Source organism: Oncorhynchus clarkii, chromosome 7, assembly GCF_045791955.1.
Source record: "Oncorhynchus clarkii lewisi isolate Uvic-CL-2024 chromosome 7, UVic_Ocla_1.0, whole genome shotgun sequence".
NCBI lineage: Eukaryota > Metazoa > Chordata > Actinopteri > Salmoniformes > Salmonidae > Oncorhynchus > Oncorhynchus clarkii.
In genome coordinates, this window is record NC_092153.1 from 25,628,033 (window position 1) to 25,772,211 (window position 144,179).

The 144,179-nt window shown below is 43.3% G+C and overlaps 4 protein-coding genes across 5 annotated transcripts; all 4 read right to left on the bottom strand.

The window, feature by feature from the left end:
* Positions 1–9,353: 9,353 nt before the first annotated feature.
* LOC139414179 (cysteine/tyrosine-rich 1) lies at positions 9,354–18,077 on the bottom strand. Of its 2 annotated transcripts, none has more exons than XM_071162067.1 (4): positions 17,996–18,077; positions 15,514–15,613; positions 12,191–12,351; positions 9,354–9,487 (listed from the first exon to the last, which is right to left on the bottom strand). In XM_071162067.1, exons 1-4 carry the CDS (start codon positions 18,075–18,077, stop codon positions 9,354–9,356), a joined length of 477 nt encoding a protein of 158 aa, XP_071018168.1. The 2 variants fall into 2 exon arrangements, with proteins under 2 accessions (XP_071018168.1, XP_071018167.1); XM_071162066.1 differs by having other exon boundaries at positions 15,514–15,616; positions 17,996–18,073.
* Positions 18,078–21,920: 3,843 nt separating this feature from the next.
* On the bottom strand, positions 21,921–29,148 carry LOC139413121 (ADAM metallopeptidase with thrombospondin type 1 motif, 1). The gene is made up of 8 exons (XM_071160198.1): positions 27,190–29,148; positions 25,882–26,225; positions 25,505–25,637; positions 24,896–25,353; positions 24,230–24,416; positions 23,792–23,970; positions 23,147–23,322; positions 21,921–22,888 (listed from the first exon to the last, which is right to left on the bottom strand). Exons 1-8 carry the CDS (start codon positions 27,812–27,814, stop codon positions 22,150–22,152), a joined length of 2,841 nt encoding a protein of 946 aa, XP_071016299.1. The 5' UTR covers positions 27,815–29,148; the 3' UTR covers positions 21,921–22,149.
* Positions 29,149–34,109: 4,961 nt separating this feature from the next.
* Positions 34,110–59,673, bottom strand: LOC139413122 (A disintegrin and metalloproteinase with thrombospondin motifs 5). The gene is made up of 8 exons (XM_071160199.1): positions 58,363–59,673; positions 48,685–48,817; positions 47,910–48,077; positions 47,250–47,533; positions 42,682–42,865; positions 42,225–42,400; positions 40,093–40,268; positions 34,110–36,650 (listed from the first exon to the last, which is right to left on the bottom strand). Exons 1-8 carry the CDS (start codon positions 59,455–59,457, stop codon positions 35,978–35,980), a joined length of 2,889 nt encoding a protein of 962 aa, XP_071016300.1. The 5' UTR covers positions 59,458–59,673; the 3' UTR covers positions 34,110–35,977.
* An 11,184-nt stretch (positions 59,674–70,857) lies between these two features.
* On the bottom strand, positions 70,858–112,212 carry LOC139413125 (sodium- and chloride-dependent GABA transporter 2-like). The gene is made up of 15 exons (XM_071160203.1): positions 111,999–112,212; positions 109,102–109,349; positions 106,696–106,830; positions 97,849–97,989; positions 93,349–93,436; positions 92,860–92,992; positions 89,157–89,291; positions 81,368–81,471; positions 80,189–80,313; positions 76,472–76,584; positions 76,124–76,261; positions 75,318–75,420; positions 72,245–72,345; positions 71,801–71,971; positions 70,858–71,449 (listed from the first exon to the last, which is right to left on the bottom strand). The coding sequence occupies exons 1-15, from the start codon at positions 112,100–112,102 to the stop codon at positions 71,339–71,341; spliced, it is 1,950 nt and encodes a 649-aa protein (XP_071016304.1). The 5' UTR covers positions 112,103–112,212; the 3' UTR covers positions 70,858–71,338.
* Positions 112,213–144,179: the final 31,967 nt, after the last annotated feature.

Here is a 144,179-nt window from a genome sequence, read left to right on the forward strand (position 1 = left end):
GTCAGTTTTGGAATGGGTGGACAGAAATAAACTGGCCCTGAGAATCTCTAAATCTAAGAGCATTGTATTTGGTACAAATCATTCCCTAAGCTCTAGACCTCAACTGAATCTGGTAATGAATGGTGTGGCTGTTGAACAAGTTAAGGAGACTAAATTACTTGGTGTTACCTTAGATTGTAAACTGTCATGGTCAAAACATAGATTTAATGGTTGTAAAGATTGGGATAGGCTAGAGTCCTGCAGGCTCTATTTTTGGCTTATCTTGATTATTGTCCAGTAGTGTGGTCAAGTGCTGCAAATAAATACCTAGTTAAGCTGCAGCTGGCCCAGAACAGAGTGGCATGGTTATTTTATTTAACTAAGCAAGTCAGTAAGAACAAATTCTTATTTACACTGATGGCCTACCGGGGAACAGTGGGTTAACTGCCTTGTTCAGGGGCAGAACAACAGAATTGTACCTTGTGTCATGTTCGTCGTAAGAATTATCGGACCAAGGTGCAGCGTGATATGGTTTCCACATATTTATTAACTGTAACGCACAAAAACAATGAAGATTGAACGAAACGGGAAGACAATGGAGTACTCACAGGCAACTACACATAAACAAGATCCCACAAACACAGGTGGGAAAATAACTACTTAAATATGATCCCCAATTAGAGACAACGATTATCAGCTGACTCTAATTGGGAATCATACAAAAGACCAACATAGAAAAAGAAACTAGAACACAACATAGACATAGATATACATAGATAGACATATCACCCCCTAGTCACTCCCTGACGCCCCCCCCCCCCCCCCCCCCCCCTCCAATGGTGCGGACTCCGACCGCAAAACCTGAAACCAAATGGGGAGGGTAGGGGGGGATGATTAGTGGCGGTGGCGGCTCCGGTGCGGGATGAAGAACCCGCTCATCCCGCGGATTCGCCAGCATCAGGGGAGGCTCTGGTGCGGGCCGAAGAACCCGCTCATCCCGCGGATCCGCCAGCATCAGGGGCGGCTCTGGTGCGGGACGAAGAACCCGCTCAGCTCGCGGATCCACCAGCTTTGGTGGCGGCTCTGGTGTGGGCCGAAGAACCCGCTCATCTCGTGGATTCAGCCATGGACCCGGGCTGAACACTGCCTGGACTGGACCACGGTGTCAAGGAAGGCTCCTGTCATGGAGCGGAACTGGACACCATCCCTGGCCTGGACATCGGTGCAGAGGAAGGCTCCTGCCATGGAACGGGACTGGACGTCGTATCTGGACCGAGCACCGATGCAGAATAAGGCTCTGACCATGGAACAGGACTGAACACCGTGCCTGGACTGGGCACCGGCGCAGAGGAAGGCTCCTGTCAAGTAGCGGGACTGCACAACGTGTCTAGAAGCTCTGAACCGTCGACCGTTGCTGGAGGTTCCGGACCGTGGACCGTCGTAGGAGGTTCCGGACTGTGGACCGTCGTCGGAGGTTCCAGACTGTGGACCGTCGCCGGAAGCTCTGGAATGGAAACCGTCGCCGGAAGCTCTGGACTGGGACCCATCGCCGGAAGCTCTGGACTGTGAACCGTCGCCGGAAGCTCTGGACTGTGAATACGCAATGGAAGCCTAGTGCGTGGATCCGGTACAGGTGGCACCGGACTGGTGACACACACTTCAGTGCGAGTGCGTGGAGCTGGCACAGGATGTACCGGACTGGAGAGGCGCACTGGAGGCCTGATGCGTGGAGCCGGCACAGGTGGTACCGGACTGGTGACGCGCACTTCAGAGAAGGAAGAGAGAAGGAAGGACAGCGACGACGCCGGGATTCGCGGCCACAAAGAAAGTCCAAAAAACAGCCCGAAAATATTTTTGGGGGGAGGCACAAGGGGTGGTCGGCGGAGCCGAGGAGTGAACCAGAGCCAGTCTGGGAGAAGAGGGAGAAACTGGAGGAGAGTAAACGGAGAGAGTCAGAGACCGTCAGTGAGTTATGGGAGAATTTAGAGGAGAGAGAAATGGGAGAGTTGTTGAGTTGGTGGAAGATGCACGACATTTGCCCTAAGGAACGTGTTATCAGTTTAATGCCACCTGAGTCAGCTCTCCGTACTCATCCTGAGGAGTGTGCTATCAGTCTGGTAAAATCTGTGCCGGCTCTATGCACCAGGTCTCCAGTGCGCCTCCACAGCCCAGTATGTCCTGTGCCAGCTCCTCCTCGCACTCACCATGAGATGTCTCGTTCCGGAACAACTGATGCTGGCTCTAGCACCAGGTCTCCAGTGCGCCTTCACAGTCAAAGGTATCTTCCGAAAATAATTTAGGATTAGGCCTAGTCCAAAAACCTCTCTTCTGTGAGGAATAGCCTATGTTCTGTTTAGTTTGAGGAGAGCACGGAGATGAAATAGCTTTAATAGCTTGCTACCACTATAATTGAATTTATAAGATATGTTTCTTGCATATTATGTATTTATTAGAGTTGTTGACCTCACAATAAGCCAGATTTGAGTAACTTACGTTGTGGTGCTGAACCTTGAAACAGCAGACCCAGCACAATCAGTCAGAAATAGACAGCTCATGGTGCAAATTTGAATAGGCACATTTAATTTCAATCACAATTAATTTCAATTTGAGTATTATAGAAATGGTCCTCAAGATTAAAGAAATGTGCTCAAACTTACTTTCAATTTCATAGCCATGTGACACATTTTTGACATGAAGCACATGTCAAAAACCACCAATGGTCAATACCAGCTCCGATGACCTTAGGTTTGTGTCTCAAATGGCACCCTATAGTGCACTACTTATGACCTCAATAACCAGCAGTAGCCTACCTGTTGTGATTCGAGGCACCAATCGAGCTGCCTGCATGAATACTATGTGTAGGGTGAAGCTGCTCCTAGGCCCGGACACTGATCTTGGATAATTCCCCCCCCCCAGACTAATGGCGAAGGTTAGGATTTGGGGAGGGAAAGCTGATCCTAGATCTGTACCTAGGGGGAAACTTCACCCCTTGAGCTGAATAATATGGCAGAGGTAGAATATTTTTCAGTTGGAAATACAAATTGATACAAATCATCTTCAATATGAGCCATTTTGAAGGAGTGGGAAAATTGCCTTGCACGACCCCTTATTGAATAAAAGGGTTGATTTGCTTAGCAATTTCACTGCAGCGAAGTGCTGGCTGTCTTCCTCCTTTGTGTGAGCAGAATGACCATCTCAAATAGCCCTTATGCAGAGGCTTACTTTTACTTGAATCTGGAGCACAAATTACGTCTAGGCTGGACTTGTTGTTGTGCTCTCTCCCTTCTACATCCTCTCTGGTATACTCACTGATATGGTATAGACTCATTCACACTTACTGATTCACACACACGCGGGTACGTGCTCGTGCATGCACACACACGGTAGACAATATGATTTGGAAACTTTAATTGAACTTTCATCCTGAACATGTTCATAGCGACAACATATAAACAACACTGAAAGATTGTTGAGAAACATCACCATCATAGGATTAATTTAATCGTTCCTCAGTCCTCCGAGAGCAGGCCCAGACCCGTCTTCACTGTGCACATGCAGGCAGCCCTGCTCAGAGTAGGGTGAAGTTGCCCCTAGACGCTGATCTGGACAATGGCGCCGGAGGGGATGGCTGGCGCTTTACGGGCTCCTAACCAAATGTTCGTTTTTAACGTTGTTTGTAACTTATTTTTGAACTTGTAGATTTTGTAGATAATGTTGCTGCTACCATCTCTCATGACCAAAAATAACTTCTGGACATCAAAACAGCGATTACTCACCTCGAACTGGACAAAGATTTTTTCTTTAACGAGTCCGACAAGAAGGATATACTGCCTTTTCAGAACCAAGCCCAAATCCTAGTCATTTGCGTGAAGAAAAGAAAAATAAAGAAAAAATGGGCGGAGGTCGGGCTGCCTTCTGAGAATTCGTAGGCGAGTGAGTAAACCTCCACTACCATCCGTTCTATTGGCCAACGTGCAATCATTGGAAAACAAAATGGATGATATATGATCAACGGGACATTAAAAACTGTAATATCTTATGTTTCTCTGAGTTGTTGATGAACGAGGACACGAATAATATAGAGCTGGCGGGATTTTCCATGCATCGGCAGGACAGAGAAGCAATGTCTAGTAAGACGAGGGGTGGGGGTGTGTGTCTATTTGTCAATAAGAGCTGGTGCCCGATGTCTAATATTAAAGAAGTCTTGAGGTATTGCTTGCCTGAGGTAGAGTACCTTATGATAAGCTCTAGACTAGAGGTCGATCGATTAATCGGAATGGCTGATTAATTAGGGCCGATTTCAAGTTTTCATAACAATCGGAAATCGGTATTTTTGGACAACGTTTTTTTTTTTTTACACCTTTATTTAACTAGGCAAGTCAGTTAAGAACACATTCTTATTTTCAATGACAGCCTAGGAACGGTGGGTTAACTGCCTTGTTCAGGGGCAGAACGACAGATATTTACCTTGTCAGCTCGGGGATTCAATCTTGCAACCTTACGGTTAAACTAGTCCAACGCTCTAACCACCTGCTTTACATTGCACTCAACGAGGAGCCTGCCTGTTACAGGAAAGCAAGTAAGAAGCCAAGGTAAGTTGCTAGCTAGCATTAAACTTATCTTATAGAAAACCATCAATCAATCATAATCACTAGTTAACTACACATGGTTGATGATATTACTAGTTTATCTAGTGTGTCCTGCGATGCATATAATCGAAGCGGTGCGCATTCGCGAAAAAGGACTGTCGTTGCTCCATAAACATCAATGCCTTTCTTAAAATCAATACACAAGTATATATTATATATTTTTAAACCTGCATATTTAGTTAATATTGCCTGCTAAAATGAATTTATTTTAACTAGGGAAATTGTGTCACTTCTCTTGCAACAGAGTCAGGGTATATTCAGCAGTTTGGGACGCCTGGCTCGTTGTGAACTGTGTGAAGACTATTTCTTCCTAACAAAGACAGCCAACTTCGCCAAACGGGGGATGATTTAACAAAAGCATGATTTAAAAAAGCACAATCGTTGCACGACTGTACCTAACCATAAACATCAATGCCTTTCTTAAAATTAGTACACAGAAGTATATATTTTTAAACCTGCATATTTAGCTAAAGGAAATCCAGGTTAGCAGGCAATATTAACCAGGTGAAATTGTGTCACTTCTCTCGCGTTCATTGCACGCAGAGTCAGAGTATATGCAACAGTTTGGGCCACCTGGCTCGTTGCGAACTAATTTGCCAGAATTTTACGTAATTATGACATAACATTGAAGGTTTTGCAATGTAACAGGAATATTTAGACTTATGGATGCCACACTTTAGATAAAATACAGAACGATTCCGTATTTCACTGAAAGAATAAATGTTTCGTTTTAGAAATGATAGTTTCTGGATTCGACCATATTAATGACCAAAGGCTCCTATTTCTGTGTTATTATGTTATAATTAAGTCTATGATTTGATATTTGATAGTCTGACTGAGCGATGGTATTCATTCAAACAGCACTTTTGTGCGTTTTGCCAGCAGCTCTTCACAATGCTTCAAGCATTGAGCTGTTTATGACTTCAAGCCTATCAACTCCCGAGATTAGGCTGGTGTAACCGATGTGAAATGGCTAGCTAGTTAGCGGGGTGCGCGCTAATAGCGTTTCAATTGGTGACGTCACTCGCTCTGAGACTTGGAGTAGTTGTTCCCCTTGCTCTGCAAGGGCCGCGGCTTTTGTGGAGTGATGGGTAATGATGCTTCGAGGGTGGCTGTTGTCGATGTGTTCCTGGTTCGAGCCCAGGTAGGGGCGAGGAGAGGGACGGAATCTATACTGTTACACTGGCAATAGTAAAGTGCCTATAAGAACATCCAGTCAAAGGTATTTGAAATACAAATGTTAGAGAGAAATAGTCCTATAATTCCTATAATAACTACAACCTAAAACTTCTTACCTGGGAATAGGAACCACCAGTTTTCATATGTTCTCATGTTCTGAGCAAGGAACTTAAACGTTAGCTTTTTTACATGGCACATATTGCACTTTTACTTTCTTCTCCAACACTTTGTTTTTGCATTATTTAAACCAAATTGAACATGTTTCATTATTTATTTGAGGCTAAATTGATTTTATTGATGTATTATATTAAGTTAAAATAAGTGTTTATTCAGTATTGTTGTAATTGTCATTATTACAAATAAATAAATAAAAATTGTCCGATTAATCGGTCTCAGCTTTTTTTGGTCCTCCAATAATCGGTATCGGTGTTAAAAACATCATAACCGGTCGACCTCTACTCTAGACCACACTATCTACCAAGAGAGTTCTCATTTATATTATTCATAGCTGTCTATTTACCACTACAAACCGATGCTGGCACTAAGACTGCACTCAATGAGCTGTATAAGACCATAAGTGAACAAGAAAATTCTTATCTAGAAGCGATGCGCCCAGTGGCTGGGAACTTTAATGCAGGCAAACTTAAATCCGTTTTACCTCATTTCTACCAGCATGTCAAATGTGCAACAAGAGAGAAAAAAACCTCTAGACCACCTTTACGCCACACACAGAGAAGCATACAAAGCTCTCCCTTGCCCTCCATTTGACAAATCTGACCATTTTATACTCCTGATTCCTGCTTACAAGCAAAAACTAAGTCAGGAAGTACCATTGACCCGCTCAATACAGAAGTGGTCAGATGACAGACTGGAATATGTTCTGGGATTCATCCAATGGCATTGAGGAGTATACCACCTCAGTCATCGGCTTCATAAATAAGTGCATCAATGACGTCGTCCCCACTGTGACCGTACGTACATATCCCAACCAGAAGTCATGGATTACAAGCAACACCCGCATCGAGCTAAAGAGCTCCCGCTTTCAAAGAGCGGGACACTAATCCGGACGCTTATAAGAAATCCAGCTACGCCCTCAGACGAACCATCAAACAGGCAAAGTGTCAATACAGGATTAAGATTGAATCCTACTACACCGGCTCTGATGCTCGTCGGATGTGGCAGGGCTTGAAACCTATTACGGACTACAAAGGGAAACCTAGCTGCGAGCTGCCCAGTGACACGAGCCTACCAGATGAGCTAAATGCTTTTTATGCTCGCTTTGAGGCAAGCAACACTGAAGCATGCATGAGAGAACCAGCTGTTCTGGACGACTGTGTGATAATGCTCTCGGTAGCCGATGTGAGCAAGACCTTTAAACAGGCCAACATTCACAAAGTCGCCGGGGCCAGACAGATTACCAGGACGTGTACGCAAAGCATGCGCGGACCAACTGGCAAGTGTCTTCACTAACATTTTCAACCTCTCTCTGACCGAGTCTGTAATGTAATGTTTCAAGCAGACCACTATAATCCCTGTGCCCAAAGAAACGAAGGTAACCTGCCTAAATGATTGCCCCCTGTAGCATTCATGTCGGTAGCCATGAAGTGGCCTTGAAATGCTGTTCATGGCTCACATCAACAGTATCATCCCAGATACCCTAGACCCACTCCAATTCGCATACCGCCCCAAAAAATTCAGAGATGACACAATCTCAATCACAGTCCACACTGCCCTTTCCCACCTGGACAAAAGGAACACCTATGTGAGAATGCTGTTCATTGATTACAGCTGAGCGTTCAATACCATAGTGCCCACAAAGCTCATCACTAAGCTAAGGACCCTGGGACTAAACACCTCCCTCTGCAACTGGATCCTGGACTTCCTGATGGGCCGCCCCCAGGTAGTAAGGGTAGGCAACAACACGTCTGCCACGCTGATCCTCAACACCGGGGCCCCTCAGGGGTGTGTATTTAATCCCCTCCTGTACTCCCTGTTCACCCATGACTGCGTGGCCAAACGACTCCAACACCATCATTAAGTTTGCCGATGACACAACAGTGTATGCCTGATTACCGACAATGATGAGACAGCCTATAGGAGACCTGGCGGTGCCAGGACAATAACCTCTCCCTCAATGTCAGCAAGAAAGGAGCTGATCGTGGACTACAGGGAAAAGCGGGTGGAACAGGCCCCCATTAACATCGACGGGCTGTAGTGAAGCGAGTCGAGAGTTTCAAGTTCCTTGGTGTTCACATCACCAACAAATTATCATGGTCCAAACACACCAAGACAGTTGTGAAGAGGGCACGACAACACCTTTTCCCCCTCAGGACACTGAAAAGATTTGGCAATGGTCCTCAGATCCTCAAAAATGTATACAGCTGCACCACCAAGAGCATCCTGACCGGTTGCATCAACGCCTGCTTTGGCAGCTGCTCGGCATCTGACCGTAAGGCGCAACAGAGGGTAGTGCGTACGGCCCAGTAAGTAAGCATTTCTAGTCTAACCTGGGGCGGCAGGGTAGCCTAGTGGTTAGTGTTGGACTAGTAACCGGAAGGTTGCAAGTTCAAACCCCTGAGCTGACAAGGTACAAATCTGCCCCTGAACAGGCAGTTAACCCACTGTTCCTAGGCCGTCATTGAAAATAAGAATTGGTTCTTAACTGACTTGCCTAGTTAAATAAAGGTAAAATAAAATTTCACAGTAAGGAATACCTGTTGTATTCAGTGCATGTGACAAATAAAGTTTGATTTAGATGTTAGATCTTGGGTCAGTTTTGTAGTATCTCCACTAATAGTTAAGGTTGGGATTGGGAGAAGGGGAAGCTGATACTAGATCTGTACCTAGGGGAAACTTCACCATCCTGTTTCTACGGTACAATTCATAGTTTTACACAGTTTTCCTTGACTGGTCCCAGATTTGTTTGTGCTGTCTCGCCATGTCCTCAGGTCATTGCCACATAAAGGAATTGGCAATAGAGCACAAACATATCTAGGACTAGGCTACAGTTTTCTCTCCTTTGCCTTGTTGAAATAAGATAGGGAAGAGCATTGGCCTAAAGGAAAGCCAGCTAACAGACATCTCTACCAGAGAAATGGTACAACAAAGATCCACATCTTCAAATAAAGTTACGTACTTTGTCCCCTCACTCATATTCATTGGCATAGAATATGAGTCAAATACTACTAGTGGTTTTCACCCCCGACAAGCTGATCAGTTGGATTGACCCCCACCCCCACATCAAATGTTCAAAAGTGGATCAGTCCACACAGTCATTTTGAGTGATTCAGAGGTTTTCACCCCCCCCCCCCCCCCCCCCCCCCCCCACACATACACACAAAACACCAATCAGTTTAATTGACCCAGTCACACCCACAAGAAAAGGTCAAAGTGGTCCAGTCCACATGCAGTTATTTTAAGTGATCCAGAGGTTCGAAAGGATACAGTCTCATCTTTCCCTGCTAATACACTGCATAAGCTTAATCTATGATGTGCTCCTTCAGAAAGGCAAGTAGCCTGGTCAGGACTCTCCATTTTGTCTTCAAGTCATTTACGATTACAGCCCGGATACGGAGGGGGAGGGGAGTAGCTGTCTGTCCTAGGTGGGGTGGGGGTGTAGGGAGGGGGGCGCATGGCCGAAGGGTACATCTCATAGTCATAGGTGTAGGGAGGTGGGGGTCCTGGAGAAAGAGAGAGAGACAGACAGACACAGAGAGAGAAAAGTGCATGTTTGTTATCAGTAGTTGATGGATAAATAAAGATTGCCAATACACACATACTACACACATACAACATACAAGTACAACAGACCCTGCTATGTCATTGTATCTGTTTTGCTGGGGCTGTAGAAACCAGTGGAGATTGCTGAGATGACGGCTCATAGTAATGGCTGGAATGGAGTCAATCAGAGGAGGCTGTCGGGAGCAGCTATAGGAGGACAGGCTCATATCAAACACATATAAAAACACAAAATGAACATATGGAAACCACGTTCCATTGATTCCATTCAAGCTATTACAATGAACACGTCCTCCTATAGCTCCTCACACCAGACTCCACTGGAGTCAATGGAATGGTATCAACCAATGGAAACCACATGTTCGATACCATTCCATTGTCTCCATTCCAGCCATTGTTATGAGCCGTTCTCCCCACAGCAGCCTCCACTGGTAGAAACGTTCTAGACTTCAGTATGTGTTGGTCATTGGTGGAGGAGCAATGTCCTCTATTGGTGGAATCATTGCACTGCAGGGAAATGGATAAATTGGTGGCCGGGTAATTTTTTGTTCAGCAAGTTAGTGGAGGAGCAGTTGTTACGGCCTGTATTCATAAAGCGTCTCAGAGTAGGAGTGCTGAGCTAGGATCAGTTTGCCCTTTTAGACCATAATGAATAAGATTAGGACATACACACCAAGCAGTGTCTGAGGAAGGCCTAAAAAATACCAAAGACTCCAGCCACCCCTGTTCTCTCTTCTTCCGTCCGGCAGGTGGTACCAGAGTATCAGGTCCCGTACCAACAGGCTCCGAGGCAGCTTATGAGACTTCCAAGCAATGGGACTTCAATACAGATAGACAATAGCTGCCCACCCCCACCAAGGACTATATGCACTGACTGTAGAGTACCAGTCAAAAGTTTGGTGGACACATCTACTCATTCAAGGGTTTTTCTTTATTTTTACTATTTTCTACATTGAAGAATATTAATAGTGAAGGCATCAAAACTATGAAATAACACATATGGAATCATGTAGTAACCAAAACAGTGTTAAATAAATCAAAAGATATTTTAGATTTTAGATTGTTCAAAGTAGCCACTCTTTGCTTTGATGACAGCTTTGAACTCTCTTGGCATTCAGATTGCTGGTTCGGGTCCCCCATTCAGATCGGGGACCCGAACCAGCGACCTCTCGGCCACCGGCCCAAGCTCCCAAACGCCAGGCCTCCAACCTTCCAAGATCACCCCCCCACAGTTCCCCTCGAGAGCTTCCCCTCAACCATCCAAGAAACCCCCCCCAAGTCCCCCTCTAACCCCCCCCCCCCCCCCCCCCCCCCCCCACTCCCCACCTGTCACCATCCTCCTCCAACCCAACCAAAACCACCACCGACAGACCCAAAGCGCCAACAACCAACAAAAAGAACAAAAGAGAAAAAATACAAAAACAAAGGAAAACAACAACAGAAAAAAGCAACGCAAAAACAAAAGACATCAAAGACAACAAAAATCACGACAGCTAGGCCAACTGTATGCGTTTGTGTGCATGTGTGGCACTATTTGCATCTGTGTATGTGTGTGTGTCCATGTGTGTGCAGGCGTGTTCGTTTCAATGCAAGTGTGTGTATGCATGTGTACGCGCATCCAAGCGCTTGCATGGCAGCAGTCTTAAGCAAACAGGCATTTGATGTACAATGTTCCATTTTTAGTGTTATTTAAACATGCACCTGAATGCACTAATGACTCCCTTCTATGTGCATCAAAATTACTATTTGTCTGTGCCTTTTGAAAGCCTGACACCGTAAGATCGTATTTTATAACTTAGCTGACGACGGGGCACACACTGATGTTTCCACGCCATTTCAATGGAAAGTAAAGTAAATGTAAGATACACGTAAAATCAACAGTGTAATGTTTGGAATCAGTCTCGTGTAAGGTGAACGGTTTTGTCTTCACCTTTGGTCTGATAAATTCCCCATAATCTCCAAAGTGTTCTCTTTCAATTTCTACCATGCTCATGCATATGCTATGTATAGTTATTCTTAAAAAAATATATATAAATTTGTCAGCCAATTTTCACAAGTGTAAGGGGTTAAAGGACCAGTGCAGTAAAAAATGTGATTTTCTTGTGTTTTATATATATGGAATAATACTATGAAAATGTGAAAATGATGATAATGCCCATTTAGAGTAACATTTCCGAGATCTTTTATTTCAGCTCAAGAACCATGGGACCAACACTTTACATGTTGTGTTTATATTTTTGTTCAGCGTAGTTAAAAGACTAATAAGAAAGAGAGTTCCAAATCTCTCTGACAATAACAGATCGTTTTCAGTTTTCCTCTCCCCACTCAGACCAATTCCAGACAGTCCTAGCAAAATTCTTGCTTAAGAAATTGCTCTTTGCTAAGAAGCTCATTTTGTTTCCTTTTTGCCATTTGAATGGAAAACAATCATAGTAAGGACCTTAGTTGTTACCTGGAAATGATTTGATATTGAGATAAAAATGGCTGCATTGGACCTTTAAGCGTTTCACAGTACTTGTGCATTTGACTAATAAAACTGTAAACTATATGGACCCTGAAAGATGACCTAGGATCAGTTTATCATTTTAGATCATAATGAATAAGATTATATGGACAGAGGGGACCTGATCCTAGATCAGTCTTACCTGGGTAGCCCTGGGACACAGTGTTGATGTAGGAGGTGTTGAACACGTCCACCTGGGCCCCTCGCCCGTTCTTCACACACATGCACACACACAGGAAGAAGGCCGCCAGCGCTCCCATCAGAAACACCACACCAAACACGATGCCTGAGATCGCCGTGCCCCTAGAAAGCGCACACATACACACATGCATGCACACACACAAACACGTTTGTCACTTTGACTGAATGCTCACCTTTTCATTCTAGTTCGTGGCTGCTGGTAAGTCATCTTATCCAATGAATCTTCTCGCAAATCAATTCTGCATGGAATTTCAATTCACCTCCCTACCTCTTAAAGAGTATCTTAAATAAATCCCACAGACACCGCCTCCCACAAAAAGGCTATTTTGTTGAAAACGACTTTGTTGAGGGAAAACGTGCTTTTTAAAGTTTATTTAACCTTTATTTAATTAAAAAGGCAAAAGGCAAAAGACCTCCTGCGGGGATGGGGACAAGGATAAAAAAATTAATTAAAGAAATACCTCAAGCTCTAAACCCTCAGAGGTAGTAATCATACCTGTGGGGAGAGGGGCATTCTTCTTACAAAACCACATGACCTTCATTTTGGAGGTGTTCAGAACAGGGTTAAGGTAGAGAAAGCTTGTTGGACACTAAGAAAGCAAAATTCGGGAAGGGGCCAACTGAGTATAAGACTCTGAGCTATGCTGCCTGAACTATGCTGTTGATGTAAATTGAGAAGAGCGTGGGGCCTAGGAATGAGCCGTGGGGTACTCCCTTGGCGACAGGCAGTGGCTGAGACAGCAGATTTTCTGACTTTATACACTGCACTCTTTGAGAGAGGTAGTTAGCAAACCAAGCCAAAGACCCGTCAGAGACACCTTATTCCTTAGCCGGCCCACAAGAATAGAATGGTCTACAGTATCAAAAGCTTTGGCCAAGTCAATAAAAATAGCAGCACAACATTGCTTAGAATCAAGGGCAATGGTGACATCATTGGGGACCTTTAAGGTTGCAGTGACACATCCATAACCTGAGCAGGTATAATATTGCATACCAGAGAGAATACTATAGACATCAAGAAAGCCAGTCAATTGATTATTGACAAGTATTTCCAACACTGTTGATAAACAGGGCAAAATAGAAATAGGCCTATAACAGTTAGGATCAGCTTGATCTCCCCCTTTAAATAAAGTGCGAACCGTGGCTGCCTTCCGAGCAATGGGAATCTCCCCAGAAAGTAGAGACAGTTTAAAAAGGTTGGAGATAGGCTTGGCGATGATAGGGGCAGCAACCTTAAAGAAGAAAGGGTCTAAACCATCTGACCCAGATGTTTTTTGGGGGTAAAGTTTCAGGATCTCTTCTAGCACCTCGGACTCAGTGACTGCCTGCAAGGAGAAACTTTGTAGCGGGGCAGGGGAAAAAGAGGGAGAAGCATCGGGGATAGTCGCATTAGAAGGGGTGGGAGATGAGGAAACGTTGGATGGGCAAGAAGGTATGGTTGAGTCAAATAGGAATCCTGACTTAATGAAGTGGTGATTAAAGAGCTCAGCCATGTGCTTCTTGTCAGTAACAACCCCACCATCAACACGGGCAGCTGTGAGGAGGAGGGTTTATTCTCCAGGTCTTTAACAGTTTTCCAGAACTTCTTTGGGTTAGACCCACAGAGCGAGAACTGTTACAGAGAGAACTGTAGCCTTTTCTGGGTGTTTGGAGTCATACCTTGTGGGATTGGTAATAATCTGAGAAAGATTTAGGGAGTCCCATGGCTTTAGGACTTGGTCAGGTGGTTTAAACATGTCCCAGTTTAGGTCACCTAGCAGGACAAATTCAGACTTGGTGTAAGGGGCCAGGAGAGAGCTTAGGGCAGGTAGGGTACAAGCTGGTGCTGATGGAGGACGATATCACCCAGCAACAGTCAACAAAGAGCTATTTGAAAGTTTAATACTTAAAACCAGCAGATCAAATTGTTTGGGGACAGACTTGGTGGAGACAACCGAGCACTGAAGGTGATCCTTGGTAAAGATTGCCACTCCCCCACCTTTGGAAGATCTGTCTTGCCTTTAAAGGTTATAACCAGAAAGGTTACCATCAGTATTCAAAACACTCTTCCTTAACCATGTCTCAGTAATGACCAACACATCTGGATTGGAGCTGTGAACCCACACTTTCAATTGATCCATTTTAGGTAATAAGCTTCTAGTGTTAACGTGCAGAAAACCCAGGCTTTTACGGGAGCAGAAATCAGTGAAGCAGATATCAGAGCCCAAGTCAGAATTGGGGCTAGCAACAGTAGATGGGTACATGCACATTTCCAGATATCATCAACAGAAATACAATCAAGGCACGGCATAGCAAAATGCACAAGAAAAAATTTTAATATATAACGACCTGGGGCTAGCCATTGTAAATTCAGAGTCACTCGCCCCAACAGTGCATGTGTGCTGGAGGCGAGCAAAAGCTCGGGAGAAGGGGGGGGTACCAGACAGGGGGAGACCAGACAGGGGGGGACAGGCTAGGGCAAACGGTGAACAGATCGCCAGGTGGAGTCCAAGCAGCGGTGCAGTAAGATTGTGATATGTTGTTGTCTCACCTATCTATTTTAAGATGAATGACCAAACATGTCTGTGGTGCAACCATGGAGATCTGCTCAAACATCTGATTATATGACTCAGACCCGTGTGTGTGTGTGTGTACATGTGCGTGTGCTTTTGTGTATGTATGTATGTGGTCAAAAATCCATTTAAAAGGCTGTGGAGAAGCTGTAGAATGAGATGAGATATCTCTCTTGAGACAAGGAACCATTATTCCTCCCCATTACCTTATGACAACCATGGCCTTGAAAGAGCTACATTATATGGCTAGATAAAATGAGTCCACATTCAATGGGCCTATTCAATAGCACTTTTTTTGTGAATTCCCCACTTATTTAGCATCAACTTTATGGTGTGAAAATGGTGAATTTGGGAATTTTAACTGTGGCATTAATTCATGTTCCATGCTTACACAACACTTTAATACCATTATCCTCTTCATTGGTGGACTGTAGCAGGTAGCATGTGTTATACTCCATAGGTGGACTGGAGAGGAGGACTGACAAAGCGAGAGGCCAGCTGTCTTGAGCCAAATGACGAAGGTCAAATCTCTCAGAGGGGCCATACACTGCATGTGGAAAGGGCAGGTGGTGAAGTGGTAGAGAAGTGATTTTGTGTGTGTGTGTGTGTGTGTGTGTAGTTGGTGAGTGTGTGTTTATCGACTGAGGGTGACTGAGTATGTGCGTATGTATAGAAGGTGACATTGTGTGTGAGCATATGTGTGTATACTTACGAGAGGACATCTCCCATAAAGGCGTAGTAGGAGCAGCAGAAAGGGGGAGAGCCTTCACAGCAGTACTCCACACAGCCATCACACTGGGCCTCACTGTGACCTGCTGGAGAGATGCAATACATTATATGGAGACGCATACGCATACACACACACACACACACACACACACACACACACACACACACCTCTTCTACGGACACATGCACACACTCACACACACCCTGCATCTAATATGCTGAGAGAAAGGTAGAGTGTGCTCTTTGGAATCAAGATTTTCCAAAACCCTTTAAAGGCCAAAATCACAATGCTGTTTTCATATTACAAAAGGTTCAAAACATAATGGAGAGTAACATCGGTAGATACACTTAAAACTTTGTCTTTTGCTTAATTGAACCTTTTCTAAACATGGAAATGTCACTAAGATCAAGGATTTAACTTAAGAGTTTTTTTTCACTAGAGTAATTGCACTTAAACTCAAAAAACAAGAACTAAGGTATTTGATAAGTGGAAACATATAGTCCTTATAAAGGGTTTATTAAGCCTTAAAAGGTGTTCATCCTGTAGAGTGGGAGCTAAACATAAACCAATAAGCACACAACACAACACATCAAAAGGGTGATAACAATAAGATGAGTTGTGTGACAACAGGGCTATGTGAATGGAGATCATCCAAGAAATTTCTGAAAATATATATATATTTTTTTGTGAAAGCGTATACTTTTAGTCAACTGCACTATTCACTAACTTCACCTCTGTGTTCTTTCTCTCTGCACTAGTCTGAACCTGCCGTTACCTCTCTCTCACCAAAGATTTTCCCTTTGTATACCCTGTTAGCCTTGGTTGGGTGGGGAAGTGTGTGTGTGTGTGTGTGTGTGAGTGAGTGAGTGAGTGAGTGAGTATATAAAAAAAGGCACTCCTCTTTTCTCACTTGAACTGACTTTTCTGATAAATACTTTGTTGGGGGAAACTGTACCTGACACGATTGTGATGCGTTGTCTCTCCTAGCTACAGTATCTTAAGATAAATGCACTCATTGTAAGTTGCTCTGGATAAGAGCATCTGCTAAATTACTTAAATGGAATCTAAAAATGTGTAAACCTGTGTGTGTATATGTGAGCACGACAAAGATGAAGCACTGAAGGTTACAGGCACTCTGAGGCTCTGGAGAGCTGGGGCCGGATTCACAAAACCTTCTTAAGAAGAAATCTCTTACGTTTTTCTCGTAAGTAATGTTTTGTGAATCCGGCCTCTGGTGGTGAGAGTCCTTCAGTGGAGACACATGGATACGTGACAACTTGAAATGAAGGGGGTGGCTTTGGGAGAGTGGCCTCAAAATGAGAAAGCACTTGAAATAAAGGACATTTGGAAACACTCCTTGTGGTTTTTGAATTTGATTATTATTTATAGAGTAGGTGATCGCACACGGTCTGTCTAAAGGACGTGTGTCCTATATCTAGGTGTTTGCCCTCCTCAACCCCCAGATAATTTAACCCAGACACAGCCTTGCTGTTTCTCAACCTTCAAGCATACTGCCACAAATTACTGGTGTGTGTGTGCGCGGCTTTTGTGGAGCGATGGGTAACGACGCTTCGAGGGTGACTGTTGATGTGTGCAGTTAGGTCCCTGGTTCGCGCCCGGGTATGGGCGAGGGGACGGTTTAAATTTGTACTGTTACACAGCCTTATTCTCACTTTGTTCAAAAGCTGGTGTATTTTCAACACATCCCTCCAAACTGATGGCAGATTGTATTTTCCAACCCTGAAAAGGCTGTGTGGGCCTATAATAGCAGCCGTGACCGTGGGGCTCTGGTCAAAAGTAATGCACTGTGTAGGGAATAGGGCGCCATTCGGGCTGCAAACATATTTCTCCCTGTGAAGTGTGGAGTGTAACTACTTTAATGTGCATGTCATCCAACGATGGGAGTCTATATGGGTGGTCCCTTGAGGTCTAGCTCCTTACCTCCACGTCCTGTCGCTTTTTACGCTGGGGACAATGACAGTATAGTTCTGCGACTAGCGCCGAGCAAGGCTTGTACCCCCCCCCCCCCCCCCCCCCCCCACACACGCTCGCACAAACTTTTTTCTTCTTGGTATTTGATGTAAAGTTTTATGCGAATTGTTGGGTTACATTTGCGAGATTAAAACTAAATTTAGCCTTTTTTCATTGTAAAAGTGGCGACACGTACAGTAAACTACAGTAGTTTTATTTACCCAGGGACTCTTTTACCATTGAGTAAATTAACCGTAGTATGTCTAAGTTAGTGATCGGCTACTTTAAAGCACGTATTTTTGCGATATAGCTACCGTTCGTTTACGTTGTGAAACCATCCATGTATTGGGTTGAGGAGTTCACATTCACAATTAGCCTAATCAAAAAAAGTCAACCGTTGTTAAGGAACACTTTTGCTGAGAATAAAACATTTGCGCACGTTGAAGACGATAAAGCATCCTAGAGAACCAGGGACAAATGAACGAACTCTTACCGGTAAAAAGACAAAGTAGGAGAGAGTCCCGTAGGAATTTCCACCCCGCTGCCCCTGTTCTTTCCATATCGACTGATAGCATAGGCCTACTTGTTCTAAATGTTGCTCACAGTTATTCCCAAACGACGACGTCCGCGTTTTCCATCGATATGCGCCTAAAAAGACTATGGGACACAGTCGCTCGCCGAAACCTCGCTGATATGCGCAATTTAACGGAGTTCTCTAAAAAGTACAATCGAAGAGAGCCATGAACGCACATGAATGGATCTTTGCTCCAGTCATAAAATTGCTCAAATCAGAATGAAAAGTCTCATTCGTTTCTTCTTCCATGTGTTCGTATCCCTGATAGTGTTTCCTTCACTCTTTCCTCGCTGTTTTCTTCTGTTCCCCTTTCCCCCTGGAGTGGGTCCTAGCGCTTCCCCTCCCCCGCAGCAAGCTATTTTCTCAAATGACTCTGTTGACTGGGTGGGGAAAGGGATGGAAGTACCTCAATAACATTCGCATCTCTCCGGCATAAAAGATGCCGCCGCCCCCACCATCACGACCACTTTGAAAATGAAAAAAAGATATATATAGGTCTATGTCGTGTACACGATCATTTTGAGAGGAAATATACTTTTTTTTAAAACATTGTTTACCAACGACCCTAGTCAGAAACCAAACAATATCCACTCTGCCCCTCTCAACATGTCCACCCATCCCCTCTCTACAAAACATCCATGAACCTCTATTTTAAATGTTCAAGGAACACGGAGTTTGCTTGATATAATTTAGAACTAAACTTCTTCATCTTGTAAAATGTAGGCTAAATGGGTTTCTCAAGCGTGTAGGATTGAATGACCCCCCCCCCCCCCTCTCAAACACAATCTTTAATCAGCCTATGCCTATTTACCTTGTGTGACAGTCAAACATGGTTATGCCTTCATATATTGCCACTCATTCTGCATGAAATACTAATTGTTTTCGGCGAGAACAGTCCAGTATCTCTTTATTACGAATATATATTCCAATGCTAATAAAGACGGAATAAGCGTGAATCGCAGGTTTGGCTTTGCCATGATGCATGAAAGAGGAGCTTGGATATATAGATAGATTAATTCTAAAAATGTAATGCATGAGTTCTAGTTGAAGTTTCCTCTAGGTGCAGATCTAGGATCAGCTTCCCCATCCCCAATCATAACCTTAACCGTTAGTGGGGGAAATGCTAAACTGACCCACGACCGTAGACTAGGGGCAACTTCACCCTACACCTCAGAGTGGCATCGTGTCATTCTTATGACAGCTTTATTGCAGGACGTGCAATCTTCAACTCCCACGTTACTATTCTGTTGGATCATATTTCATTTCATAGGGAACCGTGACCTTTTACAGAAATGCCACCCATTCATAATTGCTCACAGATGTCAGGGGTTTTAGGCAGTTAATTAATTGGGTGTTGTTGGTAGGAGTTTTTGCCTTTTGTCTTGCACCAGCAGGCAGAGATGGGAAAACTTAACATAAGTACCAACAATAGTGTAATTGTATTCTATAAAGTCCCAGTTCCCAAGGAAAGAAGCATTTTCCATTGGCAACAACAGACAGCAACACAAAGGTGGTAGGCTACCTTAGTGGCAACTCCACAGTGCTTATGGGAAGATCACAGCATTGAATATATCTAGTCCTATACAGAGACTCTGTGGTAGTAGATTTTAAATGCTCTTTAGATAAATTGCAAGTCTGTCTTTTCAGGGGTTGAAATATGTATCACTGTAATGTGGACAAGTTAGCATTGAGCTTTAACGGTTTGGGCTCCTCTTTTCCTTTCCCTTCTTTGGCTCTTTTTTTTCTTATAGTCAACATAGGCTAAACTTAGAGGGAATACAGATTCAGGACATTCTTTTTCTGTTCTGCAAACCTGTTGTTTACAGAATCTGCTGCCACATTATGTGCGTCCCAAATGGCACCCTCTTCCCTTTACAGTGCACTACTATTGACCGAAGCCATGTGTGCCCTGGTCAGTCAAAAGTAGTGCACTACATAGGGAATAGGGTGCCATTTTAAATGAGACCATTATGGTGTTACCCAAATGACAGTGATGTTGGAGTCTTCTTCTCCCATAATTACAGCGTAATGACTTCCTTAGAGTCTTGGCCCGCAATCACAAAACGTCTCAAAGTAAGAGTGCTGATCTAGGATCTGGTCTCTGCTGTCTATATAATCTTATTCATTATGGACAATTTATTTTGAAAATCCTACATCAGGGGCAGTATTCATAAAGCTTCTCAGAATAAGTGTACTGATCTAGGATCAGGTTCCTGCTGTCTATGTTATCTATTAATTCATTATTGGCTAAAAGGCTAAACTGATAATACATCAGAGCCTGTATAGGAGTGCTGAGATCATAATGCATAAGATTACATGGACAGGGGGTACTGATTTGAGATCAGCATTCCTATCCTGAGACCCAGAGGAAGTCCGGAGGGGCCACTGAAACACTGCCACCCAGTGGAAAATATGTTTATTACACATTGTCCATAAGAGAGACATGATCAGACATATGAGTATATAAGGGGATTATGTTTATTACACAAATCCCACCATCTATTTGCTGACGAGGGCCATGTTTGTGAGTATGTTTGTGCGTGTGTGAGTGTGTGTGTGTGTGCACGCGCATAGAGTGGAATAGATTGAGGTGTATGTATAGAGTCGAATCTATTGAGCTGTGTGTGTGTAGGGATGCGTAAGAATACCAAGACACACCACACTCGTGACAACAGTGTATAGGTCAACGTGATACTTTATTCATAAACCTAGGACCATATATATAATACTGTATAAATACTCTATATACTCTACATCCTTCTGTTATTTCAATATAATAACAAATAAAAAATACAACAATAATAATAAAAAAGCAACAAGATTATATTTAACAAAAATAAATTATGTTTGGATATTCTGTACAAAACGTCATCATCATCATCATCATCAAAAAAAAAGAAACCTTCTCGGAAGGCAGGAGAGACTTACTTATGAAGTAGTAGCAGGAGAGAAGCCACACACACGCGCGTTCGCTTGCTCACACACCTCTTTGGTCTGGGGCGGGGCCGAGTGATATGGCTTTGAAATTGGTTTTGTTCAGTCCGGGATGCATTTTGAATAATACGTCTATTGGAACGAGTCTATTGGGAGATTCTACTGGAATGTTAGCAGCACATACCAACTTGTTCAGGAATGACCCGAAGTTGATTGAAATGAACTGTATTGAGTTAGTTTGGTTGCGTACAAAGTTGTATGGATTAGGAGGGACAATTCGGATTGTCTTTTGTTCTGCAACCTTTGAAACAGGGAGTGCCTCCAACCGATACAGGGAGTGGAATGTGTGGCAGTGAGACCATTCATTTGTTTCTAATGCATATACATACATCCTCACCCCAATGTAGCCAGTTCTGTACAGTGATACATCTGGCATATATAGTCCCCCCAAGATGTCTGTCCAGTCCAGCTAGGACAGACAGCCCACACACGCACACACGCACGCACGCACACGCACACGCACGCACACACACACACACACACACACACACACACACACACACACACACACACACACACACACACACACACACACACACACACACACACACACACATACCACCGCACACAAACACAAGCATGTCATTGGCACCTAAAGCAGCATGCTTTTTCGAAAGAGAAGTGTCCACTTAAACTCTTCCTCCATCTCAGCTCCACTGACATGGGTGTAGAGAGAGGGAGAAGGTCCCAGTGTGCCTGCATTGTGCCCCCATGCCAGCCCAGTGGGCAGCTGCACCAAGTCTGTGTGGTGTTCTAGGGGTGGCAGTGGCACGGAGCAGACCCAAACAATACTAAAGTCTACCCTCAAAGTAGCTGGAGGGAGTTGAGAGAGAGGTTGTTGGCTCTGCAGTGTCAGTCAATCAGTCAGCCACATTGGACCCATTGGACCCCCCGAAAGCACTCTGCTTGGGATGTAAACATTCTCATGATTGGTCAATGTATTATCAGGCGCAAAGTTCATGATGATATGGTTGTTTTAGTCCTTTTCATTCTTTCTTTCTTTCTTTCTTTCTTTCTTTCTTTCTTTCTTTCATGAGCTGTTCTTCAGGGACGTAATAATGAGGTGAGTCCCGACAGTCTTAGCAGGTGCTCTGGTTGCACAAGTCCAGCAGAGGTCGAGGCCTGTCTTTGGGGTCGCAGCTCTCGTGGGCGAGCGTACGCCCGTTGTGTCCCACGCAGCGTAGCGGGCGCTTGCGGAACCCACGGCCACAGCTTTTGGAGCATGCCGACCACTCCCCCAGGAACCATGAAGGACAGGGTTGTGTGGCGCAGGGGCGTGAAGCCAACGGGCGCAGCTCCTCCGGGCACTCCCGCGATGGCCGCCCCTGGGGATCCAGACACAGCACCTCCCTCTGTTGAGTACCGCCCCCACAGCTCTGCGAGCATGGGCCCCACTCCCGCAGGGTCCACTCAGCGTCCCCCAGCTCCCGGATGGCATTGATGGACTGGCGGCGTGCCACCGTTCCACCACTAGGTGACGCCAAAGCGGGCCTCGGGGCAAAGTAGCTGTATTTGACACGGGGACGGGGCGAGTCGCCTACAGACAATACCTGGATGGTCAGAGCCTCGGGGAGGGGCGAGAAGCTGCGTAGACGCTCCAGGGAGGCGGAGCTACCGCTGTATCGTAGCAACGCCCCCTTGAGGGCGATGTCTGTTTCGAGAGTCATCAGCTTGTAGTCGCCGTTCAAGAGGTAGGTGCCGTCCTGGCGCAACACTGCCAGGTAGCTGTTGTCATGGCGACCACCACCGGGGGCACGTTGCTTCACGTCCAGGTGAGTGGCGCCAGCGGGGATGGTCACGACGTTCTGGTAACCAGGCCTGAGGGGCAGAAAAACACAAGGGTCAAACATAGCCAATGATAAAAAGGTATGCATAAGTGTAAGAGTTAAGTTAATTGTAAGAGACTGGGTTAAAAAGAGATGGCAGGGCTAAGAGGTTTAGAGTGATAGAGATATATTAATTAGAGAAAAATAGGATTCTACAGACTGTAGTAAAAGTTAGTAAATGGGTTCAACTAGAAAACAGTAATTTCTAGTCAAAGATGACTGTTTTGAGGTCATAGGTCAATGTTCTCACCTGGCACGCTCCAGGGCACCCGACACTTTCTTGCAGGTTGAGCCGTTGCCTCCGCACACGCCGCACTTGTCGAAGCGACGGCTGGAGCCGATGATTCGGTCACAGCCCGCCTTCACACACTGACCCTGCACACACACTGAGGTGGAGTCCGGGCTGCAGGGAGTACCGTCAGCCACCTGACGGTTGCAGAGAAACAAATGTTAGCCTAGTTAGCCCAGACAGCATTAGCTTAGTCTAGTTAGCCTAGAGACAGTGTTAGCCTACTTAGCCTAGAGACAGTGTTAGCCTAGTTAGCCTAGAAAGTGTTAGGCTAGTTTGCCTAGACAGCATTAGCTTAGCCTAGTTAGCCTAGAGACAGTGTTAGCCTAGACAGTATTAGCCTAGTTAGCCTAGAAACAGTGTTAGCCTACTTAGCCTAGATACAGTGTTAGTCTAGTTAGCCTAGAGACAGTGTTAGCCTAGTTAGCCTAGAAAGTGTTAGGCTAGTTTGCCTAGACAGCATTAGCTTAGCCTAGTTAGCCTAGAGACAGTGTTAGCCTAGACAGTATTAGACTAGTTAGCCTAGGCCGTGTTAGCTAGTCTAGCTAGCATAGACAGTGTTTGTCTACATTTTTGCAAAAGTATCTGTGGTGTGACCTCACTTACCTTGGGTTTCAGAATGAAGAAGTAGCCTGTGCCCTTGGCCCGGCACACCAGCTTGCAGCGGTCTTTGGGCGAGACGCCGGCATATTTGGGAACCCACTCCACGCCCTCTCCCGAACCGAATGAGACCTGTGACGAAATATCGTTGTGGGCCAGACACTGCTCCTCGCGGAACGACACACCTACAGAGAAAGAGGGATGAAGAGAGAGAGAGGTGTGATATTCACTGTTAGATTAGCTTGAGCCTTATGTTAACTTTACAGTAGGCCGTGAAATTCAAATATGGCTATTCTCGAACGTGTCGAAAGTGTCTAAATAAGGTTGTATAATTTCAAAGTATAAATATATGAATATGTATGGGTAATGAGAGTAATTAGTGTATGAGCTATGTAATAAGCATGAACTAAGTATGTCATAAGTGTGGCTAGTAGAGGCTCTTACCATTGCTACCAGGGCAGATTTCTGTGTTACAGGAGCGATATTGGATCCTCTTGCCCTCACAGTACTTGCCCCCGTTTTTGGGCAGAGGGTTATCACAGTCCCTGAAGGAGTACTGCACCCCTCCGTCGCAGGTACGGGAACAGTCTCCCCATGGTCCCCATACTCCCCAGGCACCGTTGACTGGAGTCTGCAACAGGAGACGACATCATCGTCATTCATAGTCACACACTAGCCCATATAACACTTCAATAGTCCTATAGGTAGTCCTATAGCTAAAAAGCTAATAGTTACACACACTTTAGCCCCTATAAGGGGTACTCAACTCTTACCCTATGAAGTCCGGAGCCTGCTGGTTTTCTGTTCTACCTCATAATTAATTGCACACACCTGGTGTCCTTGGTCAAAATCAGTCTCTGATAATAAGGCAGTGGAATTGGCTTCAAGGTCCAGATTTGAGTTTGAGTGTCCTATAACATTTCAACACTCCTATAGCTAGCCTGATATCTAAAACAAAAGACATAACATTGGACCTAATCCAATGTAGCTCAAACTAGCCAATCCCAAAGCTGCATTATACTTCCTTTCCCTGCAATGGACCAATTCCATCACTCCCATTGACTTTAAGACTTTGTCATAGGGCCGTGTTATAACAGTGTTAACACCCACCTGGTGACGAGCGGCCTCTGTCTTGCTCAGACAATGTCCCGCCAGGCAGAAGCTGTCATGGCCACACAGCGTCCCATCAGCCCACGGGAAGTTCTTGGTCTGACAGACCAGCAGTCCGTTGGTTGTAGTCACTGTGCACCAGAGTGCCACACATGTGGTACTCAGGTCGGGACAGTGCTGTGACTCCTCCCCGAAGGTCAGGCGACATTGGCGGTCAGCGTCGTACACGGTTCCGGGTAGCGTGGCAGGCAGCGGCTGGGACTTTTGGGGCTTGTCCAATAGGCACTGGCCGTGTCCGTTGTCCATGAAGGAGGTGACCATGAGGGCGGAGCAAGGCGACCAGGGCTGGAGTTGGTCCAGGTTGGACAGGGTGGATGCCATCATGTGCGAGCCCCAATGGTCACCGTTGACGCTGGCACACTGCTTGGAATCATCGTGGGGCATGTTGAACACGTGGCCTAAGTTACAAAAGAGAGGGAGGAATGGAGAGAGGGGAGACAAGGGGTTGGTTTGGGACTGAGAGACGAGATGTGTACTGTGTGCGGCTAGTGACAGAGATGTGAATGTGTGGTGCATATGTGTCAGCTTGGCATCAGGGTGGCATCTTACCAAGTTCGTGTGCCACGGTGAATGCCGCCTGCAGCCCGTCGTCCTCGATGATGGAGCAGCTCCTCTCCGGGTCGCACACCGTGCCCACATCCGCCATGCCTAGCGTGTCACAGGAGTGGGCGCCGCACAGGTCCTATAGGGGGTGAGAAGGGACAAAACACATCTGTCAAACTCACTGCTTTCCCACATACACACACAGACACAGAACCCATACCATAAAGCAGAACCCTGTTTCAAATCAAAAGTAGTGAGCTATATAGCGAAATGGGTGCCATTTGGAAAGCAACCAAGTAGTTGTGAAGGCGTTGCCTGTTACCACAGTAAACATCGGTGTAAAAACATTGTGAAAATAGTGTTAAAACACAAAAGCAACATACCGTTCGGGTGAAGAGCACGGCCGTGTCGTAGTGCTCTGGGTGGCGGTCGCTGGGCGGGTTGTGCTGCCGCTGCCACTGGCAGAAGTTGCGGAGGGTCAGGGCAGCGTTAGACGACACCTGGGGGCCGCTCTCCTCCTCGTAGACAACCAAGAGCTTGACCACGGCTAGGCTGATGGAGTTGTGGATGGTGGGGTGGCGGTAGAGGCGCGATGCCACCGCCATGATGGTGAGCAGGTAGGGCTTGAGCCCGGCACCGTGGAACTCGGCCATGGACTGATCGGCCACTATCATGATCTCCACGAAGCGTGGCGTGGACACGAAGCGCTTGGACCGCTGGTGGTGGGCTGGATGGAAAGAGAGAAGAATCGAGAGAGGTGAGACAAACTGGCCTAGAGTCAGACATTTAAGACAGTTCTCTTGTGAGAGCCTGGTTTCTCTGGTTTAAATTGATGAACTGTTAGTCTGTAAACAGTCTGATTAGAGATGAGAGACTTGAAGATGAAATGTCAAATTGCTTATGGCAAATATCTGAGTGGTCACAAGTGATTTTATTTGAGTTGTAACAACAAACACGTTTTTACATGAGTTCATCTGTGAAATTTCACGTGAAATCGTTTTCTCTGTATGGGCGTCTCTTCGTAAGGACTACATTCCCAAATTTACCTTCACTGGGCGGAAATTATATGAGAGGGGGGAAAAAAAATCTGGGAAAATGTCTGACAGTGCTGACCTGCAACGTGCAGTACCAGGAAGCGGCGAGACTAGTTTCCACCAGCCCCCGTGCCCGGCCCGTACCTCCCTCCCTCGGTCACTCCCCGCTCACTTCCTCCGAGCCTTACCCTCCCCCTTCTCCCCTTGCCTGCGTATACTGTCAAAGCTGAGCCCATTCCCCGTTAACCCTAGCTGTGCACCGGTCAAAGTATCGACTTATCCACCCTTACTTCAACATTTAAATATATAGCCTTCGCTGTGTGTAATTATTAAAGGCTCAGATGTTTGCGTAAAAGTAGTATTTTACGCATCACTCCAAGACAGAAGATGAGGTAGTTTGGATAGACAAATCCTCAAGGCTAAACTCTGCCCGTTTCAGAAATTGAAGCCCCAGGACACGGCTGGTACAGGAATCCGGCCAGAGTCCTTTTCGTTTGCCATACATGATGTAGACACACAACACAACTAAGTGACTATCTGCAACAGCTTGGCTTATGTTTTTTTCTTACTAAAAGATGTAGGCCTATGAATATGATTTAAAGTCAGCATATTCCTAAATGGACCCAAGGCAAAGGTTTTATAAGTGTTAATGCATACCTGTGTGGTCTGAGTTAGTGGTTCCATGGTCTACTTTTGTCTCCTGATTCTCTGGCAACCTGTCCTCGTCCTCGTTGACCCCACACTTTGAGCTGCTCTCCTCTGCAAAAGATGCCTGACCTCTCCGGCGAATGAGGTGGAGGTCCCCATCAATAGGCTGTGCATCAGTCGAATTATTGGGATAGATGAAGTACTCTTCACCTTGGAGGTAGAAGCCGCCCCGTAGTCCGTGGCACAGGTTGAGCGCAGCTGCGGAGTCCTCCTCCCCGTTCACCGTGCCCGAGAAGAAGCACCGAGTCTCGGCTGTGCTGCTGTCAGATTCCCGCTGCGCCTGCAACTCCGGGCTCCCCACCACATGGAACACAAACCCAGGTGCCAGGAAGGTCTGGTCCGGCTCTAGCTCCAAGACCACCCGTTTGCCAAATACGTCCAACCGGTAGACCCGCATCTCCGACTCCTTCTCTCGCTCCTCTACCGAAAGGGTCCGGCCCTGCTCGCCTTCCCTCTCCGGCCGAACCGGGTCGAGTCTGACCGGTACAACTGTACTTTCCTCCCATGTGCCGTGCGCCGCGCTCACGCACAGAGCGGTAATCAAACAGAACGAGACGCAAACGAACCACATCATATTCCGTGTCAAACCCTTCAAACTGAAAGATACAATTATATTGAAGTGTCTGGCGGAAGCAAGTAAAATCCGTAAAAGACTCCACTTATTACTAAAAAATATCAGTCCAAGAACTAAAACACCTCCAGAAATTGTGTAAGTGTAAAAAAAACTAAAACGGAAACAAATCCAGTGCAAAACCCATTCAAAATAGTCTACAGCTCAGACTTCATGTCTTGTTGCTTCAAGCTCGAGTCGTATATTCTCTTGGTCGAAAAAAGCTCAGCAGTAGATAAATTCCAACTCTTCGGGACGTTGGTGTTTCTTTCAGCCCTCTCTTGAATACTCAACAGCTGTTTGAGTTTCTATGTGACTTCGGGCGCAGGTTTTTTTCTACTGTGCCGTCTAGTTTCTGCTCTGATTTTGCCTTAAAGACGGACAGACCCCGGCTCCCTATATATCCCCCTATTCAGGACCACCCCTTCCTGAAGCCCCTTTGATCTTTTAGAGACGAAATCTCGTGCGCAACAAAACGCAGACATAGAGACGTGCCATAATAATCAATCAATGTGGAGTGGGACGCGTTTGGCCCAGAACATTTTTTTTCTCCCCTGCTCTGCTTGTAGGCGGGACTACAGCCCTCACTCCTCTCCCCATACCCCCGTCCTCCCCCTAAACGTTCTCATCATTTACACTAAAAACTCTCATACTTTTCTCCCCTGCTACTTTTACGCTGTGCTCATATATCCTATAGGCTATACCCACACGTTGAACGTAAATTACACTTCATGAAGGTGGCAGTGGTTTATCTGTGGCAGTGTGGTTGTGTCTGTGAAACTGGAGATGTGGGGATAGCAGGTCAGACATGGCAACCATCGCACCGGGGCTCGATACGGGGAGCGAGGAGTCGTTTGCATAGCCTCAGTGCCAAGCGAGCTGTGCGCGGTGGCGGCCTGGCGGGTTTCCGTAGCTCTTCGGGGAGAGGGAGCTCAGAGGGGCCGGTGGGTTCTTAAGGTGGAATAGTCCCTTGGACGTATCTCCTTCGCCACTCAACCCTCCGAGGCCAGGGCCCCTCTCCTTGGACGGACACCCCCTCCCCTCCCAGCGCTCGTCTTCCCAGCTCCTCTTCTCAAACATATGGTGCAAACCGCATCACTTGTGTAAATCCAGTACTCTGGAACCTTTCCAAACGAATTATCCCCGGATTACTCGCCCCCTCCCAGTGACCGAGTAAATATTTGCTAAGTATTATAGATCACGTTTGAATAATGATACATGACACACCAATAAAATACTAAACCCAACCGTGTCTATGTATGGTGAGTCTATTTACATGTGCATGTTAGTCTATTCACCCAGATGACAGGACAGACAAGTGGTACATACCGTACGGGAACAAAACGAGACGTCACAGGTACAGTGCAGGAACACCAATAGCCAAGAGATAAAGATCAAGAGATAAGATGGATAAAGTGCCATACACGGTGGTCTCAGCCTCTTAGTGAACTGCGAGTCTGTTATGAGTATGGCCTGGCAAGTAAAGTATACGAGGGAAACATTTCTAATCAATTCACTAAATGCGTTTTTAACGCGTTAGCTGGAGCCCATCGTATGCATTTAATTTACCGTTTCGAGGGGAGACTTGTGATGGGCCACCTTAAGCGCAACAGGTCGGGGAGAGGGAATAGTTGTAGTGACATAGTAGTCCAACAGGTGTCAGACGTGGGCCGTGGAAAAAAGTAACAAAGGCTCTACTACTGCCATAAATCCAATACATGGCACATGCTAGTCCCACGTAAGACTAGACTCCTTTGGCTCAGCATTTGCATGTCACACATGTAAGGGGGAAAAAATATGAATTGGTTGTATGGAAGACCATCATTTCTATCTTTATTAGCCCTGGTATGGAGGCATTAGGGATTGTAAATCAAAAATAGGGTAATAAAATGAACAGGGCCATGATACCAGCCTCAACTGTACACCTCTCTGTGGCATAGAGGGGCATTTAGTCCCAATTTTTGTTTGAGGGGTCTTTGATTGCCAAAATCCATTATCTTTGAATTCATTCTATATTATGAATGACATCTTGTCCTGTATGGCTCAGTTAGTAGAGCATGGCACATGCAACAGCGGGATTTTGGGTTAAATTCCTGGGGCCACCCATACGAAAAATTTATGCATACATAACTCTAAGTCGCGTTGGATGAAACAGTCTGCTCGATGGCATATACTTCAATGGATCTGGCACCCCTGCGAGCTCTAAATGACTTGTACTGAGGGCCAATGCCATTTTGGGAACACAAGTGAAGGCCATAGGCTGTTGTTGTTGCCTTGTTTGTATTGGGTGTTTCATTTAGGCACAGAAAAGAGTTTGCAAGGCGTAAGTCATGTAGTATTATTGTGTTGGTGAGGATCATTCATTGGTTACAAAAGCCCTATAGCCTGCAGATGGCAGCACAACATCACATTTGACCTCAGTGTTCTCAGACCTCAGTACCACCGGGACTGGAACTTCCATCAATTTGTACACTCTACAAGGGCCCCATAGGGACGTACGGTGACTCCACAGCATTCTTGCTAGTCCCTAGAGAGGAGCAACACACTAGAACATAGTGAACATATCAATCTGGGATTGCTACATCCATTTTGTAAACTTTGAAATGAGCGATCACTGAACCCCATAGTGCCTCTGTAAAGGGAGTCAGGGTTATTCTATAATATCCTATGCAGCTACACCCTGACTCTTGTACACATGTCAGTTTCTTAAGGGAGTAACAGTTATTGCGCTACCTTCGTGGGCGTGTCATACGGAGAGATGGAGTCCACTACACCACATTTACCACACATATTCATTTACATGAGGGCGTGAAGGTTAATAAGTACACTCCATCCACATTGGCTATAAAAAAAATAATGAATGTGACCACATTCTAGAGTGTGTGTGGGTGTGTGTAGGCGTGTGTGTGTGTGCGTGTTTGTCTAATGTGGCGTCTGCACTTTGGCATACCACACTCCATCCGCCCCTTCTCATCATGGAGTGGATCATACCGTATGCCCTATGCTCTTTCGATGTCTTTTTAAATAGCAATAGGGAAAACGCACGCACCCATGCCAGCACTGCACACACGCACACACGTCTACTCTCAATCTGACATGGGATTGTGGTAAAATGATCTATCATCATCGTCATCAATCTTGTAGTGAAAGACAACACCTAAACGCAGGTACAGTGGGAAGAAAAAGTATGTGAACCCTTTAGAATTACCTGGATTTCTGCAAAAAATTGGTCACAACATTTGATCGGATCTTCGTCTAGATCGGAACAATAGACAAACACAGTCTGCTTAAACTAATAACACACAAACAATTATAATTTTGTATGTCTTTATTGAACACACCGTGTAAACATTCACAGTGCAGGGTGGGAAAAGTATGTGAACCCTTGGATTTAATAACAGGTTGACCCACCTTTGGCAGCAATAACCTCAACCAAACGTTTTCTGTGGTTGCGGATCAGACCTGTACAACGGTCAGGAGGAATTTTGGACCATTCCTCTTTACAAAACTGTTTCAGTTCCGCAATATTCTTGGGATGTCTGGTTTGAACTGCTCTCTTCAGGTCATGCCACAGCATCTCAATCGGGTTAAGGTCAGGACTGACTGGGTCACTCCAGAAGGCGTATTTTCTTCTGTTGAAGCCATTCTGTTGTTGATTTACTTCTGTATTTTGGGTTGTTGTCCTGTTGCATCACCCAACTTCAATTGGCGGACAGATAGCCTTACATTCTCCTGCAAAATGTCTTGATAAACTTGGGAATTAATTTTTCCGTCGATGATAGCAAGCTGAGGCATCAAAGCAGCCGGTTGAGATGAGTTTTTGATGTTGGTGTCCTGTGCCTTTTATTCTCCACACATAGTGTTGTGTGTTCCTTCCAAACAACACAGCTTTAGTTTAATCTGTCCACAGAATATTTTGCCAGTAGCGTTGTGGAGCATCCAGGTCCTCTTTTGCAAACTTCAGACGTGTAGCAATGTTTTTTTTGGACAGCAGTGGCTTCTTCCGTGGTGTCCTCCCATGAACACCTTTCTTGTTTAATGTTTTACGTATCATAGACTCGTCAACAGAGATGTTAGAATCTTCCAGAGATTTCTGTAAGTCTTTAGCTGAGACTCTAGGATTCTTCTTAACCTCATTGAGCATTCTGCACTGTGCTCTTGCAGTCATCTTTGTAGGACGGCCACTCCTAAGGAGAATAGCAACAATGCTGAAATTTCTGCATTTGACTTACCATGGACTGACTTTTAGAGATACTTTTGTAACCCTTTCCAGCTTTATGCAAGGCAACAATTCTTAATCTTCTGAGATCTCTTTTGTTCGAGGCATGGTTCACATCAGGCAATGCTTCTTGTGAATAGCAAACTCAGATTTTGTGAGTGTTTTTTATGGGGCAGGGCAGCTCTAACCAAAATCTAATGACTTCTTTTCTTCTTCTTTTCCCAACCTACAATGTGAATGTTTAAATTACGTATTCAATATAGACAAGAAAAATACAATCATTTGTGTTATTAGTTTAAGCACACTGTGTTTGTCTAGTGTTGCGACTTGGGTGAAGATCAGATCACATTTGAGATCACATTTATGCCGAAATCCAGGTAATTCCAAGGGGGTTCACATACTTTTTCTTGCCACTGTATATGAGGTACAGCCATTGAATAGAGAGAAAGGAAGAGCAAGTGTATGGTCTTCCCTGAACTCCATGAGGTGAGGGTGACACTAAACAGCAACCAACTAGGTTTTTATGTTGCCTTTCTTAACTGTGACTTATGCTGTGATTTATAATGGTTATACATTTATCCCCTATCAGTTGTTTGCGCTCTTCTTCATAAAGAGTGGAAATGATCTTTGCGTTCTTCTCTCCTGGCTGTTATACTGCTGTAGACCGGTGTAGTCTGGCTGTCCGTCGCCATTGTGCTCGAAATTCCGATTGACTAAACGAAAAAACGGCATTCATTGTCAATAATGATTTTTTTAAATGATTGAACTGGGATTTTATATCAGTCCACGAAGGGACTGATTACCATATGTACCATTTGACATGAGTGCATTGTCACACGATCGAACAGGAGTAGTTCTGACCACATGGTGACGGGGCACAACTTCCACTGTAGCCGCTGTATGCGTGGTTACAGGACCGTATGCCATCATCTGACAAGATCTGGGAACTAAGCTTTAACCTCTTGTACATAAGGTAAAAAGTCTGAGTGAGTGAGTGAGTGAGTGAGTGAGTGAGTGAGTGAGTGAGAGAGAGAGAGAGAGAGGGAGGATACTTTGCTACGTTAGTTCAAGTCGCCCTTTCAAAAGAGGTTTCGTACCCCAAGGGTCTTTCCTAGTAAAATGTAAATAAAAAATTCTGAACACGTCCAATAAATGAATGAAACCGACACAGAGCTTTTAAATATATACATTTTATGTACATATATTCATGTAGATGACTAGAAAACACAATTTTCTTCAAAATGAATTATTCTGCACAGTCATATTCTTAGTTAAATAGTAAACATGATACAACATTACCATAATAATAAATAAATTCATCACATGGTTCTTTTTTTCACATACCAGTTGTACAAACAATAAATTACAAGTTCAGTGCTGTGTTTCTGTCGTTGAACGAAAGGGTCTTTTCCCATGGGAAGTGTCAAACAGTAATACAGATACACTATATTGGTGTGTGTGTGTGTTTGCATGCGAGCGGTGGAATTTTTTAAAACATATTTATGTGTGTGTGCAAAATTTATTCTGTACATATGTGATACTGTTGCTTCTATCTAAACGTGTATTGTGCGAGTTAAAAATGTGTGTGTACATATGTGTGTATTATGCGTTAATGTGGGCCTAATACAGTGAAAATACTCTTAATTAAGCCATGTGGGGGTGTTGTGTATTCTTTATGTCAATGTGTGTCTGTGCCTGTGTATGACAAACAGTGAGTTGTGCCTATGTTGCAAGATCCCATATGTATCCAGTATATTGCATGTCTATCACCACCCGTCAAAGGGTGTGTGGTTTCGCATTACAAGCTCACGAGGGATGACAGAGAATGGATGGTAGTGGATGTCAGAGTGAGAGAAAGACTTGAGTGTGAGGAATGGATAGCTTAAACAAGAATGTGTCAATATGTTGAGAGAGAGAGAGAGAGAGAGAGAGAGAGAGAGAGAGAGAGAGAGAGAGAGAGAGAGAGAGAGAGAGAGAGAGAGAGAGAGAGAGGAGAGAGAGAGAGAGAGAGAGAGAGGGAGAGAGAGGGAGAGAGAGAGAGAGAGAGAGCTGTAGAAGTGTATTTGGTCAGGTATGACTGGGTTAGTTTCCCTCTTGCTGTATTTGCGAGTATCCAGTGCACACATTGTCATACTAGCAAGAATTGCTTTTTTCCTAATCAGACAAACAGACAGAAAGACGTGTAGAGCCAAATAAACATAGTGACAAAATGGTAGCGACCCTCTAGCACCCGCATAGTGATACAAATGGAACTGAGGGTTAAAGTCCATTAAAAGAGTTTAGGACACTGAGTATGACAAAAACACTGTATGTTCACACTTGTATGTTCACAATATAAACAAACCCATACACACAAAGACAAACACTCAAATGTCAAGCTTAGCCCCACACATGATGTAATCCTATATAATTACAACCTTTAACCTCCACAAAGGTCAGAGTTGAAGGTTCACCATGGTCTCTTGGCCCAGTGTCACTCTATTGGTGTCACTGGGAATTGGCAGTTGGTAGTGCTGAGCGATTAGTGCTTTTTGAGGTCGGTTCGGTTTCGGTTCGATTATTAAAATATAATCATGGTTTTCGATTTCAAACCATTTCTGAAAATATTACATGCACTATGCATTATGTGGGTTTGAATGCTGTAACACAGAATAAAACAAGTAATAATGATAGCGACTGCCCAGTACTACTTATCACTTACTAAAAATTTCAGTTGTTTATATTACATTTGTTTAATTTGACGACTTTATTATTTAATTCCAAGTCCTTCCTATAGAGCTGCTGCCTATGCGGTCTGTCAAAATCAGTATTTTAGTAGTTCTTCAAAGTAAATAAGGCCAACTTTTATGACTACTGAATACCAAATATCAACCCCTTAGACTATGCATTTTCAGGTAGAGATACTTCGCATGTAACTGCTCTCTTTCCCTCTCGAATGCGCCTTCTTCTGTACTAACCTGATGTAGCAGGCATAAAAGAAACACACAGATCGGACAAGTACGCAAGCAATCCATTATGATCATTGTAGTTAATTAGCATGTTTTCTGCACTAAACTATTTAGAATATTGGCCTGATGTAAACTACAACTCCCAACTCCATCGCATAGTTTGGGCTTGATCTGATTTATTTCTAGAGAAACTGCCCCATGTGCACATTGAGTTCACAGAAAAAAACATAACTACATGGGATCCAAATAATTGAAACAAAGTCTGTCAATTAGTTGTTTAAAAACCAAAATAATTAACAAAATTTAGGTTAAAATCGCTCAGCACTAGCTGTTGGGCACAACTCTGCCCCAACTCAGTCTATCACTGATTGTCCATTTTCTGACCTGGGATGTTTGCAGTGCGGTTCAACCCCATTTCTGGACTGGTTACAGTACGGATCGTTTGCTCTTGGTTGTGCCCCCAGCCTACTTCCTGGTCCGCAATCCAAACAGGAAGTTGGATAGACCAAACGTATGTGGAGAATCGGCAGTGGGTAGAGCAAGAAGAAAAACGGGGACCCCGAAAGGAAGTGGAGAAAAACTGCCCCTCGACAGACTAGCACGGAGGCCCATTGTCCGGAGGTGTGCAGTCACGCAAGACAAAGAGACAAAGCGGACAAATCATGAAAAACCCACAGTAGCAAGAACATACAGAGAAGCAAACAAAACATGTCATTAACAGGGGAATACAAACAAAACCTTCCGATAGAGGAGGGATTTGACAAGTGGGTGGTTGCTGATTGGGCGGCTGCACTATTCGGAAGTGTTCACACGTGTCCGTCGTATGTCTGTAGCTGTGCTAAGCAGGGCCTGGCATAGTAGGGTGGGAGGGGTAAGGAAGAGGAGGGGTTGACTGTCAATAGCCAGTCTCTCTGTCTGTGTGTACCCCCTACTTTCAGGGGAGTCTAGTTTCTGGTCCTCTCAACACTTTTTCACCAGGCATTGTTTGAAGGCGGAGAGGCGGTCGCCCAGAGGGCAGCCCTTGGCCAGCTTGGCCTGCGGGTCCTTGCACTGCACCGTGCGGCTCTGCCAGCCTGTGTCACAAGTTCTGGAGCAGATCATCCAGGGGCCAGTCACCCACTGGGGCCCAGAGGCCGCCGCCGTCGACACCCCTGGGGCTGTAGAGAGAGCCAGGGCCAAAAACGGGGCCGATATGGTTCTACTGCTTGATCTAGTAGAGGTGGTTGTTGTAGTAGTAGTAGTGGTGGGTGTAGTTGTGGAGGTGTGCGGGGGAGGTGGTGGCGGTGGAGCCGAAACACGACGGGGCATGAAGAAGCTGTAGCGGATATCCAGGGGCCTCTTGGCGTCCGTGGCCAGAATCTGAACTGTAAGGGCCTCTCTGAGGGCCCCAGGGCCCATGCTGTGTAGCCACTCGTCCCGCTGGCTCCAGCCACTGTAGTTGAGCACCGAGCCGTTGAGGGGGATGACCGTCTCTGAGGTAGAGATCATGAACTTGCCGTTGAGAAGGTAGTCGCCACTGGGACGACGCAGGGCCAGGTAGGCTGTGTAGCGGGGCTGGTCCTTGGGCTTGTGCTGGCGGACCTTGATGTGGGTGGAGCCCGCTGGGATCTTCACGACGTCTGTGTAGCCCTTACTGCATGGGGGAGGGAGAGAGGGGAGAAAGCAGTTACAGGAGAGTGAGGAGTGTGTGTGTACAGTGCCTTGCGAAAGTATTCGGCCCCCTTGAACTTTGCGACCTTTTGCCACATTTCAGGCTTTAAACATAAAGATATAAAACTGTATTTTTTTGTGAAGAATCAACAACAAGTGGGACACAATCATGAAGTGGAACGACATTTATTGGATATTTCAAACTTTTTTAACAAAGCAAAAACTGAAAAATTGGGCGTGCAAAATTATTCAGCCCCCTTAAGTTAATACTTTGTAGCGCCACCTTTTGCTGTGATTACAGCTGTAAGTCGCTTGGGGTATGTCTCTATCAGTTTTTCACATCGAGAGACTGAATTTTTTTTCCCATTCCTCCTTGCAAAACAGCTCGAGCTCAGTGAGGTTGGATGGAGAGCATTTGTGAACAGCAGTTTTCAGTTCTTTCCACAGATTCTCGATTGGATTCAGGTCTGGACTTTGACTTGGCCATTCTAACACCTGGATATGTTTATTATTGAACCATTCCATTGTAGATTTTGCTTTATGTTTTGGATCATTGTCTTGTTGGAAGACAAATCTCCGTCCCAGTCTCAGGTCTTTTGCAGACTCCATCAGGTTTTCTTCCAGAATGGTCCTGTATTTGGCTCCATCCATCTTCCCATCAATTTTAACCATCTTCCCTGTCCCTGCTGAAGAAAAGCAGGCCCAAACCATGATGCTGCCACCACCATGTTTGACAGTGGGGATGGTGTGTTGCTTTTACGCCAAACATAACGTTTTGCATTGTTGCCAAAAAGTTCAATTTTGGTTTCATCTGACCTTCTTCCACATGTTTGGTGTGTCTCCCAGGTGGCTTGTGGCAAACTTTAAACAACACTTTTTATGGATATCTTTAAGAAATGGCTTTCTTCTTGTCACTCTTCCATAAAGGCCAGATTTGTGCAATATACGACTGATTGTTGTCCTATGGACAGAGTCTCCCACCTCAGCTGTAGATCTCTGCAGTTCATCCAGAGTGATCATGGGCCTCTTGGCTGCATCTCTGATCAGTCTTCTCCTTGTATGAGCTGAAAGTTTAGAAGGACGGCCAGGTCTTGGTAGATTTGCAGTGGTCTGATACTCTTTCCATTTCAATATTATTGCTTGCACAGTGCTCCTTGGGATGTTTAAAGCTTGGGAAATCTTTTTGTATCCAAATCCGGCTTTAAACTTCTTCACAACAGTATCTCGGACCTGCCTGGTGTGTTCCTTGTTCTTCATGATGCTCTCTGCGCTTTTAACGGACCTCTGAGACTATCACAGTGCAGGTGCATTTATACGGAGACTTGATTACACACAGGTGGATTGTATTTATCATCATTAGTCATTTAGGTCAACATTGGATCATTCAGAGATCCTCACTGAACTTCTGGAGAGAGTTTGCAGCACTGAAAGTAAAGGGGCTGAATAATTTTGCACGCCCAATTTTTCAGTTTTTGATTTGTTAAAAAAGTTTGAAATATCCAATAAATGTCGTTCCACTTCATGATTGTGTCCCACTTGTTGTTGATTCTTCACAAAAAAATACAGTTTTATATCTTTATGTTTGAAGCCTGAAATGTGGCAAAAGGTCGCAAAGTTCAAGGGGGGCGAATACTTTCGCAAGGCACTGTATGTTCCCCGGTATGTTGTAAACTACATGGCCAAAAGTACGTGGACACCTGCCTGTCAAACATCTCATTCCAAAATCATGGGCATTAATATGGAGTTGGTCTTCCCTTTACTGCTATAACAGACTCCACTCTTTTGTGAAGGCTTTCCACTAGATGTTGGAACATTGCTGCGTGGAATTGCTTCCATTAAGCCACAAGAGCATTAATGAGATCGGGCACTGATATTGGGCGATTAGGCCTGGCTCGCAATCGGCTTTCCAATTCATCCCAAAGGTGTTAGATAGGTTTGAGGTCAGGGCTCTTTGCAGGCCAGTCAAGTTCTTCCACACCAATCTCGACAAACCATTTCTGTACGGACTTCGCTTTGCGCATGGGGGAATTATCATGCTGAAACAGGAAAGGGCCTTCCCCAAACTTGTTGGAAGCACAGAATTGTCTAGAATGTCATTGTATGCTGTAGCGTTAAGATTTCCCTTCACTGGAACTAAGGGGCCTAGCCCGAACCATGAAAAACAGCCCCAGACCATGATTCTTCCTCTACCAAACTTTACAGTTGGCACTATGCATTGGGGAAGGTATTGTTCTCCTGGCATCCGCCAAACCCAGATTTGTCCGTTGGACTGCCAGATGTGAAAGCGTGATCACTCCAGAGAACGCGTTTCCACTGCTCCAGAGTCCAATGGCGGCGAGCTTTACACCACTCCAGCCAACGCTTGACAATTCACATGGGGATCTTAGGCTTGTGTGCGGCTGCTCAGCCATAGAAACCCATGTCATGAAGCTCCCGACAAACAGTTCTTGTGCTGACGCTGCTTCCAGAGACATTTTGGAACAAGGTGGTGAGTGTTGCAACCGAAGACGGACAATTTTTGCGTACTACGCACTTCAGCACTCGGCCGTCCCGTTCTGTGAGCTTGTGTGGACTACCACTTCGCGGCTGAGCCGTTGTTGCTCCTAGACGTTTCCACTTCACGATAACAGAACTTACAGTTGAGCGGGGCAGCTCTAGCAGGGGAGAAATTTGACAAACTGACTTGTTGGAAAGGTGGCATCCTATGACGGTGCCACGTTGAAAGTCACTGAGCTCTTTAGTAAGGCCATTCTACGGCCAATGTTTGTCTATCGAGATTGCATGACTGTGTGCTCGATTTTATACATTTGTCAGCAACAGGTGTGGTTGAAATAGCAGAATTCACTAATTTGAAGGGGCATACAGTATATAGTGTATGTCTATCTTCACCATTATAAGGTGTGATTTAGAATTACAAACTCATGACGTATTTAGAGATGAGGGAGAAGGGTGGATGTTAGAGGGAGTGAAAGAGTGAGAAATTGATATCTTAAAGAAGAATGTGTCAATGTGTTGAATGAAAGATGGAGAGGAAGACAATCTATAGACCATTCCTTCAAATGCACTCAAGATGTACATTTACGTGAAAATTCCGTTTACTCGCACCCTTTCACTTTACAATCGAGTGCAACAGAGCAAAAGGTTCCATTTTTATTTTTCAAAATAGTTTTAACGGCTATTTTTCCCATTTGGCACCTGCAACTTACTACATGTGAGATAAATGACACAATAAACAAGAACTGGCCTCCAAGCAAATATTTAGAATTTTGAATAATTAAGCGAAGCCCATTTTTTTGACTTTGAAGTGAAAAATCTCAATTTCAGTTTAGTCTTTTCTTGGTGCTGTGCACGGGACAAAATACACATGGAAACACCAAATGTTCTTTCAATTGCAGGCGTGTCTATGTGTATGTGGGTTTCCTTACCTCTTCTTGGTGAAGTTCCCTATCACCCGGATGCAGCCGGTGCTGTCCCCTCCACAGATGCCACACTTGTCAAACTGCAGCTTGGAGCCGATGATGCCGTCACAGCCGGTACGCACACACTTGCCCTTCACACACACTGAGCTGCTGTACGGCCGACATTCTGTCCCGTCCGCCACCTGGAGACAGAGACAAGGAGATATTATCATTTTTGCTGTGGTTGCAGACTCCGTCGTCCTCATCGTAGAGGCTCGCCTCGTAGGAGATGGTTGCCGATTGCTGCCGAGGTGTGGCGGTCTCCCAGGTAGCTTATAGCTGCCGAAGCATTACCCAGGTGGGTGCTACAGAGCCGGTGGTAGATGTTCTCGCCTTACATACACAAAGGAAGAGTATCCGTGAACTTCAAAGACAGAGGTGCCTGATGAAGAGCTGACCGACTGCCTGACTGTCTGACTGGTATTTGTTTCCCTCACTGGCTGTATGATGAACTATCGACGCCACCTGCACTCAACTCCACTTTACTGAACTGCATCATCATTTATCTGTGGAAGACCATCTCCCTGAAATACATATTTTTTAAAGCGACTGTGAGATTCCCGTATGAATAACCGTATATAAAATAAATCTATCATCATCATCAGTATTCTCACAGTCATCATGGGTATATTATCATGTACAGTGCCTTCAGAAAGTATTCACACCGCTTGACTTTTTCACATCCTCTACCAGGCATCCCTCTACCCCTTCCTCTCCTCCCCCATAAATGTCAAAGTGGAATTTGGTTTGTGGATTTTTTGTTGTTGAAATGAATAAAAAGGAAAAGCTGAAATGTCTTGAGTCAACAAGTATTCAACCCCTTTGTTACGGCTTGCTTAAATAAGTTCCGGAGTAAAACATCTGCTTAAAACACATAATGAGTTTGCATGGACTCACTCTGTGTTCGATAATTAGTGGTTAACACGACCCCATCTCTGTAACCCACTAATACAATTGTCTGTTAAGGCCCTTCAATCGAGTAAAGAATTTCAAGCAAAAGAAAAGGCACCGATTGGTAGATGTGTAACAAAACAAAAAAACAGATGTTGAATAGCCTTTCGAGCATGGTGAAGTTATTAATTACACTTTGGATGGTGTATCAATTGCACCCGGTCACTACAAAGATACAGGCATCCTTCCCAACTCAGTTGTCCGGAGAGGAAGGATTTCTGTATACCAAGCATGTACAGAATAAAAAATATTCCAAAACATGCATCCTGTTTGCAACGAGGCACTTAAGTAATACTGCAAAAAATGTGGCAAAGAAATGTACTTTTTGTCCTGAATACAAAGTGTTATGTTTGGGGTAAATCCAACACAACACATCACTGAGTACCACTCTTCATATTTTCAAGCATGGTTGTGGCTGCATCATGTTATGGGTATGCTTGTCATTGGCAAGGACTAGGGAGTTTTTTGGGGGGGGATAAAAAGAAACAGAATACAGCTAAGCACAGGCAAAATCCTAGCGGAAATCCTGGTTCAGTCTTCTTTCCAACAGACAGAGATTAATTCACCTTTCAGCAGAACAATAACCTAACACACAAGGCCAAATATACACTGGAGTTGCTTTCCAAGATGACATTGAATGTTCCTGTTACAGAATAAGAAAAATTGGCAAATACTGTACAATTCAGGTGTGCAAAGCTCTTAGAGACTTACCCAAAAAGACTCACAGCTGTAAATGCTGCCAAAGGTGTTTCTAACATGTTTTGTCTCGAGGGGGTGAAAACGTATCTAATCAAGATATATTAGTGTTTTTGTTTTATACATGTTCAAATTTCTCTTCCACTTTGACATTACTGACTATTTTGACCAAAAATGACAATTGAATCCATTTTAATCCCACTTTGTAACACAACAAAATGTGGGAAAAGTCAAGGGGCGCGAATACGTTCTGAAGGCCCTGTATATACCATTATCATAGGTATATCAATATCATCATCATCGTCTTTATCATTACCATACTAGCAGACCGGACACTACAAGTCGTGCAAACCAAAGGTCGTGGACGAGTGGTAGTGGAAGACAGCACTCCAAAGTACTGTACCCTCACTCGCACTCTTTCACTCCCCAGTGCCCGTCTCTTATTCACTCACCCTCTGCGAGAACACCACATAGTAGCCTGTGCCCTTGGCCCGGCAGGTCAGCTTGCACACATCTTTAGGTAGCACCCCTGCAAACTTGGGTACCCACTCCACAAAGGTCTTCACCCCCTTAGGGTCTGTCTGGGGGCCGTTCCGCAACTCACACTGCTCCTGGCGGAAACTCTTACCTGCGGGAGGTAAGTTCCACCACATGTTAGAGTGGGAATATTAGAATTTCAGACTGTGTGTGTGTGTGTGTGTGTGTGTGTGTGTGTGTGTGTGTGTGAGAGAGAGATCAAGAGAGAGACAGAGAGAGAGAGAGAGAGAGAGTCAAAATATTTACCATTCATTGATCTATTGTAAGCCTGTGTATTTGCATGAGCAAATGTATACTTGTGTGTGCTTATGTGTGTCTATAGCACTATGTGATCACACGTGTCAGCCAGTCAATCTGCAGTACTACACTCACTGGGCGAGGGGCACGGGGTGACACTGCAGGACTTGTAGATGGCCCTCTTGCCGGTGCAGTAGCGCCCATTGTTTCGGGGCGGCGGGTTGTTACACAGACGCTGGGCAAACTGCACCCCTCCACCACACGTCCTCGAACATGCCCCCCACGGACCCCATGAACTCCAACTACCATGGTTAGATGCCTTGGAGAGGAGAATGAGGAGAGCAGGAAGATGAAAGAGAAAGAGGAGATAGGAGAGCGGGAGGCGATATGAAAGAGATTGAGAGAGAGAGATAGAGAGAGAAAGAGAGATCAGAGGAGGAGAGGGATAGAGGAAGGGGAGAGATAAGAGAGTACTGTTAAAGTTGCCTAGTGAGCACGTTAAAAGTTGGATTGGCTGGCAGCCAAGCCACGTGTAAAATGTGTGTGTGTGTGTCTGTGTGTGCGATGCATTTGTCTGTGTGTGTGTGATGAATGTGTTTATGTGTGTGTGATGCAGTTGTCTGTGTGTGTGTGATGCATGTGTTTATGTGTGTGTGTGTGTGTTTGATCCATTTGTGTATCTGCATGCACGTGGTTGTCTGTGCAAGTGGAATACATTGAGAGGGGTGTGGGGCGGCATGATGATAGAAATGAAAGTAATGTTCAAAGGCAACCCAGTACATCAAGGCAAAGTCAGACTGTAGCAATGTGCTATGCTAGCCTACAACAAGTTGTCCCTAGATGCTGATCTTGGGTCATTTTAGCATTTTCCCAACTAATGGTTAAGGTTAGGATTGGGGGAGAGAAAGCTGATCTGAACTGTCTTGAATTTTTTACGTATTGTCTCTATTCGTCTTTGTTTATTTGTTCTGTGTTTTTTATTTTTCATTTGCATTATTATTTTCTATTAATTGCTGGGCCTACTATCATTGTAGAGGCCACAGATGTTGATATCATTATTACATCATCTAGAACGTTGATATTTGTGATGACATCACAAAGATACATCTATCCTGATTTACCTCTATGACATGACCATTTGCCATGGCAACGGATGGTGTAAACATTCCAGTGTTACGCCATCCAGGCACAAATCAGATTCCATTTATTTTTGGACCGCTACCAACACTATCTGCAACTAGCTGCAAACACCTGCGAAATATTCAACCTACTATTTAGCCTACTCTATTTCTATTTTATTGTACTCTATATTTTGTACATCATATATTTCCTCGTATTTTTTGTTTTATTTGTTGCTTTGACTTGATTTCTTACTTTTTTTCTATATATTGTTTGTACAGTATTTTGTATTGTTTTTGGTCTTGACGATGAAGGGGAGGTCACGGAAGCTGGCAGTCTCTAAAGTGAGTGTCAAGTTTCTGTATTTTACTTAATGTATTTTATGTACTTTGTGTATTTGACAGTTTATAAACATCCATGCAATTATTAGACTAATGGTAACAAGTCCCTCATCATGGAAAGGTATAATGTTGTTAGTAGATCTGGGTTCAAATAGGCCTAGTATTTGAAATCTTCAAAGAAAATATAGAATACTTTGAGCGTTTGCTTAAGCCTGTCTGAGGTGCCGGATGGACAGGGTTTACACTTTTGGGAGTATTCCATTGGTTGCAATGCGCCAGGCAAGCTCAATCAAGCACAGATTTAAACTCAGGTCGAGGTGTTAGATAGAATAAGAATGATTCATTCTACAGGTTCTCTTCATTCTCATTCTGAATTCTATCTTACTACAACTACCAACCCATAGAATTAGAATGATTCATTCTATGGGTTCTATTCATTCTAGTTCTATAACACTACAACTAACAACCTATATAACTACAATAATACATTTTTATTCTATCACACTACACTTCGGTCTCTTGGTTTATTCTATGGGTTCTATTTATTCTTATTCTATGGGTTGTTAGTTGTAGTGGGTTCAGACCTGGGTTCAGGACCTTGTGCTCGATTGAGCTTTCCTGGCTCAATAGACCAATAGAATAGTCCTAAAACGGTAAACCCAACCCATCTGGCACTCCAAGCAGTATAGAGCAACACTCAAAGTATTTGAAAGATTTCAAATAGTATTTGAACCCAGGTCTGAGTGGGTCATCATGACCAGCGACTGACTGTTGGGCTGAGATAGGCTGTAAAATGAACATGTCCTCTCTTACTGACTTACGGAGTGTCATTCTTACAGACTGTCCTTCAGCTCAAAGCCATGGAGGAGGGTAAGAAAAGGGCAGAGTCCAACCAGAAGAAGGAGGAGGAGTTAAGGCGGATGGAGGAGTTTAAGAGGAGGGAGGAGGTAACGGAGAAGAGGGAGGAGCAGGTGGAGAGGAAGGAGGTGGAGAAGAGGGAGCCGCAGGTGAAGAGAGAGGAGCAGGTGATGGTGGAAAGGAGGGAGGTAGCGGAGGAGAAAAAAGGGGGTGAAGGAGGAGAGGAAGAAGGTGGGGGAGGAGCGGAAGGAGTGGGCAGAGGAGAGGAAGGAGGTGAAAAGAAGGGAAGTGGAGAAGAGGGAGGTGCGGGTGGAGAAGGTGGAGAAGACTGCAGGGAGAGAAGGGACGATTCTGAGAAGAGAGAGGCGGCAGATGGTTCTGATAAGCGAGTGGCTGACGGAAGAGAGGATGGCTGTCAGGGAGGAGAGGGAGAATGTTCAGAACTGGGCCGATGAAGTGAAGGTGAAGGGGAGAGGAGGTGGAGAGGGTGAGAGCGCAGCTGGCAAAAGAGAAAGAGTTGACAGAGGGAAAGGTAAGGAAGATGGAGAAGGAGAGGCTGAGGAAGGAGAGAGAAGAGGTGGAAAGAAGGAGTGCGGATGGAGAGAGAGAGAGAGAGAGAGAGAGAGAGAGAGAGAGAGAGAGAGAGAGAGAGAGAGGATGGAAATGAATAAACTGGGGTAGGAGTCAAGCCAAACTCCTAGACATAAAGAACAGAGAGATAGAGAAGAGAGCAAATGACATCGCAGACAAGGAGTGGATGGAGGAAGGAGTTGGAGAGGAGGAAGGAGGAGCAATAGGCATTGGTGAATGAGAGACAAGAGGCTGGTGAGTAGGATGGTCGAGAATGAAAGAGAGATGAAATCCCACAGGGGAAGTTGCTATGTAGCATTAAGGTGAGGAGTAGAACATTGTATAGCCCTAACCCAACACATAACCAATAAACTAACAATGGACTGTAACCCCTCACCTTTGATCCTAGGATGAACCTAACCCCCTTATGTCCTGTTTTTATTTTGTTGCAGCTCTCAATGGGTCGTTGTACCCTTAGGACCCCTAGGGAGGCCCCCCTCCAGCAGGTGTGAAACCTCCTGTCCTCTCCTATGCTCTCTTCACCTATCCTCCCATCCTCACCTCCCATCCCCTCCCCTCTCCCCATCTAAAATAAACATGCATATTTTCATTGAACATTTTGTTTGCAATTACTTTGAAATACATGGTTGGTCTAGACAGATCTACTGTATATTCTAGTCAGTAAGTTGGCCTAGATATACAATATAGACAGTGTTTGGGAGTCTACTCTGAAGATATAGTTTACCAAGCTACCAAATAACTGCACACTGGAAGAAGTTAAGATACACTAAATCTACCCTTAATAAAAAAATATAGTTTACTTAACTCAAGTTACTAAATCTGAAACTGCAAGAACAGATCACTCTGGAGTCATACTTTAACAGAGTGTGTAATATCGCCTATTAAACACAAAAACTGTGTTTCAAATGAGAATTAGGCAGGTCTGCTCCTGAAAAAGGAAAGAAATTATTGCCAACAACCATATAATTTTTTAAAAGTAGTGTATATTTCCAGTAGTTAGCTACACCACTACATGGCAAACAAAGGTAATTAACTCCTGAAAACACTAACAAGCTACTTTAAAATCTGGTTAAATTACGAGTTGCATTGCATGCAGTTCACTACTCCCCAACACTGAATATAGATGCCTAGTTGGTCTAGAACTATATTCTAGTTAGGGGACTAAAGAATTTCATGACCACCACAGCCCTACGCCTGGCCATACCCCGTTCAAAATTATTTTGTCTTGCCCAGTCGCCCTCTGAATGACACATGTCCACAATCCATGTCTCAATTGTCTCAAGGCTTAAAAATCCTTCTTTATCCAGTCTCCTCCCCTTCATCTACACGGATTGACGTGTAGATGAAGGGTTTTCACCTGGTCAGTCTATGTCATTGAAAGAGCAGGTGTCCTTAATGTTCTGTACACTCAGTATATATCTCCTGTGTCCACACGTTCACCTAACTCCATCCCAGCCTCCCATTCTCTCTGTCCCTCTCTCTACACTCCCTCCCATCATTCCTTCCCTCCTTGTTTTATAGTGTCTCTCATCTCATCATTTCCCTGCACCTATCCTGTGTTTGTGACAATACATTATATTTATTTCTATTTTTTGCATATTTATTATTATTATATATATATATTTATTTCTGTTTTTTCCCTTCCTCCCTCCTTCTCATCTCTAGAGAATAATACATAATAATAAAGTCGTACTCTGCTCTTCCACTGTCTTCCACTCTGTCTATGCTGTCAGCCTATTGCGTTGTTGCTTGCCATTCCCTCTCCTCCCCTCCCTCCCTGTCCCCTGTCCTTACCGAGTAGTGTCTCTTGCGGGTCTTGTCCACGCACTTTCCCTGGAGGCAGATGCGACCCTTGCCACACGGCGTGCCCTCCACCGCGGGCAGCTTCTTGGTCAGGCACACCATCTGGCCCTGGCGTATCACTGCGCACCACAGGCGGGCGCACACGTCCATGCCCGGGCAGACCGTGTACTCGGGTCCAAACGCCAGGCGGCATTGGCGCACAGCGTCGTAGCTCTGGCCGGGCAGCTCCTCTGAGCCGAGCAGGGGCTGGCGGGGGGAGTCCAGGAGACACTCGGCTGTAGAGGGGGAGAGGGGTGGACGTGGGCCAATGCCAAAGGCTGTTTGTCTGTCTGGTTTGTCAATCCTCCGATCATTCTAATCTGCCACTCGATAGGTGTGAAGGGACATTGGATTCAATTTGGACAAAGACAACAGCACATTAACTATGTACAGTAGGTGAGCCCAACCCTCATTGTTCAACCAAGTAAGTCATTGAGGTTATTCTCCTGACTTTTACAATAAAGACTTGGTTACCTGGTTGGCCTGGAGTGCCAAAATACTTCTGGATTTCATTCTCTCCTCTTCCACTCTCCTCTTCTCATCCCCCTCAATCCTACCCTGACATTCTTCCCTGCTCTCCTCCCGGCTTTCCTCCCCCTCTTCATGTCTTACCGTTGCCATCGTCAAAGAAGTCCGTGATGGTAGCTGAGGTGCAGCGGCTCCAGGGTTTGGAGGCGTCGATGGAGGTCAGGATGGACGACATGAGACGCTTGTCCGCGCTGGCGCCGAAACGCTCTTCGCAGAACTTGGAGTCGTCGTGAGACAGGCCCAGCAAGTGACCTTTGGTTCACAGACAGAGAGACGGACAGGTAGGCAGACAGAAATACAAATCTTTTTTTTGGGGGGGGCTGTTACACAGTGAGTATTGTGTTCTTGAGTGTGTATTTGTATTTATGAAGAATCCCCATTAGCTTCTGCCAAGGCAAGTACAACATACAACACATTGTGACACCACTACTCTACCATTACATATCTACAATACAAAATGTATCATACCACAATACAACAATGTTACAACATTACAATGTACGTGTGTTAGCGTGTGTCTGCATATGTGTGTGTGTGCCTGTGTTTGTGTCTCTTCAGTCAGCTTCGTTCCTTAACCTGTAGTTGTATCTGTTTTTTTAAATCAGATCTTACTGGAATAGAGTTCCATGTAGCCATGGGTCTATGTAGTACTGTGTGTTTTCCAGAGTATGCTCTGGATTTGGGGACTATGAAGAGACCTCAGGTGACAGTGATAGCAATAGAGTTTGGATGTGTGTTTGCATGTGCTTACGTACATAAAACAAATGTGTGGGAATGTGAGTGTGTATGCATGTATTGGCAGGTAATCGAGTGTGTGTGTGTGTGTGTGTTTGTATGCAGGTGTGTGAGCGGTGCCCACCTATCTCGTGTGCCACGGTGAAGGCGGCATGGAGTCCGTCGTCCTCTATGACGGCACAGCTCCTCTCTGGTGAACAGATGGTGCCAACGTCGGCCATGCCCAGTGTGTCACACGAGTGGTGCCCACACAGGTCCTATACAGGGGGCACAAGCAAACGGGTTGGTGGAAAGGGTGAAATGACATAAAAATTACCTGCCTGCACATTATAAATATTGCTTTACTTTGCCCATCGCCTGAGATTGAATGTATGTATCATGTTAAATGTTGATTTTAAGTTAGTGTCAAGTTAGGGCACACACATATACTGTAGAACTCACACATACTCATCAAAACACAGACAATGCAAGGACAAGCCGGATAGTTCAGAGATGAGAAATGATCAGACATTATTTGACCCATATTTTGTCGATGCTATTGAGTTCTCTGTTTCTGCCCTCTTTTTCCTCTCTCTGTTCTCTTTCTCTCGCCAATCCTTGTTTCTCTCTCTCTTAGATACAGCACTGTGTATTGCCCAGTGTTCCAGCTCCCACGCAGATCTATACAGATGATGCCCAGAGGCCTTGAAGCTACTCTGCTGTGTAAAGGAATCAATCAGTCAATCAAACACTGTGTCCCTATGCCATCGACTGTCTCGTTCTCCGAAACGCACACACGCATACACGGAGACACAAGCATGCACGCACACACAGACACACATAGGCATGCAAGCATGCACACACAAACACACACACTCTCACAGTATACATACAGTGTGTACGTTATTAACTGTAAAAGTGCACGTGTCATCTATGAATGAGATAAGGGCACACACACACACACACTCCTCTCCACTCCACCCACCACCCCAGGCTCCAATCCCACACACACCCGTAGCATGCACTCCAGCAGGTGTATCTCACTGATCATCCCTAAAGCCAACACCTAATTTGGCCGCCTTTCCTTCCAGTTCTCTGCTGCCAGTGACTGGAACGAATTGCAAAAATCGCTGAAGTTGGAGACTTTTATCTCCCTCGCCAACTTTAAACATCTGCTATCTGAGCAGCTAACCGATCGCTGCAGCTGTACATAGTCCATCGGTAAATAGCCCACCCAATTTACCTACCTTATCTCCATTTATTTATTTACTTTTCTGCTCTTTTGCACACCAGTATCTCTACCTGCACATGACCATCTGATCATTTATCACTCCAGTGTTAATCTGCAAAATTGTAATTATTCGCCTACCTCCTCATGCCTTTTACACACAATGTATATAGACTCTTTTTTTCTTTTTTTCTACTGTGTTATTGACTTGTTTATTGTTTACTCCATGTGTAACCCTGTGTTGTCTGTTCACACTGCTATGCTTTATCTTGGCCAGGTCTCAGTTGTAAATGAGAACTTGTTCTCAACTAGCCTACCTGGTTAAATAAAGGTGAAATAAAAAATAAAAACCCTGGGGACAGGATGAATTCCTTGTTAAGTGGTGTTGACAGGCCCGCTGTGCTGTGTGTGAGAGACTCTCTGGGGTGTGTATTTACTCGTCTCGGATGAAACACTTTAGGAACAAACCCGTCTATGTTCTGTTCTGGGCTCTCCAACACATGACCAACAGGGGGGAACGCCTCATGCACTCACTCCAGACACAAACTCTGGCAGTGTCCGAAATGACACCCTATTCCCTACATAGTTCACTACTTTTGACCAGGGTCCATAGGGCCATCAGTGCCATTTCGGCCGTAGCCCTAGTGTGGTACCCGATTTACCCTATATAGTGAACTACTTAGGGCTCTGGTCAAAAATAATGCACTATGTAGGGAATAGGGTGCCATTTTGGACACCCTTTTTCTTTAGACAGAGACTCTTCAAAGAGAAAGTCCCCTACAAACAAAGTCAAATGCAGTCTAGTCTGATTCCATTCCACTAAATGCATTGTGTTGGTCATTGTTAAGATTTTGCCCCCTGATGTGTGTGTAGATGGAGAGAATAGACATGACATGTTTTCAACTCCTTGTTGTCACTATCAGATGAACGAGCCAATCGGGAGGGACAATGAAGAAAGGGCTAATCTCCCTAGCCAATCGGGAGGGACATTGTAGAAACCAACATGTTCACCATAGATGTGTTGGTTTTCCTATTTCTTACTTACTAGCTGTCCCTGTCTCTCTTTCTCTCTCACCTTCACTCTCTTTTGTTCACTTGAACTTGTTGTCCCCGACTCTCTCTGCCTCCCACTGCCCCTTACACTCTGTCCCTGTCCCTCTCATGTTCCCTCTGCGTCTCTCTCTCACTTTCACTCTCTGTCCGACTCTCTTTTTTCTCCCCTCCCTCCAGCTCTCCAGTCTGTTTCCAGCTTGGTATTTTCCTTTTATCCCAAGGGGCTTTCACAGATCATATGAGGGTGAGCGAGAGAAAGAAAGCGGGCGGGTGAGAAAGAGAGAGCAAAAGAAATAAAGTTATGGAATCAGACACCTGGGGAAAGGGGACGGGTAGGATGGAGGAAATGAAAAAAAGAGGAGGAAAGAAGGGAGGGAATGGGCCGTTATGGAAATATTGAGAAAAACAACCTCAGCGCCGGTGGTAAGGTATTTAGGTCAGTAGACGATCATATAAGAAGACTGAGTGTGTGTGTGTGTGTGTGTGTGTGTGTGTGAGAAAGAGAGCCAGGGTGTGTTTGTGTTCGCGTGTACATCTACATGTGTATGTGTGTTTGTGCGTGTCTCGGGTCAACCGGGGAACACACCCTAGCTGCGTTCGAAAAACACACTGCCACTCTGAGTAAAGGAGCGCGTCAATCACAGACACACACACTGTCAGTTTGTGGCATTAGCGCGCATGCACACACACACACCAAAAACCGCAATTACTGTATCGTGGAGAGAGTCCAGAGAGACTAACCACAACAACTTGTCACTCAAAAATCAGTGTCAACAATGTAAGTGTCAACTAACCGTGAAATGAATGGCTTGCCAATCATCGGTGAGAGTGACATTAGCCTATTAAATGGCAATCGTACTAGGCTAGAGCCCACCCCTAAAAGTTTTTTCCTGGTCAGGCCCTGACAAAACTCCTGTGACCTGTGTCACACATCTAAGAGGCTACTTTCATCCAATAACCTGGTGGTATCCTTCATATTCAACCATATCAGCCTATCAGAGAGACGGTGATCGTCATTCCAGGGGTAGAATTAAAAAAAAAAAGGTTTGATCCTAAGAGCAGCAATTCTACACTGAGATGCTTGGTGAATATCATCCCAGACCTTAACTGCTAGCTGATCATTTCAGTTCATGGCGTTGTTTTGTCTACTAAAACGAACCCCAGACAGCAACAGACGGACCCCCTTCCAAAACGTCCATATGTCCATACTCTTATCATTCCAACTCCAGTGCACGTGCGCACATTCTATCGTGTGCCGTGGAGTACTGAGTATGTACGCACGTGTTTTATTTGATTTGAGCAGAGTATGTCCTATGTGCTCTCCCGTCGCTTCTTCTCATCGCTCATGTTTGTTGTGTGTATGTGTGTGTGTGTTCACAGTATGTGTGCGTGCGTGTGTGTCTGCTTACAGTGTTTCTGCTTACAGTGTGTGTGTGTGTGTGCACTGTGTGTACGGTGCGTGTCTGCTTAAAGGGCGGGCGTGTGTGTGTGTGTGTGTGTGTGCATGTGTGCATGTGTTTAAGGTGTGTGTTTCCCGGTCCTCTCCTCCCATAGGTAGGAGGTAGGATATCTCCTCTATTTGTTATAAGACTGGGGTATTTCACAGGTCCTGTATTTCATGCCTATATCAACTCTGCCATTCAACTTTCGACCCATCACTCGGTCCACGTGACTGGTAAGGAACATCTTGTAACATGCCATAGCTGCCTAGTAAGAGTGTGTGATAGGCTACTCTGCCTCACAGATTATGAATTCACTTTTCAGAACCAGCAACTGCATAAGGTGATTGTGTGTTTTGTGTATAAAGTGAAAATGACCTAGGTGTTATTGGTTTGAGCAAAGCCACTGGGCTGCGCACCACTGGTCGGTCTGTTTGTCTGGTGAAACTGACAGGGACATCTGCAGGGCACTGTACTTTAACATAGAGACAACAATAATTGAACTTCTCATTATGAATAAGAGGGCGGATCTGATCCTAGATCAGTAGTCCTACTTTGGGACGTGTGGCGAATACGGGCCCTTAACCTTCAAACAGATGCGTAACCTTCAACAAAAACGGCGATGTAGCCTAACGTTTCTATGCTTTCTCTGCCCCCTGCAGTCACGGTCTCCCGTTCTCAGAGTCCTCGCTCTGTCTCCCTCTCTCTCCCTGTCTCTTTCTCAGAGTAAACACACAATCTTGCTCCCTCTCTCTCTCTGTGTCCTCTCTCTATCGCTCTACCACCCCCCCCCTCTCTCTACCTCTCTCTCTGTGTCCTCTCTCTATCGCTCTACCACCCCCCCCCTCTCTACCTCTCTCTCTGTGTCCTCTCTCTATCGCTCTACCACCCCCCCCCTCTCTACCTCTCTCTCTGTGTCCTCTCTCTATCGCTCTACCACCCCCCCCCCTCTCTACCTCTTTCTCTGTGTCCTCTCTCTATCGCTCTACCACCCCCCCCTCTCTACCTCTCTCTCTGTGTCCTCTCTCTATCGCTCTACCACCCCCCCCCCCTCTCTACCTCTCTCTCTGTGTCCTCTCTCTATCGCTCTACCACCCCCCCCCCTCTCTACCTCTCTCTCTGTGTCCTCTCTCTATCGCTCTACCACCCCCCCCCCTCTCTACCTCTTTCTCTGTGTCCTCTCTCTATCGCTCTACCACCCCCCCCCTCTCTACCTCTCTCTCTGTGTCCTCTCTCTATCGCTCTACCACCCCCCCCCTCTCTACCTCTCTCTCTGTGTCCTCTCTCTATCGCTCTACCACCCCCCCCTCTCTACCTCTCTCTCTGTGTCCTCTCTCTATCGCTCTACCACCCCCCCCTCTCTACCTCTCTCTCTGTATCCTCTCTCTATCACTCTACCACCACCCCCCCCCCTCTACCTCTCTGTGTCCTCTCTCTATCGCTCTACCACCCCCCCCCTCTCTACCTCTCTCTCTGTGTCCTCTCTCTATCGCTCTACCACCCCCCCCTCTCTACCTCTCTCTCTGTGTCCTCTCTCTATCGCTCTACCACCACTCCCCCCTCTCTACCTCTCTCTCTGGCAACAAGGAGACCGTAAAACACGTATGTCCTAGTGCACGAGGGAACAATCAAAGTAAGAGGCTACAATAAACATGATCATCCCGAAGGATGTAATATTTATGGTGAATAGTTCCATGCTGCATATTCATGTCATTAATGATGTTTTCTTGGCTATTTCAAGTTGATTATTTCTGGGCTCTGTCAGTCTCTCATTATGTCAGGGCTCCTTCAACTGGAGGCCCATGGGACAATTTTTATTTGGCCTCCCAAGTTATCTGAGCAAAAAAACTCTTAGTGTTTCAAAAAAAAAAAAAAACTTTTGTAAATTGTTGGACATAGACTGTAAAAACACCAGCAAATCAACTCCAAGTGATTTCAATTTTGGAAATCTGTTTCGAAGTATTCTCACACATAATAGAGAAACCTATGTGATCGTGTACAAATGTGAGCAAGGTTGGAAATTATTATGTTTTAGTCAAATATTATTCTATATGTTTGGGCTTCTTGCGGCTAATTTGCAGTCCACAAATGATTTGTAATTATGTCCCGGCCCCCTGAACATCTGCTCCAGAAGAAAATAGGCCCGCGGCTGAATCTAGTCCACGATCCCTGCTCTATATTCTGTCAGTAGAGAGCTCTTCTCCTCACAGTGAGGCTTTGTTTAATGTCCCGGTCCCCTGGCGAGAGCAGTCATGCGTCCGGTCACACTGTGACGTAACACCTAATAATCACACACAGGCACGCACATACACACGTGCATGCACACACTCACAACTGCACACACATACAAATGACAAAATGCATTCACACACGGAGTCCCCTCAATGTGTCTCTTGTTCTGTCGCGGTTCTGCATGCACAGAGCCCGGTGACACTGGCACATGGGTCAGCTCACACAGGACACGGGGGTGTTGGGACCGGAGTATTTGGACCCATGCGTGAATAACCCCATGTTCCAATAAACTCTCCCCCTCTACATCGCCAAAGAATGGATGGGTCTCGTCTCTGACTGTGAGAATGCAGTCTGCTGATGGATTTGACTTCCATTGAATGAGCGCGACTAACCCAAGCTACGACATTAACTTCCTTGATGACAAGCTACAGCAATAAGAGACAAATGAATGGAAGGGTTAAAGATACAGTGATCTGACACTACAGCCAATCATGAAATCAGAGTTCAAATCCTATCGGCTGAGGGAGTTCACTGACCTTTAACCTTTTGATAAGTCATGACCCACTCCAAACACCTTGCAGGTGTTATCATGTTGTTATGCTATAGAGTTGTTACTGTTGTTATGACCTGTCACTTGCTCCTGGGTAGTGCCAGCGCCAAGTATCTCCGTGCCCGTTGTGCCAGCCACTGTGCCAGCCATGCCACCCTACCCCCTGCAGGTGACACAGAGGGAAAGCACTGCCAAGTGGGTTGGAAGTCCATACCCATGCAGGTGGTGGTGGTAATAGTTGGCGCACCGTTGCTCTGCCAACCTACCAAGCCCAGGTATGCTCACGTGGCACTGCCAACAGGATCCACCCGGGCACCGGGGCCAAAAAAAGTTACCTCGGTATTCCCTTGTAGTGGGAGCCGTCTCCAGCACAAAAAAAACCTTGCATGACTTAGTTACGCGTACCACAATCCTTAAGCAAAAAAGATACCTGGCACCTCAACCACAGCCGACGGACCAAGAAACCACAGCAGAGGGGTGAAAAATGCAGAGAGTTTAGTGGGTTTGAGATGTGTGTGTGTGTGTGTGTTAAAAGCAGGCAGATCGCTCAAGATTGACTTAGAAATTGGAGGTCTGTCCATGTCCTGAGGACATCCGTAAATACCTTCACAACCGGCCACTAGGGGTAACAGTGAGCACTATTACCATCATAATACCATGATTTGGATCCGTAGGTCATATATTCAATCCCTGTGGTAGACACTCGTTTTTTAATTTTATTTTATTTACTTTTAACCCTTAACCAGTCGGAATATAGGCCTAAACTTTATGTTTTAACCCTATCCAAAACCTTAACCCTTAACTTCAAATTTTATGTTTGCAGAAATGGAAAGATGCTGAGCGGGAGGAGTCAACCCAGTGTGCCAAAAACAATTCGAAATTTGACATTTGGAGCAACTTCGAAATGTGATGTTTGGAGAAATGAGAATATAGGTCAGAATCTGAAGTCAAATTGGCAAAACCATGAGATCTTGTGTAAACGAGTGTGGTCTTGGTCAATGTAGGCTATTGGTTTTCAGAGGGGTAACATAAAAATGTTGAGAAGACGGCGCTGGAGAAGATGTCTGACATTTTACATTCTCCTAACCGATTGTGTTTTTATGTTTTTTTTTTGTTGTGTTGTTCGTAACTTATTTTGTACATAATGTTGCTGCTACCGTCTCTTATGATCGAAAATAACCTCTGGACATCAGAACAGGGATTACTCATCACGAACTGGCAGAAGCCTTTTTTTTTCCTTTAACGAGTCCGACGAGCCTGACGTGAACGACATATTGCTTTCCCGGGAACAGGCCTAAATCCCCATCATTCGCGTGACGAGACGATGGAGAAAAAGAGGACGGAGGTTGGGCTGCCTTCTGAGAATTCGTAGGCGATCCGTTCTACTAGCTAAAGTAGCTAAAATCATTGGAAAATAAAATTGATGATCTACGAGGAAGATTAAACTCTCAACGGGACATTAAAAACTGTAATATCTTATGCTGGCTGAACGACGACATTATCAACATACAGCTGGCAGGTACTATTGTAGCTGGAAACGGTTGATTTTTAATGGAATATCTACATAGGTGTACAGAAGCCCATTATCAGCAACCGTCACTCCTGCGTTCCAATGGCACGTAGTGTTAGCTAATCCAAGTAAATCATTTTAAAAGGCTAATTGATCATTAGAAATCTATTTTGCAATTATGTTAGCACAGCTGAAAACTGTTGTTCTGATTAAAGAAGCAATAAAACTGGCCTTCTTTAGACTAGTTGAGTATCTGGAGCATCAGCATTTGTGGGTTCGATTACGGGCTCAAAATGGTCAGAAACAAAGAACTTTCTTCTGAAACTCGTCAATCTATTCTTGTTCTGAGAAATGAAGGCTATTCCATGCGAGAAATTGCCAAGAAACTGAAGATCTCGTACAACGCTGTGTACTACTCCCTTCACAGAACAGCGCAAACTGTCTCTAACCAGAATAAAAAGAGGAGTGGGAGGCCCCGGTGCACAACTGAGCAAGAGGACAATCACATTGGAGTGTCTAGTTTGAGAAGACACCTCACAAGTCCTCAACTGGCATCTTCATTAAATAGTACTCACTAAACACCAGTCTCAACATCAACAGTGAAGAGCCGACTCCAGGATGCTGGCCTTCTAGGTAGAGTTGCAAAGAAAAAGCAATATCTCAGACTGGCCAATAAAAAGAAAAGATTAAGATGGGCAAAATAACAGACACTGGACAGAGGAACTCTGCCTAGAAGGCCAGCATCCCGGAGTCGCCTCTTCACTGTTGACGTTTAGACCGGTGTGTTGTGGGTACTATGTAATGAAGCTGCCAGTTGAGGACTTGTGAGGAGTCCGTTTCTCAAACTAGACACTCCAATGTAATTGGATTTGACGGCAATTGACGGTTGCTGATAATGCACCTCTGTACGCCTACGTAGATATTCCATAAAATAAATCTGCCATTTCCAGCTACAATAGTAATTTACAACATTAACAATGTCTACACTGTATTTCTGATCAATTTGACTTTTTTAATGGACAAAAAATGCTTTTCTTTAAAAAACAAGGACATTTCTAAGTGACCCCAAACTTTTGAATGGTAGTGCATGTGTTTGCTTTTTTGCCCAGTCCCAGCTCTTCTCAGAGAAAAAAATGTAGGAGGGAGAAAAAAAGAAAAAGAAAACTGGAAGGAAAAAATTAAGGGAAAAAAACTTAAGGCTGAAGGCTGGCTGCGGTTTCTGGTTGAGAGTAACATTCTGAACTCTAACCAGCAGCTGATTTCAACTACATCCCTTCAACCGTGGAAGAATGTGCGTGCGCAGCGGGTGCGATAGATCACACAGGCTCGAGACATTGGTTGTCAGGGGACTGGGAGAGTCAGACGGAGGAGGCTGCCCATAAAAACACCAGCGGAGGAAACGCTATTTTTTAGGGTTGTTATAAGACACGCGCAGGAGCCCACACAGAGGAGGGAGGCTGTGCAAGACAGAGAGAAATAGAGAGAGAGTGACGCAAAATCACTCAAATTGGAAACACTAAACCGAAGCAGATTTCTGCTTGATAACAAAAATGTAAATAACATATTTAGGGCCAAATGACTCCCCCGAATAACAGGTACGAGTACAGAAACGGTCTGTCACGTATGCAGTACCATAACAACAACAAACACTGGCGTCATGCTTGGGGTAACACCTCAGTGTAAAATGCGCTCTAGTCCAGTGAGTGGGAAGGGATTGACCTGGCGCGCAATGGTATGTGTTTTCTCGGCCAGGTGATGGGGGAGGGGGGGGGGGGGTGAGAGTCGGACTCTGGTTTTGTTTGTTTGTTTACCTGCCTGGTGAAGAGGATGGCGGCGTCGTGGTGGTGCTGGTTGTCGTCGTCCAGTGGGTTCTGCTGGTTCTGCCACTTGCAGAAGCTCTTGAGCGTGGCGGCTGCGTTCTTGGACACATCCAGCCCCTTCTCCTTCTCCGTGACCATGGTCACCTTCACAACGGACAGACGGATGGGGTTCTCGATGCTGGCATGGCCGTACAACTTGGAAGCGATGGAGGCCAGCGTGAGCAGGTAGTGGTGCAGGTCCTTGCCATACTTCTTGGACATGGACTCATCTGCGACCAGTAGGAGCTCCACGTGCCTGGCGCGCGAAACCGACCTCTTGCGCCGACTTCCCAGTGAGGGTGGAGAGGCAGGTTTGGACAACTGCGTCCACCATCTTCTGCCGTGCGCTCTGCTGCGCTCCTCGCCCCTGTCCAGGGTGACACCATACCGGTCGCGTTTCCCGTTCCCTCGACCCTTACGCCGGTGTTTCCTCGATGCATCCATGCGCCCGCGCCCTTCCTTGGTCCCACAGCTCTCGCTCACAGGCATGGCTTCGAAGCTGAAGCGCTCCCGCGTGAAGTAGTGGAGCGCGCTCTTCGCATCCTTGTCATCCAGCGAGCGCACGTCATTATCGTGTCCCTTGGTTCGGATGAGAAGTGTGATTGTGTAGCGTGCGTGTTTCAAAGCGAAAAATCCCTCTAGACCCCCACCACAGAGGCTGAAAACCGCCAGGGACTCGGGGTTGGAGTCCACGGTTCCCCGGTAAACACACTCCCGGTGCAGAGGCGCGGCGTCTTCTCCCGCCCCCATCAGGGCCATCACATATTTCGGACTGAAGTGATGTGACAAAATTGACTCATCCCTCTCCATATCTAACTGAAACTTTCTCCCATCCATGTAGAGTAGGTAACCAACCTTCCCACCACCATGGTAAATCCGATCGACGGTCCGCACAACACCCTCTTGTGCAGGTGGAGCGAAAGCCCTGAAAGTGGTGAGACCGGCGGCGAGCACGGCATCGCAGCCAGTATGCAACTCCATGATGCACAGCAAAATAATGCGAAACACCATCATGACTCCAGCAAAAGCGCAAAACACACGGGTCATCTTTACCCCAAAACAAGCAGTGCACGGCGAAACATTTATATTCCAACTAAAACAGTAATGGAAACGAAGAACAAACAATTTTCAGAACAGGTCCCGTTTGAATGCGCATGATCTCGATATCCAGAATTGCAATGAAAAGTGAAAAAAAACGCAGAAAAATGAAGGCATCGGAGGGAATGGAAGAAAAGAGCGAAGATTGGAGAAAAGCGCAGCGGAGAACACGGCTTGAGGACCGAGCTGAACTTGGAGAACAAAACACAAAAGTTTCCTCTTAATAGAGGAGAGAGAAAAAAGTCCTGCCCCTTTGCACTCACTCGCCAATCCACCCCCCTCGTCTCTCTCCCTGCTGTGTTCTCGTGTCTGCCGAAATCAAAGCAGAGTCAAGTGCTGGAGGCTTCCGAGTCTGCCGCCCCACCCAACTCCCCTTTTTGGTCCTGTCCCCGGCGCCGAGACGCAAACAGGAGCGTAAAGGAGAACTAGAACAATGCATTTTTCAATAGTCACCCATATCTTCAGTATTCCCACTAGTTGGGACAGAAAGAGCGTGGCAGTCTGTCTGTGTGCGTTTTTAAGCGTGCGAGCGTGTGTGTAGTCTAAATATGAGCGCGCGCAAGGGTTCAATTCGAAGGGGTCATCCCTCAAAATCTTCTTCCTTTGTGAGATAAAAAAAAAAGACACTCGTGTTTTGGAGGGAGATATAACAAAACGTGCCGTCATTTACAGTCACATGGAGTGCTATGTCATTTGCAGTCACTCTATGGACTGCTATGGAAAACCAGCGCTGTGCTACAACGCTCCAGCTACCCCAGTCGCCCGCGGGTTTAGCCTACTCTGTACAGAATAACGGCTATTGTGTGCTGGGAGCAGGGGCATTCACTCTGGTGATGTGTGGCTCTGTTGGAGCTCATTTCACTCAAGCGTGACATCATCACTACTAGCAGTCACACAACGTCAACAATAACAACAACACCAGCCACCACCACAACTCATAAGCTTCCGCTCTTGTTATAGTTAAATAAAAGGTTACATTTATTTTTTATTTTTTACAGTAGGCCAAATAGAAAGCAGCACTCTTTAGCTCAGCATTCGAATGGGTGTATTTAACACTTGTCTGTTATTTTTAAACTTCCTAAGTGTGGCTCTTTTAATAATTGAAGGGGCAACTGTAACAGTGGGCTGGAGAGTGTCTGAAGTCTTAATTGTACAACTGTAGAGATGGATAATTTATGGCATTTTCAGAATAGAAGTTCTCACAGTTCAACTGTCTCAAAAAGTGTGTGTGTGGTGTGTCCTGTATTCACAGTGCTGAGAACACGTCTTTCTCTTTGTGTGCGGGAGGAACTCCTTCAGCATCCTGATGTTGAATAGTCGCTGTCGTGTCTTCTTCACCACGGTGTCCATGTGGCTTGACCATTTCCACTCCTCCGAGATGTGTACACTGAGGAACTTGATGTTTTTGACCGCCTCCAAGGCAGCCCCGTTGACGAGGATGGGGGGGCGTGGCCAGCTTGGTTCCTTCCTGAAGTCCACAATCAGTTCCTTTGTTTTACTGGATGTTGAGGGAGAGGGGGTTTACCTGGCACCATGCCATCAAAATGACTACCTCCTCCCTGTAGGCCGTCTCATCGTTTTTTTGTTAATCAGGCCTACTACTATCATGTCGTCGCAAACTTAATAATGGAGTGGGAACTGTGTGAGGCCACGCAGTCGTGAGTATACAGGGAGTACAGGAAGGGACTGAAGATGCACTCTTGTGGGGCACCCTTGTTGAGAATCAGAGTCAAAATCAAATCAAATTGTATTGGTCACATACACGTGTTTAGCAGATGTTATTGCGGGTGTAGCGAAATGCTTGTGCTTCTAGTTCCGACAGTGCATCAATATCTAACATGTAATATCTAGCAATTTCACAACATATACCCTATACACACAAATCTAAGTAAAGGAATGGAATTAAGAATATCTAAATATATGGACGAACAATGTCAGAGCGGCATAGACTAAAATACAGAGGAAGAGTATAGAATACAGTATATACATATGAGATGAGTAATGCAAGATATGTAAACATTATTAAAGCGAAATTATTAAAGTGACTAGGGTTCATTTATTAAAGTGGCCAATGATTTCAAGTCTGTGTATATAGACAGCAGTCTCTCTGTGCTAGTGATGGCTGTTGAACAGTCTGATGGCCTTGAGAAGCTGTTTTTCAGTCTCTCGGTCCCAGCTTTGACTCACCTGTACTGACCTCACCTTCTGTATGATAACGGTGAGAACAGGCAGTGGCTCGGGTGGTTGTGGTCCTTGATGATCTTTATGGCCTTCCTGTGACATCTGGTGCTGTTGGTGTCCTGGAGGGCAGGTAGTTTGCCCCCGGTGATGCGTTATGCAGACTGCACCACCTTCTGGAGAGCCCTGCGGGTGTGGGCGGTGCAGTTGCCGTACCAGGCGGTGATACAGCCCGACAGGATGCTCTCAATTGTGCATCTGTAAAAGTTTGTGAGGGTTTTATGTAATAAGCCAAATTTCTTCAGCCTCCTGAGGTTGAAGACGGGCTGTTGTGCCTTCTTCACCAAACTGTCTGTGTGGGTGGAACATTTCAGTTTGTCAGCAATGTGTACGCTGAGGAACTTAAAACTTTCCACCTTCTCCACTGCTGTCCCGATGATGTGGATCGGAGGGTGCTCCCTCTGCTGTTTCCTGAAGTCCACGATCATCGCCTTTGTTTTGTTGACGTTGAGTCAGAAGTTATTTTCCTGGTACCACACCCCCTTAGCCCTCACCTCCTCTCTGTAGGCTGTCTCGTCGATGTTGGTAATCAAGCCTACTGCTGTTGTGTCATCTGCAAACTTGATGATTGAGTTGGAGGCGTGCTTGACCACGCAGTCATGGGTGAACAGGGAGAACAGGAAGGGGCTGAGCACACACCCTTGTGGGCCAAAGTGTTGAAGATCAGCGAAGTGGAGGTGTTGTTTCCTACCTTCACCATCTGGGGGCGACACGTCAGAATGTCCAGTACCCAGTTGCACAGGGCGGGGTTCAGACCCAGGGCCTCGTGCTTAATGATGAGCTTGGAGGGTACTATGGTGTTGAATGCTGAGCTATAGTCAATAAACTGCATTCTTACAAAGGTATTCCTCTTGTCCAGATGGGATAGGGCAGTGTGATGGCGATTGTATCGTCTGTGGACCTATTGGTGCAGTAAGCGAATTGAAGTGGGTCTAGGCCTGACAGCTAAGGAAAGGTTGAATAGATTATGTTGCTTACCTTCACCATCTGGGAGCGGCCCTTCATGAAGTCTAGGACCCAGTTGCATAGGGAGGAGTTCAGTCCCAGGTCTGTGAGGAGGGACTGTTTTGGGACTGTCAGTGTGTGTGTCTTGGCAATTGATTGTGTCTTCAGGGAAGTGTGTGTGTGCCAGCGGTGTCATGCCTGTGTGTTTGGAGAGAGCTGAGGCATACATAGCAGTCTAGGGCCAAACTCTCAGAGGGGAAGTGTGACTCTTCATGCGTCTCCAGCACTGTGTTTATTTGCTAGTTTACTGGTGGCTGAGTCACAGAACAGTGTTTTCCCATAGGAGCCATCAAAATACACAGAGAGGGAGGGAGATATGGAAACTTCCTTCTGTTTTGCTGTAAACACCCACGCAAGCACGCACCCATACACACATGCACCCATACACACACACACACGCACACACAGTGTTGTACAACTAACCTTGTGGGGACACACAATTCAGTCCCATTCAAAATCCAATTTTCCCCTAACTCCTAACCTTAAACTTAACCCTAACCTTAATCCTAATCATAACCCTAGCTCCTAACCCTAGTTCCTAACACTAAACCTAATTCTAACGTTAACATTCATTCTAACCTTAACCCTAAACCCCCTAGAAATAGCATTTGACCTTGTGGGCATTGGTGGAAAAAGTACTGGTTCAATAGGGTCTGGTTCGGCGGATGATTGGATGGCTTTTAAACGTCTTTGAAATATGGGTGTGGCTATGATCTGAAAATTGAAATCTACTTCGTCTAATTTAAATAATCCTTCCAAATTTTGTCAAGTAGTGAAAGTTTTGGAGTGTAAAAAAAGATACACAGCTTCCCAAACAATTGTTGGTCGACACACAGATTGTAACTGAGAGAACCTCCATTCTGAAAGCCTTAAATCGGCATTTTAGATGCAGGAAGATTATTTGAAAAGGTCAAAGGTATAAATAAACCCCCTATGAATTTACCTGACACCCATGTGCACTCCTTCGCTAGGTTCTCCTTTTCAATCTTCTCTGTTTCAGAAGTGCATAAAACCCTGAAAGAAATGTATAGGAAAAAAATATCCTGGCCCTGATGAACTAGACCCCCGCTTTCTACACCTAGTTGCAGACATCATTGCTCCCCCTTAACATGCATTTTTAACCTTACGCTTGACGTTAAGGAAATCCCCCAATTTATTGAAATCTGCTTCCATTTTGAAGTATGTTTGGGGTTATTGTCCATTTGGAAGACCCATTTGCAACCAAGCTTGAACTTTCTGACAGATGTCTTGAGATGTTGCTTCAATATATCCACACAATTTTACTTCCTCATGAAGTAAAATGCCATCTATCATGCCATCTATTTTGTGAAGTGCACCAGTCCATCCTGCAGCAAAGCACCACCACAACATGATGCTGCCACCCCTGTGCTTCACGGTTGTGATGGTGTTCTTCAGCTTGAAAGCCTCCCCCTTTTTCCTACAAACATAATGATGGTCATTATGACCAAAGAGTTCTATTTTTGTTTCATCAGACCAGAGGACATTTCTCCAAGAAGTGCGATCTTTGTTCCCATGTGCCGTTGCAAACCGTAGTCTGGCTTTTTTTTTAAATTGTGGTTTTGGAGCAGGGACTTCTTCCTTGCTGAGCAGCCTTTCTGTCACGACTTCCGCTGAAGTCGGGTCCTCTCCTTGTTCAGGCGGCGCTCGGTGTTCGGCGTCGCCGGTCTTCTAGCCATCATCGATCCACTTTTCATTTTCCATGTGTTTTGTCTTGTTTTTCCTCACACCTGGTTTCAATTCCCTCAATCAGTTGTTGTGTATTTAACCCTCTGTTCCCCCAATGTCTTTGTGCGGGATTGTTTATTGTAAGTGGCACGTGTTGATTGGTGCGCGACGGGTTTTGGTACCCAAATGTCTTGTTATTTTTATGCCGTGGGTTTTGCTATTTAACTGCTCCGGCTATTACCAGGTTCTGCTCTCCTGCGTCTGACTTCCCTGCCACCGATTACACACCCTTTACACTTTCAGGTTATGTTGATATAGGACTCGTTTGACTGTGGATATAGATACTTTTGTACCGGTTTCCTCCAGCATCTTCACAGGGTCCTTTGCTGCTGTTCTGGGATTGATTTGCACTTTTCGCACCAAAGTACGTTCATCTCTAGGAGACAGAACGTGTCTCCTTCGTGAGCGGTATGACGGCTGCGTGGTCCCATGGTGTTTATACTTACGTACTTTTGTTTGTATAGATGAACATGGTACCTTCAGGCGTTTGGAAATTGATGAACCAGACTTGTGGAGGTCTACAATTGTTTTTCTGAGGTCTTGGCTGATTTCCATGATGTCAAGCAAAGAGGCACTGAGTTTGAAGGTAAGTCTTGAAATACATACACCTCCAATGGACTCAGGCTAATTGACATCATTTGTCAGAAGCTTCTAAAGCCATGACATAATTTCCTGGAATTTTCCAAGCTGTTTAAAGGCACAGTCAACTTAGTGTATGTAACTTTCTGACCCACTGGAATTGTGATACAGTGAATTATAAGTGAAATAATCTGTCTGTAAACAATTGTTGGAAAGCATGCACAAAGTAGATGTAATAACCGACTTGCCAAAACTATAGTTTGTTAACAAGAAATTTGTGGAGTGGTTGAAATGAAGTGGTAAAATGTCACTCTTTTTTTAATCAGGTCGGTAAATAAATATAAATGATGGTCCCATTCTCATTTGTTTTTAACAGTCCCAACAATTAGAACAGATCATGGTAGAAATAGTTTTAGTTACTCAGCTCCATGGTCCTGGATTTCTCTCCTGAACATTTACGAATTTGATGATCAAGTCACATTGGTGGAGTTTAAACACTTGATCAATGTAAATATCATAGAAGAGTGTAATTGTCTTTAGGACAGCTGTTTTTTAGTCGTGACAGTGCTTTTTTTTAGTAACATGTAATTGTTGTACTGTATGTGCGTCTATAGTTTTGTTTAATGTTGTGCTAGTGTATATAAGTTGGTTTTCCTGAAACTTTGTTCCCCCTGCTGCTATTGGACCAGGTCTCTCTTGAAAAAGAGATGTTATCCCAATAATTAAAAAACTTTTTTTTTTTGTCATACTTGAGTAAAAGTAAAGATACCTTAATAATAAAAAATGACTAAAGTAAAATGAAAGTCATCCAGTAAAATACTACTTGAGTAAAAGTCTAAAAGTCTTTGGTTTTCAATGTACTTAAGTATCAAAAGTAAGTTAAATTTCTAAAATGTACTTAAGTATCAAAAGGAAAAGTATAAACCATTTCAAATTCCTTATATTAAAACAACCAGACGGCATCCTTTTATTTTTGCCAGGGGCACACTCCAACACTCAGACATAATTTACAAAACGTGGCATTTGTGTTTAGTGAGTCCGTCAGATCAGAGGCAGTAGGAATGACCAGGGATGTTCTCTTGATAAGTGTCTGAATTGGACCATTTTCCTGTCAAAATGTAACGAGTACTTTTGGGTGTCAGGGGAAAATGTACGGAGTAAAAAGTTCATTCTTTTCTTTATGAATGTAAAAGTATAATTTGGCAAAAATAGAAATAGTAAAGTACAGATACCCCCCAAAACTACTTAAGTAGTACTTTCAAGTATTTTGACTTAAGTACTTTACACCACTGCTTGTGGAGACCAACAAAATGTCCCGTTGGTCAAATTGTTGTTTGTTTACTATTCTTGTGTGGACTTCTGGTCCCCACAAGTATAGTTAAACACGTCCACACACACACACATGCACGCACACAACCACCCTCCTTCCAACCCACCAGTCCCCATTTGTCCCCTTGAGAAATGCCTAGCTAAAACATTAGGTTATCGATAAATGTGCATTATTTTGTGTGGGTGAACCCTACTCTCCTCTACCGAGCGCACATCCTCCCCCTCTAAAACCCTGAGATGTCCCTTGTCGTACTAATCCAGTAATATTGTGGCCTAGTATGAGAGAGGGAGAGAGAGAAAGAGGGTGTGTGTGGGTGGACTTCTTAGCATGGCCAAAACATTCAACAGAACACCATGTGCTGACTGCCACCCTAAGACTCTCCACCTCTCACAGCTCCACATGCATGACCCACACAACCAATGCCCCCCACATTACAGCAGGTTAGCGTTTCTTCCTCATGAATCTTGTTCTGGAGGCAGCTCTGCAGAGTGGTCACTAGCTGGCACAGTCACAAAGTCATCAAATCTGATTTTAAACCTAACCTTAACCACACTGCTAAACCCTAATGCATAACCCTAACATTAAATAAAAATAAAATGTTTGTTTTCATGAATTTGTACAAATTTTGACTTTGCAGCTGGCCCATCTAGCGGAAATCGCTCCGTTCTGCCTCAAGGACAAGACCAATAAACGTCTACCTGCCACATTACAGGGGAAACTAAAGGGTCCATTGTTTCATGATGCCCCTCTCGATGATAAACAAACAAAAAGAAATGCATGGTAATAGGTCACTTTTTTTAAATATATGAATTTCAATTCTATGAACAATGCATTTCCTGAGTTAATCGTAACTTTCTCCTCCCCTGATAGCGGAGGTTTGTGTCAGACCCAATGATGTGTATAAACCCTGGATTGCGGCAGGTACTCTAGCGGTTAAGAGCGTTGGGCAAGTAACATCGAAAGGCTGTTGGCTTGAATCCCAGAGCCGAGCAGGAGAAAAATCTGCCGATGTGCCCTTGAGCAATGTACTTTCCCTAATTGCTCACTCGGGATAAGAGTGTCTGCTAAATTACTAAAATATTTCAGTCAATTTCACAAGCAACACATTTGACCAAAAAAAGACACAAAAAAAAGTATAAATACATTGTAAACCACTGAGGTGAATTCAGAATACATGTGAATTTTACATCTACATGTAAACCAATGACAATCAATGCTACAGCAGGTACATTTTGTGTTTGCTTACACCAAATTATGCGATTTGCTACACAAATAACAACTTATAAAGCAATTGGTGATGGCAAAAAAAACTATATAGAAAGGGGAGAGAGGGTAGGAAAGGGATAGAAAGAGTAGCCTAGATGGCATAGAAAGAGGAAAAGGAGGTGGGTGGGCTACAGACAACCTAACCAATCATACGGTGTAGAGCTTGGGCATGGACAAACTGCATCTGCCAACACATCCTCCAATACGTTTCTGTCTTTCATTCCCCCTCTCTCTCACACACACAGCATCATTTCTAATCCTGTTCCTCTGAAACAGAGGATGTATGCCAGGGAACCATATGGGCCTGAACTAACCACCCCCTCATCTCCACATACACAGTACAATGATAGATCGCACGTTCTGCAAAAGAGTCCCGTAGTATCTAAAATACTCACCAAATCACCAAAACAACGTGTGCATAACCACGCGTGCACAGACACGTTTGGAGCAGGGACAACCCGGTTCTATAGTCATCCGCTGTGGATGGGAATCTAACACAGCTAATTGACACCGGACCCTTTTACACAACCAACTGGCTCAGTGATGGTGGAAGGTTCCAGAATGAATCTCAACGACTTTCGGTCTGTGTCCCAAATGGCACCCTATACAGTGCACTATGTAGGGAATAGGGCACCATTTGGGATGCACAACACGCTCTTTCACTCACATGCTCTCCCTCCCTCACCCATAACCGGCCACTAAATGCCCGCTGGGATAGAAATGCATCCGATAAAGAGCATTGGCATAATAACGAGAATCACAACATTTGTTCTTGAGTGATGGATGACAAGTTGGCTTTGATCCTTTCTAAAGAGGCCCCTCCCTCTCTTCATCTGTCCTCCATCCCTCTCTTCATCCGTCCTCCATCCATCGCTATCTCTCGCTCTAAAGTGTGGTGTGCCTGTTCAGAGGCGCTCTCTCTTCTGTCATCCGTTGCCGTGGCAGCCAGGGGGGGTTAGGTGACAAGTACAGGGTGTCCCCTAGGACCTAGGTCACAGAGGTAACGTACCTACGCCAGCAAAATAGGACTCACTGGGGCCCTTGCTCCCTTCCTCCATCCAGGACCTCTATATCAGGTGGTGTGAACGGAAGGCCCGGAAAATCGTTATAGACTCCAGCCACCCAAGCCATAGACGGTTCTCTCCGCTTCCGCATGGAAAATGGAACCGGTGCATCAAATCTGACACCATGTCTCCTGAACAGCTTCTATCTCCAAGACATAACACTGCTAAATAGCTAACAAAATAATTACACACACACTGAGTTGACCCTTTTTTGCAGTCTCTATACAAACTCAGATGGCCCTACACACTCACCGACACTCCAACACACACTTCATAATTTGCTCACACACACATATAATTATCATATTTTCTGTTTATCATATATCCTGAGCCTCCAGCACCTCTGATTCAGAGAGGTTACGTTAAATGCGGAAGACACATTCCACTTGAATGCATTCAGTTGTATAACTGACTAGGTATCCCCCTTTCTCTTTCCCTATACATATCTACCCCTCCAGTATCTCTGCACATTGTACATATGGTACTGGAACTGACTGACCCTGTTTATGTTCTACCTTATGCTATTTATGACATTAAAAATGGAAACTGGACGAACACAGTCCTCTGCACACACACACACAGACAGGAACACACGCAGACACATACATATGCACACACTTGTTCAATACAACACAAGCATGTTTGTTTTTGTATCATGTGTTCAATGAGAAAGTAATCAAAGAATATAAAGAGTCATATCCATGGCTCGCAATTTGTAAACCGAGATGACAGTGTACATTTCCAGCAGCTTTGAGAAGTAAAATTGAACACATTGGATCATGATTAGCCACAGTTTTCACATACTATATAACAAGAAAATAGTTACAGGGATTGTCACATGATTGAAAACCTTACAACATGCCATTAGATTGTATAAAGTAGAACCTCAAAGATACGAACCTCAAGAGTTACAGATTGACCAGTCAACCGAACGGGCCATATGAAACAGAACTTCTGTAAAAAGAGAGAGTTACAGATTGACCAGTCAACCGAACGGGCAATATGAAACAGAACTTCTGTAAAATGTAAATGTTGTTTACATGGTCTTAAAAACAAAATCAGATATTATTACAGTATCTAGATAAATGATTAGAGAACACATGTAAAACAATAAATATATATATATTTTCTATAACAAATCATTTATATATAAAAATATATTTAATCAATATATTCAATAAAGGTTTGATGAGTTTTTAAAGTGAATTTCAAAGTTACGGACATTTCAGTGTTCTGAAGGACCTCCAGTCCAGACATGTTCGTATGTCGGAGTTCCTACTATACACTGAGAGTACAAAACACCTTCCTGATATTGAGTTGCTCCCCCTTTTGCCCTCAGTACAGTCAAAATCGCCAGGGCATGAACTCTACAAGGTGTCAAAAGCATTGCACATGGATGCTGGCCCATGTTGACTCAAATGCTTCCCATAGTTGCGTCAAGTCGGCTGGATGTCCTTTGGGTGGTGGACAATTCTTGATACACTCGAGAAACTATTGAGCGTGAAAAACCCAGCAGCGTTGCAGTTCTTGACAGACTCAAACCGGTGTGTCTGGCACCAACTACTACCCTACCCAGTACATAGGTACTTAAATATTTTGTCTTGCCCACTCACCTTCTGAATGGCACAAATACACAAATCCATGTCTCAAGGCTTAAAAATCCTTCTTTAACCTGTCTCCTCCCCTTCATCTACACTGATTGACGTGAACTTACTGTTATAATAATAATAATAATAATAATAATAATAATAATAATACTACTACCTTCATTTCAACAAGGAACACAGACTGAGACCAAGGTCTCTTTTACAGCTGGGCCCTGCGTACACATGTTTACACATACAGTTTAGGTACAATGACTTAACAAGTGACATCAATAAGGGAGCATAGCGTTCAACTGGATTCACCTGGTCAGTCTGTGTCATGGTAAGAGCAGGTGTTCCTAACGTTTCGTACACTCAGTGTATAGTATGTCTCTCTGATTATTACTTCTGTTTTCAACATGGTACTGCATTCACTTTACTCGATTCATTATTCAACACAATAAATAGCAAAAAGGAGAAATATATATTTTACGGTCTGATTTTCTTCACTACTTCCAATCCCAGATGAGATTTCTCATTTTCTGTAAACAGTTTCACCTAATGCCTTAATCCAATCAGCCAATTACAGACTGAAATGGCACCATATTTCCTACATAGTGCACTACTTTTGACCAGAGCCCTAGCGGCCCTGGTTAAAGGTAATAGTGTGCTATATAGGGAGGGAATAGGGTACCATTTCAGACCCAATCAGTCTGATCAAAATAGTCCAGTCAGAAACCATTGACTAGTCTGACTGAATTTATGATGAGGTAATTTCCCCCTCCCCCCTCCTTCATGGGCATGTCACTAAGTCCGGTCCACATATCCCAGGCCCATCACAGTTTCAACCACCATCCTGTCTCCATTTACCAGTGAGAACACAACAGAGGGGCAGAGGCCTTCCCATCTCCACAGAAACATCCCATGACCCCCAATTCTGATCTGTCCCATTGGTGCGCAGAAACCGTATCATTGGCTAAACCCAGGGTGGTCGTCCCTAGAGCACATCTGCGATTGGCTCATTGGATTTCTGGCGGTGAGAGCCAGACAGGGTTCAAAGGTGAGAGGTGGTTCCGGTGGTCCATGGCCAAATTGGAGTCGGGGGCAGGACGACACAGCCGGCGGAAACGCTACGGGTCAACAGGAGAGATGGACGAGATGTTAGTCACACACAACCTATGCCTTAATGCACTGTACAGTATGTCTTATATGCTTAGTACAGTCTTGTGCACAGAATTACTGGCCAACCTATTCACTATAGCATGATGGGAAGGTACAAGTTATTTTCAAGACACACTAACTAATGTCTTGTGTAACCATGAGGGTAAGTCACAGGGGAAATGGCGGTAATTAAGTGTGGAGTCAGTCCACATAGTGCAGTGTTGGACGGTAGGGGTAAGAGTAACAGTTAATGTGGGAGTCAGGGTTATGGTAGGGCCAAGTGTAGTAGTTGGCTGTTGGTGTAAAAATGTGTGACTGACCTGTGTTAGGCTGCCGGGGGTGGTGGCAAGGGTGTAAAGTGCACAGAGGGGCAGCAGGGAGACAGAGGAGAGGGTGAGGAGCCATCCCAGAGCTGTGGCCCACCCAGGGGCTACTATGCCCTTTCCCAGGGACAGAGGGGACCAGCACACCAAGGAGAACACAAACGTCGCCTGGTGAGAGAGAGAGAGAAAGAGTTGCACACACATTGCTTGTCTGAATAGGACCCAATGGATTCATCTTGAACCAGTGTATCAGTCTGATCCCTTTGTAGGGTAAGAAATGTACAGAGAAAAGTCCTAACTAGATTCTGCAAAAAACGGTAACCAAATAATTCACATAATTACTCAAATGTGTACATAGATAGAATGACAGACACAATTGGGATATATGAAGATCACAGGGCTCTTCCCACACACAGGGGTCAAGGGTTAAAGGTCACTCACCGTGCACATGGCTGGCGTCAGGTAGCGCCAGCACAGCTTGAAGAAGGGCAGCGGGCTGTAGCCAATCATGTGCTTAATGTTGTCATTGAACCTGTCAGGCCCTAAGGAACAAGGCGAGGGGTCAGGGGTTATTACATGGTTCTGTGGTCAAGGCTGGTTTCTGACCACAACAGTGGTTTAACTATGGTTCTGAATTGTAAGGACCAAACCAGGTCAATCTGAAGTCCAGGCACAATCGTAAAGACCAGTAATTGAAAACTAGAAAATGGTCTCCGAGGCCCCAAACCACTTAAATCGGAGACCCATATAAGACGGTAGAACTATAGCACAGGATATTGTCTAAGGTCCTGAACAGACCACTTTAAATCCCATGGTCGTAATGACCATAGAGGAACTACTGGAGACCTGACCGCAGTCTAAACGACCACGGACAAATTCCATCTCCACGGGGATGCTCAGAGAGTAGTAAAGCATGGCTACCGCAACTCTCCCAAGCGCATTCAGAAAGTATTCAGTATTCAGACCCCTTCCCCTTTTTCCACATTTTGTTACGTTACAGCCTAATTCTAAAATGGATTAAATTCATTTTTTTGTTCTCATCAATCTACACACAATAATGACAAAGCGAAAACAGTTTTTTTTAGAAATGCTTCTACATTTACATAAGTATTCAGATCCTTTGCTATGAGACTCGAAATTGAGCTCAGGTGCATCCTGTTACCATTGATCATCCTTAAGATGTTTCTACAACTTGATTGGAGTCCACCTGTGATAAATTAAAATGATTGGACATGATTTGGGAATGGCACACACTTGTCTATATAAGGTCCTACAGTTGACAGTGCATGTCAGAGCAAAAACCAAGCCATGAGGTCGAAGGAAATGTCCGTAAAGCACAGAGACAGGATTGTGTCGAGGCACAGATCTGGGGAACGGTACCAAAAAATGTCTGTAGCATTGAAGGTCCCCAAGAACACAGTGGCCTCCATCATTCTTAAATGGAAAAAGCTTGGAACCACCAAGACTCTTCCTAGAGCTGGCCGCCCGGCCAAACTGAGCAATCAGGGGGAGAAGGGCTTTGGTCAGGGTGATGACCAACAACCCAATGGTCACTGACAGAGCTCCAGAGTTAGTGTGTGGAGATGGGAGAACCTTCCAGAAGGACAACCATCTCTGCAGCACTCCACCAATCAGGCCTTTATGGTAGAATGGCCAGACGGAAGCCACTCCTCAGTAAATGGCACATGACAGCCCGCTTAGAGTTTGCCAAAAGGCACCGAAAGTACTCTCATACCATGAGAAACAAGATTCTCTGTTCTGATGAACCAAGATTTGGCCTGAATGCCAAGCGTCACATCTGGAGGAAACTTGGCACCATCCCTACGGTGAAGCATGGTGGTGGCAGTATCATGCTGTGGGGATGTTTTTCAGTGGCAGGGACTGGAAAACTAGTCAGGATCAAGGGAAGATGAATAGAGCAAAGTAGACAGAGATCCTTGATGAAAACCTGCTCTAGAGCGCTCAGGACCTCAGACTGGGGCGAAGGTTCACCTTCCAACAGGACAACGACCCTAAGCACTACAGACTCAGGTTCAATCCTGGGCTGTTTCACATCCGGCCGTGATTGGGAGACCCATTGGGTGCCGCACAATGGGCCCAGCGTCGTCAGGGTTTGGCCGGGGTAGGCCGTCATTGTATGTAAGAATTTGTTCTTAACTGACTTGCATAGTTAAATAAAGGTTAAATAAAAATTAAATAAAAAGACCTGAAAATAGCTGTGTAGACACGCTCCCCATCCAACCTGACAGAGCTTGAGAGGATCTGCAGAGAAGAATGGGAGAAACTCTCATAATACAGGTGTGCCAAGCTTGTAGCGTAATTGCTGTAGGCTGTAATCGCTGCCAAACAAAGTACTGAGTAAAGGGTCTGAATACTTAAATGTAATATTTCAGTTTAACATGTTTTATACATTAGCAAAATGTTCTAAAAACCTGTTTTTACTTCACCACTATGTGGTATTGTGTGGAGATAGATGTGGAAAAAAAAAATTTGAATCCATTTTAGAATAAGGCTTTAACGTAACAAAAATAGTGAAGGGGTCTGAATACTTTCCGAAAGCACTGTAGGCAAGCATGTATGAGGTTAAACACACACACACACACAGCTTAGGAATCCACCAGAGCAGAGAGGTTCCCACCTCACACAGACTGCTCCAGTCCCCATCAGCATTCCTATCTACAGCCCATGTCTCTACCTTCTGACTAGGGCTCTTAGCGTAAAACAACAATCCTATCTTACACTCTCAACTTACATGGAAACAAATTAAAGTAGATCACCCAAAATCCCTCTGCAGTTCCACTGTAGACTCTACAGATTTTCACTCTGGCTTTTCTGTGTCTGAGCTTGTCTATGTCAGAGACTTCGTGTTGGCATTTGAGGCAGATCTATGCCCAAGCGTTTCTGTGTCTGGAACTTTTTGGGATGTTAGCATTTCGAAGAAGATTTATGCTCAGGTTTTTCTATCACCGGAGTTTTTCCTGCGTTAGCGACTTAGCGCTAGCATGTTATCATCTAAGGGAGATTCATGCCTGAGCTTTTCTTTGCCTATGCTTTTTGTGTGTTAGTATCCGAGGCAGCTACTGTGGGCTCCCCAGGGCCCCATGGCTGAGACTGTGTGGCGACACATTCAGCGGGAAGATTTAGGGTCTGGGGAGACAGTGACTCATGAATAGATCTGGCGCTGGCTCGGTCTCCACTACACTACAGCTCACACTGAATGTCTTCTGCCCGCAATAGACTACTCCAGATTCATATAGTGTTGACCTGAATAGGAATGTGAAAGGTACGGTGAGAGGACATACAAGATTTGTGCATAGTTAAACACCATCGTTAGCTCACTTTGTGCGTATTTGCACCATTGAGAGATATCTATACATCTTGCTATGGCTAACAGAACGTACAGTGTTGAGGCACACGTGTGTTCAGTGTACATTGTTAAGTCTACATTAGGTTGAAAGATGTTGTGAAAGATGTTGTGATAAGGTATTTAATTGTGCACAACCTCTGGACTCACCGTAAACCCAGCCCACGGCCACTGACTGGAAGATGGACAGGAGCAGCAGACTGGCCCCACTACAGGAGTAGTGGTCATAGATCTGGAACACATAGAGACCACCCTATCCAAAGAGATTGAGAGAACATGACATCACAGATTTATCACCACATCATAGATCTACACAATTGAAAAGACAGAGGGAGATCATTTAATTGGGAGAAGACATTTGGGTAATGTACTAATTGTAACAGAGTGTCTAACAGTAGGTGGATATGTCAACTAGTCAGGCATTAGGTCAAATAGACAGACAGACAACCAATCATGTAGACAAACAGGCAAGCAGACTGAGACAGACAGACAGTCAGCTTGCCAGCCATGTAGCCAGTCACGTAGACAGCCACCCAAGCTAACCAACCAGTCATGTGGCCAGTAAAACAGACAACCATCCATCCATCTAGCCTGACAACTCACACTAAATTCTTCTGCTGCTCTGTCACTCGCTACAGACTTTAGGGGCACTTTATAAAACAAAGTAATCAGCGATTGGATCGTCTCTAACCAATCGGGGTATCAAAGCCAAAGATGAATTTTCAAACTGCCGCTTTACCCACGTGTGCTTTGGCTGTGGCCCAACCCATCAGATTCTTGACCAATCAGACGGCCCTGAATGTGTTCGCATTTGGTGAAGGGTTGGGGGGGCACTCAAGATTCAGACTCCCAGAGAAGAATCTAACGTCCAAGGGCGTGGGGTAGCACTTGGCCGGAGCAAGGAGTCTGGGGAGCCAAGAAATCATCTACCCACGCATCCATCCAACCAGACTCACCGGGGTGACCATGACCAGGCCAACCAGGAAGCAGACGACACACACCATCAGCAGCAGCAGCTCTCGTCGATAACCCCGCCGGATCACCGTAGGGTAGAGGTCAGTCACAGAGGTCATCAGGGCCTCCAGGCTCACAAACTGGACAGGGGGTGGAAGGGGGAAGGGGAACGTGGTAGGTTGGTGTGTGTAAGATGGCTGTTACATTGCAATGCTTGTCTGTTGCATACTGTGTGGGTGTTGTCTGTGTGTGCATGTGGATACGATGCTTGTTACAGTGTAATTCTTATTTGTTATACCCTGGATGCATGTGTGGAAGAGACCCTGTGTGTTTGTGTGCCATACACACACCTGTGTGTCCAGCCCCAGCATGATGATCATGAGGAAGAAGCACACAGCCCAGAGCTGAGGGAGAGGCATCATGGCTACAGCCCGAGGGTAAGCTATAAAGGCCAGCCCAGGGCCTGGAGAGAAACACACACAGCCATACAACACCGAGTCATACACATATAGAAAGTATTCAAACCGAGACTTTTTCCACATTTTGTTCTGTTACAAAGTGGGATTAAAATGGATTTAATTGTATTTTTTGTCACAAAAATACTCTGTAATGTCAAAGTGGAAGTATTAAAAACATTTATAAAACAATTATAAAAAATAAAACACTACTATATCTTGATAATATAAGTATTCAACCCCCTGAGTCAATACATGTTATAAACACCTTTGGCAGCAATTACAGCTGTGAGTCTTTTGGGGTAAGTCTCTAAGAGCTTTGCACACCTGGATTGTACAATATTTGCCTATTATTCTTTCTAAAATTCTTCAAGCTCTGTCAAGTTGGTTGTTGATCATTGCTAAACAGCCACTTTCAAGTCTTGCAAAATATTTTCAAGACGATTTAAGTCAAAACTGTAACTCGGCCACTCAGGAACATTCAATGTCACCTTGGTTAGCAACTCCAGTGAAGATTTGGTCTTGTGATTTAGGTTATTCTCCTGCTGAAATGTGAATTAAATCTCCCATTGTCTGTTGGAAAGCAGACAGAAACAGGGTTCCCTATAGGATTTTGCCTGTACTTAGCTGTACTCCTGTATTTCTTTTTTATTCTAAAAAACTTTAGTCCTCGCCCATGACATGCATACCCATAACATGATGCAGCCGCCACCATGCTTGAAAATTTGAAGAAATGTGATCAACTCAGTGATGTGTTGTGTTGAATTTTCCCCAAACATAATGCTTAGTATTCAGGACAAAAAGTACATTTCTTTGCCACAATTTTTGAAGTATTACTTAAGTGCCTGGTTGCAAACAACATGCATTCTTTGGAATATTTGTTATCCTGTACAGGCTTCCTTCATCCACACTGTCATTTAGGTTAGTATTGTAGGATAACTACAATGTTGTTGATCCATCTTCAATTCTCATATCACAACTAGGGATGTTGAGGTGACCGTATTAAAATCGCCCCCACCAGCTAGGCCAAATATATTTATTTCTCAACTTTCCTAATATTAAGCACATTGCTTATATTTACAACAGGAGTATAGCCTACCTGGCTGGCATAAAAATAAACCACAGGGAAAAGCATCCTCCATTCGCTATATAAGTGCATAGATGACATGTATTTCTTCCGCTGCCCCTGGTTCAATACAGGTGCATGATACTGGTCCATTCTAAATCAAACAAATGTCACACATTATTTAGTATACGTAAAGACAAGGACCTTGTGAAGATGCTGGAGGAAACAGGTACAAAAGTATCTATATCCACAGTAAAACCAGTCCTATATCGACATAACCTGAAAGGCCTCTCAGCAAGGAAGAAGCCACTGCTCCAAAACGGCCATAAAAAAGCCAGACTACTATTTGCAATTGCACATGGGGATTAAGATCGTACTTTTTGGAGAAATGTCCTCTGGTCTGATGAAACAAAAATAGAACTGTTTGGCCATAATGGGTCTTAATAAATCGTTATGTTTGGAGGAAAAAGGGAGAGGCTTGCAAGCCGAAGAACACCATCCCAACCGTGAAGCACAGGGGTGGCAGCATTGTGTTGTGGGGGTGCTTTGCTGCAGGAGAGAATGGTGCACTTCACAAAATAGATGGCTTCAAGAGGAAGCAAAATTGTGTTTATATATTGAAGCAACATCTCAAGACATCAGTCAGGAAGTTAAAGCTTGGTCGTAAATGGGTCTTCCAAATGGACAATGACCCCAAGCATACTTCCAAAGTTCTGGCAAAATGGCTTAAGGACAACAAAGTCAAGGTATTGGAATGGCCATCACAAAGCCCTGACCTCAATCATATAGAACATTTGTGGGCAGAACTGAAAAAGCATTTTCCAGCTAGGAGGCCTACAAACCTGACTCAGTTACACCAGCTCTGTCAGGAGGAATGGGCCAAAATTCACCCAACTTATTGTGGGAAGCTTGTGGAAGGCTACCCGAAATGTTTGACCCAAGTTAAGCAATTTAAAGGCAATGCTACCAAATATTAATTGAGTGTATGTAAACTTCTGACCCACTGGGAATGCGACGAAAGAAATAAAAGCTGAAATAAATCCCTCTACTATTATTCTGACATTTCACATTCTTAAAATAAGTGGTGATCCTAACTGACCTAAGACAGGGAATGTTTACTAGGATTAAATGTCAGGAATTGTGAAAAAATGAGTTTAAAATATCTTTGCCTAAGGTGTATGTAAACTTCCGCCTTCAACTGTATAGCCCAATGTTTGTAGAACAACTAAACTTACATCAATACTCTAAATTAAGCATATAGGAGTATCTATTTCTTTGTTAACCGCTCAACACAGAATAGCCGCATGTGCGCACTCCCTCAAATAATTTGGAGAAAATATCCTTTATTTTATTCAGCTTAGTTCAATTGTATTCTTCATACTATAAAATAATATAAAATAATGCTACACTAACTAGTGTAGCCCACAGCCATTTGGCAATGCCAGATCAGGACCTAACATAAGGACAACTCAGAGTATGCTATTCTGTTCTTCTGAAATAGAAAACATATCATATCATGTTTATTTAGACCTGTCTAAAATAAATAATGGATTTATTTATTGATTTATTGTGAAGGTGTGGGCTATATTACATGGATTTATTGGATGTTTTAAAATGGAAGCAAAGAGATGCTAAATGTGTTTGTTAATTAACGGTCAATTACCGTGAGACAGACAGTTATTTGCTTGACAATCACCGGCTGACGAAATTTCGTGACCGCCACAGCCCTAATCACAACCATTAAACTCTGAAACTGTTTTCACCATCGAACTCATGGTGAAATCCCAGAGCGGTTTCCTTCCTCTCCGGCAACTGAGTCAGGAAATACGCCTGTATCTTTGTAGGGACTGGGTTTATTGATACACCATCCAAAGTGCAATTAATAACTTCACCATGCTCAAAGGGATATTCAGCATTTGCTTTAAAAAAATATATATATATATTTTTTTACACATCTACCAATCGATGCCCTTCTTTGCAAGGCATTGGAAAACCTCCCTAGTCTTTATGGTTGAATCTGTGCTTTAAATTCATTACTCGATTGAGGGACCTTACACATTGTATGTGTGGGGTACAGAGATGGGGCAGTCATTAAAAATCATGTTAACCACTATTATTGAACACAGAATGAGTCCATGCAACTTATGTGACTCATTAAGCACATATTTACTCCTTAAGCTTCCACAACAAAAGGGTTGAATACGTATTGACCCAAGATCTCTTAGCTTTTCATTTTTAATTATTTTGTAAATTAAAAAACAAATAAATACATCTAAATTCCACTGACGTTATGGGGTATTGTGTGTAAATCAGTGGCATTTAAAAAAATATATCTTCTTTGAATCCATTTTAAATTCAGGCTGTAACAACAAAATGTGGAAAAAGTAAAGAGGTGTGAATACTTTCTGAAGCAGCTATGTATACAACTGTACATGTTACACACAGTCAGCGACAGACAAATACAGATGCGTTTAAATAGTCAAACACATATATTGGCATAGAAAAAAAACACACACAAGCAACCCCCCCCCCCCCCCGTAATGTACCTGACTGGGCCACATCTGCAATGTCCACGCCCTGCTCCTGAGCCATGAAGCCTAGCACAGAGAAGATGGCAAAGCCTGCCAGGAAGCTGGTGCAACTGTTCAGCAGGCACAGGGAAAAACAGTCCCTGGCAAACCACACAGACAATCACAATCAATCACTGAGTAAATATAGGGAACAGACAATCTCAATCAATCACTGACTTCAAACTACGTATAAAAAAAGAACAATTAATCAATAAAACAATCAATAAATAAATGAAAACACAATCCGTCAGTTAATCAATGAATCAAATATCTGATCTGCTAAATCAAATCGATAAATTGATTAACGAGACAATGTTAAAAAGCACACAATGGCAAGAAGACTGTCCGTCAGTCAATAGATCTGAATAAATTAATCTTTCAAACAATACTATACAGCCCCATACAATTGATCAACCCAATCAATCAAGACAGATCAATCAAATCAAAACATTAATCATTCCATAGTGGCATAAAAAGAAGGGGATCATGTTCAAAAGAGTAATCAATTATCTTTATGGTCTGGCGCCAGCTTCAACTTTCAAAGAGCTGTCCAGCTACAAAAGGAGCCTGGGTCATGTTTATTGTGCACCAACACCCCCCCCCCCCCCCCCCCCCCCCCCGCCCCCAAAAGACAAACAGGGAGGGACTACTTGGCCCTGTCCAATAAGAATCGCACATTTTTGTTTTTCCGTTGCAAAGTGCTTTAAAACGTTTCCATTATGTTTCCTAATGAACACGACCCTGGGTTTGTAATTGCCAGGACCTGCATGTCAGTGTGGGAAACAGACAGTGTGGTATTTTGTTCTAGGTGGGGTACGGTGTCAGTGTTTTCCCTGTCATTCCTGGCATTCTTTTTGTAAAATATCTGGGGACTGGGAGTTGGGGGATGCATCCTAAATGAATCCCTATTACCTATTCCCCAGGTCAAAAGTAGTGCACTACATAGGGAATTGGGTGCCATTTGGAACAAAGGCAGGGAGTACCTTAAGAAAGCAAAAGTTCTACGGATAAATCTGCCAATTCATGAGATGAAAACTGAAAGGTGAAATTCTCCCTTAGCTTTATTTTTCTTGGTGAGCTAAGTTGATGAAATTAGTACCACTTTGTGTGTATTTGGTTTCTATCATCTACTGTGTGTGTGTGTATGAGGCTCACTTATAGCAGTCGTTGTTGTATTTGTTGTAGCTGCCCAGGGCGGTAAGGCTCCCCAGACAGATGCCATAAGAGAAGAAGATCTGAGTCCCCGCATCCATCCATACCTAAACAGAGATGGACAGATAGAGGGACGGAAGGAAGGATGGAGAAAGAAAAAGTACAAATACGGGAAAGAGAAAGGGAAAAGAGAGAGAGCACGCAAGTCAAAAAGAGAGAAAGAAAGAGAAGACAAAGACAGAGAGAGCATGGCTGCGTAGATAGACTTGGCTGCATAGACTAGGGTGTCGAATCAAAAATGCATATTTTTACCAATGGGTAATATGATATTTCTTTATTTAGGGGGAAGATCAACTTTAATATTGCAGATAGATTGTAGCTTCCATAAATGTAATTGTCTGCATAATTTCCAATCCCCATATTTAATTTTTGTAAATACACACACATATTGTATGTATGTACAGTGGGGAGAACAAGTATTTGATACACTGCCGATTTTGCAGGTTTTCCTACTTACAAAGCATGTAGAGGTCTGTCATTTTTAATCATAGGTACACTTCAACTGTGAGAGACGGAATCTAAAACAAAATCCTAAACTAAGTGTATGTAAACTTCCGACTTCCACTGTGTATGTATGTATGCATGCATGCATGCATGTATGCATGTATGTATGTATGTATGTATTATTCCAGGTATCATTTGATTTACACAACATGCCTACCATTTTGAAGATGCAAAATATTTTTTCTTGTGAAACAAACAAGAAATAAGACTAAAAACAGAAAACTTCAGCGTGCATAACTATTCACCCTCCCAAAGTCAATACTTTGTAGAGCCAACTTTTGCAGCTGTAAGTCTATTCGAGTATGTCTCTATAAGCTTCGCACATCTAGAAACTGGGATTTCTGCCCATTCTTCAAGGCAAAACTGCTCCAGCTCCTTCAAGTTGGATGGGTTCCGCTGGTGTACAGCAATCTTTAAGTCATGCTACAGATTCTCAATTGAATTGAGGTCTGGGCTTTGACTTGGCCATTCCAAGATATTTAAACGTTTCCCCTTAAACCACTCAAGTGTTGCTTTAGCAGTATGCTTAGGGTCATTGTCCTGCTAGAAGGTGAACCTCTGTCCCAGTCTCAAATCTCTGGAAGACTGAAAGAGGTTTCCCCTCAAGAATTTCCCTGTATTTAGTGCCATCCATCATTCCATCAATTCTGACCAGTTTCCCAATTCCTGTCGATGAAAAACATCCCCACAGGATGATGCTTCCACCATGCTTCACTGTGGAGATGGTGTTCTCAGGGAGATGAGAGGTGTTGGGTATGCGCCAGACATAGCGTTTTCCTTGATGGCCAAAAAGCTGACCAAAGTACCTTCTTCCATATGTTTGGAGAGTCTCCCACATGCCTTCTGGCGAACACCAAACGTGTTTGCTTATTTTTTTCTGGCCACTATTCCGTAAAGCCCAGCTCTGTGGAGTGTACGGCTTAAAGTGGTCTTATGGACAGATCCTCCAATCTCCACTGTGGAGCTTTGCAGCTCTCTTTGCCTGGTCCATGAGTTTTGGTGGGCGGTTTGTGGTTGTGCCATATTCTTTCCATTTTTTATACTGGATTTAATGGTGCTTTTTATTTGGACATGAAATCCAAATAAAAATCTATTTAAATTACAGGTTGTAATGCAACAAAATAGGAAACACACCAAGGGGGTGAATACTTTTGCAAGGCACTGATATATATATGTGTGTGTGTGTGTGTAATATATATACACACACACACACACACACGAAGTCGGAAGTTTACATACACTTAGTTTACATACACTCATTAAAACTCGTTTTTCAACCACTCCACAAATTTCTTGTTAACAAACTATAGTTTTGGCAAGTCAGTTAGGACATCTACTTTGTGCATGACACAAGTAATTTTTCCAACAATTGTTTACAGACACAGTGAATTATAAGTGAAATAATAAACCTATCACAATTCCAGTGGGTTAGAAATTTCCATACAGTAAGTTGACTGTGCCTTTAAACAGCTTGGAAAATGCCATAAAATGATGTCATGGCATTAGAAGCTTCTGATAGGCTAATTGACATTATTTGAGTCAATTGGAGGTGTACCTGTGGATGAATTTCAAGGCCTACCTTCAAACTCAGTGCCTCTTTGCTTGACATTATGGGAAAAACAAAAGAAATCAGCCAAGATCTAAGAAGAAAAATTGTAGACCTCCACAGGTCTGGTTCATCCTTGGGAGCGATTTCCAAACGCCTGAAGGTACCACGTTCATCTGTACAAACAATAGTACGCAAGTATAAACACCATGGGACCACTCAGCAGTCATACCGATCAGAAAGGAGATGCGTTCTGTTTCCTAGAAATGAACGTACTTTGGTGCGAAGATGCTGGAGGAAACAGGTACAAAAGTATCTATATCCACAGTAAAACAAGTCCTATATCGACATAACCTGAAAGGCCGCTCAGCAAGGAAGAAGCCACTGCTCCAAAAACGCCATAAAAAAGCCAGACTACGGTTTGCAACTGCGCATGGGGACAAAGATCGTACTTTTTGGAGAAATGTCCTCTGGTCTGATGAAACAAAAATAGAACTGCTTGCCCATAATGACAATCGTTATGTTTGGAGGAAAAAGGGGTAGGCTTGCAAGCCGAAGAACACCATCCCAACCGTGAAGCACAGCGGTGGCAGCATCAACATCTCAAGACATCGGTCGGGAAGTTAAAGCTTGGTCATAAATGGGTCTTCCAATTGGACAATGACCCCAAGCATACTTCCAAAGTTCTGGCAAAGTGGCTTAAGGACAACAAAGTTAAGGTATTGGAGTGGCCATCACAAAGGCCTGACCTCAAGCCTATCAAAAATGTGTGGGCAGAACAGAAAAAGCGTGTGCGAGCAAGGAGGCCTACAAACCTGACTCAGTTACACCAGCTCTGCCAGGAGGAATGGGCCAAAATTCACCCAACTTATTGTGGGAATCTTGTGGAAGGCTATCCAAAATGTTTGATCCAAGTTAAACAATTTAAAAGGCAATGCTACCAAATACTAATTTAGTGTATGTAAACTTCTGACACACTGGGAATGTGATGAAAGAAATAAAAGCTTAAATAAATCATTCCCTCTACTATTATTCTGACATGTCACATTCTTAAAATAAAGTGGTGATCCTAACTGACCTAAGACAGGGAATTTTTACTGGGATAAACATCAGGAATTGTGAAAAACTGAGTTTTATTGTATTTGGCTAAGGTGTATGTTCACTTCCGACTTCAACTGTATAGTACTAGTCAAAAGTTTGGACACACCTACTCTTTCCAGAGTTTATTTATTTTTACTATGTTCTTCATTGTAGAATAAATGGGAATACATCAAAACTATGAAATAACATATATGGAATCATGTAGTAATCAAATAAGTGTTAAACAAATGAACATACACTACCGTTCAAAAGTTTGGGGTCACTTAGAAATGTCCTTGTTTTTGAAAGAAAAGCACATTGTTTTGTCCCTTAAAATAACATCAAATTGATCAGAAATACAGTGTAGACATTAATGTTGTAAATTACTATTGTAGCTGGAAACGGCAGATTTTTATGGAATACCTACATTGGCGTACAGAAGCCCATTATCAGCAACCATCACTCCTGTGTCCCTATGACACGTTGTGTTAGCTAATCCAAGTTTATAATTTTAAAACGTTAATTGATCATTAGAAAACCCTTTTGCAATTATGTTAGCACAGCTGAAAACTGTTGTCCTGACTAAAGAAGCAATAAAACTGGCCTTCTTTAGTCTAGTTGAGTATCTGGAGCATCAGCATTTGTGGGTTCGATTACAGGCTCAAAATGGCCAGAAACAAAGACCTTTCTTGTGAAACTCGTCAGTCTATTCTTGTTCTGAGAAATGAAGGCTATTCCATGCGAGAAATTGCCAAGAAACTTTAGATCTCGTACAACGCTGTGTACTACTCCCTTCACAGAACATCGCAAACTGGCACTAACCAGAATAGAAAGAGGAGTGGGAGGCCCTGAGCAAGAGGACAAGTACAATATAGGTTTCTAGCTTGAGAAACAGATGCCTCACAAGTCTTCAACTGTCAGCTTCATTACATTGTACCCACAAACTACCTGTCTCAACGTCAACAGTGAAGAGGCGACTCCGGGATGCTGCCCTTCTAGGCAGAGTTGCAAAGAAAAAGCTACATGGCTGGCTAGAGAATGGCTGGCTTTTCTCACTGGACAGAGAAAGATTGGAAAAAAGTGTTATGGACAGACAAATCTAAGTTTGAGGTGCTCGGATCACAAGAAGAACATTTGTGAGACGCAGAAAAAAAATGAAAAGATGCGGGAGGAGTGCTTGGCACCATCTGCTTTGGTGGTGGTAAAGTGGGAGATTTGTACAGGGTAAAAGGGATCTTGAGGAAGTAAGGCTACCACTCCATTTTGCAACGCAATGCACTTAATTGGATCCAATTTCCTCCTACAACAGGACAATGACCCAAAGCACAGATCCAAACTATGCAATAACTATTTAGGGAAGAAGCAGGTAGCTGGTATTCTGTCTATAATGAAATGGACAGCACAGTCACAGGATCTCAACCCTATCGAGCTGTTGTGGGAGCAGCTTGACCGTATGGTACATAAGTGCCCATCAAGTCAAGGTGGGAGGTGCTTCAGGAAGCATGGGGTGAAATCTCTTCAGATTACCTCAACAAATTGACAGCTAGACAACAGTCTGCAAGGCTGTAATTGCTGCAAATGGAGGATTATTTGACAAAAGCAAAAGTTTGAAGGAAACAATTACTATTTCAATTAAAAATCATTATTTCGAACCTTGTCAACGACTATATTCCCTACTCATTTTGCAACTAAATTTCATGTATGTTTTCATGGAAAACAAGGACATTTCTAAGTGACCCCAAACTTTTGAACGGTAGTGTATGTCTTCCCTATTATTCTACAATGTAGAATATAATACAAATAAAGAAAACTGTTGAATGGACACCTACTCAAACTCGTGACTGGTACTGTGTATATATATCTTTAAAAAATATATGTTCCTTTATTATATTCCCCTAACCCTTACACCCCTCCCCTAATTGGAGTAAAATAATGGACAACAACACTTAGGATTCTACTTCCAGCTTATACATACTATATACATTTTACGGACACTATGTATTTTACAATAGTTATTTGGTTTAATCCCATCGTTCAGCTACCCTCAACCCCTCCCATCTACCTCTTAACACAATCCAGTTTTCCACTTGCCATATATTTCTCAACTGTGCTGTTTCACAAAAGTTCTGAACCTTTCTCATAGGAAAATTGCCGCCGGGAAATTCGAGACATTATCAAGTGCTTGTCAAATTGAAAATGAGAGACAGATGAAGTGTGTACAGCCGGTGCAAAAAAAAACAAAGCAGAGCTCATGCCTTCAAGCTACTTTTTTCAAATCATCATTAGAGACGCTTCGTGTAGCCTTACAATGTATTAAAAATCCAAACATAGAGCCCAGTGTTTGTAGAACAACTAAAGTTACATTGATAACTTAAATTAAGCATATAGGAGTACTTGTTTCTTTGCTAACCGCACAACACAGAATAGCCGCATGTGCGCACTCCCTCAAATCATTTGGAGAAAATATCATTTCTATTTTATTCAGCTATGTTCAATTGTATTCTTCATAGTATAAAATAATGGCATGGAATTCTAACCAAATCTTGTCTGCTAAATGAACTAGTGTAGCCCACAGCCATATGGCATAGCCCGATCAGGGGGAGGAAGGTAGCCAAGTGGTTAGAGCGTTGGGCCGGTAACCGAAAGGTTGCTAGATCGAATCCCCGAGCTGACAAGGTAAACATCTGTTGTTCTGCCCCTGAACAAGGCAGTTAACCCACTGTTCCTTGGCCAACATTGTAAATAAGAATTTGTTCTTATTTGACTTGCGTAGTTAAATACATTAAAAAAAATCAGGACCTAACATATGGACAAGTGTGCTATTCTTTTCTTCTGAAATAGACAACGTTTTCTTCATATCATGTTTCTTTAGACCTGTCTAAAAATAAGTAATGGATTTATTGTGAAGGTTTAGGCTATTTTACATGGATCTAATTATGAGGACGTCCTTCAACTTATCAGAGCTCTTGCAGCATGAACTGACATGTTGTCCATCCACTCAAAGAATCAGAGAACGAATCTAGTACCGAAAGCATAAACCACAGCTAGCTAGCACTACTGTACATAGTGTGTGGTGAGTAGTTGACTCAAAGAGAGGACGACAATAGTTGTACAGTTAAAAAAAAAAACACTTTTTCCCCAATATTTAAAAGGAGACGCAGCAGAGGGAGCTAGCTATATTTTGTTGTATTGTTTTCTCTTTAGTTTACCTTTCACTTACTTAGCTAGCTAATGCGCCTAATTTAGCATACTCAACAACCTGAATCAAACAGTGAGACGAATGCAATTTATGTTAGCTAACTGGCTAAGGCTATCCAACACTACAACTCTTCCAAGTGAAAGTAAGCTTTTAGTCATATTCATTTATTGCCAACGGAGCTGGCCAGTGTAACTGCTAAACAGCTTGCTGTACTGTGTGATTGTACATATGGATTGGATTGTGGGTTTACTAATAAGTCAGTTCTAGTAGCTATGTTGACTATGACATTAGATAATATGGTGACAGCGATGTAGGCAGTGTAGTGGTTAATGGTTATGGTATGAAGGTTTGGCTTGGAGAGGTTTTTTCACTTGGTCACAGACAGCTGTTGTGTTGTGCACTGAAGTCCACTAGCAAAGGGAAAAAGTGAGAGGAGGAGAGCGCATTGATGCAAGAATGATTTTTTTCCAATGAGGAAAGTGATAATGCTGTATATGGCTGCTAAGAAAGTGAACTGTTTGCGCGGGTGATCAGGGGTATACTTATTCCGCAGATTCTGTGGAAAAATGTTTCCTAAATGGAAGCAAACGCAATGAAACAGGGATGAACCAAGCTGAATTTGTTTCAGTTGCAAAGCGGAAGGTTTTGCAACCGTTTGGACAAATGATTACACACAAGATCAGCTTGATGCAGGCAAGAGGGTGCAAGATGGTATTGAATGTGACTGTCACCTTGATTACTCCAATTACTCTCTACCTGTGCACCTACGTTATAAACTTTCACTTGTAGGCTAGGTTGTAGCAACCTCATGATGGGTATAGCGCAAATTTAAGTATTATGTAGTAGCCTAAACCTATGTTACATTGAGCTGGGTAAATGGAATATCAGTCATCCAATATGCTGTAATAGAAATAAGGCCATGCTCAAAGAAGAACTAAATCGTCCTCCCTAATCTTAAACGGCACCGACTGCCACTGGTATTATATGGTATGTTGCCCAAGCCGAATAATCATATTTGTCTTCGTAAAATGTGTTTATAACATAAGGAAATGAAATGTCAACACCAAAGTGGTTTTCAATCACTCTAGGTCGAGTGGGTTGACACCCTACATAGACTGATTCAGACTAGACCTACTCCAATAGAGGGGCACTTGGGACTGGCTAAAAAGCAGCCAGTCCAATCAGTATCCTCTCAGAAATTACCAGGGTCGTGTTTATTAGGGAACACATTGAAAAACGCTCTAAAAGGTTTCACAATGTCAGCTTTTCTTATGAGACAAGTTCTGGTAGTCTCTCCCTGTTTGTCAGTTTTCTTCAGTTTTGTGCCTAATCAAAAAAAGACCCAGTATGTTGGCGGGTATGGTTTTGGGTAGTGGGCGGGTATGAGGGTGGGTCGCAGGTACCTGTGGGTCTGCCAGGCGGGTGATGTTGGGATTGAGATAGTAGACGATGCCCTGGGCAGCTCCAGGCAGGGTGATGCCACGTACCAGCAGGATGGCCAGCATCAAGTAGGGGAACGTGGTGGTAAGGTAGACCACCTGGAACAACAGTAGGATAGCTTCTAGATCAATAATATCTGAAATCCAACTGAAAATGGCATGATAAGTTCTAGAATCTAGATTCTATATCAATCACATATATGTAACTGTACATCTATGATACCTTATGTCAACCACATCTATACTGTACATTTCAATTCCATTCAAAAATGCTATAATACCTTCTAAACTCAGCAAAAATAAATAAAATGTCCCATTTTCAGGACCCTGTCTTTCAAAGATAATTCATAAAAATCCAAATAACTTCAAAGATTTACATTGTAAAGGGTTTAAACATTGTTTCCCATGCTTGTTCAATGAACCATAAACAATTAATGAACATGCATCTGTGGAACGGTCGTTAAGACCCTAACAGCTTACAGACGGTAGGCAATTAAGGTCACAGTTATTAAAACTTAGGAAACTAAAAAGAGGTCTTTCTACTGACTCTGAAAAACACCAAAAGAAAGATGCCCAGGATCCCTGCTCATCTGTGTGAATGTGCCTTAGGCATGCTGCAAGGAGGCATGAGGACTGCAGATGTGACCAGGGCAATAAATTGTATTGTCTGTACAGTGAGAAACCTAAGACAGCGCTACAGGGAGACAAAACAGACAGCTGATCGTCCTCGCAGTGGCAGACCACATGTATCAACACCTGCACAGGATCGGTACATCCGAACATCACACCAGCGGGACAGGTACAGGATGGCAACAACAACTGCCTGAGTTACAACAGGAACGCACAATCCCGCCATCAGTGCCCAGACTGTCCTCAATAGGCTGAGAGAGGCTGGACTGAGGGCTTGTAGGCCTGTTGTAAGGCAGGTACTCACCAGACATCACCGGCAACAACATTGCCTATGGGCACAAACCCACCGTCGCCGGACCAGACAGGACTGGCAAAAAGTGCTCTTTACTGATGAGTGGCGGTTTTCTCTCAATGGTGATGGCGGGATTTGCGTTCATCGTTGAAGGAATGAGAGTTACACCAAGGTCTGTACTCTGGACCGGGATTGATTTGGAGGTGGAGGGTTCGTCCTGGTCTGGGGCAGTGTGTAACAGCATCATCGGACTTGTTGTCATTGCAGGCAATCAACGCTGTGCGTTACAAGGAGACATCCTCCTCCCTCATGTGGTACCCTTCCTGCAGGCTCATCCTGACATGACCCTCCAGCATGACAATGTCACCAGCCATACTGCTCGTTCTGTGCGTGATTTCCTGCAAGACAGGAATGTCAGTGTTCTGCCATGGCCAGTGAAGAGCCCGGATCTCAATCCCATTGAGCACGTCTGGGACCTGTTGGATCGGTGGGTGAGGGCTAGGGCCATTCCCGCAGAAATGTCCGGGAACTTGCAGGTGCCTTGGTGGAAGAGTGGGGTAACATCTCACAGCAAGAACTGGCAAATCTGGTGCAGTCCATGAGGAGATGCACTGCAGTACTTAATGCAGCTGGTGGCCACACCAGATACTGACTGTTACTTTTAATTCTGACCCCCCTTTGTTCAGGGACACATTATTCAATTTCTGATCGTCACATGTCTGTGGAACTTGTTCAGTTTGTCTCTCAGTTGTTGAATTTTGTTATGTTCATACAAATATTAAAACATGTTAAGTTTGCTGAAAATAAATGCAGTTGACAGTGAGATGACGTTTATTTTTTTGCCGAGTTCATATTCTATATCAGGTATTCCCAAACTGGGGTATACCCAGCTATTCCCAAACTGGGGTACCCCCAGGGGCACGCGCAATGCCGTCGGGGGTACGCCAAATAAAAATGTGATTCACATTTTCAAACAGTACATTTCTTCCAACGGGGCTATACATTTTGGGTGAGGATTTTTTCTCGCCTGAGTAGCCTCGTTGCACTGCCAAATATAAAATTAAACCATCTAGTGTTCAGTGAAATAACAACAATGTCAAATACAGGTAGCCTAGTCAAATAATTAACATCCAATCACATTAACCCTCTCAAGGGAAACGTTCACTCTTGCGAAGACGTTTAGAAATTAAACAAGACAATTTCAAAAAATAAGCCACTGGTGTTTGAGCGAGAATAAAGACAACTTTCGAGTAGTAAGACATGTATTAAAGCAACAGATACCATTAATAAGAAGGGGCTAGAAGAGTCTTATATGTTGCGCTAACGAGTGGCTAGGACAGGCAAGCCCTGTTGTGGAGAACTTAATTATTCCTGCTGCTGCGGATATGGCTGGGACAATGCTGGGGGAAAAGGCCCCAAAAATTATACAGACAATGATTTCATCAAACAACACCTTTTTCAAAATGCATCAGTAACATGGTAGGAGATGTTTTGAAACTATTATTGCTTCGCATACAAGCCAGTGAATTATATGCACTACTGCTGAATGAGTCAGACGTGGCGGGCCTGGCACAGCTTGGTATATGTCCATTACGTTTATGGGGGGGTCAATTAAGGAAGACATCCTCTTCTACAAACCACTGGAAAGTACTGGACAGCTTTGTGACATCAAATGGACTTCGGTGGTCAAGACATGTTGGTATCTGTACTGATGGTGCAAAAGCCATGACATGGAGACACAGTGGAGTGGTAATGAGCATGCAAGCAGTTGCTCCCGACGCCACTTGGGTACACTGCAGCATCCACCGAAAGGCTCTTGCTGACAAGGGAATGCCTGACAGCTTGAAAGACGTTTTGGACACTACAGTGAAAATGACTAACTTTGTTTAAGCCAGGCCCCTGAACTCTTGTGTATTTTCTGCACTATGCAATGATATGGGCAGCGACCATGTAACACTTTTACAACATAAAGAAGTGCGCTGGTTATCAAGGGGCAAAGTATTGACACGTTATTTTGAATTGTGAGACGAGCTTAAAGTTTTCTTTACTGATCATAATTTTCACTTGTCTGACCTCTTGAATGATGACAAGTTTCTCACATGACTGGCCTATCTGGGTGATATTTTTTCTCACCTGAATGATCTGGGTTACAGGGTCTCTCTGCAACTATATTCAAAATTGAGGCTATGATTAAGAAGACACAGGTCTTGCCATCATTGTATGATTTTTGCATGCAAATGAACTCAAGCTTACGGACAATGTCAAATGTCATGTCACGAAGAAATGGTTCATTGACCACAAAATTAACATTTTGCAATGGTCTCCGGACTTGAACACCATTGAATACCTGTGGTTTCAATGGAAGACGGCAGTCAATAAGAGCACACAAAGGACATCAAGTGTCTGGAAAGATTCTGTCTGAAGGAATGGTCTCAGATCCCTCCCCATGTGTTCTCCAATCTCCAAAACATTTTAGAAAAGCCCCAGTGGCGGTATCCTCGCCAGCTGAGGTATTGAAAGGTTTTGCTACCTTTTTGCGGAGAAAATATTACTTGGTAAACAAAATAGTTTTCCTCTCAGCAATTAAGTTAGTATAAAATATTATAATTTCCCCCCCAAAAAATGTAATACAATATAGCTCAGTATTTGAATTATTTATTCTATATCTATCATTTTTTTTGCTAATCTCTGTCAAGGGTGTCAATAATTTCAGACCCCACTGTATGTATGTGTATTTGTGCTCACCTTGCCAGTGGATTTGACCCCCTTCCACACACAGAAGTAGCAGACGACCCAGACTAGCAGTAGACACAGAGCCAGCCTCCAGCTGACTGGCCCCAGCTCATCTGGTCCACTGGACAGCTGCAGGACCTCCCGCCTGGACGGACACACACACACACACACAATTAATAATACCCCCAAATAGATACAAGGCTAAACATGAACCTGTTTAAAGCCACTGTAATGCCAAAGGTAGATTATGATCACTCTACTCTTGGTAAAACTGAACCCCCTTAAACTCAAACCCCTGTTGGAAATGTGACCCTACCTCATCTAAAATGTCTCCAGTCTTCTCTATGTCCCCTAAAACGAACTTTAGCAATTCACGGACACGACATTGTTAATACCTCACATTTTAAAATGCCAGCCAAAAAGCTGCATATAATGCCCCTTTACTTCATTTCTAAGGAAACAAAATGCAGTCGTGTTGTAAGGAACGTGGGCGAGACTCACTCCCAGAACTCGATGACAGGCGAGGTAGCGTTCTCTGGTAGGCCGGTCCCAGAGGTTAGGTTCTGACAGTCAAACAACACACAGGTATCTACAAGACAGACAGAACTTCAACACACGATCACCTTAATGATGTGACTAGGGGGCAGTATTTTCATTTTTGGAAAAAAAACGTTCCCGTAGTAAACGGGACATTTTGTCAGGACAAGATGCTAGAATATGCACATAATTGACAGCTTAGAATAGAAAACACTAACATTTCCAAAACTGTAAAAATATTGTCTGTGAGTATAACAGAACTGATGTTGCAGTGGAAAGCCTGAGAAAAATCCAATCCGGAAGTGGCCCATGTTTTGAAAGCGCTGCGTTCCAATGAGTCCCTATTGAGCAGTGAATGGGCTATCAACCAGATTACTCTTTCTCCGTATTCCCGAAGGTGTCTACAGCATTGTGAAGTAGTTTTACGCATTTATGTTGAAGAATACCCGTAAGTGGCTACATTGCGCAAGTGGTCACCTGATGCGGCCAGAGAGATTCTCGTGTAAAATACAGAGGTAGCCATTACTCCAATCGGTCCAACTGAAAAACTAATTGTCCCGATGGATATATTATCGAATAGATGATATTTGAAAAACACCTTGAGGATTGATTATAAACAACGTCTGCCATGTTTCTGTCGATATTATGGAGCTAATTTGGAATATTTTTCTCCGTTTTCGTGACTGCAATTTCCGGACGATTTCTCAGCCAAACGTGAAGAACAAATGGAGCTATTTCACCTACAAAAATATTTTTTGGGGAAAAAAGTAACATTTGCTATCTAACTGGGAGTCTCGTGAGTAAAAACATGCAAAGCTCAAAGGTAAACAATTTAATTTGATTGCTTTTCTGATTTCCGTGACCAAGTTACCTGCTGCTAGCTGGACAAAATGCTATGCTAGGCTATTGATAAACTTACACAAATGCTTGTCTAGCTTTGGCTGTAAAGCATATTTGGAAAATCTGAGATGACAGGGTGATTAACAAAAGGCTAAGTTGTGTCTCAATATATTTCATTTGTGATTTTCATGAATAGGAATATTTATGGTGGAGTGTTTGGAATCTGATTGATTGATTGCTTGCTTGCTTCTGTGGACAGGTGTCTTTTATACAGGTATCAAGCTGAGATTAGGAGCACCCCCTTTAAGAGTGTGCTCCTAATCTCAGCTCGTTACCTGTATAATAGACACCTGGGAGCCAGAAATCTTTCTGATTGAGAGGGGGTCAAACACTTATTTCCCTCATTAAAATGCAAATCAATTTATAACATTTTTGACATGCGTTTTTCTGGATTTTTTTGTTGTTGTTATTCTGTCCCTCACTGTTCAAATAAACCTACCATTAAAATTAGACTGATCATTTATTTTTCAGTGGCAAAACGTCCAAATAAGCAGGGATCAAATACTTTTTTTCCCTCACTGTATCTATATCCACACTAAAACAAGTCCTATGTCGACATAACCTGAAAGGAAGAAGCAACTGCTCCAAAACCACCATAAAAAATCCAGACTACGGTTGGCAACTGCACAGGGGGACAAAGACCGCACTTTTTGGAGAAATGTCCTCTGGTCTGATGAAACAAAAATAGAACTGTTTGGCCATAATGACCATCGTTATGATTGGAAGAAAAAGGGGGAGGCTTGCAGCATCATGTTGTGGGGGTGCTTTGCTGCAGGATGTCCTGGTGCCCTTCACAAAATAGATGGCATCATGAGGTAGGAAAATTATGTGGATATATTGAAGCAACATCTTAAGACATCAGTCAGGAAGTTAAAGCATGGTCGCAAATGGGTCTTCCAAATGGACAATGACCCCAAGCATACTTTCAAAGTTTTGGCAAAAAAAAGTCAAGGTATTGGAGTGGCCATCACAAAGCCCTGACCTCAATCCCATAGAACATTAGTGGGCAGATCTGAAAAAGCGTGTGTGAGCAAGGAGGCCTAAAAACCTGACTCAGTTACACCAGCTCTGTTAGGAGAAATGGGCCAAAATTCATCCAACTTATTGTGGGAAGCTTGTGGAAGGCTACCCAAAATGTTTGACCCAAGTTAAACAATTTAAAGGCAATGCTACCAAATACTATTATTCTGACGTTTCACATTCTTAAAATGCAGTAGTGATCCTAACTGACCTAAAACAGGGAATGTTCACTAGGATTAAATGTCAGGAATTGTGAAAAACTGAGTTTAAATGTATTTGCTTAAGGTGCACGTAAACTTAAGACTTCCAACTGTATATTTACTGTATTTTTGCATTTTTACAATATTCTGTTTGACATGTATTGAGTCATGTTGAAATATAAAACTTCCATTTTTGCATTTGTGTTACTTTCTTGTTTGAGTACACACAAACAATATACAGTATATCAACAAATTCTTAGTCTTTACACTGAAATAGTTTCTGATAGTAGTGTTTTGAATATGTCACTTTAGTGTGACCTTGGTTGTTCGTTTCATTTGATGTGTATTCATTGATTTGTCTACAGAGTTTCACTTTGAGCAGGGAGTACATGATTTTGATTGCTATGTTTAATTTTGCAAGACGTCTGTGGTTTTTGGGGAAATTGTTTTGTGTATCTTGGATGTAGTTTCAGCAAACGTGCGTTAACCTCTTGAAACTATGGGGGCGCTGTGTCATTATTGGATAAAAAGACGTGCCCGTTTTAAGCGCAATATTTTGTCACGAAAAGATGCTCGACTATGCATGGAATTGACAGCCTTGGAAAGACACAACTCTGACGTCTCCAAAACTGCAAAGATATTATCTGTGCATGCCCCAGAACTAATGCAACAGGCGAAACCAAGATGATGTTTCATACAGGAAATGCCCCGGATTCTGAAGGCGCTGTGTTCCAACGTCTCCTTATATGGCTGTGAATGCGCCAGGAATGAGCCTGCGCTTTCTGTATATTCCCCGAGGTGTCTGCAGCATTGTGACGTGTTTGTAGGCATATCATTGGAAGATTGACCATAAGAGACTACATTTACCTGGTGTCCCGCCCGGTGTCCTGTGTGCGTAATCAGTAAGTCCATGCGCGTTCCATTTCTTCAGAATTGAAAGTAAACTGCCACGATGGATTTTATCGTCGATAGATATGTGAAAAACACCTTGAGGATTGATTCTAAACATCGTTTGCCATGTTTCTGTCGATATTATGGAGTTAATTTGGAAAAAAGTTCGCGTTTTTTTTCTTTTTTTTCTTACCCAAACGTGATGAACAAAACGGAGTGATTAGTCGACACAAATATTTTTTGTAAAACGGAACATTTGCTATCTAACAGAGTCTCCTCATTGAAAACATCTGAAGTTCTTCAAAGGTAAATGATTTTATTTGAATGCTTTTATGTTTTTTTGTGGAAAATGTTGCATGCTGAATGCTAGGCTTAATGCAATGCTAGGCTATCAATACTCTTACACAAATGCTTGTTTAGCTATGGTTCAAAAGCATATTTTGAAAATCTGAGATGACAGTGTTGTTAACAAAAGGCTAAGCTTGAGAGCAAATAGATTAATTTCATTTCATTAGCCATTTTCATGAATAGTTAACGTTGTGTTATGCTAATGAGCTTGCTGATAGATTTACACAATCCTGGATACAGGGGTTTTTTCGTAGCTAAACGTGACGCAGAAAACGGAGCGATTTGTCCTAAACAAATAATCTTTCAGGAAAAACTGAACATTTGCTATCTGAGAGTCTCCTCATTGAAAACATCCGAAGTTCTTCAAAGGTAAATGATTTTATTTGAATGCTTTTCTGTTTTTTTGTGTAAATGTTGCCAGCTGAATGCTAACGCTAAATGCTACGCTAAATGCTACGTTAGCCATCAATACTGTTACACAAATGCTTGTTTTGCAATGGTTGAGAAGCATATTTTGAAAATCTGAGATGACAGTGTTGTTAACAAAAGGCTAAGCTTGAGAGCTAGCATTTTTATTTCATTTCATTTGCGATTTTCATGAATAGTTAACGTTGCGTTATGGTAATGAGCTTGAGTCTGTATTCATGATCCCGGATCCGGGATGGGGAGATCAGAAAGGTTAACAATTGGGAAAAACTGCAATAGCAACTGCCGAAAAACGCGTGTCAACTGCCTTTGGAAGATAAAGAGAAATATTTCAAAGACCTGGGTCAAATAGGTACATAGGCACCTGTAGGTCAAATACTTGGACCGGATAATTGAGCTGCACTTGATTGAGGTTTTCTGGTACAATGGAACCATTGGAATCGTCCCAAAACTGCAAACTCCAACCTAATCAAACACATCTCCAATGCGTTCAAATATTTGACACTAGTTGACATATGTAGGCCTATTTGACATTACCTCTTTGAAAATAAGATAACCCATCAACATCCCCAACTTCCAGTATGGTTCCAGCAAATATTGTGGATGCATAAACAGGGCAGCCGAGTACAGCTTGGCTCAGTTTGACTCAGTGTGAAAATGGTATCAGTACATGGTGTACCTGTGTTCCAGGTGTTGTTGCAGTGGGCCCAGGGCAGCTCTGACTGGAAGCTGTGCACCAGGTAGAAGAGAGCCCAGGCCAGGACCACAATGTAATACACACACCCGTGGAGGATCATCACCTGACTGGCAAAGCCCAGACCTGTGGAAACGCATTCCAAACACTTTATTTATATCTACAAATCACATTCCAGGTCCAGGTCTCTCTTGAAACTAACCTGGTTAAATAAATGAATAAAAACATTACAATCAAGGATTAAAACTTTTTTTTTTAAAGTCACATGAACTCTCATGGATACAAAAGTACCAAAAGTGTCTAAAACTTTGTCAGACCTTTACTGCATGAATAACTTTAGTTACACACCCACACGCACAGGCACTAAGACAACACACACGCACACAGACAGACAAAACCTACACACTCAAACACGGGCAGAGGCACACAGACAAACACGCAGGCACAGGGGGGAAAAAAAAAAACACTGATACATTCTAATGGATACACAGCTATGATTCAAATAAAACTGTTAGTGTGCATTCCCTGTGCTATTTCGTGAACAACGCACAACTTGGCTTTTAACCAATCACCTTGAGTGGTCGTTACTAACCGCTTGATAAAAAACGCTAAAAACAGACACACAAAACTTTAACTCCCATGTAGATCATGGATTAACAAGGGTACAGGTAAACGTGCACATACATTTTAAAGTACATTTGCATAGCTTTTAAGATAAGATTTCACCCTTAATATTTAGGACACACTAAAAGAGCATGAACACGTGCACAGGCAGACGAGTCTAAAAACAATCTGCTAGTACTAAATGTACCAAAACACAGATGCTGCAGCAGTGTTTGTCCCTCTGCTAACACATGGCTCTGTTGGCCATCACACAACTCGCTGTAAACATTCCACGCCTGCTGTCTTATCTGGGCTCTGTGTGTCTGTGCGAGCGTGTACAGAGCATTCGGGAAGGTATTCAGACCCTTTGACCTTTTCCACATTTTGTTACAATTACAGCCTTATTCTAAAATTTGATTAACTGTCCCCCCCCTCCCCCCTCCTCATTAATCTACACACAATATCCCCAAAGCAGGTTTTAGCAAATGTATAATTAAAAAAAATATTACATTTACATCAGTACTTCGACCCTTTACTCAGTACTTTGTTGAAGCACCTTTGGCAGTGATTACAGCCTTGAGTCTTCTTGGGTATGACGCTACCAGCTTGGCACACCTGTATTTGGGGAGTTCAGGTTGGATGGAGAGCATCACTGCACAGCATCTGGTTCTTGGCCACCATGACCAAGGCCCTTCTCCCCTGATTGCTCAGTTTGGCCGGGCGGCCAGCTCTAGGAAGAGTCTTGGTGGTTCCACACTTCTTCCATATCAGAATGATGGAGGCTACTGTGTTATTGGGGACCTTCAATGCTGCAGAAATGTTTTGGTACCCTTCCCCAGATGTGTTCCTTGACACAATTCTGTCTCTGAGCTCTACGGACAGTTGCTTCGACCTCATGGCTTGGTTTTTGCTCTGACATGCACTGTCAACTGTGGGACCTTATATTGACAAGGTGTGTGCCTTTCCACATCATGTCCATTCAACTAAATGTACCACAGGTGGACTCCAATCAAGTTGTAGAAACATCTCTAGGATGATCAATAGAAACAGGATGCACCTGGGCTCAATTTCGAGTCTCATAGCAAAGGGTCTGAATACTTATGTAAATAAAGTATTATTATTATTTGTTTTTTCATAGTAAAAATGTCTAAAAACCTGTTTTCGCTTCGTCATTATGAGGTATTGTGTGTAGATTGAGGATTTTTATTCATTTAATACATTTTAGAATAAGGCTGTAACGTAACAAAATGTGGAAAAAGGGAAGGGATGTGAAAACTTTCCGAATTAACTGTATGTGTGTGTGTGTGTGTGTGTGTACAAGCATGTAAGTGTGTCTGTGCAGCTGTTGGCCATATGGACAGAGAACAGCAGCTGTCTGTATGAGGGGGAGAGGAGGAGGAGGAGGAAGAGGCATGTTTACGTGAACCGGAAAGCTATCCAGAGGCAGAGTTCTAACACCAGCTTGTTTACAAGATAGACTACGTTTACAATGTGTCGACCAGGTGGCTTTGCTAAGAAGCTAGTCATCTGGCTGCACCTGTAGAAAGTACCACACCCAGGTTGTGTTCAGCAGGCAGAGCCGGGGTACCAGTCTATTTGAGCCATCATGCCCCTCCTTGTCATGCAAAACATGTTTGACATGACAAGGAGTGGCAAGGCATGGCATGATGGCACAAACAGACTAGTACCCAGGTTACGAAACGGGACAGAACGGCACAAAAAAAAGAGAAAACGAGGCAATATCTGAACTTAATAAGATATGTTTTCTGTTGTAAAATGTTTCACTATGGTGTTCCCTCATGAACATGTCCCAGGTTGAACAGTTTAGACCAGTGTTAGTCACTAATATTTCAGAGGGAACAACTTTTGTCAAACAAAATCACTTGGTGAGGCGCCATACCCATTGGAGAACGGGAGTTGGAGGGGGTCACAAACTAAAATGGATTAATTGATGATATTAAACTAATTTATACATAATACTTGCACGTATTAACATGGACCTTCAAGCTATTTGATTACCTGATTCTCTACTTTAGGACATTTGGGGATATCAGAAACAAAAAACCTCTGAGACTATCACAGTGCAGGTGCATTTATACGGAGACTTGATTACACACAGGTGGATTGTATTTATCATCATTAGTCATTTAGGTCAACATTGGATCATTCAGAGATCCTCACTGAACTTCTGGAGAGAGTTTACTGCACTGAAAGTAAAGGGGCTTTTGCACGCCCAATTTTTCAGTTTTTGATTTGTTAAAAAAGTTTGAAATATCCAATAAATGTCGTTCCACTTCATGATTGTGTCCCACTTGTTGTTGATTCTTCACAAAAAAATACAGTTTTATATCTTTATGTTTGAAGCCTGAAATGTGGCAAAAGGTCGCAAAGTTCAAGGGGGCCGAATACTTTCGCAAGGCACTGTATGTTTGTTTATGGAGAATCTATTCATTTCCCAAATTCATCACTCTCCCTTCTAAAAAAGTCCTGCACAGCTTGTGTCTTAGATGGAAACAGAAGACACATACTTGTTCCTGAAAGTCTTAGCTTTCAGGGATAGTAATAGCTCCAACCGTTGAAAATCTAGAGCCAAATTCTTGGAAAAAAACTATTTCAAGATGCGCCAGAGGCATTAGAAACGGACACTGATACCACGATTCTATGAACTAAACGGCGTATTCGGCTGACTGAGGAAAACACATTCTTTCAGACTATTGTCACGAGTCACCAATTAAGTCGCCAAGAGACGCAGGCGTCTCGCGAGACAGGCAATGACCGTGCCTGGTTTAGACAATGCAGTTGGGAGTAGTAGGATACAGCGAGACTGAAAAGTATTTCCTAGACTCATCTACTTCTAAAAACGTCTAAGGGAGACGAGGAGACCATTTGAGAATAAGATCAAACGAGAGGGTTGAGTGTAGCTTAGTTTACCTATGCCTCTGCGTCACCTGAACAGTTCAATCTAGAGATGTAGCTATTATCATCATCATCATCAAGTCTGTGGCTTTAACTCATTCATTTCAGTCTGTCCAATCCAACTAAACATAACTTAAACCCTCTCACTGTTTTGTCAAAACAAACAATAACACATGGCATCACAGATGAGTGAGAGTGTGTGTGTGTAAGTCATTAAGGCAGTGGCGACCCCTCATTCAGGGCAGGTGGGGGTAGAGCCTGTTTTGCATGACATTAAGGGAAAGATAAGTGTCTCCACTCCAGGGAATGGTCAATGTGTGTAACACATCGATCTAATCAGGTCGTGTGGAAGCATTACAGGTTGTCAGCATGACACTGCATTCGAATCAATTCAAATTTTATTCATCAAGTACGGCATGTATAAAAGGTGCGTGTGTGTGTGTGTGTGTGTGTATACGTGTGTGTGTACGTGCGTATGACTTGAGTTACATAATCCATTGGATTACTTGAAATGAGTAACGCAAATTGATAATTTTTGGATTACTTCATTGGTTAGCCAGATGTAAACTAGTCAAAGTTTGCAAAAACACGTGGATATTTCTGCAAAGATTTTAGTGTGCTTTTTCCCGCTGAAACAAATTTAGCGGAGTAAATTTATGACTTGTTATGTGTGTCATCCCAGTGCTTAGGAAGTGAACAGGAAGGAGCTGTGTTGACAAATCAAAAAATGCCTTTTGAAATAATAATCCTGATGAAATTTGGGATGATTCAAGTCTCATTAAGTAAGGGTCTGACTTCAGTTTTGGTTAAAAGGTTTCTGTGGAAAGCCACCAAGGAGCAAATTTAGCAACAACAACAAAAATATTCCACATAGATTAGAACAGAAGAGCAAAGCTTCCAATGACTGAAATGGAGTGAATAGAATGTTATCAAACACATGCAAACCATGTGTTTGATGTATTCGATACCATTCCATCTACTTCGTTCTATGAGCCAGTCCTCCCCAATTACAGTGCCACCGGCCACCTGTGGCTGCCACTGAAAGGTACACTACGATTAGCCAATGATCTTTCTCACAGGCTACAAGTGAAGACGGACACATCGTCCTTATCCAATTCCGAGGCGCATATTGGAGATATTGGAAAAACTGTCCATATTTACTTTTTGTCAGCCAACAAGATGAGTAGGCCTAATGAACAGCAAAAGCACTAGCCTATCTCAATCTACTATCCCCCATAGTACCAAAGTTGACCTTTTCTATTCTGTGCCAGAAACAAATATTCCAAACATAATCTGGGACAGTTGTAAGCAATGAGGTTGACACAACAGCAAAACATTTTGTAAGCAATGAGGTTGACGTAAAAGAACAGAATGTTTAGCTTAAATTGTTGGTAAACTATTAGGCTATTTCTTCACATTATAAGTGCAGCAATGCGCACACAGCAGTAGGATATCAGCATGAATGTTCCAAAATGCAATCAATTAGCTGGAAAACACCATTCTAAAAGTGACCGAAATGTGATTGTGCATTTTTATGGTGAAAATGATCTTCCCCAAACATGAAACTCACGTGCTGCATATGTATGCCAGTTAGGCTCTACACTAGAGGTTGACCGATTAATCGGAATTGCTGATTAATTAGGGCCGATTTCAAGTTCATAACAATCGGGAATCTGTATTTATTTTTATTTTTTTTACACCTTTGTTTAACTAGGCAAGTCAGTTAACTTCTTGAGAATACTTGACACGCAGACGTCCCAAGTATGCCCCTGGAAATGCAAATGCGCTACGCTAAATGCTAAATGTACTCGTTACAACTCAATCTTTGATCAAAATTCACAAGCAGGGTATTGAATTAAAGCTACACTCGTTGTGAACCTAGCCAGCAAGTCAGATTTTTAAAATGCTTTTCGGCGAAAGCATCAGAAGCTATTATCTGATAGCATGCACCCCCCAAAATGCCAGCTCGACACGTAAACAACAGATTTTGCGATAGCCGGCGCTACCCAAAACGCAGAAATAAAATATAAAACATTCATTACCTTAGACGAGCTTCTTTCTTGGCACTCCTATATGCCCCATAAACATCACTATTGGGTCTTTTTTTCGTTTAAATCGGTCCATATATACCCAAAATAGCTTTGTATGGAAGTTGTGTCATTCAGAAAAAATCATCGTTTTTAAACGCTGCGTAATTTTTTAAAATTAAAAAAGTCGACGATAAACTTTCACAAAACACTTCGAAATCCTTTTGTAATCCAACTTTAGGTATTAGTAAACGTTTATAATCTATCAAAATGATTACAGGGCGATGTCTCTTCAATAGGTCTTCACTTCAAAAACAATGCCATCTGATCTCTCCCTCAACTGCATCCGGGTGAAGACTGGGAAAATGGAGGTCAGACAGAAGGATTTTCCAACAATTAATTCAATTGAAAATTAGGACAATGGCGCCATCGTGCGGAATTTGTATGAATTGCAGGCAGATTCCCATTAAATTCTGTTCTCTTTTAACAACTGGTGGAAGTGACTTATGGAAATTATTTTTTGCTTTCAGAGAGCAGTTTTTCTTGCGTTTTTCAATGAAACACACGATCTGTTATAGTCACAGCCGTGATTTAACCAGTTTTATAAACTTCAGAGTGTTTTCTATCCACACATACTAATCATATGCATATACTATATTCCTGGCATGAGTAGCAGGACGCTGAAAAGTTGCGCGATTTTTAACAGAATTTTCAAAAAAGGAGGGGGTAGAAGTAAGAGGTTAGAACACATTCTTATTTTCAATAACATCCTAGGAACGGTGGGTTAACTGCCTTGTTCAGGGGCAGAATGACAGATTTTCACCTTTTCAGCTCTGGGATTCAATCTTGCAATCTTACGGTTAACTAGTTCAACGCTCTAACCACCTGCCTCTCAATGCACTCCATGTGGATCCTGCCTGTTATGCGAATGCAGTAGAACCCAAGGTAAGTTGCTAGCTAGCATTAAACTTATCTTATAAAAAACAATCAATCAATCACTAGTTAACTACAAATGGTTGATGATATTACTAGTTTATCTAGCGTGTCCTGCGTTGGATATAATCGATGCAACACTGGGGGATGATTTAACAAAAGCGCATTTGTTAAAAAAGCACAATCGTTGTACGACTGTACCTAACCATTAACACCAATGCCTTTCTTAAAATCAATACACAGAAGTATATATTTTTAAACCTCCATATTTAGCTAAAAGAAATCCAGGTTAGCAAGCAATATTAACCAGGTGAAATTGTGTCACTTCTCTTGCGTTCATTGCACGCAGAGTCAGGGTATATGCAACAGTTTGGGCAGCCTGGCTCATTGCGAACTAAATTGCCAGAATTTTACCTAATTATGACATAACATTGAAGGTTGTACAATGTAACAAGAATATATAGACTTAGGGATGCCACCCGTTAGATAAAATATTGAACGGTTCTGTATTTCACTGAAATAATAATCGTTTAGTTTTTTTCGAAATGATAGTTTCCGGATTCCACCATATTAATGACCAACGGCTCGTATTTCTGTGTTATTATGTTATAATTAAGTCTATGATTTGATATTTGATAGAGCAGTCTGACTGAGTGATGGTAGGCAGCAGCAGGCTCGTAAGCATTCATTCAAACAGCACTTTCGTGCGTTTTTCCAGCAGCTCTTCACAAGCACAGTGCTGTTTATGACTTCAAGCCTATCAGCCTAATGGCTGGTGTAACCGATGTGAAATGGCTGGCTAGTTAGCGGGGTGCGCGCTAATAGCGTTTCAAACTTCACTCGCTCTGAGTCTTGGAGTAGTTATTCCCCTTGCTCTGCAAGGGCCTCGGCTTTTGTGGAGCGATGGGTAACGCTGCTTCGAGGGTGGCTGTTGTCGATGTGTTCCTGGTTCGAGCCCAGGTAGGGGTGAGGAGAGGGACGGAAGTTATACTGTTACACTGGCAATACTAAAGTGCCTATAAGAACATCCAATAGTCAAAAGGTATATGAAATACAAATGGTAGAGAGAGAAATAGTCCTATAAATACTATATTAACGACAACCTAAAACCTCTTACCTTGGAATATTGAAGTATCATGTTAAAAGGAACCACCAGCTTTCATATGTTCTCATGTTCTGAGCAAGGAACTCAAACATTAGCTTTTTTTTTTTTTACATGGCACATATTGCACTTTTACTTCTCCAACACTTTAATTTTTCATTATTTAAACCAAATTGAACATGTTTCATTATTTATTTGAGGCTAAATTGATTTTTATTGATGTATTATATTAAGTTAAAATAAGTGTTCATTCAGTATTGTTGGAATTGTTTTTTTTTTTTTTTTTTTGTAATAATGACATTTTTTTAATCGCCTTTTTCTGGCCCTCCAATAATCGGTATTAGCGTTGAAAAATCATAATCGGTCGACCTCTACTCTACACCCCTTGTAAATTGCATTAATGTGCTTAATTTTAAGAAGTTAATTTGGCCACTTTAGTTGTGATACAAACCTCATTAAAATATATAGGCATATGGGCTACATGAGGTGTGTGACTATGATTTGAACAAAACGTCACAAATTAAAAGGAATGTGCTGTTTCTTGCCTTACTGCACACAAGCTGGGCATCATTCACAAGTGATAGGCTAATATTGTCACCCATCAGACTATTCCTGATTTAATCTTATCTTTACATATACTAAATAATATACGCTTTTTATTTAGAATGGACCATTATCATCCACCTGTCTTGAAACAGGGGCAGGGGAAAAAAATATATGTCATCTATCCAATTAAATAGTGAATGGAGGATGCATTTCCCATGGTTCATTTTCATGCTAGCCAGGTAGGCTATACTCCTGTTGTGCTTCTCTTCAATGTGCTTAATATTAGGAAAGTTGAGAAATAAATATAGTAGGCCTAGCCATTAGAAAGCTGATGGGAGCCTCCTCTTTTTAATAGAGGCCATCACTCTGTTTTCTCACGCAATTGCATAGCCTATAAAAATGTTGCGCAACATCAGCTCATGGGCTCTCATTATGTTTGATTCGATTTGCAATGACATTTGCATTGCTGTCAGAGTGATTAGAGGGACAATAGAGTGCTGAATACCCAGCAGTTAGCAACTTTGGTAGGTTACTAATGACCATCAGCAGCATCAGAGCTTGGAGAAGCCTAATTACAGTGACTAAATGGTCACATGGAGTTTGACTGCCGTCGTGATTCGTGTCCGCTGTTGTGGCGGTAATACGGTCACCGCAACAGCCCAATTTGTGCGTGGATGTATACCTTGGGGTGGTGTGTGTTTGTACCTCCGAACAGTGGGCAGATGCTCCTCCAGGCACTGACCCCTCCCAGGCTGGTATACTGACCCAGAGAGGTCTCCATCAGGAAGAGCGGAACACCACACAGAACCAGAAACAACAGGTAGGGCACAAAGAACACACCTGAGAGAGAGAGGGAGGGGGATGTATGAACACAGATAAAGAGACGTATAATATACAGTGAGGAAAAAGGATTTAGTCAGCCACCAATTGTGCAAGTTCTCCCACTTAAAAATATGAGAGGCCTGTAATTTTAATCATAGGTACACTTCAACTATGAAAGACAAAATGAGAATAAAAATCCAGAAAATCACATTGTAGGATTTTTTTATGAATTGATTTGCAAATTATGGTGGAAAAAAAGTATTTGGTCACCTACAAACAAGCAAGATTTCTGGCTCTCACAGACCTGTAACTTCTTCTTTAAGAGGCTCCTCTGTCCTCCACTCGTTACCTGTATTAATGGCACCTGTTTGAACTTGTTATCAGTATAAAAGACACCTGTCCACAACCTCAAACAGTCACACACCAAACTCCACTATGGCCAAGACCAAAGAGCTGTCAAAGGACACCAGAAACAAAATTGTAGACCTGCACCAGGCTGGGAAGACTGAATCTGCAATAGGTAAGCAGCTTGGTTTGAAGAAATCAACTGTGGGAGCAATTATTAGGAAATGGAAGACATACAAGACCACTGATAATCTCCCTCGATCTGGGGCTCCACGCAAGATTTCACCCCGTGGGGTCAAAATGATCACAAGAACGGTGAGTAAAAATCCCAGAACCACACGGGGGGACCTAGTGAATGACCTGCAGAGAGCTGGGACCAAAGTAACAAAGCCTACCATCAGTAACACACTATGCCGCCAGGGACTCAAATCCTGCAGTGCCAGACGTGTCCCCATGCTTAAGCCAGTACATGTCCAGGCCCGTCTGAAGTTTGCTAGAGAGCATTTGGATGATCCAGAAGAAGATTAGGAGAATGTCATATGGTCAGATGAAACCAAAATATAACTTTTTGGTAAAATCTCAACTCGTCGTGTTTGGAGGACAAAGAAGGCAGAGTTGCATCCAAAGAACACCATACCTACTGTGAAGCATGGGGGTGGAAACATCATGCTTTGGGGCTGTTTTTCTGCAAAGGGACCAGGACGACTGATCCGTGTGAAGGAAAGAATGAATGGGGCCATGTATCGTGAGATTTTGAGTGAAAACCTCCTCCATCAGCAAGGGCATTGAAGATGAAACGTGCCTTGGTCTTTCAGCATGACAATGATCCCAAACACACCGCCCGGGCAACAAAGGAGTGGCTTCGTAAGAAGCATTTCAAGGACCTGGAGTGGCCTAGCCAGTCTCCAGATCTCAACCCCATAGAAAATCTTTGGAGGGTTGAAAGTCTGTGTTGCCCAGCAACAGCCCCAAAACATCACTGCTCTAGAGGAGATCTGCATGGAGGAATGGGCCAAAATACCAGCAACAGTGTGTGAAAATCTTGTGAAGACTTACAGAAAACGTTTGACCTCTGTCATTGCCAACAAAGGGTATATAACAAAGTATTGAGATAAACTTTTGTTATTGACCAAATACTTATTTTCCACCATCATTTGCAAATAAATTCATTAAAAAATCCTACAATGTGATTTTCTGGATTTTTTTCCTTCTCATTTTGTCTGTCATAGTTGAAGTGTACCTATGATGAAAATTACAGGCCTCATCTTTTTAAGTGGGAGAACTTGCACAATTGGTGGCTGACTAAATACTTTTTTGCCCCACTGTATGGGAGACAGAGGAAGGAAGGGGTAGTCATAAAAACATCATGTCAACACCTATTATTTCACACAGAGTGAGTCCATGGAACTTATTATGTGATTTCTTAAGTCAAATTTTACTCCTGAACTAATTTAGGTTTGCCTAAACAAAAGAGGGTGAATACTTATGCAACAACTATATTTTAGTTATTTAATTAGTATTCATTTGTAAAAAAAAATCTATGGAATTTTATTTCCACTAACATTGTGGAATATTTTGTGTCGATCAATTGCAAAAAATAAAATCACAATTAAATCTATTTCCATCCCACTTTGTAACGCAACATAATGTGAAAAAATCCAAGGTGGGTGAACACTTATCATACCAACTGTACATGTAGGCCTACTTTAGTCTCGTGACAGACTCTTACCCTAACATTTAACTCTGGGTTCCAAGATGAGGCCTACATAGTGTTATGTCTGTACAGTAGGAAGTCACGTGAGATGTTATTCTTACAGTGGTTGACCCTAGGGTTATTTTACGGCGCCCACTTTCTGTATTGTTCCGTTGACATTATGATTAAAAAGCGTACAGTTAGCTCTGTCATCTGTGGTAACGTCTTTCCTTCAAAACTTAGTTTCTCACCTCCTCCGTTCTTGTAGCACAGGTAGGGGAATCTCCACACGTTGCCCAGGCCTATGATCTGTCCCGCCACAGCCAGCAGGAACTCTGCCTTGCTGGCCCACTGGCCCCGGGCCTGCAGGCCTTCCACTTTCCCGGCCTCCAGACCCTTCTTGCTCTTCATGTGCAGGCCAATGTTCAGCAACACACCTCCCTGCTCCGGAGTAGGCTGGGTCGACATGACGGGATCCGGTAGAGATACACACACACCCCTACAGAAAGAGAGGGGATGGATGAGAATAAGGCAGCCATATGGGAAAAATATGAATTAGGCTAGAGTTAGTGAGATAGAGAGAGAGAGATGGCAGGGAGCTTGCATCTCTAACAGCGACGATGAATGACCATTGAGGAGCCATTAGTGGGAAAAACAAAGTAAAAATACAAATTTGGCTACAGAATGAGAGAGAGGGTTAACATGAGTGCTTACATCTCTGCCGCCTGCGATGGACAGACCAACAACCTTAGTAGGGCGCTTCTCTGACGGTTGGGCCTGCCTGCGTAACTTATCTGTACCTCCCTTCTCATGGCCCGCCCTGTGTCGGGTGTGTGTCTGCTATCTGACTTCCTCAGGCTACACAAGGTCTACGTTCCAAATGGCACCCTATTCAAAAGTGGCGCACTATGTAGGAAATAAGGTGCCATTTGGGACGCAGACAAGGTCTAGAAGGTGTTTGTACATGTGTGTTTGGTGTTTCGGGGGGCTGTCAACAACTAACTGTAAATCGTGATTTAAATACATGTCCAAGTCGTAGACTGGCACCACATTACCTCCTGTGCCACGCATCAATTCTGCAGTCTGTATGTAAACATGAGCAACTCCATTCCTAACCCCCCCCCCCCCCCCCCCCCCCCCCCTCCTCCTCCTATCCCACCCCACCCCACACCATAGAGCTCGACCAGCTTGTAGGCCAAAAATGCAGAACTGATTCAGCCATTACTATGGGCAAAATGAATGGGAAAAGAAAAAGACACACACAGAGATTGAATTTGAATATCTACTAACCCCCCTCCCCCCTATAGCAACTCAGCTCAGCTTCCTTTCTCAATGTACAGTGGGTATCATAAGTACCTCCAAACCCCCAAAAATAAGGTTTGAGGTCCTTTGTAGCTCAGTTGGTAGAGCACGATGCGTGTAATGCTAGGGCAGTGGGTTGGATTCCTGGGAACACCCATGCATAAAATGTATGCAACTGTAAGTCCCTTTTTTGATAAAAGCGTCTGCTAAATGGCAAATATTATAATATTAACACAGGCCTATAAGTTCTTATGAGAAAATATCAGTCAGAACATGATCTTTAATAATTATAAAGCCCTTCATTTTCCAATAGGCTTTGTCTAACGAACCATGGCATACTTTAAAATTGTTTTATTTACTTAACCTTTATTTAACTAGGCAAGCCAGTTAAGAACAAATTATTATTTACAATGACGGCCTACCGGGGAACAGTGGGTTAACTGCCTTGTTCAATGGCAGAACGACAGATTTGTACCTTGTCAGCAGTGTTGCCAACTTAGCGAGTATTCAGACCCCTCTAGCAACACATTTTCAAAAAAGAGACTAGCGACAAATCTAGCGACTTTTTCTGGTGTTATTGGGACTCTGACGTGAAAGCACGTATCGTTTTTACTCTTCTTAACGAGCAGCGGGTTCTACCGGGGGTCCCAAAGCACTCACAGGCGGCCCAGTCCTCTCGCACCAGTCCCTCCCAGCTGCAGTCAGAGCAGGAGATGTTCACCCCTCCACATCCAGACTGCAAATGAATCACGCATGCGGGAAGCAACCGTTGGCTGATACCGCCCTGAATGTAAATGTACTTTTTTTTATTTGTATAAATAAAATAAAAATAAAAAACGAAGTAACTCCGTCAGTGTCTCTTGCCCAAATAAAAGAGGAGGGCTGGAATTGTGACATAAAAAAAAACAAGAATCAACAGAAGAAATGTTTAGAACTACAAATAAACTATTTAGCGTGTTTTTACTCACCTTTTGTCTCTCCTACAGCCTCCATCACAATTACATGCACATGGTCAATTATGCAAATTAGGCAATGACGTCATTTGGCGACTTAGAGCGACTTTTAGGACAACCAATAGCTACTTTCCTTACTCTGGAGTTGGCAACACTGCTCGTCAGCTCCAGGATTCGATCCACTAGGCTATCTGCCTCCCCGATTTACTGCCTAGACTTAGTGCCTAGGAAAGACACCGTGCTTCTACACCTGCATTGCTTGCTGTTTGGGTTTTAGGCACAGCACGTTTAGGTTTCTGTACAGCACTTTGAGATATCAGCTGATGTACGAAGGGCTATATAAATACATTTGATTTGGACATTACATTGCTTTTTCTATTGTCAGTTGGGTTACTCAAACTGCAACTGTCATGTTACCACTGCCTTTGGTTGTTACGTGTGTCTAGTGAGATAGTGATGATAGTCAAGTATCTATATAACCCTGCTTTTTACGGTCTCCGATATAACATTTCCAGGATGCATATAGATTGAGGGACAGAGAGAGCAAAGGCACATGTTCAACACTAGGAGGAATTTCACCGTTTACAACGGATATGCAATAGCCTAGTCAGAAGACACAGGTCCCATTTTTGCATCCTTTTATACAATCAAGACACAGAGCTAGATAGAGGCGTAGCTTGCAATTATTTTTGGGCTACAGTGTAGTCGCTGTAGCTACACTATTAGGCTAGAGGCGTAGTTTGCAATGATTTTTGGACTAGTGTGGCCGCTGTTGCTACACTATTAATATCTGTAACAGTTCGCATTTGGCCATTAACGATACACAACGAGAACATTTGCTTAGCTTTCCTATCAAGTGCAAAAGTAGTTAGTGAAAAAAAACGTACTTGTACCTGGTATGATAGCTTACAATGGATGTAGAGACGGATCTCCACAACATGCCTTCCTTGCGCCTTTCATAACACACTTCACGGGCAACACAAATAGTTGTGAGCATATGAGAACGAATGTAAAACGGTGAACTTTAGAATTACTGGGTTAATCATTTATAATAATCAGGTTTCATTTGGTACGGTTATCGAAAACTTTCATACGCCATACAACAGCGCAGATGAAACCACGCAAATAAATAGCCTAAAAACAATGCGTTTTTCGTGGTCAACATTTAGCATTTCACAAGGATTACGACCGCGGTTATTTTAGCCTACCTAATTCCGAAGAGCAGCCTATACATTTGCTGCGTTCACGTGCTATTCGGAACTAGGAAACACTTAAATGTCCGACTTGCTAACTGGTTGTAGTTATACGCGTGCCGCGTTCAATCAGTAACAATTCCGGGTTTGTCTGAGTTTAAGTTTCCGACTAGCCCTTGAACGCAGCATTAGAAGCCGAAAGACGTTCACCAGTAGCGGGTCCTACAGCACTTACACCTCGGTCACAAAGAACAGTCGCCAATGCTAGAAACCCTTCAAGGCGAAAGGCATGAGTGTTACACAGGGAATAATGCGTCTTGCTGGGGTTCCTTTTGCCTGCTATATTTTTTATATTTTAAATTCTCCTCTAAAATAAAAAATATTGTAGTTATGAAGTTACAGTAACAGAATATGACTACAGTAGTGTTGCAGTCTATTTGCAAAATGACCACAGTTGAAGTACAGTTGACTTGCAAGCGTACTGCAGTAGACAGCACAGGTGATCTTCTATGGACCATAAGTGAATACACAACTAGTCTGATACTATTATTGTAGACATGAACACACACACACACACACACACACACACAATTAATAATACCCCCAATAGATACAAGACTGAGCATGAACTTGTTTAAAGCCACTGTAATGCCAAAGGTAGATTATGATCACTCTACTCTTGGTAAAACCGAACCCCCCTATAATCAAACCCCTGTTGGAACTGGGACTCTACCTCATCTTTAATGTCCTTCTCGTCTCCAGGCTTCTCTGAGTCGCCTAATATGTACTTTGGCAATTCACAATCCTCTTCGCAATCCAAATGAGGCATTGTTCCGTGAAAGAAGGGACTTGTATAGGGTATTGTTAACCTAATTATTATTGTTTTATTTTATTTATTTTGTACAGGGGGAGGCAGGTAGCCTAGTGGTTAAAAGTATTTGGCCAGTAATAACCAAATATTATTTTCTAATTTTTCCCCTTTTTTCTAGTTGTCATGCAATTGTCAATAGTGTTCACACTGCACTTAGCCTAGGGTTTAGCCCTCCTTAGCCCTGGACTAAGATAGCTTTTAGCCCTGGGCTAAGCAACTGCTTACAATTGCATATATTAAATGTAGGATAGCGCCAACCTTAGCCCAGGGTGAGCCAATCACAGTCCCCTAATTTGAATATTCTACTCCAGAAAAGTGACAGTCGGTTTCAGTTAGCCCTGCTTATGTGAACACATGCTAAGCTAGCCCATGGTCAGTCTTAGCCAAGGGCTAAGAACAATGCAGTGTGAAAAGGCCTGAATAACTGTGCACTGAGTGGATTGAACTCTAAGCCTTTCAAACATTTCTGTGTTTGCACTCCCTCCTCATTGCCCAAGCAGGCAAAGCTTATAGCCTTGCAGGCTCTAAAATATATTGACCAGTGCATAGCTTACCCATTTCATTCATCCAAGATGAAGACCTTAAATGGAATACTTAGTTTCTTGACTCAAAGTCCACATGTAATCTAGTGTGTTTCTTCAATATTAAAGTAACAGTATACGACAACCGCTCTATTGATTCAGAATAAATCATCGCCCACCCAAAAGCCATCAAAAAAGTACAAGATTGTTGGTGGATGGATGTAGGTTGAGCAACAGCTTAACGAAGTGTTTAGGCTAAAAGGAAGTGAGGTCGCTGCCACCTGTAGCTTTATCCCGTTCTTGCCACTTTGGGCACCTGCATAGGAAATGAACATAAGGCTCTGACTAGACTATAGTGTTGTAGGTTTGCTAGTGGGTAGACATTTTTAGTGTCAACGGCATTCCTCCAGGTGTCTCCAGTCGTGTGTAAGACTTCCGAGACACCCATTACCCATTTGAGTAGAACAAGCAACTTTGTTTTTAACAACATAAGTTCACATTCACACTTTCTCTACTGAATTTGTCAAGTGCTTTTGGCTGATGATGATTCTAAGCTGAGTCATGTCTGGTGTTCCGTATACTAGCTTCAGTGTGATCTCACATTCCATCCCTAGTGCACCTAGCATAACATGCCACAGCTACATACAGGTGACCTTAGCGGCTGCCACGGCCTCCTGCTACCGCCATCCCCAATGTCAACACTGGCCTCCTTCCTCCTGCGACTGAAAGAACATAAGAGAGAGTGAGAACCAATGTACCGAAATGGACTTCCACCTTCGACTGAAGTTGTTATTTCCATGTCAGTTGGTTTTGTTTTGGAAAAGCACACATATTTTCATAAATTCCATCTGCCTGCTCTTACAAAGCGCAGGCCTGTGGACTTGCTTGTAGTGTGAGGGTAGACTTGCTTGTAAACCACGCATGCACACACACGTACACATGCACCCACAGACAAGACACTGACCACCTTAGATGTGTTACACCATCATTCTGTCATTAACGCATCACTATTCTGATCTGTCATCGGCTTCTTGGTACAAGTCTGTCATCTACTCTTTAATACTCGGTTAGATCATTGGCTGTTTACAACAGGGATCTGTCATATGGGACCCTCAACATTCTGAGCTGTTATCGTCTCACCATCCCAAGCTTTCAGTTTGCCTGGGATGCTAATTGCTTGCCTCAGTGCTAAAACTGTCTCCATTCCTATGTATTTTTATTTAACTGGGCAAGTCAGTTAAGAACAAATTCTTATTTACAATGACGGCCTACCCCGGCCAAACCCTAACCTGGACGACGCTGGGCCAATTGTGCGCCACCCTATGGGGCTCCCAATCACAGCCGGTTGTGATACAGTCTGGAATTGAACCAGGGTATGTAGTGACTCCTCTAGCATTGAGATGCAGTGCCTTAGACCGCTGCGCCACTCGGGAGCCCCAAAATTATATTATTAAAAAGCAAAATAATAGGACAGCAGAGAAGCCAAATTGATGAGCGAGGAACACCATCTCCAATCTGATGGGTTGAGAATAAAGAGTCATCCATCTGGGAAGACAAAGCTAGCTATAAACTAAATATAAATAATACGTTGCTCTTAGTTTTGGCTATTGTGGAGTCTGTCGTTCTATAAATGGCTTCTTTGCCATTTAGGCCATCCCAGGCAATTCTCAAAAAGGTAACACGCTGTGTCATTGTCTGTGCTCATTCAGCCTGCTTTTTATAGGCACCGTAAAACCAAGACTCCCGCCCATAATCTGCTCCAAGTCTCCATTCAGAAAATTACATTCCTGAGGTTGAGCTGGGCCAGGTTAGTTTACACTATATTCTTAGAAAAGAATCCTTGTAGAACCAGAAAGGGTTCTATCGCTTGCAACGAGAGCAGATTTGACACAAAGATCAACTGTACTAAATGTTCAGGCTTTGATATGGTCTCATCTGGATTACTGTCCGGTAATATGGTCAGGTGCAGCAAAGAAAGACCTAGCAAAGCTGCAGCTGGCTCAAAACAAAGCAGAACGCCTTGCCGTTAACTGCACACACAGAACCAACATCAACAACATGCACCATAGTCTTTCATAGTTGAGGGTTGAGGAAAAATTCACTACTTCTCTTCTAGTTTTTTAAAGAAACATTTGTGTGTTAAAAATGCCTAAACACTTGTGTAATCTTTTCGCATACACTTCAAACAGACATACATACCCCACCAGACACGCCACTATGGGTTTCTTCAGGGTACCCAAACCAAAAACAGATTTAATGCTTCGCTCAGTTATTTATACAGTCATGTCATGATGGAATGCTCTGCCACCAGAGGTTACTCAGGCAAAAAGCAAGTGTAGCTTTTAAAAACATCTTGTATCTGTCACGACTTCCTCCGAAGTCGGTCCCTCTCCTTGTTCGGGCGGCGTTCGGCGGTCGATGTCACTGGCCTTCTAGCCATCGCCGATCCACTTTTCATTTTCCATTTGTTTTGTCTTTGTCTTACACACCTGGTTTCAATTCCCCAATTACTTGTTCATTATTCAACCCTCTGTTCCCCCATGTTTGTTTGTGAATAATTGTTTGTATGTAATACGGTCTGTTATGTGGGCTCTCTTTATTGTATTGTACTTGTCTATTTTGCGTAAATTACGTTTATTTACTCATATCTGCTGTCCTGCGCCTGACTCCTCTACACAAGCTACATACAGACCACATTACAGTATCGCAGAACCTCTCCTCTTTCTAAAGATCAAATTGAACTGTACTGGATATATGAATATGTATATATGAATAGTGTGCCAATAGTATTTTTGTTGTGTCTTGGTGTCCTTCCCATATACGTACAACTTTTGAATTTAATGTTATATCTTATGTTGTTCTTATCTATTACTGTTCTGTACTTTGTCATGTATTTGTACGTTTTATGTGGAACCCAGAAAGAGTAGCTGCTGCATGTGCAGTAGCTAATGGGGATCCTAATAAACTAAACTAACATATTAGGCACTGTTATCATCCTCTATTACCTCTTAACCAAATCTTTCCCAAATATTTATTTTTATTTTTTATTTTTTTTAACTTTTCAGCCCCTCTCTTTATTTTCAAATCCATTTCGCAGCTTTTCTCTTATTGAATTCAACTCTGACAGTGTCCTTTTTGCCTCCATGGATACATTTTTCTGCCTCTTCCCCAAAGCATTTGGCGATTGCCGTGTAGGCTATTTGGTGCATGTGCAGTTAGGCCTTGAAGCTTAGACTTACGCTCTAATGCCAGATAGCTTAAAATAATGAAATAAAAACCTCAATGTAGCCTATAAATTGTACAAAAATTATACATTTATTTATTTTTATTTAACCTTTATTTAACTAGACAAGTCAGTTAAGAACAAATTCTTATTTACAAGATTTTGTAAGGTATTGTTTTATTTTTATTCAACCCACCCGCCCTTCATCCCCACAATATTTAATTACCCTAAACCTGCCCGCTCCGCAGTTGTGAGTCAACCCGCAAATCACAACAACAGTACTACCATAACACGACTCAGTGGTAATGCCATTCATCCACAGCAAAGCTAACTACCGACCTACACAGGCTGGTCTGCACTGGGCTGGTCACTGAGGGTCAAGAGTAAGGAAGTCTAAAAATCAACACACACTTACACACAGGTTGGTAATTCAAGATCCTCTTCAGACTCCATTGGCGAGTGAAAGAAGGGACTATGTATCATTTTTGTTAATAGTTATGTACCTGTTAAACATTTGTTTGACAGAAAGACACACACACACACACACACACACAGATAAACCCCCCCCCCCCCAACACACACAGACCTCACCCCACACTTTTTCATATCCACATTCCAAACCCAACTCCAGACTCCATTCAGCTACTTGGGACAAATCAAATACCAGCGTAAGAGTCTTTTCACACAGTGGCCATTGTTCTGTGCAGAACAGACCTGGAGTCCCTGTAAATGAGTGGCAGAATTCAGCCCAGGCACAATCGTAGGCCTCTACTAGCATCCCACTGGGCAGAAACTGGTTGAATCAACGTTGTTTCCAAGTCATTTCAACCAATATATTCAATGTGATGATGTTTAATCAATGTGGAAAACTAATTGGATTTGCAAAAAGTCATCAACAAAGGAATGTTCTCTTTTAACCTAAATCCAATGACATGATGAATTTATTTGTTGATTTTATGTTGAAATCACATTAGTTGACAACTCAACCAAATGTAAATCAAAACTAGACGTTGAACTGACGTCGGTGTCCAGTAGCATGCTTTATGGTGCCTTTAACTGATGTCTGGCAGGCAGGGCACTGGTTCACACATTCTCCATGTTGACACTACTAGACCCCCAGCATCACTCACTTATACACCACACACCACTCGCCTGGATTCAGCCCTATCACCACAGAGGTCTAGTCATTGGGGTACTGCGGTATTTTGGGGTCGGTAGGGGTAGCTGTGTATGAGGGATTTTCGTGTTAATACTAGACCTGAAAAAATGTATCTGAAATCTTTGCGCGAACTACTATGTTCTGTCCAACCCACTGAGCCACTGTATCTGCTTAAGTTACATTTGCTACATACAGTGCATACAGAACCTCTAGACTTTTTCCACATTTTATGTTTCAGCCTTAAATTGTTTTTTCCACCCTCGTCAATCTACACACAATACCCCATAATGACAGTGCAAAAACATATTTTTTGCTAATTCATTGAAGCACCTTTGACAGCGATTACAGCCTCAAGTCTTCTTGGGTATGACGCTGCAAGCTTGGCACACCTGTATTTGGGTAGTTTCTCCCATTCTTCTCTGCAGATCGTCTCAAGCTATGTACGGTTGGATGGGGAGCGTTGCTGCACAGCTATTTTCAGGTCTCTAGACATGTTCGATCGGGTTCAAATCCGAGCTCGGCTGGGCTACTCAAGGAAATTCAGAGACTTGTCCCAAAGCCACTCCTGCGTTGTCATGGCTGTGACCTTAGGGTCGTTGTCCTGTTGGAAGGTGAACCTTCGCTCTGGAGCAGGTTTTCATCAAGGATCTCTCTGTACTTTGCTCCGTTAATCTTTCCCTTGATCCTGACTAGTCTCCCAGTCCCTGCTGCTGAAAAACATCTCCACAGCATGATGCACCATGCTTTAGGGATGGTGCTAAGTTTCCTCCAGATGTGACGCTTGGCATTCAGGCCAAAGAGTTACATTTTGGTTTCATCGGGCTGTTGTGCATTTTACTGAGAAGTGGCTTCTGTCTGGCCACTTTACCATAAAGGCCTGATTGGTGGAGTGCTGCAAAGATGGTTGCCTTTCTGGAAGGTTCTCACATCTCCACAGAGGAACTCTGGAGCTCTGTCAGAGTGACCATCGGGTTCTTGGTCACCTCCTTGACCAAGGCCCTTCTCCCCCTGATTGCTCAGTTTGGCCGGGCGGCCAGTTCTAGGAAGAATTTTGGTGGTTGCAAACTTCCATTTAAGAATGATGGAGGCCAACGTGTTCTTGGGGACCTTCAATGCTGCAGAAATGTTTTGGTACCCTTCCCCAGATCTGTGACTCAACAGAATCATTTCTCAGAGCTTTACGGACAATTCCTTCGACCTCATGGCTTGGTTTTTGCTCTGACATGCACTGTCAACTGTGGGACCTTATATAGACCGGTGTGAGCCTTTCCAAATAATATCCAATAAATTGAATTTACCACAGGTGGACTCCAATCAAGTTGTTGAAACATCTCAAGGATGATCAATGGAAACAGGATGCACCTATGCTCAATTTCGAGTCTCTTAGCAAAGGGTCTGAATACTTATGCATATAAGGTGTCTGTTTTTCATTTTTAATACATGTCTTCATGGGGTATTGTGTGTAGATTGCTGAGGAAAATGTTTAATTTAATCTATTTTAGAATAAGGCTGTAACGTATCAAAATGTGGAAAAAGTCAAGGGGTCTGAATACTTCCCGAAGGCACTGTACTGGTGGTCTGAGATCTACCCAGACACGACTGACATTAGCAGAGTACCATGCTGGGCCGGCTCCACGCATAAGCGACATAATCTGATTTATTTTGTGGGGGAACTCAGTCGGGTTCTCAACTTACTATTGACTGTAAAAACACTAGAATACTCCATTTTGATGTTTGGTTGTCCATTATTCAACAATTTTCCTCGTTATGTCAGTCACTGACAGGATTAAATTAGCCATGTCAGCTAACAATTTTTAGATTGGTAGTTATTTTAGCCAAACATTTAAACCTTGAAGTAATCATGGCCGATGCTGATTTTCCTTTGGACCGCGCTACAGATGACTATATCGGTTCCGCTGACACAGGACTAGAAAAGGCCCAGTCCACTGCTTTTGTTTTGATTTGGATTCTTCAGGGGGTGCTGTAGCACCCTCGGCAACCCTACTTCACGCGGCCACGCTCATGAGCTGTCCTAACCAGTCTAAGAGTTACCAGCAGGTGTCCTGATAATAGAAAAATGCAGCAAGTCATGGGGCCCCTTGCGCCACATTCAATTGCTTTGGAGTTGTTCAAATAATGTTTTGATATTTCTATAGGCCTATGATCAATCCATATATGATCTAGACCTACAGGCAAAAAAGTATCTCTTGCGCCTTTGGACAATGATTTCACATTAGGCCCATTTCACATGATATGCATGAATACTTATAACCACTCGGCGAATAAATAAACACATTTTTCTTTTGATGATTTAATTATCATGTTATTTGAAGTTATCCGTTTGGAGCGCAACATCGCGTGGTTAAAAACGATGTCTAAATTGGGCATGCCTATAAATTGGACAATTGAAAAGGCATCTAAGGGCTTATGTTGACTTTGATTGTGTTCAAATTATAGACCTTTCAACATAGCTGCAGGAAGATGTTTTGGGGGGTGGGGCTGATGCGATTTTATCACCGACAGGGTGGGGGCAAGAAAAACTGTTTTGGCACGGATATCGGTCCGCTTTTGTGAAACAATCAAATATTTCTATGTATTTTCTTTTCAGATTTTTCAAGTGATACTGCCGCACCCATACTTCCCGCTTCTCTACCTTTCCAACATTGCACGCAAGGTTGTATGCAACATTATCGGCAAGTGACTTAGAGTTGCAGGCGATTTAGAGTTGTTAAAACTATCTTTCCTTTGCGGTATCTCAAACTGTTGTGATTACCAGCCGAGATAAACTTTTGTGTGTTGATTTTACTCCCGGCTCAGAGTTTGTCTGGGCAGTGTCTTAACGTCACTCTAAAACATACTCTTGAGCCTGGGAGTGTTTATAGTCTTAAAACAGGATTCCTAAGACCTTTTCTGAGATGCTTTGTGGCCCGTGCTCTTCCCCTCACCACTGCTCCCCTGTCCACGACCCCCTTCACACGTTTCCCCTTTCTCGGATGTGGCCAATACGGCTTACCCTCAACCCCCCTGACCTCCATGTCAAACACACCAGGGGGAAAGCACTAATCTAATATTCCCTTGCAGCATTTTGCCCTAAAAATTTGCCGTTGGGCAGGGCTCCCCTGAGGCGATCGAGGGAGGCCATTTAATGTTGTATTTATTGTGAATGGCGCTTTAATGCTAATAATCCTTCCTGGGGATTTTATGTGCTCTGGGCTGAGAAGGAGGGGGACTGACTACCACTCACAGTCTGGAGTCCCTCTGAAACAATGGTCTCTCTCTCTCTCTCCTTGAATTAGAGTGGACAAACCCACTCCCACACCCCATCCTCCATCCAAGAGGGCTAATTGGGGTTAGGAGCTAGTTTAATGAGGCCAGACTAAGCAGGCTGGCCTATAGGCTGGAGACATGCGAGTAGGAAATAATGATGCACTCTCTCTCTATGGAAGTACATAGGGTAGGGACAGAGAGAGGACCAGATGTTAACTTTAAAAAAATCTGTGTGCATTATTCAAATGTCCGTGCAAATCTTCCATTGACATAAAGCATGATTTACAGTCTGAGTCATGAGTGTCGGACTCAGTTTAGGAGTCACAGGTGTTGATCTCAAGTTAGGAGTTACGGGTGTTGATCTCTTAGGTTCCAGTTGCTTCTAAGAGTCAAAGCAAGACCATGGTTCTTCTCAAGGAGTACAGTCCTGTCAACATCTCTTCTCATCTCTTCCACTCTCTTCTGTAGCACACAAGGCCACAGCTTTCAGCAAGACCATACATTGCACAGTGCAAATACTGACACAGTCAATGGGGCCATACACAAAAACATCAACATGGATGATGGAGGTATGTGTGTGTTTGTTTTAGTGTGTACATGTGTGTCTGTGTACATGTGTGTACGTCTATGTACATGAGTGTAGTGTGTATTTGTGTACAGTATGTGTTTGCGTGTTAGTGTACATGTGTCTGTGTGTACATAAGTGTGTTTGTGTTGAATAAACACTTTGTGTTGACACACTGCACAAGTAAGATGGATGAGGACAAGAGTCAGCATTCCCAGTTCCCATTATATGGAATCCTATAGGATTCTCAGGAACGCTAGTGATCAGGAAGACCATGGATGGGGCAACATGTACAGACCACAGACCCACCTGGTGGTCAAATTCCCATCCCATGCTCCAGTGATCCGAGCTGGGAAGAGACGGATCCAGACAAGCCAAACAAACACAGATTCCTACTGCTCACTGATCCTGGAGCCTAGGTCTAAACGGTCTAACCACGAGACCAGGCTACGAACTGACACACACACACATATGTGCGCACACACATACACATCACATGCGCGCACACACATACACATGCATGCACGCAAGCATGTACACATACACAGGTATGCGCGCAAGCACACATACACACAAAGTTCCTCGGTGTCCACATCACTGAGGGCTTAACATGGTCCTCTCCCACCTGCACAGTCGTGAAGAAGGCCTGGCAGTGCCTTTTCTCCTTCAGGACACTGAAACCATTTTTTCATTTTACTTCACTATATTCCTAAAGAAAATAATGTACTTTTTACTCCATACATTTTCCCTGACACCCAAAGGTACTCGTTACATGTCGAGTGCTTAGCAGGACTGGAAAATGGTCCTGGCCAATTCACGCACTTATCAAGAGAACATGTGTTCATCCCTACTGCCTCTGGTCTGGCAGACTTACTGAACACAAATGCATTGTTTGCAAATGATGTCTGTTGGAGTGTACCCCTGGCTATCCGTACATTTTAAAAACAAGACAATGTTGCCGTCTAGTTTGCTTTATATAAGGAATTTTAAATGATTTTTGATACTTAGTAATTCCTATCAGAATCAAGCCAGAGGGAAGATATCCATCAATGTTTAAATGTTACCACCCACAACGTGCACTCAGAATGACTGCTAAGTTGAAGGACTTAACAACCAAGACTACCTAAACCACCTAAACTGGAACAACCATCTCAGTAATGAATGTAATAAAGCCAACCCCTTACAGATTGGATTCGTTTATAAAGTTATTTATCTGCATTTCTTTCTTTCTATAGTATAAGATCAATTAATCAAAGTCAGAGGTGGAAAAAGTACTAAATGATCATACTTGAGTAAAAGTAAAAGGTACTGTAACATTCTTCATCTGAGGAACAGAAAAGATCGGACCAAAATGCAGCGTGGTAAGTGTCCATGTTAAATTTAATGTAACTGAATAACAAAGTGAAACAACGAAAATCAAAACAGTCCTGAAAGGTGACACAACACAAAACAGGAAACAACTACCCACAAACACCAGGTGGGAACAGGCAACCTAAGTATGGTTCTCAATCAGAGACAACGATAGACAGCTGCCTCTGATTGGGAACCATACCAGGCCAAACACATAGAAAACAACACAATTCACACCCGACCAAACCAAAATAGAGACATGAAAAGGAACTAAGGTCAGGGCGTGACAGATACCTTAATAGAAAATAGAAAAAGTAAAAGTAAAAGTCACCCAGTAAAATACTACTGGAATACAAGTCTAAAAGTATCTGGTTTTAAATTAACTTAAGTACATTGGTGGAAAATGTACTAAATGTCATACTTGAGTGAAAGTAAAAAGTAAAAGCTATAAGTCAAATTCGATATATGTAGCAAACCAGACGGCACGGTTTCCTTATTGTTATTATTATTATTATTATTTTTTGACAGCCAGGGGCATACTCCACCATTCAGACATAATTTACAAACTAAGCATTAGTGTTTAGTGAGTCTGCCAGATCAGAGGCAGTAGGGATGACCAGGGACGTTCTCTTGATAAGTCCGTGAATTGGACCCTTTTCCTGTACTGCTAAGCATTCAAATTGTAACAAGTACTTTTGGGTGTCAAGGAAAATGTATGGAGTAAAAAGTACATTATTTTCTTTAGGAATGTAGTGAAGTAAAAATTGTCAAAAATATAAATAGTAAAGTACAGATACCCCCAAAAACAGCTTTAAGTAGTACTTTAAAGTATTTTTACTTAAGTACTTTACACCACTGATCAAGGAGCATGAGGAAATGTAGATACTGTATTATAACAAACTATTCTAAAAAGCAACCTGCAACAAAGCATGCTGGGAAATATGATGATGTTCCCCCTCCCACTTCGTTTTCACTCTGAGTTAACAGAAATTAGTATTTAATTTTTATTGAACCTTTATTTAACTAGGCACATCAGTTAAGAACAAATTCATATTTTACAATGACCCTCACCTAACCCAGAGGATGCTGGGCCAATTGTGCCCCGCCCTACCGGGACTCCAGATCACAGCCAGTTGTGATACAGCCTGGGATTGAACCAGGGTCTGTGGTGACACCTCTAGCACTAAAATGCAGTGCCTTAGACCGCTGCGCCACTTGGGAGCAACAACAACACTACACGATTGAAAATATTTCTTGAATCAAATGTCCTGTTCAGTTGTGCTGAAATGTTGGTAATGTGACAGACATACCGAACACTGATCTGAATCAAAGGTAAGGGAAGTCACATCCAGTTGTAACGACGAAATACACTCTCAACAGGATGATGGGAAAGTCAACACTGGTTTTAAAATCTGAAAACGTAGGAGATACTGTATACCGTAGGTGCTCTCCTGCTTTGAAACGGACAGGAAAAAGCTGACTAGTATGTTTTATTCTTACATTCTAAACACTGAGTTTAAGACGAGAGCACTTATTTGCCAATCTACACGCCAAATGTTTAAATTTGAAAGATGTTTAGCTTATAAATGTGTCACGTGTTTCATGGTTTTTACAGTGTACGATACTGCTAAAATAACGATTGATTAGATGTATTACTACCACTGCGCTGCTGTTCATTGATTATCTATCTATTTATCCTGGTGCTGGTCACTATTACTCCAGTTTACATGTAAAATCCTTCTTTAACCTGTCTCGTCCCCTTCATCTACACTGATTGAAGTGACATCAATAAGGGATCATAGCTTTCACCTGGATTCACCTAGTCAGTCTGTCATGGAAAGAGCAGGTGTTCTTAATGTTTTGTACACTCAGTGTGTATTACCATTAATATATTACCATAAGTGTTCATACATTCCTGCTACCAGTCACTTTTCAACCCTGTTTACATGTTTACTGAAAACAATATATAAAATGCAACATTCAACTATTTTACAGTTCAGAAAAGAAAATCAGTCAATTTAAATAAATTCATTAGGCCCTAACCTACAGATTTCACATGAATGGGAATACAGATATGCATCTGTTGGTCACAGATACCTTACTAAAAAAGGTAGGGGCGTGGATCAGGAAACCAGTCAGTATCTGGTGTGACCATCATTTTCCTCATGCAGCACGACACATCTCCAACACATAGAGTTGATCAGGCTGTTGATTTTGGCCGTGTGGAATGTTGTCCCACTCCTCAACAATGGCTGTGTGAAGTTTCTGGATATTGGTGGGAACTGGAACACGCTGTCATACACGTCGATGCAGAGCATCCCAAACAAGGTCAATGGGTGGCATGTCTGGTGAGTATGCAGGCCATGAAAGAACTGGGACATTTACAGCTTCCAGGAATTGTGTACAGATCCTTGCGACATGGGCCTGTGCATTATCATGCTGAAACATGAGGTGATGGCGGCGGATGAATTGCACGACAATGGGTGTCCGGATCTCGTCACAGTATCACTGTGTATTCAAATTGCCATTGATAAAACGCAATTGTGTTCGTTGTCTGTAGCTTGTGCCTGCCCACACTATAACCCCATCTCCACCATGGGATACTCTGTTGATAACATTGACATCAGCAAACCGCTCACAACGTCAAACACGTGGTCTGCGGTTGTGAGCCTGTTGGACGAACTGCCAAATTCTCTAAAATGACGTTGGCGGTGGCTTATGGTAGAGAAATGAACATTCAATTCTCTGGCAACAGCTCTGGTAGACATTCCTGCAGTCAGCATTCCAATTGCATGTTCCTTCAAAACATGAGACATCTGTGACATTGTGTTGTGTAACAAAACTACACATTTTAGATTGGCCTTTTATTGCCCCCAGCACAAGGTGCACATGTGTAATGATCTTGCTGTTTAATTAGATTTTTGATATCCTACACCTGTCAGGTGGATGGATTATCTTGCCAAAGGAGAAATGCTCACTAATAGGGATCTAAACCAGTCACATCCTGTTAAAGGTCCCCAAAGCACACACATCCATGAGTTGCTCGTCTTTTGAGTTCGCTGCAGCTAGTGACTGGAACGAGCTGCAACAAACACTCAAACTGGACAGTTTTATCTAATTTTCTTAATTTAAACACTCATTCATGGACACTTACTGACAGTTGTGGCTGCTTTGCGTGATGTATTGTTGCCTCTACCTTCTTTCCCTTTGTGTTGTTGTCTGTAAGCAATAATGTTTGTACCGTTTTTTGTGCTGCTACCATGTTGTGTTGCTACCATTTTGTTGTCATGTGTTCCTGCCATGCTATGTTGTTATCTTAAGTCTCTCTTTATGTAGTGTTGTCTCTTGTCGTGATGTGTGTTTTGTCCTATATTTCTATTTAAATGTATTTTTATTTTTAATCCCAGCCCCCGTTCCCGCAGGAGGCCTTATGATTTTTGGTAGGCCGTTATTGTAAATATGAATTTGTTCTTAACTGACTTTCCTAGTTAAATAAAGGTTAAAGAAATTAAATAAGCACTTTACATGTTGAATTTATATTTTTGTTCAGTGTATATGCGCCTATCATACCTACACGGACACTGACACCCACACACCCACACCCACACGCTCACACTAACACCCACACACTTACACTGACACACACACACTTACATACACACACTCACCACCACCACCATACACCCACCCATTACTTTTCTCATGCCATACTGTTTACATATCTACCTCAGATACTCCAGTATCCCTGCACACTGTAATTTTGGTACTTGCACTGACCCTGAATATAGCTTCCTCTTTAATTTCTTATTTCTCATGTTATATCTTTAGATTTTATTAGTTATACTATTTTGATATCGAATACTGCTTGCAAGTTAAGCATTTCACTGTACTTGACAAATAAAACTGAACGAGGGCTGCTCTTTGTAAACCAAACACACACAGCCAAGTATCTTGGTTTAGCAATGCACAACTCCCCGTTGTTGCCCACAAGACTAAGCAACAGGTGCATAAAACCACATAATCCCTTCACACAAATACAAATCAACCATGAACTAATACTACTACACATGACCAGCCAATATCCTTTCACTGCACCAGTACACACTTACTGTACAACGCAACCGACCCACAAATACATTGTGTCCTCAATAAAAACACATCACACGTGTCCCAAGCCCATCTGCTAATGCTAATATGAATGTTTCACCCAAATACATTTTGTATCTGTCACGCCCTGACCGTAGAGAGCTTTTTAAGTCTCTATTTTGGTTTGGTCAGGGTGTGATTTGGGTGGGCATTCTATGTTCTTTTTCTATGTGTTTCTATTTCTGTGTGTTTGGCCGGGTGTGGTTCTCAATCAGAGGCAGCTGTCTATCGTTGTCTCTGATTGAGAACCATACTTAATAAAGATGAACATGTACAACGCAGCACCTTGGTCCTCCACTCCTTCCAACAGCTGTTACAATATCCCTCTAGCAGTATTCACTCACACAGCCTCAACAAAGCCCCCCCCCCCCCCCAAACACCTGTTCAGGAATGGGTCAGAAGATGTGGTGCAGGCCTGCTGGAGGTCTCTGGGGGTCTGGATGATGGTTTGTAAGAGATCTTGAGGTTAGGTCTGGAGGTATGGTAAGGAATGCAGAACTAGTCCTCCGAGCGCAATTTGATTATCTCGAGTAATTAAACAATAATCCCTTTCTCGGCCAGCTTCCACCGCCTCTACTGAATAGAGTTTGTTTGTCACTCATACTGGGTGAACAGGGAGAGTATATAAAGCCTTCTGATTGTGCCAACACCGACGCCGTGAGAACCAGTGTTAGGGCAACCAATTTGAGTCTACAATGTTCAACCAGACCAGCACCCCATTCCCAAAGAAACGTTTGGTAACCTGCATACTATTAACGTCCTTATTCTAATTCGGCAAGAACTATTGTTGGCCCGCGCGTTTCCATACTGTGAACATGATGTGGGGGGTTACTATATAATAAATAAGTTTCATTATCGTCACTTGGCTTTCATTAGAGTAGGTTATTTATTATTATTTTTTCTTCAAGACCCAAATGAGAAATTGACGGCTCCTCCCATGATCCAAATTGCCCCCCAAGTATTCTTATAATTCGTGACCCACCTTTCCCGACCCATAGTTTAAGAAACCCTGCGTTAGTGTGTTATTGCATTATTGCGTGGCTATCGTCTCCGGCTCGCTTTGCAGGTTCGCCTTGGTTTTAACATTCCACAGACAGAGCCTATTGATATGCCTGGATACTGAGGCTAAGCACCTTGGTCAAGGGCTTTTGGCGAGTCGCCCCATTGAGTTATGTTTTTTTTTTTTTTTTTTTTTTTTTGGAGAGCCCCTGTGGCCTTGTTGACTAGGGGCTGAAACAATAACATTCTCTCATCAGAGGTTGAGAGGTTCACTGAGGTTGGGGCACTTAGACTGTTAAAAAAGCTAAAGGCTGAGTCATGGCCTCTGGTCAAATGTGTGTGTGTGTGCAACCCAGTCCAGTGTGCGTGTTGGGGGGGGTGTCCTTCATGTGATTTAGAGAGCAAACAAAACATCAAAACATTGTGTGGCCATAAGCCTGCCTGCAGTATATGATCGTACCTCCTGAGCTTTCCACTATTATTGCCCATGTGATCACCCAATAGTACCCTCAAACTCAACTCTGGACCTCAAAGCCAGTTCCACTCCTTTCGTTCATTGTTCCCCTCTAATCAGGAACTGATTTAGACTTGGACACCAGGTAGGTGCAATTAATTATCATGTAGAACAGAAAACCAGCAGGCTCCGGACCTCGTAGGGTCAGAGTTGAATAACCCTGCGTATAGTATATTACTTTTCTTGGAAAGAGAATGGAGGGTTAGGGTTAGGATTTCATGAGAGTCACACCTGGGTCTGACATAAAATGTCTTCACTCTCAGTTCTCCCTCCAGACAGAAAAACACGAACAAGACCTTGTTGTTGGGGCCAGGAAGTGGAGGTGAATGGAGCAGCGTGTCAGGCCCAAGGCTTAAGGCCTAGGATAAAGGAACCAGGTAGGGGGGTCATGGAAAGGCGGTGGGAGACGACAAGGAATTGGGCTTTGTCTGTTATTCCAAGCTGGGTTGGAGAACTTGGGTCTCGTTAGAAGATTTCTTACTTGCCATACAATAACATGTCCTCCGGCCCAATGTACAAACAGAAACAAGGCAGGAGTGAAAGCAGAGCCGGCTTCAGAGTTGGAGCTGGGCCAGCAGCCTGGTCTGATAGACTAGGCGTAACATAGTAAATGAACATCTGGGACACTGAAATGAATATGATGTGTTACGTTTGGTATGGTTACACAAGACAGATGGTTACTTAAGTCAAAAGCTAAAGTAGGGTGGTTGGTCGAGGTGAATGGGTTAGCCTTAAATGCAAACGTCTATAAACCCAAAAGGTAGAGAGTTTGAATCTAATCACATAATAATACCGTTACCATTGAATTCAGTAGGAAGGATAGAAGTTGAAAATAGCTCCAGCATTTGACTCAACATTGTCCCCAAGGTAACCCTATGCCTCCAAAAGATCTACGCATTCATTGTCCTCCCTTCCATTCTGGTTGCACTTCCAAACAGGAGACCAGATTTCTTTAGCTGAAGGGCTCAGCTTCCATCGCTTTCAGTTATTACTTTACGATTCAGCCATAAACGCTCAAAGAGAACGTTTCAAGAGGCATCTTGCCCACTGCTGGCCAGGGTCCCACTACACTAGGCCACTAAATAGCAAAGTTAGCCAACACGGAGCATGTGACTGCAAAAGCCAAAGCGCTGCATCAGCAGTATGGGTTTAAGAAAGAGAAGAAGAAAGAGAAGAAAGAACCCAATGGAAAGTCACTCTAACCAAACATCCGTGGTTGGTTCTCGATCCTGGCTCAGAAAACTTAAATAGGACCACAAATAAAACACACATGCTGTAAGACAAAATTATGTCACCGTGTCATAGCACTGTGAGGAAGGAGGGGGGGGGTGAAAATGCTGCTTTGGCACATCCATGCAGTCATTCGATTTTATTTGTAATGCACATGTATTGTGTATGGTAATTGGCCATTTGGAATAGGCAAGCAACCATAGGTCACTGTTGTGATCGTAGCCGCGAGAAGTAGGGGTGCTGAGGGTGCCGCAACACCTTTTTCTTCCACAAAATGTGTGAACTAGGCCTTTAGTACTCCTCTATGAGCGGGGAAAAATACTCCTTAGCAGAGTGGAGAAGAATACTACTCAGCCCCACCATCAACATCCCCCCCCAACCCAAAACATGTTCCCGCGGCCATGCTTGTGGTTACAGCCCGTATTCATGATTGAATTACATTTCGTTCTATGCCTTAAACCAGTACCACTCTAGTGTTTTTTCTTACCCTTACTAAGGTTGAACGTTTTAAACACCATACACTCTACAAGGGCAGGAAAAACATTGATTTGTTTCACATACATTAAGCATACATTATACATTACTTACCACCTTTTGTCCCCCAAGCTGTCTCCCTACGGACAATCCATTGGTAAAATGTTAAACGTATAGAGAAAGGAATATAATCTAGATATCATGTTTCCCTTTCCAAGATACACAACTTCAATTACCTATATTTAACTAGGCAAGTCAGTTAATAAGACATTTTTGTTTTCAATGACGGCCCAGGAGCAGTGCCTTGTTCAGGGGCAGAACAACAGATTTATTTTTACCTTGTCAGCTCAGGGATTCTTTACCATGTCAGCTCAGGGATTCGATCTTGCAACCTTTCTGTTACTTGTCCAACGCTCTTGCCACTAGGCTACCTGCCACCCCAATGAGGTGGAACGAGACTTGAGCCACACGCTAGGCCAGAGACAGTAGAGAGCTTGGGATCTCCTCATCGTTCATCTCACACTGGGCTGAACTGGAACCAAAACGGTCGCTGAGGGGCCAGGTAATGACTCAGCCATTTGACGTCCCTCTGGTAATTCGGTTTCACAAGGCTTCGGTTTCGGTTTCATAAGACGTCTTAGAGACATGGCTGTCAGACTCCGATACTACATGCTATACAATACACCTCACTCCTCAAGTTCAAGGGCCTCCTTTGGCCAGACAGTGATGAAAGGAGCGTGTGTGTGTGTGTCTGTGTCTTTGTGTGTGACAAAAAAAAATCCTATGCTGCTGATGTGTTGTATCTGGAGATTGTCAAGCCCCAAGATAAGGCTAGATAAGATGGGTGGTCATATGCTGGGGGATCAAATAATTGGTGGTCCAATCCAACTCTCCCTCGACTGACATTTGTTTTTCCAGTAAAAAAGCCACAGCCTTACGGGGCCCCTGCCTCACTGACAGTCTGTGGTCTCTCAGTATGCGTGTGTATGGGTCAGGGGTTGGAACCACATTTTTTCCCCCCAATCGACCAGCTCTGAGCCGGTTCGAACCCAAAACAAGTACCGGTTTATATAATTTAAATCATTCCTTTTTTAACCTGTGAAATTAAATGTTCATATTTTTTATAAAATAACTGAACACTGAACAAAACAATAACCGACAAACGAACAGTCCCGTAAGGTGAATGGAAAAAACACTAAACAGGAAATAATCTCCCACAAAACACAGGTGGGAAAAGGCTACCTAAGTATGATTCTCAATCAGAGACAACGAACGACACCTGCCTCTGATTGAGAACCATACCAGGCCAAACACAAAACCACAACATAGAAAAAAGAACATAGACTACCCACCCCAACTCACGCCCCGACCTAACTAAAACAAAGACATATCAAACTAAGGTCAGAACGTGACACATTATATTTTCCTCGACAACAGCACTGTCTTCTTATCCAAATATCAAAACATGCTTATGCTCCATAAAGATGTAGGATCTTAGTTTGAGAACCCTGCTGCAGGAGAACGTGACTGCAACTGAGTTTAAATGTATTTGGCTAAGGTGTATGTCAACTTCCGACTTCAACTGTATAATTCACAGACTTTCCTGTGATGTCATAAGACAAGAAAGTATCTGAAATTCACACTCTCTCTGTAATTATCATTTCAGTTTTTTTGCATTTTTGGGTATTTTCATTTAGCAGACACTCTTAATCAGAGCAATTTACAGTAATGCGTGCATATATTTGTATACTTTTTAAATTCTGTTCCCCCATGGGAATCTAACCATGCTCTACCAACTGAGCTACACTGGGTAGGGTGCAGATTTAATAAAGTGCCTGCCACATCTTTTTCACTTTTACTGAAGTCAGCTACAAGGTGTGGTTGTCAATTACTTTGGGCAAGTTCATAATTAGAGCTTATCAAACTGTTTTTTTTTTTATAGAGTCCATCATCAAGTTTAAAGTTCATTTGCCATGTGTTGACTTACTCCTTTCAGCTCCCAGTGCACTGTAAAAAAATATTTGTTGAGTCAACTATGATGATTATTATAAATCTTTTATTCAACTAACGCAATGACTGGAAGTCTAAAGGAACAACTAACATGCTAGCTGTTCCTGTAGACTTCCAGTCATTGTGCTAATGCCAGTGCTAGTGCCAACGTCCTTCAAAACTGCACTCAGACATAAAAATGGCATCCATGAGTTCATCTGACTATGGGTAAGTAGAAAAAAAGTCTCAGATGCCAAAATGTCACACTATCCCTTTGTTAGATGTTTTAACTATGGAAATTGTTTTGTTTTTTAAGATGGTTGCCATAGTTTTTTTTTGTTTTGCTTGAGACCAATAATGTTAATGTTGTACTTAGAGTCCCATTTGACTCCTTTCCAGTTTCAGTCATGGTCCAATTAATGGACCAGACATCCATAACTCAGATATTTGTGTGGCAAAGGCAAATCATATTTAATTTCACATAACATTGTTTTTCAAGTTCAACTCACACTGAGCAGAATTATTTGTAATTTTTTTTGTATTCAATTGTCAGCGCAACATTTTCCCAACTTGAGGTTCCAGCCATCTTGGATATCTAAGTTCACTGCGTTTTTACGGTGTTGGAGCAAAGGGTTCATGTGTAATAAATAAATATATTGGAAGTCACCAGAGCTCTATATTACTCAGCAGAGCTCTGATAATACAAACAGCATACAAACAGCAAGAAATACACAATATACAACAACTAGCAAGTAAATGGTAAAGCTGATATACATTAAGTAGTTGTACAGTAAAAAAGGCCTATGTGCAATCAGCCAGTCGGGACAGCTTTACTGCCTGTGGGAAACCCTCTGGGAACATCCTTGTGAACATCAGAAAAAGTAAGAGTCTATTGACGCACCCGTGCATCAATCTAAGTAACATAATGGCATAATAAAAAAATCCCCATAAAAATCTGTCAGTTTAAGCTGCGTCCCAATCGACTGTATCCGCCTGTCGGCCATCCACGTCGTGGATAGGAAAATCAGCGTGGATAAGAATACCAGTCAGTATCTGGTGTGACCACCATTTGCCTCATGCAGAGTGACAAATCTCCTTTGCATAGAGTTGATCAGGCTATTGATTGTGGCCTGTGGAATGCTGTCCCACTCCTCTTCAATGGCTGTGCAAAGTTGCTGGAAATTGACGGGAACTGGAACACGCTGTCGTACACGTCGATGGCGACAGGGTAGCCTAGTGGTTAGAGCGTTGGACTAGTAACCGAAAGGTTGCAAGTTCAAATCCCCGAGCCGACAAGGAACAAATCTGTCGTTCTGCCCCTGAACAGGCAGTTAACCCACTGTTCCTAGGCCGTCATTGAAAACAAGATTTAGTTCTTAACTGACTTGCCTAGTTAAATAAAGATTAAAAAATAAAAAATGAGTGGCACTACAATGGGCCTCGGGATCTCGTCATGGTATCTCTGTGCATTCAAATTGCCATTGATAAAATGCAATCGTGTTCGTTGTCCATAGCTTATGCCTGCCCATACCACAACCCCACCATCATCATGGGGCACTGACATCAGCAAACTGCTCGCCCACACATTGCCATAAACACTGTCTGCCATCTGCCCAGTACAGTTGAAACCAGGATTCATCCATGAAGAGCACACTTCCTTCTCCAGCTTCTCCAGTGGCCATCGAAGTGGCATTTGCCCACTTAAGTCAGTTACGATGCCGAACTACAGTCAGGTCAAGGCCCTGATGAGGATGACGAGCATGTAGATTAGCTTCCCTGAGATGGTTTCTGACAGTTTGTGCAGAAATGGTTTGGTTGTGCAAAACTCCAGTTTCATCAGCTGTCTGGGTGGCTGGCCTCAGATGATCCCACAGGTGATGAAGCCGGATGTGCACGCACTGCCAAATTCTCTAAAACAATGTTGGAGGCGGCTTATGGTAGAGCAATTAACATTCAATTCTCTGGCAACAGCTCTGGTGGACATTCCTGCAGTCAGCATCCCAATTGTACGCTCCCACAAGACATCTGTGGCATTGTGTGAGAAAACTACACATTTTAGAGTGACCTTTTATTTCCCCCAGCACAAGGTGCACCTGTGTAACGATCATACTGTTTAATCAGCTTCTTGATATTCCACACCTCTCAGGTGGATTGATTATCCTGGCAAAGGATTAATGCTCACTAACAGGGATGTAAACAGATTTGTGCACACAAGGAGAGAAATAAGCTCTTTCTGTGTATGAAACATTTCTGGGAACTTTTATTGCAGCACATGATACATGGGACTAACAGTTTAGACGTTGCTTTAATGTTTTTGTTCAGTGTACATACACAAACCCAAATATACACAATATACACAATAACCCAATATAGCTGACCACTTGCAGAGAACATTGCAAACTGGAAAGAAAACTCATGCCTTTAGAGGCCATGCAATTCAGTACTCATCTCTAAACCAAAAGCAATTTAGGTCAAAAGAGTGCATATTAAATCCTCTTAAGGATCGGACCCTTTTTTTCATTTTCCACCTAAAATGACATACCCAAATCTAACTGCCTGTAGCTCAGGCCCTGAAGCAAGGATATACATTTTCTTGGTACCATTTTGAAAGGAAACATTTTGCAGTTTGTGGAAATGCCAAAGGAATGTAGGAGAATATAACACATTAGATCTGGTAAAGAAAAAGAAAAAACAGCCGTTTGCAAGAGAAAGGCAATAATGTATTATTCCAGCCCAGGTGCAATTTAGGTACATTTTAGTCTAATCCAATGAAGTATTGCATTCCTGTTCAAAAGTTTGCACCAAGACTGCCCAAATAGGCCTAACTTGCTTATTAATAACTTTTCATGTTCAAAACTGTGCACTCTCCTCAAACAATAGCATGGTATTCTTTCACTGTAATAGCTACTCTAAATGGGACAGTGCAGTTAGATTAACAAGAATGTAAGCTTTCTGCCAATATCAGATATGTCTATGTCCTGGTAAATGTTCTTGTTACTTATAACGTCATACTAATCGCAATAGCCTACGTTAGCTCAACCGTCCCGCCGGATAACCCACCAATCCTGAATTAACATGACTTTCTGTACAGCTGTTAATTTTACATTATTAATAGAAAAAAATCCATACGATTATCTTTGGTTATTGGAGATGGAGGAGACTGAAACGAAAACACATCCTTTGCTTCCTCTTTCAAAATATTGCTTGGTGAATCATGGGTGACTTCATCATTTGTAACAAGTTTCAGTCAATTATTTTTGTTAAGTTGAAAATTAAGAAATTATTTAGAAAATATTTACCCATATTCCATCCAGTTCGCTTTATTTTTTATATTTTTTATATATTACACTTACTTGTTTAAAAAATTCAAAAAAAGTGTCAAATGGAGAAGTGGTGTGTGCATATGTATTCATCCCCTATGCTATGAAACCCCTAAATAAGATCTGGTGCAACCAATTACCTTCAGAAGTCACATAATTAGTTGAATAAAGTCCACCTGTGTGCAATCTAAGTATCACATGATCTGTCACTCATCTCAGTATATATACACATGTTCTGAACGACCCCAGAGTCTGCCACCACTAAGCAAGGGGCACCTCCAAGCAAGTGGCACCATGAAGACCAAGGAACTCTCCAAACAGGTCAGGGACAAAGTACAGATCAGGGTTGGGTTCGAAAAATATATTTGAAACTTTGAACATCCCACAGAGCACAATTAAATCCATCCTAAACATTTGAAAGAATATGGCACAACAACAAACCTGCCAAGAGAGGGCTGCCCCCCAAACTCATGTACCAGGCAAGGAGGGCATTAATCAGAGGCAACAAACAGACAAAAGATAACCCTGAAGGAGCTCGACAGCGGAGATGGGAGTATCTGTCCATAGGACCACTTTAAGCTGTACACTCTACAGAGCTGGGCTTTACGGAAGAGTGGCCAGAAAAAAGCCACTGGTTAAAGAAAAAAATAAGCAAACACGTTTAGTGTTCGCCAAAAGGCATGTGGGAGACTCCTCACACATGTGGAAGAAGGTACTCTGGTCAGATGAGACTAAAATGTTGCTTTTTGACCATCAAGGAAAACGCTATGTCTGGCGCAAACCCAACACCTCTCATCACCCCGAGAACAGCTTCCCCACAGTGAAGCATGGTGGTGGCAGTATCATACTTTGGGGATGTTTTTCATCGGCAGGGATTGGGAAACTGGTCAGAATGGAAGGAATGATGGATGGCACTAAATACAGGGAAATTCTCAAGGGAAACCTGTTTCAGTCTTCCAGAGATTTGGGACTGGGACAGAGGTTCACCTTCCAGCAGGACAGTGACCCTAAGCATACTGCTAAAGCAACACTCAACTGGTTTAAGGGGAAACATTTAAATGTCTTGGAATGGCCTAGTCAAAGCCCAGATCTCAATCTAATTGAGAATCTGTGGTATGACTTAAAGATTGCTGTACACCAGCAGAACCCATCCAACTTGAAGGAGCTGGAGCAGTTTTTCCTTGAAGAATGGGCAAAAAACCCAGTGGCTAAATGTGCCAAGCTCATAGAGACATACCCCAAAAGACATGCAACTGTAGTATTGCTGCAATAGGTGGCTCTACAAAGTATTGACTTTAGGGGGGTGAATAGTTATGCAAGTTCAAGTTCAATTTTTTTTTTGCCTTATTTCTTGTTTTTTCACCCCCAAAAATATTTTGCATCTTCAAAGTGGTAGGTATGTTGTGTAAATCAAATGATACAACCCCAGCCCCAAAAAATCAATTTGAATTCCAGGTTGTAAGGCAACACAATAGAAAAAAGCCAAGGGGGTGAATACTTTCGCAAGCCACTGTTCCGGTTCCATGGCACATGGTTTATGAACTGATACACAAATCAAGACCGGATTCAAAACTTTTTCTTTAAAAATTATTATACAAAATTCTTGCAACCAATAGAATGTTATACACTGCTCAAAAAAATAAAGGGAACACTTAAACAACACAATGTAACTCCAAGTCAATCACACTTCTGTGAAATCAAACTGTCCACTTAGGAAGCAACAATGATTGACAATAAATTTCACATGCTGTTGTGCAAATGGAATAGACAACAGGTGGAAATTATAGGCAATTAGCAAGACACCCCCAATAAAGGAGTGGTTCTGCAGGTGGTGACCACAGACCGACCACTTCTCAGTTCCTATGCTTCCTGGCTGATGTTTTGGTCACTTTTGAATGCTGGTGGGGCTTTCACACTAGTGGTAGCATGAGACGGAGTCTACAACCCACACAAGTGGCTCAGGTAGTGCAGCTCATCCAGGATGTTACATCACTGCGAGCTGTGGCAAGAAGGTTTGCTGTGTCTGTCAGCGTAGTGTCCAGAGCATGGAGGCGCTACCAGGAGACAGGCCAGTACATCAGGAGACGTGGAGGAGGCCGTAGGAGGGCAACAACCCAGCAGCAGGACCGCTACCTCCGCCTTTGTGCAAGGAGGAGCAGGAGGAGCACTGCCAGAGCCCTGCAAAATGACCTCCAGCAGGCCACATGTGCATGGGTCTGCTCAAACGGTCAGAAACAGACTCCATGAGGGTGGTATGAGGGCCCTACGTCCACAGGTGGGGGTTGTGCTTACAGCCCAACACCGTGCAGGACGTTTGGCATTTGCCAGAGAACACCAAGATTGGCAAATTCGCCACTGGCGCCCTGTGCTCTTCACAGATGAAAGCAGGTTCACACTGAGCACATGTGACAGAGGTGACAGTCTGGAGACGCCGTGGAGAACGTTCTGCTGCCTTCAACATACTCCAGCATGACCGATTTGGCGGTGGGTCAGTCATAGTGTGCATTTCTTTGGGGGGCCGCACAGCCCTCCATGTGCTCGCCAGAGGTAGCCTGACTGCCATTAGGTACCGAGATGAGATCCTCAGACCCCTTGTGAGACCATATGTTGGTGCGGTTGGCCCTGGGTTCCTCCTAATGCAAGACAGTGCGTCAGCAGTTCCTGCAAGAGGAAGGCATTGATGCTATGGACTGGCCCGCCCGTTCTCCAGACCTGAATCCAATTGAACACATCTGGGACATCATGTCTCGCTCCATCCACCAACGCCACGTTGCACCACAGACTGTCCAGGAGTTGGGGGATGCTTTAGTCCAGATCTGGGAGGAGATCCCTCAGTAGACCATCCGCCACCTCATCAGGAGCATGCCCAGGCGTTGTAGGGAGGTCATACAGGCACGTGGAGGCCACACACACTACTGAGCCTCATTTTGACTTGTTTTAAGGACATTACATTAAAGTTGGATCAGCCTGTAGTGTGGTTTTCCACGTTTGAGTGTGACTCTAAATCCAGACCTCCATGGGTTGGTAAATTTGATTTCCATTGATAATTGTTGTGTGATTTTGTTGTCAGCACATTCAACTATGTAAAGAAAAAAATATTGAATAAGAATATTTCATTCATTCAGATCTAGGATGTGATATTTTAGTGTTCCCTTTATTTTTTTTGAGCAGTGCATATAGAGGTATCTTTTGCTGCGAAGACACCGAATCATTAGATCATGACAAGGTAAAAATCTGTCGTTCTGCCCCTGAACAAGGCAGTTAACCCATTGTTCCTAGGCCGTCATTGTAAATAAGAACGTGTTCTTAACTGACCTGCCTAGTAAAATGAAACATGTAAATTATTTTTGTTTTAGTGCTGTAGCTCTGTTTTGGTCGCAGGTCAAGGAATAGTTGAAGAAGTGGAACATTTACCTGGAGATACCTCTGCAGATACTGTAGCACTCCTGGGTGATTTGAAAAGTCATAGTCAATCGATCAATAACACAATAATACTTTTAGCAACTGTGTTTCTTTTTTATTTACAATCTGAAGAAAGTTCAGAACTTCTATGAAACATCACAGTTGTAAAATATATGGCAAATAAAACTTTTTTTTCTTTTTTTTCTAAGAGATAGATGGGAGTGGTTGATGGTGGCTGAAGGATGGGATTAAACCAAATAACTATTGTAAAATACATAGTGTCCGTAAAATATATATAGTATGTATAAGCTGGAAGTAGAATCCTAAATGTTGTTGTCCATTATTTTACTCCAATTATAGAATGGAAGGGGGGGGGGGGGTAGGGTCAGGGGAAAATATATTTAAGAAAATATATGTATATACAGTGCATTCGGAAAGTATTCAGACCTTTTGTTTTGACTTTTACCACATTTTGTTATGTTACAGCCTTATTCTAAAATGGATTAAATAGATTTCTTCCCTCCTCAATCTACACACAATAATGTGTAATAATGACAAAGCAAAAACTGTTTTTTAGAAATGTTTGCAAATTTATATGGAAACATGAAATATGACATTTACATAAGTATTCAAACCCTTTACTCATTACTTTGTTGAAGCACCTTTACAGCCTCGAGTCTTCTTGGGTATGACACTAAAAGCTTGGCACACCTGTATTTGAGGAGTTTCTCCCATTCCTTCTCTGCAGATCCTCTCAAATGCTGTCAGGTTGGATGGGGAGCGTTGCAGCACAGCTATTTTCAGGTCTCTCCAGACATGTTCAATCGGGTTAAAGCCCGGGCTCTGGATGAGCCACTCAAGGACATTCAGAAGCCACTCCTGCGTTGTCTTGGCTGTGTGCTTAGGGTCATTCTCCTGTTGGAAGTTAAACCTTCGCCCCAGTCTGAGGTCCTGAGCGCTCTGGGGCAGGTTTTCATCAAGGATCTCTCTGTACTTTGCTCTGTTCATCTTTCCCTCAATCCTGACTATCTCCCAGTTCCTGCCACTGACAAACTTCCCCACAGCATGATGCAGCCACCACCATGCTTCACCATAAGGATTGTGCCAGGGTTCCTTCAATCTTGGTTTCATCAGACCAGAGAATCTTGTTTCTCATGGTCTGAGAGTCTTTAGTTGACTTTGTCAAACTCCAAGTGGGCTGTCATGTGCTTTTTACTGAGAAGTGGATTCCATCTGGCCACTCTACCATGAAGCCCTGATTGGTGGAGTGCTGCAGAGATGGTTGTCCTTCTGGAAGGTTCTCCCATCTCCACAGAGGAACTCTAGAGTTCTGTCAGAGTGACCATTGGGTTCTTAGTCACCTCCCTGACCAAGGCCCTTCTCCCCTGATTGCTCAGTTCAGGAAGAGTCTTGGTGGTTCCAAGCTTCTTCCATTTAAGAATGATGGAGGCCACTGTGTTCTTGGGGGCTTTCAATGCTGCAAACATTTTTTGGTTCCCTTCCCCAGAGCTGTGCCTCAACACAATCCTGTCTCGGAGCTCTACGGACAAATCCTTCGACCTCATGGCTTGGTTTTGGCTCTGACATGCACTGTCAACTGTGGGACCTTATATAGACAGGTGTGTGCCTTTCCAAATCATGCCCAATCAATTTAATTTACCACAGGTGGACTCCAATCATGATGTAGAAAAATCTTGAGGATGATCAATGGAACAGGATGCACGTGAGCTCAATTTTGAGTCTCATAAGCAAAGGATCTGAATACTGTTTTTTTTTATGTTTAATACATTTGAAAATATTTCTAAAAACCAGTTTTCTCTTTGTCATTATGTGGTATTTTGGTAGATTGTTGAGGATTTTTTTTATTTGATCAATTTTAGAATAAGGCTGTAAAGTAACAAAATGTGGAAAATGTCAAGGGGACTGAATACTTTAAGGCACTGTATAATTGACAAAACATATATGGTGGGATTGGAAATGATGCAGACAATTACATTGATGGAAGCTACAATCTATCTGCAGTATTAAAGCTGGTCTACCCCCGCCAAGTCCATAAATAAAATAATAATAATTAAGGAAACCCACGGACACTTTTGTGATGAAATCCTCTCTAGTGGCTTTATTTTCACATTGGACACTTTTGTACTGAGGCTCAGGATACAAAAAAACAATACTACTTGTGCCTTGAAGCAATAACAAACCATGCTCTTACAATTGTGTACATTTGACTTAAGGATTACAAAGGCTAGATATGTCGACTGGCCCATGTCACATCTGAGCAAAGCAAGACGAACTGCTTGCAACCATTTTATGCAAGTGGAAAACTCGAGTAGGCCTGATCCCGAGATGTTTTTGGTTCTATCCAGTGAACCCTCGCTGCAGTTACGAGGGCTTCTTATATAAGAACTGGGTGGAGTGTGAAAATTAAATGAATTCCAAATGTAGCACTTCATCACACATTCTTGTACATTTACACACTGAAAAATGTCTTCTGCCAAAGTAACCAGTCCCTCTCTTTATGGGGTTTACCAAGGGTGGTGCATGTGAACTCTGACCTTTGTTATGTCTCCGGTGTCCAGTTATGACAAGTGGAAGGGGGAATCTTGACCTCATCTCTCTGTGTGACACATCACTGACTTGATTGATATTGTTTGCAGGACAAAGGACAAGTCGTCATGAAATAGGCTACAGTATATCTTGCCTTTGTGTGTTCAAGACAGCTGATCTGAAGACAGACTGTGAACGTCTTTTAACCCTCTAAAGTTCTTCTCTTTTTTTATTCTCTCGGTCGTCCAGCAGTGTTTTGGTTTAGGGTGTGCACTTCCATTTGCTGGGCCTACTATGTCTCAAGAGGTCTAAACTAGCTAAGCTTCTTATTTAAACTGATTGAGCATAGTCAGTGTGCGTGCTTGCATTCGTGTGTGTGTGTGTGTGTGTGTGTGTGTGTGTGTGTGTGTGTGTGTGTGTATGTGTGCACAGTAGAAACAATGCACTACATCCAGTAGGTCTGTTATGCATGTTAACGTGGTTCTCTTCGTTTGTGTTCCTGTGAGTTTTTGATGAAACAATGTACAGTGGGGCAAAAAAGTATTTAGTCAGCCATCAATTGTGCAAGTTCTCCCACTTAAAAAGATGAGAGAGGCCTGTAATTTTCATCACAGGTACACTTCAACTATGACAGACAAAATTAGAAAACAAAATCCAGAAAATCACATTGTAGGATTTTTTTATGAATTTATTTGCAAATTATGGTGGAAAATAAGTATTTGGTCAATAACAAAAGTTTCTCAGTACTTTGTTATGTACCCTTTGTTGGCAATGACAGAGGTCAAACGTTTTCTGTAAGTCTTCACAAGGTTTTCACACACTGTTGCTGGTATTTTGGCCCATTCCTCCATGCAGATCTCCTCTAGAGCAGTGATGTTTTGGGTCTGTTGCTGGGCAACACAGACTTTCAACTCCCTCCATAGATTTTCTATGGGGTTGAGATCTGGAGACTGGCTAGGCCACTCCAGGACCTTGAAATGCTTCTTACGAAAACATTCCTTTGTTGCCCGGGCGGTGTGTTTGGGATCATTGTCATGCTGAAAGACCCAACCACGTTTCATCTTCAATGCCCTTGCTGATGGAAGGAGGTTTTCACTCAAAATCTCACGATACATGGCCCCATTCATTCTTTCCTTTACACGGATCAGTCGTCCTGGTACCTTTGCAGAAAAACAGCCCCAAAGCATGATGTTTCCACCCCCATGCTTCACAGTAGGTATGGTGTTCTTTGGATGCAACTCAGCATTCTTTGTCCTCCAAACACGACGAGTTGAGTTTTTACCAAAAAGTTATATTTTGGTTTCATCTGACCATATGACATTCTCCCAATCTTCTTCTGGATCATCCAAATGCTCCCTAGCAAACTTCAGACGGGCCTGAACATGTACGTACTGGCTTAAGCAGGGGGACACGTCTGGCACTGGTGGATTTGAGTAACTGGCGGCGTAGTGTTTTACTGATGGTAGGCTTTGTTACTTTGGTCCCAGCTCTCTGCAGGTCATTCACTAGGTCCCCCCATGTGGTTCTGGGATTTTTGCTGACCGTTCTTGTGATCATTTTGACCCCACAGGGTGAGATTTTGCGTGAGGCCCCAGATCGAGGGAGATTATCAGTGGTCTTGTATGTCTTCCATTTCCTAATATTTGCTCCCACAGTTGATTTCTTCAAACCAAGCTGCTTACCTATTGCATATTCAGTCTTCCCAGCCTGGTGCAGGTCTACAATTTTGTTTCTGGTGTCCTTTGACAGCTCTTTGGTCTTGGCCATAGTGGACTTTGGAGTGTGACTGTTTGAGGTTGTGGACAGGTGTCTTTTATACTGATAACAAGTTCAAACAGGTGCCATTAATACAGGTAACGAGTGGAGGACAGAGGAGCCTCTTAAAGAAGAAATTACAGGTCTGTGAGTGCCAGAAATCTTGCTTGTTTGTAGGTGACCAAATACTTTTTTCCACCATAATTTGCAAATTAATTCATTAAAAATCCTACAATGTGATTTTCTGGATTTTTTTGTCTCATTTTGTCTGTCATTGTTGAAGTGTACCTATGATGAAAATTACAGGCCTCTCTCGTCTTTTTAAGTGGGAGAACTTGCACAATTGGGGGCAGACTAAATACTTTTTTGCCCCACCGTATGTGTGCGTATGTGCCTGTCAGTACTGTATGTTTCGCACTACAAGATATTTACAGGCCCTTCATACAGGCCCTGTAACACAATAAACAGAGCTTGAGGAGCCCCTGGCCACAGCCTTCTTCCTAAGAAGCATGTTACAGGAGGGCTGGGGAGGAACCAAGAACACATGTA

Bases quoted from the DNA above. Each gene is read 5' to 3' on its own strand.
- LOC139413122 (XM_071160199.1), bottom strand. From the start codon at position 59,457: ATGACCCGTGTGTTTTGCGCTTTTGCTGGAGTCATGATGGTGTTTCGC. The intron at 47,534-47,909 runs GTAAGACATGAA...CCCCCTCTACAG, and splicing joins CTTCTTTGACGATGGCAACG to CCGAGTGTCTCCTGGACTCC. The intron at 42,401-42,681 runs GTGAGTGTAGTA...TACCTCCCGCAG, and splicing joins CACCCCGTGCCCCTCGCCCA to GTAAGAGTTTCCGCCAGGAG.
- LOC139413125 (XM_071160203.1), bottom strand. From the start codon at position 112,102: ATGCTCACAACTATTTGTGTTGCCCGTGAAGTGTGTTATGAAAGGCGC. The intron at 81,472-89,156 runs GTACCTGCGACC...ATCTCTGTTTAG, and splicing joins CCCGCCTGGCAGACCCACAG to GTATGGATGGATGCGGGGAC. The intron at 71,450-71,800 runs GTCAGTCACACA...GTTGACCCGTAG, and splicing joins CCCCCGGCAGCCTAACACAG to CGTTTCCGCCGGCTGTGTCG.
- LOC139413121 (XM_071160198.1), bottom strand. From the start codon at position 27,814: ATGATGTGGTTCGTTTGCGTCTCGTTCTGTTTGATTACCGCTCTGTGC. The intron at 26,226-27,189 runs GTATGCATTAAC...CTTTCCATCCAG, and splicing joins CACTAACTCAGACCACACAG to CCCACCACCAGCGGTCCAAG. The intron at 24,417-24,895 runs GTGGGTGTTAAC...CTCCTGTTGCAG, and splicing joins CAGAGGCCGCTCGTCACCAG to ACTCCAGTCAACGGTGCCTG.
- LOC139414179 (XM_071162067.1), bottom strand. From the start codon at position 18,077: ATGCTATCAGTCGATATGGAAAGAACAGGGGCAGCGGGGTGGAAATTC. The intron at 12,352-15,513 runs GTAAGTATACAC...TGCGCTTTCTAG, and splicing joins TTTATGGGAGATGTCCTCTC to GGGCACGGCGATCTCAGGCA. The intron at 9,488-12,190 runs GTAAGACTGATC...CTCTTTCTCCAG, and splicing joins TGTGTCCCAGGGCTACCCAG to GACCCCCACCTCCCTACACC.